The sequence below is a fragment of the Centruroides vittatus genome, unplaced genomic scaffold (genome assembly GCF_030686945.1).
Source record: "Centruroides vittatus isolate TY-2023 unplaced genomic scaffold, ASM3068694v2 contig_120, whole genome shotgun sequence".
Classification (NCBI taxonomy): domain Eukaryota; kingdom Metazoa; phylum Arthropoda; class Arachnida; order Scorpiones; family Buthidae; genus Centruroides; species Centruroides vittatus.
The window spans coordinates 692,482-836,660 of record NW_027120768.1 but is presented as its reverse complement, the minus strand read 5'-3'; the positions used below and the strand labels follow the sequence as shown (position 1 = coordinate 836,660).

General features: G+C 32.5%; 7 protein-coding genes across 12 annotated transcripts; 4 read left to right on the top strand and 3 right to left on the bottom strand.

The window, feature by feature from the left end:
- Positions 1-5,331: 5,331 nt before the first annotated feature.
- Positions 5,332-26,467, top strand: LOC136984544 (ras-related protein Rab-11A-like). The gene is made up of 6 exons (XM_067281580.1): positions 5,332-5,409; positions 5,486-5,538; positions 13,589-13,784; positions 13,863-14,056; positions 19,709-19,789; positions 25,441-26,467. The coding sequence occupies exons 2-6, from the start codon at positions 5,493-5,495 to the stop codon at positions 25,584-25,586; spliced, it is 663 nt and encodes a 220-aa protein (XP_067137681.1). The 5' UTR covers positions 5,332-5,409; positions 5,486-5,492; the 3' UTR covers positions 25,587-26,467.
- An 11,898-nt stretch (positions 26,468-38,365) lies between these two features.
- Positions 38,366-67,656, top strand: LOC136984089 (transmembrane protease serine 9-like). Its single transcript, XM_067281017.1, has 16 exons — positions 38,366-38,763; positions 42,019-42,098; positions 51,761-52,219; positions 52,305-52,384; positions 52,460-52,566; positions 52,641-52,912; positions 53,026-53,180; positions 54,518-54,671; positions 62,574-62,710; positions 64,582-64,750; positions 65,532-66,482; positions 66,586-66,698; positions 66,762-66,853; positions 66,925-67,205; positions 67,265-67,419; positions 67,489-67,656. The coding sequence occupies exons 2-16, from the start codon at positions 42,032-42,034 to the stop codon at positions 67,654-67,656; spliced, it is 3,360 nt and encodes a 1,119-aa protein (XP_067137118.1). The 5' UTR covers positions 38,366-38,763; positions 42,019-42,031.
- On the bottom strand, positions 55,306-58,663 carry LOC136984538 (proclotting enzyme-like). The gene is made up of 5 exons (XM_067281565.1): positions 58,583-58,663; positions 56,490-56,605; positions 56,136-56,413; positions 55,925-56,064; positions 55,306-55,847 (listed from the first exon to the last, which is right to left on the bottom strand). The coding sequence occupies exons 1-5, from the start codon at positions 58,583-58,585 to the stop codon at positions 55,686-55,688; spliced, it is 699 nt and encodes a 232-aa protein (XP_067137666.1). The 5' UTR covers positions 58,586-58,663; the 3' UTR covers positions 55,306-55,685.
- A 3,371-nt stretch (positions 67,657-71,027) lies between the features above and the next one.
- Samtor (S-adenosylmethionine sensor upstream of TORC1) lies at positions 71,028-79,051 on the bottom strand. Its single transcript, XM_067280686.1, has 6 exons — positions 78,914-79,051; positions 76,811-76,888; positions 72,231-72,375; positions 72,072-72,161; positions 71,842-71,956; positions 71,028-71,766 (listed from the first exon to the last, which is right to left on the bottom strand). The coding sequence occupies exons 2-6, from the start codon at positions 76,884-76,886 to the stop codon at positions 71,239-71,241; spliced, it is 954 nt and encodes a 317-aa protein (XP_067136787.1). The 5' UTR covers positions 76,887-76,888; positions 78,914-79,051; the 3' UTR covers positions 71,028-71,238.
- Positions 79,052-87,760: 8,709 nt separating this feature from the next.
- Positions 87,761-96,198, bottom strand: LOC136984530 (glycerophosphocholine cholinephosphodiesterase ENPP6-like). 2 transcript variants are annotated; one of them, XR_010882203.1, is made up of 8 exons: positions 95,818-96,198; positions 93,081-93,440; positions 92,881-92,990; positions 90,295-90,456; positions 89,173-89,316; positions 88,995-89,103; positions 88,027-88,920; positions 87,761-87,982 (listed from the first exon to the last, which is right to left on the bottom strand). XR_010882203.1 is itself a non-coding variant. In XM_067281550.1 (7 exons), exons 1-7 carry the CDS (start codon positions 96,134-96,136, stop codon positions 88,676-88,678), a joined length of 1,449 nt encoding a protein of 482 aa, XP_067137651.1. In that variant the 5' UTR covers positions 96,137-96,198; the 3' UTR covers positions 87,761-88,675. The 2 variants fall into 2 exon arrangements, 1 of the variants encoding a protein (XP_067137651.1); XM_067281550.1 differs by having other exon boundaries at positions 87,761-88,920.
- Positions 96,199-104,152: 7,954 nt separating this feature from the next.
- LOC136983799 (glycerophosphocholine cholinephosphodiesterase ENPP6-like) lies at positions 104,153-110,520 on the top strand. 3 transcript variants are annotated; one of them, XM_067280666.1, is made up of 8 exons: positions 104,153-104,304; positions 104,379-104,642; positions 106,143-106,499; positions 106,628-106,737; positions 107,548-107,706; positions 109,730-109,870; positions 109,969-110,083; positions 110,156-110,520. In XM_067280666.1, the coding sequence occupies exons 2-8, from the start codon at positions 104,405-104,407 to the stop codon at positions 110,455-110,457; spliced, it is 1,422 nt and encodes a 473-aa protein (XP_067136767.1). In that variant the 5' UTR covers positions 104,153-104,304; positions 104,379-104,404; the 3' UTR covers positions 110,458-110,520. The 3 variants fall into 3 exon arrangements, with proteins under 3 accessions (XP_067136767.1, XP_067136776.1, XP_067136761.1); XM_067280675.1 differs by having other exon boundaries at positions 104,153-104,327; positions 104,403-104,642; positions 109,993-110,083; XM_067280660.1 differs by having other exon boundaries at positions 104,153-104,327; positions 104,403-104,642.
- Positions 110,521-113,992: 3,472 nt separating this feature from the next.
- Positions 113,993-126,482, top strand: LOC136984513 (uncharacterized). 3 transcript variants are annotated; one of them, XM_067281538.1, is made up of 13 exons: positions 113,993-114,326; positions 114,495-114,603; positions 114,668-114,814; positions 115,922-116,017; positions 116,082-116,239; positions 118,181-118,364; positions 118,492-118,610; positions 121,981-122,127; positions 122,250-122,417; positions 123,057-123,400; positions 125,204-125,283; positions 125,586-125,747; positions 126,113-126,482. In XM_067281538.1, exons 1-13 carry the CDS (start codon positions 114,105-114,107, stop codon positions 126,415-126,417), a joined length of 2,241 nt encoding a protein of 746 aa, XP_067137639.1. In that variant the 5' UTR covers positions 113,993-114,104; the 3' UTR covers positions 126,418-126,482. The 3 variants fall into 3 exon arrangements, with proteins under 3 accessions (XP_067137639.1, XP_067137631.1, XP_067137622.1); XM_067281530.1 differs by having other exon boundaries at positions 118,489-118,610; XM_067281521.1 differs by having other exon boundaries at positions 118,471-118,610; positions 126,113-126,480.
- Positions 126,483-144,179: the final 17,697 nt, after the last annotated feature.

Genomic DNA, 144,179 nt, shown 5'->3' with positions numbered 1-144,179 from the left:
ATCCCCTCTCTAAAAATTAACAAATTGTAAGTGTTAGGCTCAAAGAACGAAAACGCTCATTGAGCGAAAAAAAAAACGCCCACAACGCCCACGGTCTCTTTAAGGGTCGAGTTACAACAGTGACGGGCCGGCACAATGCAGTAAGCATCGATAAATATCACACATAGCCAATCAGTGTTTCATCTGCGACACGTGATCTGTATTCTGTCGATCATACAAGTGTCGTAGATGAAACTCTGATTGGCTATGTGTGATATTTATCGATGCTTACTGCATTGTGCCGGCACGTCACTGTTGTGTGTAACTCGACCCTAAATCATCCACAACGCAATATTCGTGACATGGCACTTGTAAAAACAGCCAGAACGCGTTGTGAAAAACTCAAAAAGACCACAAAGCGAAATTCTCATAGTGGCTTTCATGATATTTAACTACTACGCGCAGTGCGTAGTAGTTAAAAACGAGAAAATTTCATATATTAAAAGAATTTCGAATGTTTACAGCTGACTCTCTCTACGCTCCAGACAAACTTACGCCACGAAGCGATTGCAGCTCTCGAAATGGCAGAAATATTTATTACGCCAGTATCGTAGTATTGGAAGAGCTATTGACAGCGCAAGGACCAGTACAGTAATACCTCGACTTAAGCTACCCCGACTTACGCGAACCCGGAGTTACGCGATTTTTAAATTTCGTCGATTCGTCTTTTGTTTGAGCGACACGCAACTATTGTTTACTTACTCCCCCACACTATTGTTCATCTTACACGTTCGGACGTGTCGCGCGGAATCGACGCATAGCTACAATTTATTTTGTGTTATTTATGTCTGTGTTTGTTATATCTTTTTTTTTTTTTTTTTTTTTTTTTTTTTTTTTTTTAACTCTTTCCGCCCTGTGGGCACTAAGAGGGCCTCTTTTAGAAGGCCCATTATGGGTTCGGCCAGGCCCACAATGGGGCGACCGGGTGGTGAGGGACGGGGCCCGACATATCCGAACGGACCACCCCCCGAAAAATTCCTGGGGATTATTCGACCCGTTCGGATTCGATCCCGGGTCCCCCAGAGCGGTAGGCTGCCACCTTGACCGCTCGGCCATCCGGCCGTCTGTTTGTTATATCTACGGAGACTTGAGAGACTATACTATGTTATCCAAACGAAGTAGAACCGATTCTTCTGCATCAAACAAGAAAAGAAAAGCTTTATTTTTGGAATGTAAAGTTAACATTATTAAAGACTTCGATACAAAAATAAAAAGGGGTTACAAATTTTAGAAAATATAGACTCCAACGCAGAGCGCATTTCTTCTACAAAACGAGAAATAAAAGAATTATTAGCATGCTACGAGGAAATTTTGCGGGAGAAAAAAGAATCATTGAGCCGTCAGACGAATTTGTTAGATTTTATGAAGTCTTCTACATCAAAATAACTTCGGTTTACGATTTTAATAATATAATTTGTTATACATATGTATTATCTAAAATTTTATTACACATTTTTTTCTAAATTATTGTTTTTTTAGTCTCCGGCCCAATTAAAAATAATTCGTATGTATTTATATGCGAAATTATACGCCGACTTACGCGAATTCGACTTACGCGGTTATCGCTCGGTCCCACCTATCGCGTAAGTTCGGGGTATTACTGTATATCTATCGACTCTGGTCAAACCTTCGATGGGCTCTTGGGTGCCCGCAGAGCGGAAAGAATTAAAAAAAAACAAAAAGTATTTTTATTGATAATATAAAGATGCGTTCGATAATTCCTCACTAGATCTACCGACCTGTTCGATAATTCTGGCAGATGTCTTCGTGGATACACTTTTCCCACGTTTTAAGAGGATATTAGAAACGGTGGGAGGGTAGAGGACACGGACTTTGAAGTTTGAAATGAATAACGGTTTATGCAAAATGCATTACGACTTTTCTGCAACATTAATTAATTATTATCGCATATTATAGGTGGATTAATTTATTCAAAACGTCTAAATCCCACTCGGCAGAAATAAATAATTACAGTAGAGCATCGATTATCCGACTTAATTGGGGACTGGGGTTGGTCGGATAACTGAAAAGTCGGATAACCGAAAAGTATGAAAAAATACATTATTAGTATAGCGTATTAGGCCTGGTTTAAATACTAGCCTCCCTTTCATGGTCGAGCCAGTGCTGCCAGCTAAAACATGCAAAAATTTAACAAAAATAATATTAGCTGTAGCAAGACATAACCAAATATTGTAGCGCCACATCACTAGCGGACATTTGAATTTTCCGACTAGAACGCGGTCGGTTAACCGATAAGTCGGTTAATCGGGGGTCGGATAATCGATGCTCTACTGTATTAATTAATCTTTAATTACTACTGAGAAACATTTACTTAAAAATGCACAAACGTTTTTAGCCTAATTTATAGTAAATTTTAGGGTGCATTTGTAAATAAAAGATGGAAACGTTTGTGCATCTTTAAGTAAATGTTTCTCGACAGTTATAAGGCGATCAGTGATTAATTAATAATCATTTATCCTAAAATATAGATTTGACTGCTAATATAGAATTGTGATGGCTACTTTGTATAACATTGTGAAGAAGTATCTGTTTACATAACTGTATAGAATATATTTTATGTGACAAGTCCTTGTAGTTTCTACGTAAAGAGCGTGCAAAAGAGATGCTAGCTTACATAATTCATTACTACGTTCTATTGAGAATGTGTCAATACGCAAAACAAAAACACCCAGTAACGATGCTAATAATAAATAAAACCTTCATTAAGTTCGACCCCACTGAGATACGACACGTAACCCCTTGAGATATAAAAAAACACAAGAATTTTCCAAAGGGTGTCCATCTTTCACCATCCAGGCGCCCCACTATGGGTCTGGCAGAATCCATAAAGGAACTCGCTTAATAATCAAAAAGTAATCGTCTATTTATATTTCTGTCAGATCCTGTATTTACTCTAAAGAAAAAAACCCCAGGAATTTTGAGTATGGTTCGTTCTGGTTACGTCGAACCTGTACCTCATCAGCCGGCCACTGCATTGTGGGTTCTGTCAAACCAGAATCGATAGATACAGTATACCACTGTTGCCAAGTCCCAGATGCTTTCGCCCCTAGATCTGGTGAAAAAACTCCCTAAAAACCCTAAAAAAATATTTTTCCACCCTAAAAAAACCCTAATTTTTTAAAATTATAATTTGAAAAATCTTTTATTATTCTTTTATGAATTACAAAACTTTTAAAATATTAAAAGAAAATCATTTATTATGAAAATTAAATATCTTGAAAAACATTAATGACGTCATTTAATTGTTCTGATACATTTGTAAATTGAGAATTAATGTGGTCATACATTTTTTGATTATATTGTTTCTAACCAAACAAAACCAAACCATAAGAGGCCGGATGGCCGAGAGGTCAAGGTTAGCAGCCTTCCGCCCTGAGGGGATCCGGGATCGAATCCGGACGAATCGAAAAATCCCCCAGGAATTTTTCGGGGGTGGTGCATCCGGACACGTCGGTCCCCGTCCCTTACCACCCGGCCACCCCATTTGGGCCTGGCCGAACCCCGTAATGGGCTTGCTATAAGAGGCCCTCTTAGTGTCCACAGGGCGGAAAGAGTTAAAAGAAAAAAAAACCATAAATTACCCTACAAAAAGTTTCAATTTATATTCATTCTTTCAATTAGTTATTTGCATAACTATAAAATTTGTTTTATTACTTATATTTAAATATTTCCTGTAGTTTTAACAATTTAACATCAAAATCAAACTCACAAATGCTTGTAACACGTGTTATTGCTGGGTGCTGGCATAGACTAATTATCTAGCTTCGATAGGTAATTAGTCTATAGTGCTGGTTGACCCCATTTCAAGTGAAAACAACGCCAACAATGATAAAATTAAGAAATTCTCAAAGTAAATGCAAAATTTTAAGTTTTAAATGTATTCCCTAAAACTTCTCAATAGAAAAAAAAATCATCCTAAATTTTTCCCTAAATTCCCCCCCTAGTAATCCCTAAATCTAGGGTAAAAAACCCTAACTTGGCAACATGAGATATACTTGGTCTTTGCGCTATGCTCTCAAGTAGAGTTAATGTGTCAAGTTGCCGATAGCTGGCGTTACAGTCACACTATGGCGAAGAGAAGTTCGTTTATTTATCTATTTTGTTAGTAGATAGTTTTACCGTTTTCAAGCACTTTTGTAACTTTTTTCTACTGTTCTGTCAAAAAAATCTTATTCGTAATTACATTTTTAAATTTTATATCATGTATAAAGAAAAAAAAAAGTATATTTGGTTTATGAAAAAATTTAATAAGATAATAATTTGAAAGTACAGATGAGAATTCGAAAATAATTTTATTTTCGATTTATTCACATCCTCATCTGTAATTGTAATACTGAATAATTCAAAAATTTCCATTACATGTGTTGTGCCCAGTTGCACGTTAGAATATGACGTGCAACTGGAATGTGCGCTGGTCTGTGATATGACGTCAGACGAGATTATCGTAGCGACTTTTGTCGCATAGTGTGAACCGGTCCTAAAGGAGGAGTCCGATAATTATTCTTTCCGGCCTGTGGACTAAAATGGCCTTTTCAATCTTACTCATTAGGAATTCGGCCAAGCCTACAACGGGAGCGATAATAAAAAAGAACTATTGTATGTACAGGTACAAGATCTAGGATCCCAACAAGTACTGGATTTTGGGGTACTTCATCAACGTCGAGAAACATAAATTTGTACGCGTTTGAGGCCTTTTTCAGAATGAGGCCCTAAAGAAAAGTGTAGGTCAATTATTTCAAACCAGTATAAAATCATTTATAAATTAATAAATCAAGAAAATTACAATATTTCAATGTATAAATAATCTGTATCACCTCCATATTTTTGAACTCCAAATTAAAGACCCGGAATATAACGTGATCCAAGCTTGTCATCGAATATTTTTATAACAAAACTAATTATTAAAAAAATAATTATTATTATGAAAAATATACAATTAAAATACACAAATCACTTACCCGGAACGAAGGAAATACAATAAATTATGACAATTTTCTATTTATAAATTTATTTAGTCAATTATACGATATCCTGAAGGCAGGGCCGGATTTGAGGCGATTGGAGCGATTGGTGTTAATCGGGCCCCGCGCTTGAAGGGGCCCCGCATCACATCAAAATTTATATATTTAAAAATAGTACATGTTACAAAAATAAATATCTAGGTATATTATTATTAAAAATAAAACAACATATTTCAATAAGTAAATTAACTGTTAATTAATTTTGTTACTTAAAGTTTGAGGGGCCTCGCACCTATTCGATCCGGCGCTGCCTGAAGGCAGGGGGCGTTGTCGGCTGCTTCTCCATCTTGTTCAGTGTCATTGCGAAGTTAGAAGCGTTCGTTTACGGGTGAGTTTGCTTAAATGTTCTTTGAAAAGCGTACAAATTGATTGAAAATATAATTACTGGGCATTTATCGTTGTAGTTAAGCTATGGGGACCGGGACCAGAGATGACGAGTACGATTATCTATTTAAAGGTAAGTTCCTTCTCACCAATCATTAGAACAATGAATGTAAATGAAGCATTTGGCTCAGTTATAATGTTGTAATTCTCATAAATTATAAAATTATCATCAATTTTGACGTTACAAAGTTTTCCTGGGGATGCCAAATAAAGTTTGTTAAAAAGTAAAAATATTGTATACCCATTGTGACTAGTCATCATTATGAGTTAATCACTCCTTATGTCAATTTTAATAAAATACAGCACACTTTTACTAATCCTGCCTCTCAGTCATCAAGCATACCCCAGTGTGCTTTTGTTGGTGAGATGTGAACTCTGAAAGTTGAGATTTTTGACTCCCAGAATTTAGATCGCCTGTACATGCGAAAAGATCAAAGGAACTGTACTTGTATGAGCAATCTTTTGCAAGATATTCACCTCCAAAGGTCAGTTTTTACCGTTTACTGGTACTATTGCCTCCATGCCCTAGTCAGTCAAGGTGAGCCTCAACCGATGCTTTGTGTGTAATTGTGCACATTGGTACCAGCTTGCTTGTCGCTCGCATCTTGGCCCCCATGCTCCCAAAACTATATAACTTCGAGCACTTTGCGAATGGTCCAGTGGGCTACTCAAAGCTAAGTAGTTAAGCACGATAGTCTTGATGGAGCGACGTGACTCACAATTGCATGAATTAGGCTGATTTCTGGGCTGTATCTCTCCCAAGAATTGCCTGCAGAGGTATAGTTCCTTTCACTTTTTGCTCCTGTGGTTATGGTCTACAACTCTGATAAGGTCCCAATTGTCTCCTTCAGATGTGTAAATTGTACCCATCTTTATACTTAGTCACTTCCTGTGTCAATTTTTAATAAAATACAGAACACTTGTTAATCTGGCCTCACAATTAACCAACGTAACCTTGGTGTGATTGCCTATGTGCTTCCATTTCCATGAAAACATTGGTTCTCTCTTACATCCTGTTTATTCTGGTTTTATTTCTACATACAATATTGCATGTTGTCACACTGTATTTTTCTGCATGTCTCCAGAGTCAATACTGAAGAACAACTGGTCGTGTCATTTGCCGCCTTTAGGCCTGTGTACACAATAATCCGGGACTTTCACTAATCTAGCACCTCTTATGGGTGGATTAGCAAGTCTAGTGAACTTGTTATTTAGAAAGAAAATATCGGAAAATAGGTAATTGAGACATCAGAATTATATTAAAAACAAAAGAATTGTACATACCCTAAGGAAGACCGAGTATCGTACATATTTGGAACCTGAGGAAGACAGAGTTAACGGTCGAAAACGTTTGTTTTCAATTGCTATTACTGGTTTTTTAAAAGGTTGTTGATTGTGAATTCTTCGATTATACCAGTACACAAGTCGAACCTTGAATTGTACATATTTATACACAGGAAGCACTTTTATTTACCAGTTCAATGCTGTATTTTAATTCTGACTAAATTTATAATCTTGTTTTGAATACAGAATTGTTTTTGATTTGATTAATGAATAATGAAGTAAATATTGGAATGAAGTGAAAGTATAATGATATATTTTATCACATTTTGTAATACTCCTGTCAGATGTTTAAATAATGAATTTAACTTGAATTAAGTGAAAATTTAAACACCATACTACAGAATGTCACTCTTTTTTAAGTACAATAGGCTCTCAATTTAATGTACTGAGTAAAAGGGGGTTTGCTATTGCCAATAATTTAAATATATTTTACAAACATACATTAATAACAAACTAGTAATGTATAGGATTTATTAAATTGTTAATGTGTATGCCTAATTATAAAATAATGTAATGTGCATTGAGTAATTTATACTCATCATTTTAGTGTGCTCTATCTACAAATTAAAAAGTAAAGTGTAAATTTTTCCTTTTAGGATAAAAATTTCCATTGGATCTGAAGGCTATTGAATCAGTCCTTTAAAATGAGGGCTTATTTTGGTATTTATAGACATCATCTTTAAGTGTGGTTTACATCATCTTTAGTTTAATTCTTGTGTTTTTTAGATGTTTTCTTTCTTTGAAGAGTTTGTAAGAAAATCTGTGTGTAAATTATATATAAATGTCTTGAATATTTTCAATAAAAATCTTAGCATTTCTTATGTAAAATCTAGTTGAAGATTATGACTAATGCTAGGACTAGGTGGCATTAATTTATTTTTTAAATGATAGTCTGATGTACTGTTTATTAAGATAGTTTATTGAGCTAATAGATTTTTCACACCTCTGAATATTTTAGAGTATTGTTTAAAACATTGATTTTTTTTCTTTTATGACTAGTTTTAATTAGTTTAATATTACATATACATACTCATTAAAAGTAATTTTCAATGTATGACTTTAATGTCATCTGTTGGCATATGTTTGATCTGTAGTGGTTTGCTATTGGGGAAACAATTGTTGGTGAACCTATTAAATACTCAATATTTTCTATATATATATAAAATCAATGACATTTGTTGCATACTAATTAATTTTTATAATTTGATGCAAGTGATCTACCAAATCTTCAGACTATTTTTAGGCTAAGTTAATAATTAGACTAGAGGTAGGCGGTTATGCCGCCGTTTCATATTAATTTTAATAATAATAATAACTTAGAGTAAAAATAGCCCGATGACTCTGAAGATCATTTGGATTTAATAAATTAAAAGTTATATATTTAATAATTTGAGTGATTGGATAAAGTTATATTGATATTAAACATCATAAAAAATCTTTTGCAAGAAATAATGTTCTAACAATGCACAATTGCATAGTTTTTCTCAACAAACAATTTCTCAAAAACCTTCGAAACGAAGGATTTTGACGTATCTGTAAACATAAAATTATTTTAGATAATTCACGAGTTTGTTGCCGTCACAAGCGTTAATGTGTTTCTCCTTTGTGTGCCACGAATAAATTTCTGTAATGACACTCGAATATTTTCATGACAATAATGACCTGATTCAGTCAGGTATTTAATTGTTTAGATATTACAGACTTTGTCAATTAAAATGTCAAGGATAAATAAGAGAATTAATCTTCAAGTGTATACATTTACATCTAACATAACAGCTATTTCCTTTCATTGATCAAAAATTTCACATACCTTTTTTATTAAAAAAAAATTAATATTTTATTGTTTTTAAGTATTTCTGTAATGGCAGAATTATTGGAATTTTATATAAAAGTCATAAAGCAAGTTAGAATTATTGTCAAGGTAGTTTAGTTTTTTTCCCCAGTTCTGCATACATCTGTATTGTTGTAATGAATAGAGGAGGATAAAATGTAGAGGAAAAATGAATACAGTAGTAAAATATCATTAGTTTGAATAACATTTTTTGAATTTAAAAATTTCAAAGTTATCATCTTGAAAATACACATATAAAAACCAATATAATAGCCATTTTAGTTCGTTCAGTACATGAAATTTGTTATAAGTTCATTTTTTATAATTATAAGAGTGATTCATAATGAAATGTTAATCATGATACCGATATTTCAAAATCTTGTTTATATTTGGCAATATGAAACAAAATTACGACAACCTTGTAACAGATAAGATACTAAAGCTAATATAAGCTGCTATATATTATTATTATTATTATTTTGAAGCTTTATTTGAATAGAAACGAAACATTTACAAAAAAAGCTTCTTATACTTTATTGTATATTTAATCAGTAATTTCTGCTGCAACAAAATTAAACTTCCTGCCATTTAAACAAGTAAATTTTTATTAGTCATCGTCTTTTAAAAGGTATCTACAATGATTAGATAAAATGCTTTAGCCTATGTATATATGATATGATTAATTTTAAATTATTATTTTGTTAAAAATATCAATTTGTCATTCTGTAAACAGTTTCAATATTCTTTTTTAGCAATAAAGTTAGTGCTTCTGTATTTGTAATTTTTTTTTTTTTAAAGTGAAAGGCTATATTTGAATATAGTGCAATATTTTGAATTGAAAATGTTTCATCATTATTATTAAAATATTGTATTGAATAACAGATATAAATATGTACAGAAATCCAAAGCCTTGTTTTATTCTAATTATTAAATTCTAACGCCAGGTTAATTGATGCTATTAAATTTTGGTGGTTAAAGGTCGAGGGAGTGGGGAGATAGAGTTGTGTGTGTATCCAGTAGGGTGAGACTTAATGATGATTTTACTCATTATTAGCATTTATAATTTTTTATAAAACCCATCCCTATCCTCAAAATTAAGCTTTTTGCCATCTTGTAGTAATTAAAAATATAATTTTTTTTAAACAAAATTTTGTAACAGACAGACAGCACCACACCTGATTTTATTAAGTTATATTGTAATTAAAATTATAAAAGTTGTTTTCTAAATAAGATCTCGTGATAGATGGGAAAGTTATGCAACTTGTTGTTGGATTTCTGTAAAGTTCCACTGGATTTCAAATGCTGTATCATCCAGACAGTAGGCCTATATCACATCACATCATGAAATAACTTGTAAAATGTTACTTACACTTCAAAGTTTAATGGCAACATACAGCTGACCTACTGTGGATTGGTCACATGGGTCCATCTCTTGCCTGCAAGGTCTTCCAATTTGATGCAATGTTAAAATGAAAGTGTATACTGAAAAACTTGCAAATTTGCATTGCCTAAGGGAGAGGATTTGTACGGTTATTCTGGACATTCCGGACAAACATCGTCAACATGCAGTTATGAGATTCTGGAAATGGTTAAGAGAGTGTTTAGTCATCACTGGAGCACAGTGTAGGTCTAGCGTTGAACAGCTGTAGGTTGTTAAGTGTAAGTAACATTTTACTAGTTATTTCATGATGTGATGCTGTGCCTGAATGATATAGCACTTGAAATCTGATGTGACCAAAACAAACACCTTGTATATATCATGAATTTGCCTGCCTCTAGTCATTATATTTTTAATCTAAATTTTTGTAGTATCTAAAAGATTGACAGACTGTGTGATTCAATTATTTACAACTTTTGAAAATCAGTCAGATAAATTGAAAAATTACAACTGGCCGAATACTACAGAAGGCTAAGAACAGATGTTTCTAGTCAGCATAACATGAATGTAATTTAAATTACATATATCAGCAGACTCCTGGCTTAGAATCTGGATGACCTTGACTTTTTATAATTTATCTGTCCAGTTTTCAAGATTCACTGGTTTGAATCATGTTCTGATTTATCTTCTAGATGCTTCTAAAATTAATTTTAAATATTTTCGAACTTTACATTTAGATAAAGGAATATTTGCAAAGATTTCTGCAATATTATCTTGTTCTTTTCTTTATTCGGTTATTTGCTAAATGCAAATATTTAATTTTTATGATTGAATCAATATGAAAAGTTGACATAGTATAGATATAATAGAATTTTCTATTACCTGAAAAGTTAATTTTACTTGCAGTTCTTTTGTATTCTTTCATCATATCTAATCTAATAAATACAAAGGTTATATTCATAACAAAGCTTAAAGTTATACCTAAGATTAATGATACAGATGAACATTCAAAATAAAATATCAAACTACACAGAGATTGTATTGCTATTGACTTAAATATCATGTGAGAAGTATTTATCAATGCATAAATTTCTTCTTTGTTTTCTTCATTCATTTACTGATTCATATAAGAGTTGATTTTTAAGACTTCTTCATACTTCATACTTCAGACTTTTGGAATTTAAATAGAGAATTTGTGAGAATTGGGAAAATAGAAATTTTTTTTTGTAATTATTTGACTCCATTATTACTAACAGAATAAATTAACAAATACCTCACTGAAACTTTTCGTGAGATCATTTTTTCAAGCCTTTGCTTAAATGTTTTTCTAGATAGCAGTTTCCCACCTTTTGGATCTAAAAATATAGAATGTTTGGTCCAAAGGTGAGAAAGTGCCATGCTGTCTAGAAAAATGTTTAATCAAAGATTTGAAGAAAAAAAAAACCAAACTCTTGGAAGGTATTTGTTAATTTGCCATTAAAGTGGGAATGCATATAGTTAGTAAAGAATTCACAGCAATGTTAATATACAGTCTCATATTAAATGCTAATTTGATAGAGCTTGATCAGTATTTTTACTTGATCTTTTGGAATATTTCTCTCAGATTGCAAATTTTGTAAATATTATGCTTGAATATTTACAAAATTGGTGTCGGTAAAATTTTTTGGGCCAGATTAGCCGTTTGACCGACAGCTAAATATTTCTTTCGATCAGTTTTTCATTATTACTACTACCGTATTTTACGGACTATAAGACGCACCTGAATTTTGGAGGCAATTTTTCGAAAAAAAAGTGCGTCTTATAGTCCGTAAAATACGGTATTTATGTCTCTGTGTTGTTGTTCCTGTTTGTTGGAATTTATTGTGTACAGTTTGTCTTTGTACTATCTCCATAAATTGTTAGGGATTGAAATAGTGATTGCAAAAACTCGGTGAGGTAGTCCGAGCCAATAACATTTGTTGTAAAATGTTGAATCAGTCAAGAGGGTTTTCTTCCCCAATTATGTTCCTATATATTTCTTCTTTCCCAATTTTTGCATTAAAATCTAGCAATATGAATATGTCATTATTTGGAACCTGGATTATAGTATGTTCATTGTCATAAAAATATCTTTTACGTAAGTATCTTCACGTCTGTAGGTGCTTGGTCATTCATAAAAGTGGAGTTTGCCCATTTGTCTTTCCTTCTTTTGTAATACTCCAACTATTTTTCAAGTTTAATCATCTTTTGTCAAACACTCGCGCACGCTCTAGAAAATAAACAATTTGAAGCAATTTTTATAATAAATGTAATTAAAATAGCATTTCAAATATCAAATACATCTTTTCAGGGGTTATTTTTCACTTAATACAGTAAAACCTGTGTAAAAAGGAATTGTACAGTACCAAATATTTTTCTGTTTTAAACAGGTTTTCTTTTTAAAGCAGAAAATTGCTCCATTCTGAAGAATTCCTCCTCCCCTCATTTAGACAGGTTTTTATTTTATTCAGGTTCTATTTTGTACAGGTTTTACCATATATAAATTTGTTAGTTGTCCTTTAATAGAACTAAAATAGTAAAAGTTTACTAGAAAATATGTTGAGGAAAGTCAGAAAAAATCTGGAAAAGTTGGATAATTTAACAGTTGAGATAAAAAGGAATTCTGAGCCATTATTTTTTTTCCTACCAACATATATTTCTTACGTTGAAGTCATTATAATCTAACATCCTGTATCTTTTAGGTTTGCAATCATTTTTATTCCTAATCTATTTTTGTGACACCACACACCCATCTCAATGTCTCATTTCTGTTTGCTTACGTTACATCTTTTAGCACGTTTAACACTAGAACCACCCAACTGGTCTTTTTCGTTTAAACTGGTTTTGTATTTTTCAATTTGATGTCATTTTTAACATTATTATAGGCCTATCTAAAAACTGGCAATGGTAGATTTTTTTTTTATTTATTATTTAAAGCATAAAAATCAAACAATGAAAATTAGAGAGATTCTGAAGTTTTAGAACAGTCATGGCAATTTGACATACTTGGGACCAGAACGGTGTCAGATTAAGAAAATTACCAGATTATTGGACATAAGGTGAATTCAGTGGTGCACAAACATGAATGATACGGCAAAATACAAGTTGTGCTATCAATCGAAACATCGAAGCATGCTGCCATTAGCGGTAATTGGTGTTGCCAAGTTGTTGGATTCTTGTAAATTTAGTGGGAGGTGAGAAATTTCAGACCAATTTTCATATTTATACAGCATTTTGTTATAAGATATTAAACGCTTTTTTTTTTTTTTTTTTAATGACCTAAGATGACGAGTTTAACAATATTTAATATCATGCCCAAATTCTAATATTAGAGTTCGATATCATGCCATGTTTAACAGGAAGGCATTCATATTTAGTGGAAACCAAAAGCTCTATGACTTGGCACCAGTTCCAGTTATACTTGACAGTTGACTACTGTTGGATTACTAGATGTGTCAAACTAGTGAACAGCTGGAAAACTGAGATAATACCAAGTGTGTGATGAAAAAGGTATTATTATGACACTATAAGATTGTTTTTAAAATTTTTCAGTTGTACTTATTGGAGATTCTGGAGTAGGAAAAAGTAACCTTCTCTCCCGTTTTACAAGAAACGAATTCAATTTAGAAAGTAAAAGCACAATAGGAGTGGAGTTTGCGACAAGAAGTATTCAAGTAGACGGTAAGACCATTAAAGCTCAAATTTGGGATACTGCCGGTCAAGAAAGATACAGAGCAATTACTAGTGCGTAAGTATAAATTAAATAATATATTTTATGAAAATTAAATGGGTATAAATTATCTTTACTGACATTCCCTGCAATTAGTTACTATAGAGGTGCAGTGGGTGCCCTTCTGGTGTACGATATCGCCAAACATATAACGTACGAAAATGTCGAACGTTGGCTAAAGGAGCTTCGAGATCATGCGGATCAAAACATAGTAGTGATGTTGGTCGGAAATAAAAGTGATCTCAGACATTTACGAGCGGTGCCGACCGACGAAGCCAAAGCTTTTGCAGGTAAATTTTCAATTATTTATAAATTTGAAAGAAATGAAATTTTGTCAGTTTGATAAATATTTAACGAAAACTTCTATATTCACCTCTTTCATTTTAATTTTATTATTTTTTATTAATATTCACTACAACATCAGAGTTGTTCTCTTTTACGCTACTTGTATTTCACTCTGTAATAATAATTCTATTTAAGAGACATGAAAAAAAATATTATTTTTATGAAAGGAATATTTTTTACCTTTATATTAAAAAAATAATAAAATAACCTTTTTGTAAGGGTTATTTTATTTTTTTATATATTTTTTTTAATGGAATTTGTGATTAAGCTTTTAAGCACTTATTACAAATTTTAAATTAAATTCAAATACAAATTTATTTGGAAATAGTCTTTTGTAATACTTCTAAAAATTATTGTACAGTAGATCTGTGTTATAGCAACCTTTTGGCAACTCTCCACAATATAACCAATAGTCTCGATTGTTCTTCCATAAGTGAAATACTGTTTTGTTATCGATGTAATGATATCATAAATGGTCTAATCTTGTTAGAGCAGTCTTTTGGCATGTTGCTGGAACAAATCTGAAAGCAAAAAATGAACTGCTGTCTGAATACAATCTATTTTTTTTCATAGAAATTCCTATTATAGTCAATTAAGGCTACAAAAGATTTATTCCAGTTGCAACATATGACTGGACAGCTGATTATTATTATTTATTTATTTCTTTGAAACCATGTTTTGTTGATTGTTAGACTATGAACCCAAAGTTGAGTTTTAATTAAACACTTTGCTTTATTTCCATCTTTATTTAGTTGAACTCAACTAAATAAAGATGGAAATAAAGCCAAGTGTTTAATTAAAAATTATTATTATTATTAAATCCAATACACAACACAGAACTTGTCATGGTGGCTAGTCTCAAATTTGTTATGCAATTAGCAGTGTGTGTTTAGGGTATCGAGTGGCAAGAACTCTTATGATGATCATTTGCCAAACAAATTTTATTGGGTGAAACCCTGAAAAATATGTAAATATGAAAAACCGTTAAAATTTTTTCCAAAGCACAATAGTCAACAATCCTTCTAATGGTTCTGTAACATGAGTCTATTGTAAGTTTAAAGAACATTAAATGTGATCGAAGTGTTGAGATTGAATAACTTATAGCTGGTAAATCTCCTTTTCTTTGGATGAATGCCCTTAAATGTTTTCCAGAACATTGTGTTCACCAATTGCAATGTATGTGCAATATATGGAAGGAATCTTCATAGTAAGAATATAGCACAAGTTATGCTCTGTTTTGAATAATTTTTTCATTGTAGTTCAGATATGCTCTTCCAAGTGAGCATCTTTGCATTGTTCAATATATTGGGTTGTTCGGAAAGTTCGTAGCGATTTTTGATAGCCAACAGTTGAGACACCGACTGACGCAAAAATTATTAGAATTGTACAAACCAATGAATATTATGATAAATGACCTCGAGACGTGTCCATTACAAAAAAATTGTTAAGATTATTCAAATAGCGTTTAATTTGTCTCCTTGCAAAAATGGATGCGAACGACGTGCATTATCGACACTTGTTTCTTTTCTTTTTTCGTAAAGGCAAAAATGCTGTACAAACAGCAAAAAAGATATGTGATGTTTATGGTGGGAGTGCTGTATCAGAATCAACTGTTCGAAAGTGGTTTGCAAAATTTAAAATGGGTAATTTCAGCCTTGAAGATGCTCCTCGCTCGGGAAGACCTCCTGTTATTGAAGAGGACCAGATCAAAGCATTATTGGATGAAAACCCTCATTACACAACTCGAGAGATTGCAGACATAGTGAAGTCATCAAACAGTACTGTATTTCAACATCTAAAGAAGCTCGGATACGTGAATCGTTAAGACATTTGGATACCTCGCGACATTGGATTGCATCTCCATTTGTGATTCTCTTGAAAGACGAAATGAAAATGACCCTTTTCTGAAGCGTTTAGTGACAGTTGATGAAAAGTGGATCATTTATAACAACATCAGCCGAAAACGATCGTGGGATAGAAAATGAATCACTGTTAAAAACTCCAAAGGTCGGTCTTCATCTAAAGAAGGTCACACTCACTGTCTGGTAGGATTGGAAACGAATCCTGTACTACGAGCTGCTTCCACAGAATCAAACAATTGATTCTGATAAGTATTGTTCCCAATTGGATAAGCTGAACATGGCAATTAAAGAAAAATGTCCAGAACTGGCCAATAGAAAAAAAAAGGCATTGTGCTTCACCAAGATAATGCCAGACCTCACACGTCTTTACGAACACTCCAAAAATTATTGGAACCAGGCTGGGATGTTTTACTCCACCCCCCTTACTCACCCGACCTTGCCCCGTCGGACTACCATTTGTTCCGTTCTCTACAAAATTCCCTTTATGATAAAAACTTTGATACTCTGGAAGCTTGCAAAAACCACGTGGATCAGTTTTTCGCGGGAAAAACTGGAAAGTTCTACGAAGAGGGTATCATGAAGCTGCCCCATAGATGGCAACACGTCATTAAAAACAATGGCGCATACAGAATGGAATAAAAGTATATTTTTAGCTTTAAAACAATTTCATTTATTTCTCTTAAAAATCGCTACGAATTTTCTGAACAACCCAATACTTGGAAAACAAAAGTCATAGGGACTAAATACTGTAGATGGGAATCTGTGATTGAGAATTTATCAAACTGTTCTAATGTAAAATGCCAAATATGTAAGGATGTAGTCACAATATAATGCCAGTTTTAACACCATATGCTTGGCAAGCACTTATTCAGACTGCAAATAAATGTACAAATCATTACATGATATTATAGATGCAACTTATGGAATGCTCGTAGAAGGGCGATGTGTTGTGATGATGCGTTTTCAAGTCTGCCCCTATTTTAATTACACTCGACCACGAATTATGTTAAATTGAAAGGAGGATCTTAAAAAGCATTTTAGCATTTTAAAACTTTATTATTCTGAACATAACCTTCATTTTTAAATAAATTTGAAATTCTTTTATATTACTTATTGTTTGAGAAACCATAAAAATGATCATTTAGTTTGCAGCATTCTGTTTAAAGAACTCGATTACATTTTCATTTAATGCATTTTTCACAAAGGAAAACACTTTCTATTGTGGTAAATTTGTTAGTTACATTTCGATTTGGTTTCCATTTTCGTACAGACATGTAATTTTGATAGTAAGGTTTTTAGTTTGTATGTTATTTTAGATTTTACTTAGTTTTATATTTTGGAATATTTTCACACCCAATTGTAGTTTTTGAGAAAGAATAGTCATTACATGATGTAGATTTCAGAAATTGAGAGTCGAATGTGTTGACTATCAAATAAGAGTTTGACTGTTCATTACCCAGCATGTTGCCTTTAGCACCTGGAACAAAGCATACTTTATAGAGTAAATACTGTAAAATAAAGTTGAGAACTCACGCCAAGTTTTAACTGGGTTCCGGTAGAGAAACTTCACTGATTTCGGCGTTAAACTATTTCTTTTTTATTAAGAATCAGTGAAGTTTCATCACCGAAATCAGTGAAGTTTCTCTACTGGAACCCAGTTAAAACTTGGCGTGAGTTCTCAACTTTATTTTACTTAATGATGGAAACTGCAAAAGAGCTTTTCTTTGTAAATACTGTACATATAAGTATCACTTCTAAACCTTTAGATTTCCAGGAAGATATGACTACACCAAATGAACGAATGTTTTTGATCCTTTACCAAGATCTGCTTCAGGTTCACTGTCATTCCAAATATGGAATGCCAAGATTTCGAACATTTTGAATACAAAATTAATCTTAACCAGTATGGAAATAAGAACAAAGATTTGAATTAATAAAATTTATGTATAGACAAAAGTCCCCCATATCTGTTTATTAATGGAGATGCTCTTCACATGCGTATCACCACGCATACGATATCGCATTATTGTCTTTGAAATTTATACAATTTCCCAACCTGCTTGCTTTATAAATTTCAAGGGTTTCCAGGGCCCTGATGTGGTCTGTCTGGAATGATTTTCTTATGAGACTGGTTTTCTGTAAGTCAGCCTGCACATCAGGTCTGTAGCGCATGTTGACAGGTACTTGTAGCAAGTAGATATAAATAGTAAATAAGTTGTAATGTCGGTGAACAGTATTTATTCCTGTAAAAAAAATACAAAATAGTTGAAACTGTGTTGTTTAAACTCTATTTTTGTTGGTGATATTTTGTGAAATGCTTTCCCATACAAAGAATTAGCTTTTCTTGGCACACTGGACAATAATAGCATACTCAGTAGCATTTTTTGTGAAAATCTTTTTAGTCTTCTGATGACTTTTTTTAGTGTTTTATAATAAAAAAAAAGCATTTGATCTGTGCCATACATTTCATTCCAACATTATCATCTGTGTTTGGTATTATCCAACTTGGTCGAGTTATCTTGTGGGTGGTCTGCATGCAGAATTCTTTTGTATGCCAACTATGAAAGAACTAGTGTCGAGTTGTCAGCAAAAATAAGCTTTCGTTAACAGTTTGGCAGTATAAATTTAATATTGCATATAATAATAACATGCTTTGCCAAGAATGATGTCTGGGAACGTTCTCACCCAGCGACGTGGCAGCAGCGTGTTAATGTTTGCTAAAGTTTCTCGTGGTTAATACTTTTATATTGGAATTCTAGTTAGCATTTTTTAGCTAGAAGTAATTTCTCTATACAATATAGATATATATATAGAATGTGTTCATTCTTACTTTTATGGAAATTATGGATGAAATTATTAGTCATATAATTACAGAAAAATTAGATATTTTGAAGGAAATAATTATTAAAATTATAATAACATGCCTATATTTTTGTATGTACCTTTATCAAACTGTCTCCAATGTTTGAATCTGTTCGAGAACGAGGAATGGGGAATTTTATTGAATTTAACGATTATATTACTTTTATTTGACTATTTTATTTTTATCCAAGAGACTGAATCATCTGGCAGGTGATGCATCCCATGCCTGGCTTAAATTTGAGAAATCCAAATTGTGAGTTTGAAGTGTTTTGCACTTACAATTGTGAGGCTTGAAAGTACTAGGGACGTCACTTTGTGGGTTATTTATGGTATTAAGTTTACAAATAAAACAGAAGAAAATAAAAATATAGATACTTTAAATATTTGGATATTCTATATTTAGATTTAAACCAATTTTATATTAACTCCTTCGACTTCATGAATACAATCTAAACTTTCGGTTGCCTGTTCGAGATTAAGTTGCACATTTCACTTACAGTTTCTGTGTATATTACACTATGTGATAATCAGAAATCTTACAAAAGTATTATATATTTATAAGCAGTACATACCAAGTTCCTAAAAAGACATTGTGTATGTGGTAGCAATGGTAAGGGTTTAGAAGAGCCACATTGCTTGTGAGCCAGTTTGGTTATTCCTGTTATATGACTAACAATATATTTTTATTATTATTATTAGTTTAAGTTAGGACTTTTTATAAGAGAAAACTTATAGAACTTTTGATTTATGAAAAGTTTTCTATATAAAATCTCATAAATACAGTATGAAAAATATTCTAATGAGTAAATTACGGCCAAGAATATTCTATTTTACAATATTGAATATTAATGCAGTTTAAATTTATATTTGCAGAAAAGCATGTACTTTCCTTTATTGAAACTTCGGCGCTCGATTCTACAAATGTCGAAGCTGCTTTTCAACAAATATTAACAGGTATTTAAAAAACTGGAAACAGTGTTTTTTTTTTTTTTTTTTTTTTAAATAATTATGAAGTTCTTTAAATTTTTACTTTAATTTAAGAAAAAACAAAGTAGAGAATTACTTGTTAGACACATTTTTGCTTTTATACGGTTTTGTCAGCAATATTGAAAGCATTTTCTAGTTTGCCAGTTTATGGGTTCAAATCTTGTTTGAGCACAGCCGTTTACATTTTTTGGATTTTAAAAGAATTAAATCAAATAAAAACCTTTTATTCAGAAAAATACTTACTACAACTTTATCACATTAGGAAAAATTACTGATTTTTAAGTTTCTTATTTATATTCATTAAAAAATATAATAGTTCCAAGAGAGAGATTAAAACTAATATCAGAAACTATCATTTCCATATAAAATACATAATGATGATACTGTTAGCATGATGGAGTGATGTTTAGTGAATCAATGTTCACTAAACATCACTCACGTCACATAGTTTGTACCATAAGAAGCTTTATATTATTCTGGAGAAGAATAATTTTCTTCTAGGACATTGTCATTTTATTTACATGTCCAGCCATGCTTAAGTCTGTGATCCCATAAGATTACAATATCGGAGAATGGAAAATCTTGGAGGACAGCCTAATCCAGCGGCAAAACATGATCAACATAGGGGAAAAGCTTGTCAAAGATTTGGAAAATACCGGTCTCGTGTACAAAGTGATTGTGTCACTAGGAATAAAGTTTACTGTATGACTGACATTGCTGGGTCCTAAAATTTAAAGCTTCCAGAAAATATTGCAGTTTTTAGATTTTCTGAGATTTAAAATTAATATTATATAATGTAACAAATTACATAATAAGCGTTTTAATTCATACTATACCTGTACATGTATCTTAGCTATTTAATCGATAAGGGTATGCTGCGGTATTCCATATAGCTTGTGCAAATGCAAATGGCATATTATGTATGTGTACTTAGAATGTTATACAATTTGGATGTTTGCTGTTCCCCAGAATATATTGTGGATATTACAAAACACCATACTGTACTGATAAACTTTGTCATCACAACTTTTTTAACTGATGGTTTGGTTAAGCAACAAATTTGTCATAATGGTAAGCGTAATGCCAATGGCATTATACTGGACACACAACATGATTTAATCTTCGTAGATAAGTTAGTGGATTAAATGCTTGTTGGACTGTCTCGATGACCGTACAAGCATTTTTTTGGGTTGCTTCGCTCAGAATTCAATATTGATCTACTATGTACTAGTTACTATGAATTCAACATGCAGTCTGGGTCATTAATACAAGTTTTTAGTTGGTTTTCTCGTGCAGTTTTCTAAATAATATATTTTTGCAAATAGACAATTCATTATTTACGTTAAATTCTTGACTCCGTATTAGATCCCGGCAAAATTAGTCAAATGTTGATGCCTCATCAGTACTTAGACAGATTTCGATGCATCTTTTAATAGTCGTCTTAACATTACAAGATCAAATAATTTCTCTAGAATATTTTCAAGAGTTCTTTGTGGATATTTTTAATTCAAATTTTTCTTGGTAATGCCTAATTGCTTTGAATAATAAGTGAAATTCACTTCACTTATTATTGATATTGGAGAGTTTTCATCTTGTCATTATTGTATTTCATGCTTATATGAACTAATTCAAATAGTACATTCAATAAATTTTTATCAAGAGACATTGTCTGCATTACTTAATGTTGAACAGAATACAATAAACCTATGTAGGTCATTCTATAGGTAAGATCTGGACTTCAATACACAGAGATGAAATAAATCTGGTTGATATTTAGTTGTGTTTTAAGGCTAAAATTTAGAAAAGTCATATCACTATCTTGTAATTTAATTATTTAATTTATAGGTTTTGATTGTGCATTTGAAATATATTTTACCAGGATAAAGTTAGTGGCTTGTTACCGTAGAACAGTGTTATTCAACCTCTGGTCTGTGGAAAAAATTTCACAGGTCCTCAGAAAAATATTTGACTGTACTGAAGTTTGTTCAGTTGATTATGGGTGATATTTAAGTAGTAATTTAAAGTTACTCTAAGTACTTTGTTACATATAGTAACTCTGGATGAGCGTAATAAATAAGTATAATTCATAGTCATATAATTACTTGGTCCACATAAAATTGTCCATAATTTTATTGGTCAGCAATGAGGAAAAGATTGAAAAACACTTCTCTAGAAGAGTTTTAGACAGATATGCTTACAATTGGAAGAAAAAAAATCCCATATGGTTATACAATTCTAAATTATGTCTAATTTAGAGAAATTTTGATAAATTACTTTTTGACATTTATTACAGTATTTTGTATTTTGGATATAAAAAATTTTTGAATCCTTTGAAATAAATAAGCTTTAATGAGTTGTTGATTTTACAACGACTTTAGTATTAATTGGATAGATAAATTTAGTTGTTAAGTAATTTAAAACGACTTTGCATGCAGTTTCTGTACATAAAAGTTAACATTTTACAAATCAGCATAGAAGTAAAAATTAAGCATTGTTTTTAAGGAAGTAAAATTGTTCCTGGAAATTTAAAATATTTGGAAACAACTTTTTCAGCATAAATTATTGTAATACTATTCAGGTGACTTAAATACATCCCTGTAATCCCACTGTATTTAAAGTTTATGTAAGTCAACTAATCATAGGTAATTACCTATGATTAGTTGACTTACATAGTTGACTTATAGAAACAAATTATGCTAATTACATCGACAGACCTTTTTTCTGAAAGCATACTTTTATTAAATGAGTATGGTAGTGTTTATAGAACAATTTTATACTTGGTATATACGTGTGCACAATCAAATGTCCTCGCAGATGAAATGTCAGTGCTTCAGATCTATAAGTGCTATATTTCTTGGTTTTTTTTCTACTTTTTTATAAATACCCAATAAATATAGAGCACTGCTCAGTGCTACAGGAAGAAGCATAGAAATCTCAGGAAATTTGCATATACAGTAGAGTCGTTAATTTGAACCCCGGTTATCCAAACGATTTTCAGTCGGACTGTCATGCTGAATCGAACGTTTTTGATACTAGATTTACTTCTAAAGTATAATTTTCATGTTTTTATATTCTTCAATATATTTATTTTGTTTGTACAAAATAAAGAAATAATTTTTAACGATACAATAGCCTCGATTATTATTATAAAAATTTTTGTTAGGCTTAAAATCGACGAAAATTCAACACGAAGCGACACGCAACGGAGAAAAATTTGAACATCGGACAGGTTAATATGTTTATTCGTACATAATCGGTTATCCGAACAAATCACTAATCCGAACAACCCCAGTCCCCAATTGATTCGGATTAACGACTCTCTACTGTAGCAGCACTTAACTTATATATATATATATCTGAGAGATTGCATTTGTTCTAGCTGTTGATAAAAGAAATGGAACAACCACCAAACACTATGCCAAAATTATCATGAGATGCGTTAAACAATGGGAGAACAAAATAGTGAATGCTGATATGGCATAAGCAGGATATGCATATATCAGAAGTAGATAGAAATAAATAGATGTATTATTTTGAATGCCATCTAATCTATTTACTGAAAAAAAAACACAAATTGTAGCTCATTGTATTAGAAAAGATAGATTTATTCTTGGATAGAAGTATCATAAAGTTAAAAAGAACAAACTAGTTACAAAAATAATTATACATCAAAAGTAATGTATTAGATTGATGCACAAGTTTGCCATATCATTTCTACCCTTTTCTTTTGGTGGAATTGATGTTAATATACTGAAATGTATCACTTCAGCAACAACAGATGTGTTGCTCGCTACATGTCTTGTTGCTAGAAGGCATTTGTATGAAATTGCTGCATTGCCAACATAGCATGCTGCTTCTGTCACTTCCACAATAATGGAATGTACTGTACACGTGACAAACATTACCAAAACAGTCATTAGAGGTTCAAACTGAGAGATCATTCCTCTCTGCTGTACTCGCTAGACTTGGTCCTAACAGATTTTAGTCTGTTTTGGTCTCTCTCAACACCCTGAAAGGGATCTACTTCCAAGAAGACACTGTACTGGAAATTTTGTGGAAGGCGACTTTGCCACTCAACCTGTGGTATTCTTCATGCAAGGACTTTGTTGCTCGCCCAAACATTGGAAGAATTAAGTAACAATGGAATGATACGTAGTTGATTATTTTTTATTTCATGTCCACATTCCATTATTCAGAGCCAAAATCAGGCATGAATTTATGCATTAAACCAAATAATAAGCATCGCAGTGCCAACAGTATAGAATAGTTATAATTACAATAAATGTTCTCTATGGAGTGGCATGCAAAATTTGAGCTTTAAATTTTTAAAATTTTTTTGTATATTTTGAAGTTAATATAAATTCAGAAATGACAATATCCTTTGTAAAAATCTTTGTACAGTAGAGCATCAATTATCCAAAACAATTCGAGACTGGGGTTGTTCAGATAATCGATTTTTCGGATAACCGATTGTGTATGAAAAAATATATTAACCTATCCCATGTTGAAATTCATTCAAAATCCTGATGCGTCCTTAAGTACCCTCTCATGGTCACGCCATGCTGCCAGCTAAAACACGCACACCAACAAAAGTAATAATGGAGTAGCCCAAGACATAGCCAAATATTGCAGCGCTACAGTACTAGCGGAAATTTAAATTTGCCGACTGGAATGCTTTCGGTTAACCGATGTTTTGGTTGATCAATATTCGGATAATCAATGCTCTACCGTATTTCTTAAAATTGGATTTTATTTTCAATTTTTGTTGTGTATTTAATGGATAAAACAAAAACTGATTAAATATGTTTTTAGAAACAACCGATTGATTTATTAAAACATTATGATAAGTTAGTAATAGTAATAAGATTTTCAAAACTGAAGAATCATAGTGTGACAAAATGAGTAGATAAGAAGAACGTTTTTTTTATATGTAATGGTGTTATAAATGTATCATATACTGTGTTATTGATATTGCAAAATTTGCTTTTTTTAATACAAAGGAAAAATTATTGATATAAAATTCATGTTTCAAAAGTAAATTTCAGTTGTTGTGAAGAATGTTAATTATATTTGCCAAAGGAACAGTAACTGTTCTTAACAGAAAAAATTGTCGGATAACAGAAGTTGCATCAAAAGGAGAACTTGTCTTACTTCTGGCACACATCTTTATCGCTAACCTGGGTGCTTACTTTATCATTGATGACAATAGTGATAGAGAAATCGATAATTCATTTTTTTATCCCAATATACTTTAGAAAACAAAATTTTAAATATTTGTTATGAAAGTCAATTTTGGCATTATTTTTTTAATTCTAAGTTGTATAATGCTGACATGATACTCATCGAATGATAATCTTTTCTTCCTCCATAAATTTCAGTGCTGTTTTCCGTATAAAACATCAGTTTAACAAAAATATAAATCAGACAAGATTAACCGTTTTGAAAATGGATAAATGGGGAATATATATATTCGTTCTCCTACTCTAGCTTTTACAATAAAAAATAACATAAATAAAGTATTGTTGTATGTTATAAAACAATAAATTTTATTTAAATCTCAAAAGATTAAAAAATTAAATGAAAAATTTTACTTACTTTTTTGTATATTATCGTTTCAGAAATTTACCGCATTGTTTCGCAGAAGCATATCAAGAACGAGAGCGACGGAGACAATTTCCCGTCTTACAACGAAGGATCGATACCGATATCTCCAACGGTGAACATAGAAACGCAGAAGAACCAGCATAAATGTTGTCAAAATTAATTTTCTATCCCACAGAGACATTCTTCTCCATCTCTCAAAATGATTCTCAAGTGGCTGCTAACAGTGATCAAATTTGTTTCGTTGTATGGTTTACGTATACATGACACATTTACTATATTATACGTATATATGTATGAATTTTGGTAACGATTTCGTATATAAGATTATACGTGGTCTTCCTTCAGATTTTACAACTATACTATACTTTTTCACTTACTGTTTTTTGTATTTATCTATGAAATTTACAGTATTAGTATCTTCACTTAACTTACTACACAACGCAGTATTTTATATTGTTAGATGAACAGACACACACACACACACGCTGTAACTAAATTCTTTTGTAGGGATGGAGAAGCAACATTCAATTTTACAGTATTGGCAAAAAAAAAATCTTACCCATCTACAGTATTGTAAAATATTTTTGTAAACAGACTGAACAACAATTGTATTTCATTAAGACGGTTCCTTATCAAATAGTAACTTAATCTCTTCTCGATTTAAACTAATGATTTTAAATGCCAAATATCAAATTATTTAGAGATGACGCACTTTTATAGGTATCGAATTGAACCAAAATCCATTCCTGCTGCTGACACGCCAATCTGTGTCGCATTTTATGAATACTGGACGCATTCCAATCATCCAGGGACGACACATCTCACAGATATTTATAGCGTCTAGTCACAAACCAAATGATATTCATTTTGTTGTTGTTTACTTATTAAACATAATTATTGTTGTTATTATTTTTCCTCCAGTATTGTATACAAAGGGGCCAATCTTCTTGTAGACATTTAGCAATTTTGTGATTTAATTCAGATTGTATATGTATAATGGGGTACATGTTCTGTTCAATAAAATCTTTTTTTCAACATTAATTTGGTTAATTGTTTCTGCTGTTTTAATGACTACAACAGTAAGATTTGATAGTGATGCATATTAACATACTAATATTCAAATTCTGCGTCTCCCGGTTGAATATTCATACTATTTCCAAGTTTTTGCAATTCTGATTTCTTAATTTTGTTGCTTCTGCAATATTTAAATGCCGAATTCACAATTTCAAAACTACTTATTAACAATTCTTAATTTTCTACAGTTATAAAAAGCGCATAAAATAAAATTTTGTAAATTTCCACTTACAGAATTTACTAGTCAGTCTGGTCTTGGATTTTTTGAAGTCCTTTATGCTATTAAAAAAACCCCAAAAATCTCGGGGATACCAATCTTGAGTCTGCAATGTATGGTTTTGGCATATACATATACTGTGTTTTTATATGTAGTCTTGAATATAATCAGTAAATAAGTTTTTGAATAATCAAAATTTGAGAACTTTAAATTTAAAAAATAATAAAATGTTTTTCTGTATTGTTTCTATTTGTGTAACTTTTAGATCTTACCAAATTTATTAGAAAATTGAGAATCACGGCAGTGACTCCCTGCCAAGTAAAGGTGCTGATTGATTATATATATATGTATATATATATACACAGCAATCTGGGTCAGTTTCTCTGCCCCTAAACATGTATAGTAATTCTGAATATTTTGTTCGAAAGATACTTGTTTTCTTAGGTAGTGTGCAAAATTTCAGATTTTTCTATGCAGGGGTTGCCGAAATGTAAGCAAATGAAAAGTGCAAAAATTGTCAAGAAAGCTTTATTTTCTTCATCTGGCACCGCAGGTGCTCCTACAGAAAAAAATTGCTGAGTCTAGAAGACTCAAATTTAAACTTTAAGCCTTTCTCGTCATCAGTGAGGTGTTGGTGAAACTTCTGGATCAATAGGTCAAAGTTCACGTGTTGCATAGTTTCTATTTTTTTTATAATTTAATTTTATGTCTATAAGGATAAAATTGAATGGAAACGAATGACTTTCAAAATGTTATTCAGAATGACAAAAGGTCAAATTTATGCCAATTAAAACTTTATAACAACTTGACTAACTGCAAATTTCAATGAAAGAATCTTGGTGTGATAAGACAATCATTAACCAAAAGTTAATTGATATCCAAACAAAACCTTATCCGAAATGCCATAATTTTTTACATCTCGGATGTTTTTGTTTAGATAGATTATATATAAAGTTAGGGTGTTATCGTTTAGTAACATTACTAGAATTAGAAGGCAAGAACCAAATTTGAACGACAAAACATATATTCACCCCTGTACCAATGTGGATGTAGTAACTACAACGACCCTGTGATGTGGGTTCCTGTTCGTAGTGAGGAGGACCTCTTAGAGATGGTTTAGTAACTCTCTACCACCCCTGGGATCTGAATGCCCACCCATGTGTTTGCTGTGCTAGGTGGTCCATATACCGGAAAGGGGGATCCTGGTAGTTGAGGGGCAACATAACGTCCCCAACACACTGCTTTGGCCCCTGCTTCATATAAACAGGAGGCTCAAATCAGGCTCCATTTGAGTCAATCGGCTGGTCGTTGAGTCATTCTTGACCTCGGCTTGGAGTCAACCAATCGATGCAGACCAGGCGGACACGTCCCTGCTTGACAGTTTTGTCACGTCAGACAAGATGTGCTCTTCTTGACTGCATTGTGAGGGTATAGCTCCTTGGAAACACTGGTGTGATGATCTGTGGAAGTACTCCATGTGACGGCATCCCTTTGTTGGGCCCCATGGTGGGTGGGGTCACTAGGAGCTGAAATATTATTTCTAAATATGGATTCCAAAAGTACAAAGTGTCCAAACACAGATAAGTTACTTTCAGTACCAACCAACATTTCCAGTGCTGCAACCTACTTGGTAGTACATGCGATTGGAGATAAACCACTATCAAAATGCTCTCCATTTCTTATCCAAAAAATATTTGAATCAATCATTGGACACCTGAAAAAGATACAGAAATTGAGGTCAGGGAACCTGCTGATAGCCTCACCTCAACAATCAGTAAAACTATTGGCAACAAAAACACTGGGAGACATGGAAGTCACTGTCGCCCCACATGGAAATCCAAACTCATTACGTGGGGTGATATCCGAGGTCGATCTGATGTCTGAAGACAAATCAGATATTCAGATCGGCCTGTCAGACCAAGGTGTTACCGTTGTCCGACACATTTCCATTCACCGAGATGACAAGTTGATACCAACAAAACATGTTGACATTTAACAAACCGACAATGCCATCTTCCGTTGCGGCAGGATATCTCTGTTGCCCAGTTCTCCCATACATTCCAAATCTGCTGCGTTGCTTTAAATGTCAGCGGTTTGGACACTCACAAACATCATGAAGAGGGAAAAAAGCATGTGCATAGTGTGGAAATGAAGATCACCAGAGTACTGAATGTACAGTACAAGTACTCCATGCTATGTAAACTGCAAAGATACTCATCCTGCTACTCCCGAAAATGTGCTGCATGGCAGAGAGAGAGAGATTCAGAGGGTGAAAACTATTAATGATATTCCTTACCCAGAGGCACATGGAATGGTCACCTTAAGTGCACCAGTGAAACAGAAGACACTTGCTGCTGTTTTGAAATCCACAAAGACATGAGGTTCAAATAGATATCTCTGTTTCACCAAATGAATCTCTCACCTGCCATGCAAAATGTTTGCTGATACCATGCACTCAAACAGCAGAAAAGATTAAGAAGACAAAAGCACTTATACCTAAAACGGGTAATCACAAGAAAATGTGGGTTCTAAAAAGGCCAGTAAGAACCCACTAAACAAACAAAGAATGAAATCAGCTCTCTCTAAATCTTCTAAAAAATCAGAGACTCAGTCTACGAGTGACTTCTCTGATGAAGAGACTAATAAGGAGATGACATCACCATCCACCGACATCACCTCCAAAAGAAAAACCCCCTGTGAGATTAGAGGGATACTTTCACAAAAGAATGCTGCCTCAAACACATAATGGATTATAAAATAATTCAATGGAACTGTCATGGTTTTTGCAGCAACTCTGACATTAAACATTTAACATCATTTACCTTATCTCTCTGCATGGCACTCCAGAAAAAACTTTTAAAATCTGGAGAGAATTTCTTTAAAAGGATTTGATCTCTACCGAAAGGATGATGATAGCCATAACTGTGCCAGCGGAGATGTGGCTTTACTATTCTCAAATTGCATTCCATCCTTACAGGTACAAATAACCACTGATTTGCAAGCTGTGGCAGTCAGAATTTCTATTGGAGTAACTGTCACAATTTGTTCTATATACTTGCCACCAGATGTCAGAGAGTCAATGAGGATGAATTGGATAACTTGGTTGAACAGCTGCCAACTCCATTCTTTTTACTTGGTGATTTCAATGGTCACAATCCAATGTGGAGCAGTCCTGATATCAATTGTCGAGGCAGAGCCATTGAGAGATTTATAGGCAATCACCAACTGTATCTTTTTAATACTAGAAAAGTGACATACTTTCATGCCCCAACAAAAACATTCACTGCCATTGATTTATCATTACCAACTCCAAACTTATTTTCAGGCTCGGATAAAATCCACTACAGCATGATAAAAAATCTGTCAAACAATGCTTAGCAATATCTTGACAATTCAGTATTTACACGGGAGATTGGATCTAACCACTCTTCAGTGACCACTTCCCAATATTTTTAAAATACCGAGGCAGAGAAAGGTGTAAAACAGTCCTTGTCACGCTGGAAACTGGAGACAGCTGATTGGCCTGCATTTTCCTCTATTGCCAACATTCCTGATATCAATGGTGCAGTTGAAGCTGTCACTTCCAGTATTATTCAGGCAGCTGAAAAAACAATGGGGAAAACATCAGCCGGATAAGTGGCGTAGCTAGCATGGGTGACACCCGGTGTAGATATCGTGGTGTCACCCTTTTTAACTCTTTTATAAAACACAGTTGAATTGTAATATCTTCGCACTCGAGCAATTTGAACGCTATATTGAATATGCGATGTCGCGACATATGAGTTTAGCTGGTGCTAGCTCTCGTGGCGTCTCCTCATAGCGAAGAAACTGTCATGGGAGGTGAGCCATTAACCTTTTTTTTTTTTTTTTTTAGGTACAGGCCTACCGGGTGTCACCCGTGTAGTGGTGACACCCGGGGCGCAGGCCGCCCCCACCGCCCCCTAGCTACGCCTCTGTATCCGAAACATTCTAAACCATGGTGGAACCAGAATTGCGAGGCAGTATTTAAAGAACAAAAGAAAGCATGGGGGATTTTCAGAAGATGCCCCACTGCTAGCAATTTGATTGCATTTCAAAAGCAAAGGCAAATGCCAGAAAAATAAGGAGGCAAAGCCAAAGGGATTCTTGGAGGAAGTATATTTCTAGCATAACATCTTCCACCACCTCAAAAGCAGTCTGGGATAAAATTCATAAAATTAATGGGAAGTATGCCTCCCAGTCTTTGTCCATGCTGGAAAATAATGGCACAATAATTTGTGATATACAGGATATTGCTGATCTGTTGGGTGAAACGTTTTCCTCTTCATCCAGCAATATAATGTATACAAGGATTTTTCAAGTCTATAAAGCCCAAACGGAAAGAGAACATTTAAATTTGCATTCCTCATCTGATGAGGAATACAATGTGCCATTCATCAGAATAGAACTACATACAGCGATCTTTCACTCGGGGAAGACTGCTGTAGGCTCGGATAAAATCCACTACAGCATGATTAAAAATCTGTCAAACAATGCTTAGCAATCTCTTGAATTTGTTTAACAGAATATGGGCAGAGCACACTTTCCCTGACTCTTAGAGGCTATCGATTATTATTCCCATTGCCAGGCAAAGACCGCAGGAATCCAATGGTCACAATCCAATGTGGATTTATAGGCAATCACCAACTGTATCTTTTTAATACTAGAAAAGTGACATACTTTCATGCCCCAACAAGAACATTCACTGCCATTGATTTATCATTACCAACTCCAAACTTATTTTCAGGCTCGGATAAAATCCACTACAGCATGATAAAAAATCTGTCAAACAATGCTTAGCAATATCTTGACAATTCAGTATTCACACGGGAGATTGGATCTAACCACTCTTCAGTGGTTAGATCCAATTTAATTGGTTAGTTTAATTATAGACCAATCTCTCTGACGAGTTGTCTCTGTAAACTCTTTGAGAGAATGGTAAACAGACGTCTGATGTTTCTCTTAGAGAAAAAGGATTAATTTTCACTACATCAGAGTGGATTTCGTAAGAACAGAAGTACCACGGACAATTTAGTAAATCTGGAAACATTTATACGCGAAGCGTTTGTTAGACGACAGCACTCAGTGTCTGTGTTTTTTGATATAGAGAAGGCCTACGATCGTTGCTGGCGATACGGAATACTCTGTGATCTGCACCAATTCGGATTGCAGGGTAATCTGCTAATTTTTATAAAAAAAAAACTTCCTACAGAATCGAAGATTCCAAGTCAGGATGAGCACCACTTTATCTAGGCTTTACACACAAGAAGAAGGTGTTCTTGAAGTGTAACTCTGTTCCTAATCAAAATTAACAGCATAGCTAACTGCCTCCCTCCCAGTGTGAAACACTTTGTATGTGGATGACTTTCAGATCTCCTGTCAGTCTAGTAACATGAGTTTTATCAAGAGACAACTGCAAACCTCCTTAAAACCGTATACACAATTGGTCTAAGACCAATGGTTTTACTTTTAACACGGAGAAGACCTCGTGCATCCACTTTTGCCGAAGGCGTGGTTTGCACCCAGACCCTGAAATTTCTTTAAATGGAGTAAAAGTTCCAATGGTCAACGAGGCTGTTTTTGGGTGTTTTATTTGACCCAAAAACTGACGTTCTTGCCACACTTGCGCAACCTAAAGAGTAGATGTTTAAAATCTCTGAACTTTTTAAAGGTACTATGCTGCTCATCCTGGGGAGCAGACAAATGTTCTATGCTTAGGATTTATAGGGCCCTTGTCCGCTCAAAGCTAGATACGGATGCTTAGTTTATGGCTCTGCGCGAAAATCTACTCTTCAGATGCTGGATCCAGTCCACCATCAAGCGTTGCCTTTGTGCACTGGTGCTTTTCGTACTTCTCCTGTTCAAAGTTTGTACGTGGATGCTTGAGCCTCCACTATCCCTCAGGAGAGAACAGCTGTCTCTGTTTTATTATATTAAGCAGAAGTCTCAGATTAAATCTTCAGTTGATTGTACAGTATCAGATACTCAGCTGAAAAGATTATTTGCAGCTCGCCCAAGTAGTGTCCCTAGATTCGACATACGAATGGAAAATGTAAGCAGCACGATTGACCTGGACACAAGCAACATTTCACAGTTCGAGGTTGATATTATATCACCATGATCAATCCCTGTGATAAATGTTGAAATTAGCTTAAAGCAGTTTCCTAAGGAATCCACTCCAGATTACGTCTATAGACAGCCCTTTACAGAAATTCAACACCATGATAGGAATTTAATTCCTATTTATACTGATGGATCTAAATTGGATGATTACGTTGGCTCAGCCTTTGTCGGTCAGGATAAAATCGTGGCAGAACAAATCGCAACGAATTTTTCCATCTTTACTGCAAAGCTGCAGGCTATTTACCTAGCCTTAAAGTATGTAATCAGAAAAGGTCATCGTTGCTGCGTGATCTACACTGAGTCAGTTAGTGCACTTCAAGCTTTGATCTCATCTGAACCGAGTTCTTACTCTATAGTGATCAAAATCCATAAACTATTTTGCCATCTTTGTTCGAGAAATATTTCTGTAAAATTTTGTTGGGTCCCAGGCCATGTAGGTATAAGAGGAAATGAAGAAGCTGATGCAGCTGCAAAGTCAGCTAGTCCTTCACAGCATACAATGCGTACTGAAGGAAGCGATTTGAAGCTAGTCAGTCATTAAAAAACGATTAGCAAAGAGATGGCAAAATGTGCGGAATGCATATGTCCACAATAAATTACACGAGATCAAACCTATAATAGAAAATTGGACACATAGTAAACGGTATGATAGGAGATCTGAGGTCATTCTTACTCGTTTGAGAATTGGACATACTCGACTGACTCATCAATACCTTTTTGAAGAGTGATGACCAGCCAGTATGCCAGTATAGTAACTGCCCCCTGAGTGTAAAACATATACTGTGCAATTGCTCTGCCTTCGAGACGAGGCGTAGACAGTATTTTGGAAGTGCAAGTCTGACCCAGAATGTGGGCCAAAGGCCAGATCTTGATAACTTACATGACTTACTAAAAGTCACTAACATGTATAAAGAGATTTAACTATTTATTTACGTTTTTCTTTTATATACATAGTTGTTTGTTCATTTTTACTGCTGTATATGTTTTGTTATTGTTTTATTTGTTGTTGTTATTTTGTAATATATATATGTATAGATTAAGATAAACAAATTTACCATTTGTCATGGCGCAGCTTGGCCTATTTGGCCCTTATGCCAAAAAACACTAATTAACCAACCAACCAACCAACCAACTGCAACGAAGAAAAGAACACTGGTATACATGTTATTTACAAGAAGTAATGTTCGAATTTCTTTCCTACAGTTTCATTCTTCTGCTCTCCCATTTATGACTTACTACTAGAAAGGAATTGACGGCCGGATGGCCGAGCGGTCAAGGTGGCAGCCTACCGCTCTGGGGGACCCGGGATCGAATCCGAACGGGTCGAATAATCCCCAGGAATTTTCCGGGGGGTGGTCCGTTCGGATATGTCGGGCCCCGTCCCTCACCACCCGGTCGCCCATTGTGGGCCTGGCCGAACCCATAATGGGCCTACTAAAAGAGGCCCTCTTAGTGCCCACAGGGCGAAAAGAGTTTAAAAAAAAAAACTAGAAAGGAATTACTGTATTTACATTTCTAGATACTGGCACGTGCTGAGCATCGGCCTTGATTTCGCCCATTATTCAAAGAGTTCGAAAAACTTCGATGAGAAAAGGAGACCAATGCCCCGACTCGAACTATCCGCGTAAAATTATGGGAGTATGGATCGGAATCGAATCCGGATCCCTCACGGTATTACAGGGAATCTCTTACCGTGCAACCATCCGGCTGACCCAGAAACCATAATGAAATTAGATTCTGTTTTTCATCATCGTTGACAGCTGTATAGTAGTACTATTTTTCTTTCCGTTACGTTTTGCGGGCCTTGTAATCAAGACCATCGTGAGTTCATTTGGCCATGCCCACAATGGGGCGGCCGGGTGTTGAGGGACGGGGCCCGACATATCCGGGATGGACCACCCCCGAAAAATTTCTAAAGTTTTTTCCACAGATATTGAAATATTCTTTTCGTGTTGAGTTTTAATAAAATTTATATATTTACATACATACATATATAAATCAAATACTATAATATAATATAATAGAAGGGTTAAAAGTACGAAATAATCTAATAATCTTTGCTGTTGTGACCGGCCAAGGGCGTTTACGTTCCTCAAACTTTTGAACTTTAATGTTAAGTAAGATTTTAACGTAGGTGGATTAGACAGGTGAAATTCAATAGCATACAAAACTCGCTCGGTTTCTACGCACACTCGATATCTACGGCTTATAAAATTCTCTATGAATAGAGAATTACATGTAATATTTAACAGAATTTACTTATTGATACTTTTTAAATCATATTTTTAATTTATTTCATTTAAAATATATGCTCTCCACCTCAAACTAATAGTGGCTCGCCCGTGTACATTATACTTTCCCTTTAACAATAGAGTCGTGCCGGTCCTCTAACACCTTTCGGGGGTGGGGGGAATGTTTGAATTGAAATAACGTGACTTCCGGTTAGCATCTGAAGTTCTTATATAGTTAATCGAGGCCTCCTGCCTCTAAGGTTTCCATATCTGGTCTTATCTTTCATCTATCTAACTCCGTTCTCAAAATTAAGGAAAGACAGACAGGTAGACGAAGACTGTGGAAATTTGTTTTCAAATTGCAGCCGAATAACTGTAGAGAAAATCTTGTGTTACACATAGAATATCACCGATTATGTACCTATTATATTAGCAATACACCCAAAATACGAGTAAAAACACCCACTCAGTAATGTGGTTGACCCCGGACGACACTGTATTCACGCCTTCTAATAAAATTTGGCAATTACACTAATCAATGCTCAATACGCTCTATGTGGGCGCAGCTTCACTTACCCAATACATATATTCCCTAAATTAAAATCAGCTGATGCATAGATAATATAATCCATGCTCCGTGTGTAGTTATACAATTGTAAAATATATTTTTCTGTTACTTTTTTTGTTTCGATACAATGCGGATTTCGTTATAATGCGCTGCATGCCATGCATTAATGTGACATTGGAAGCTCAGATTCGGTACATTATCCTAAAAACTTTCACAAATACCTCCGTTTACGCATGAAGAGTTACAATACATTAGAGCTATTTAAATGAAAAAAAAAAATACATGAGGTATTCTACACGTTACTACTTATCTGTACCCTCTAGAACAGTGGGTTTTAAGCCCTTTTTCTTTGAAGCTGGCACCCCAACTGGTTTACCTTTGAGCACAAACGGTAATAATCTGCATGATCAAGCAAAATTACGTTGATAATTTAATAGATAAAGCAAATATTATGTAGGTTTATCTGATAATTAATCATGCGAAGCTGATAATTTAATTAGAACAAAGAAAAATCGTATGGGAAGTTGACGCCTTTTTAAAATAAATTGTCAAAAGACCTTACATTATAAACAAAACAAAAAGAAAAAAAAAACAGGTGGAAGCATCAATTACAAACTTATATTAAATTCTTTTCGGTTAAGAAAAGAATCTTAAGCACTTTTTTCTTACATTTTGTGTAATACTTAACGAGAAAAACCGATGTTTACGGCTGATTTACGACGATTTAAACACGCGAGTTTACCAAGATAGATTCCGATCAAGATTTACAAGGATGCTACCGTATGAGGAAGGAAGAAATTGGCAAAAAAGTTGATAAAATTGAATTAAAATATTATTACTAGTTCGACGCAGCAATTCGACCTATTTTTCTCGATCAAGATCTCTTTTTATTATTATTAATTTGAGAATGGAGGAGCCTCTAACGAGTTTATCTGTTCCATCAATACGCTGAATCACGCGAGGATTTTGAAGGGTGGGAATATTATTCGTGTGATTTGACCTGGGAATGCACGTTCCTATACAAAGATGCCAATCGCCTTTATTAATTAGAATAAGAATTTTTTTATTCTCTCTCTCTCTCTCTGCTGTTCTAGTGTATGTTTTACGAGATTCAAAGATAGATTCCTGTCTGTTAATTTGGCTTGTGATGTTTCTCACATACATTAATATTTTAAGCAAAAAGGCTTGAATTCTCCATTCAAATTTCGGTATATTTAACAGGGTTAAATCTATAGAAACCAAGCTTGAGCCATTAAATGAATGATGCTAGTCACGTTATTATTTTCGCTGCCATTTTTTTTTAAGGATGGTTAAAGTATACTTTCCTTATCGGAACGAGTCCTTAATTGCAGATGAAATCTATAGATTAGAAAATGACAAAAGTCCTATTACTCGGTCCACTCGGAAGATTTAAATGGCGAAAAATGTGCTAAAGGAAACGATAAAGTTTAGCAATATTTTCCTAGAAGACCGATGAAAATGCGATATAAAATGCTGAATAGCAACTAGTTTCGTGAGGTAAATGACCCGCTAAGAAACTATTGCCAGACCGGATCGACTTTTCTTCATTTGTTACAGCTTAAACCATACGCTTATAAATATTTGTTGAAAAATTTTGATGAACAAGGATGGAGCAAAAGTGGAATTTGGGTGCTTTCACGCTTCTGTGCTTTTCTTTACCCGTACACGAATTGGAGCACTCCTCGGATATCCTAATCTTTCGCAGGTTTTATACTTTATTCTTATTATATTTTTGTAACTTTTAAAGTATATTTTATTAAGTTATTATCATTAATCGTCGACTTTTAAATATTTATCGTGTTTAATAAGTGACTAAAACGTGTTTACAACTTATATAAAATCCGGTAAAGACACCGAAAATGTCCTGAGGTACGCTCGTTTTTTTTTTCCTATTGCAATCGGCATCAAATTCGCCTCGTTAAACGGTAGATTTATTGCATAAAAATAACCGAAAATGCAATTAAATGGTAGCATTATAGAATAAAAAAATGCTGCCATTTTTTTCTCTCTGCTTATCGAATGCATTGTTATAATTTATCTCCATAAAAATTTCTACGGACCTTATTGTATTCAGGACTGAAAACCTAGTATCGAGACTGCTTTTTATAAAAATTGTTTCATGTGGCCTCGAATGTCGTATACTAGACCTATATTTTTCTTCTGTACATTTAACAAGTCCTAATTATACCTAGCAGGTTTAAATTACAGTTGATATTATTTAATCAGTCTTGTTTAAATATTAAAAATATCTTTTAAAAAAAGGAAACTGAGAAAGGAAACATTAACGAGAAAGGAAATAATAGTTAAAAGTATTCATTTTTCTTTTATAAATATTAAATTTATCAATTGTACTCTATACTTTAACACTAAATGCTTCGATCGAAAGCTTTGGTGTGAGCAAAGTACATTTTTTTATGCACGTAAAAACTGTTAGAATTTAGAGATTTGAGTCTATTAAAACTGTATATTTAGTGGAAAATGTAACGATGGATACTTGACTAATTTCGGATGCATCCCAACACATCGCGAGTCAAAAATATGGAAAAAGTGAAATCAAACTAGCTTCGTCTGGGCCTTCCAGTCTGGTGTAAGTTTACCCGGAAGTGGATAAAAGTAGGGCATAGATTGTTAAACTTGAAACAGTTAAAACGTAACTAAATACAGGTATAGGTGAGAAATGAGGGATTATTCATTGCCTCTTGTTTAGCGAGAAAAGTAGAAATTGTGACGTTATGTTACGACAGAGGGAAATTACGGTGCCAACCGCAGCCTCGATGACGTCCAACCCATAGACCCTGTCCTAGAAAGTAGGACACACCGGGTCACAGCGGGAGGAAGTCTTGGCCACGCTACGAGATTATATGCCCTGCTAGATTGAAGGGGGCATCATCCTGTCATGCTCGGCAGTTAAGTCGTTCTACTGCCCTCTAAGTAGGACTGGATCACCAGCCGCTCTTAGCTTCTGTCTGATACACAAATTTGTTTCGTTCTTTCGTTCTTACATGGCTTATTATTAGATTGTTGCACGCTAAAAATGCGTGCACGTGTTTGATTTTATCACGTTGGTGAGGAGGTTTCGAGTGAGGTAGGTAATTATTATTATTACTATTACTTTTTCGTTTAAATTACTCGCGAATTTGTATTGTTTTCGCGTTTAATTAAATATATTATTCAAATAAACACATCAAGATTTCATTTTTAGTTTTATTAAAGCTTTTAGATTATAATTTGATACTTTCTTCTGTATCCGCTGCACTTGTTATTATCTTTAGAATAGGTTTCAATTGATAAACACCGGCATATAAATTAAATTCCTGGAGTGTTTAACCTCTTAGAGATGTTACAATCACTTGACACAATTGTCTACAAGTATAATTAATAAAAGACGAAAGAATTAGCCGAAACGGATATATGGACGTACTCACCGCATCATCAATCTTATACAAAAACATAAAATACTAATCCAATTTCGAGGAACGTCGATTCTGATGAATTGCCATTCTCAATTGAATGACACAGTGGATGAACCGAGAATAGCAATTCGTCAGTTTATCGAGATTTTGGATCCCGTTACGCTTAAGTACGAATGCATCAAAACAAAACAAATGTTCTACCAACCGTTATATCAATTGTGCGGTTGGATCTTCTTCCCTCCCTCCTTCTTTATCTTCATCATCGGAACAGTTCTGAACAGTTCGCCAGGTCAGATGTGCAGAACCGGTCTCTGATGTGGTGTCCAACATGAACGACTCCGGCGGTCGACGATAATACACGCAAAATAAGTAAAAACCTTATTTAATTCTTCTTTAATATTATCTAAATTTTATTTAAACTTAATCGGGGCAATTCGCTATTTTCAATTATAGCAAGAATAATAAGATTTAGAACCTATTATTAAGTTTAACATAATTAACATGACCTTATCCATTATTAACACATAGCAAACAGATACGTCGTTGTTGGATTTTGAACTTATTTTTTCTGCAACGACCCGAGATACTGGACACGATAATCATCTGATATTTTTCGTAAGAACGTCCTTGGTTTTCAGGAAATTAATATAGGAAAAGGGTCAATCGCATTAAAATTATGCCGAAGTTCGTATGGTATACGCCATAGCGGATGTTTAAATTAAAGAATAAAGATGTAAAGCCTTCAGCAAATAATATATTAGCAAGAATTCTATGGAATTATATGAATGCTAGCACGTTTCAAAAGCGAATCGATAAAGTTTGATTAATGCTTAGTGTCTTATTATTACTATTAACGATCTTGAAAAACTAGTTGCATCTATGTCTCAAATATGTAGACTGGTTATCTAAAACAAAAGACACTCAGTCACATATTAATTAAGTAATGAATATATATAACTAGCAACCTATGTAAAATTTATAAGCAATACGAGTAAATATGTCAATGATATGATGAAAAACACATTACATTATAATGTATAAACAAGTAAACTTCCTAATTTAGTTAAGTTTTATACAAAAAATTCAAAATTTCATTGTCAAAAGAGTGAAATAAATACTATGTACGTGAATTTACATTAGTATATGTGTATTTTTTATGTGGCATCATCGTATTTTATACGCTATAATCTTTCAAATAAGGCAAATAAACGTGTTAACTCGTTTTATTACCTAATTTCCATACCTTTAATCTGGAAATAGACTAATAAACATTTTTAATTCCTTTTGCTTTTGTAACTTATACAGTGAATATTTTATGTTTTTTTAATATTATTATTATTATTATAACATTTTTTTGCGTTCTTCTAACAAGGATAAACAGTAAACAAAAGCATTAATAGAAATATATATATATTTTTTCTAGTTATATCCTTTATAACAGTTTTTTTACTCTGTTGCACCTCATTGTTATCGCCATGTCGTCTTTCAACGCTCTAATAAAATTATACTGCAACTATTTTTATATTATTATTTTTTTGTCAAATAATGAAAAAACATTCCCAATAACCTTTAATGCTAAAAATATGTCTTCGGGGGCCCATCCACCCTACTATTACGATTTTCTCTTGTGTGTGAGGATGACCTCATAAAATAGTTTCTTGTCAATTTTATTTTAGTTATGTGATGTTTAAAAATAAATATCTTATGTATATTATCATAATATATATATAAAGCTATATATATATAGTTTTACACTGGAGAACAATGGACTATGAGAAATTTCACTAGTTTCAATAAGAAATACGTGTATTTCACGTGAAATGAATTAGTTACGCGTGTAATAATCTATCGCAATATTGTAAAAGTATATCAGGAGAATCTGCAAATATTTTTTCTCTATAAAAAGAGAAAAAAATGTAAATTTAGATCTATATAACCACCAAGTAAGGTATATATATACATGAAAAATTACTATTTTTAAAGTAATGAGAAGTCGCTGCTTGTGAAATTCGAATATACTTGTACGTACTGTACATACAGTAAAATTCGTAACCACATTCCAAGAGTAAACTTGCATGGGTGCGGTTGAAAAAAAGAGTCAAAAAACTTTTTTGACCTAAAGGAAATTATATAATAATTTTACATCAAATACGTTTGCTGGTATATTATTTATATAAATGTGTAAATTTAGATTACGATTCGTAGAAAGTCAATAACGTGGGAGCGATATGAATCCGCCTATGTTTTTAAACCTCTATGAGTCAGGCATGCCCCAAGGATGTCGAGTAATCTGCAATTCAGTCATAATTTTGTCAGGAATGTTTAATAAAAACTGGGGCATATATATAACGATTCCTCGTTTATAAAAGTTCATGCCAATAGCTCTTAACAAAAATGCAGAAAAAAAAGTGTGTGTTTACATGAACTGGATTGGATATACTGTACTTTGATGCAGTGGTGATGAGCCTGCTTAATATCGTAATTGAGAAAGTTTTCCTTTGGAAATTATTACGCCTCAATGGTGTTAAATTCAAGAAGAATGTCTTATCTGTTATATAGCTGTAATAACTAGTGACAAATGAAAATACAGGAAACATACCTCTCGCTTCAGAGTCGAGGTCAGAAACAGGTCAAGTTGTAACCGCCTTTGACTTTGTCCTGAGTAACCTTGAATGTTACGGCAGTAAATCCATTAAACGAAATACCGCCCTTATTTATGACATTTTGACAATAGGAAATGGCTGCAAGGATTAAATCCGATTAATCCCTCCTTTTCCTCTTCCTACTCACCTTAGAAAGGAAGTTTACACACATATTTAAATACCAAAAATAAATCTGAGAATTTTTACATTTTTCTATATGTTTATAATTTAAAATAATTGTGATTTGTTGCAATAAAAACATTTATAAATTTCTTTATATTTTAGGTGTTAAAACGGAATGGCCCTTCTATCTAGCCAAACAGTAGTTCGGCTCTCGATCCTTCTCCTGTTAAATGGATTTCGACGTAAGTCTCAATTTAAATTTTTAAATGAAGACTATTATAATACATTACTTTCAGTCGCAGTTTTAGGTTGTGTGGGGTCATAAGCAAGAGTGAATTGGGGAGACACTTGACACAATATCCTATATAAAGTCTACAACTGTAGCTAGTGTGATGATCCTAGACTTTTCATTCCTTTCTCTGATTTAAGCGATACAACGCCCTGGTTAAGCATATTTTCGAAAGGGCCTTTTATTTTTTTTTTATTTTTTTCGTATCGCATTTTATTCTAGATATTGTACGGGGTCCATGATAATATTTGTACGAAACACGCGAATGTTTGCTTATATTTTAACAATTTGTATAAGGCAACACAACACATGGGCGACCTGCCGAGGGCCAATGACTCCCGCGATGACTTTCTATGAGAAACTAGCCCCCTATTTAGGTGTTACTAAAGTAAAGAAAGCCCGGAAAATTTCGTATGGCCGGCCGCGTTATAGCTTCTTGGGGCCTAGACAAATTTGAATTAGGGGGCCTCACGTACATTTTTCTTCGTGAAAATTTTGGGGGAATCCCCTGTTTCCTCGACCTCTGAGGGGTTAATTAATTAAAATAATATTAATATTTTCCGATATTATTTGATATTAATAACAATTAATCACGCTTAATTTTCTGTAAGAATGTTGCAGACGTCATTAATTTAAATGCACTTATAATATTTATACAGAATATAAAGTGTATAATTACATATAAATTTAGAATTTTCATAGTCCGCAATACCCATTATGTAATTATTATACTGTTATAACAATTAAATGAGGGTTTGAATTTATTCATGAGGTTTTCCAGTTTACTAACCTTCTATTATTGCCTGTTTGACTGGCATTAAGATCCGTTCATATGGATGAAGGATAGAAAAGTCAGCCAATCAAAGTACAGTAGAATAAAAGCATCACGTGATTAAATTCGGAATTCGAACCCAGATCGCAAGCTTACGGCAATCTCCTCGTTCATTAAACCGTTCGGAAATAATTACTGTGGTAAACACCAATGGTTTTATCCAAGTGGATATAACCACCGAACACCGGTCGCGGGTTCGCGCCTCACCAACGTGGAGTTTTCCGGGTTTCTCCACGTGTCTAATTAGCACTTAAATAGGAGCCGTTTTCCATAGAAAGTCCTCCAGGGTGGCACCCCCCACCTTGAAGATTGCCTATTTTATCCTACACTTAATGTATGTATAATGTAGTGTTTTATGTAGAAAAATTAAATTATAACGATTTTCTAAATTCATTTTTAACGGTAAATCACAGGAAATTTGGTGCATTCTAGAATGAAGCAATTACATTGTCGTATAAGAAAATCTCTATCTCACATTACAATGAATTGTTTGTATATATAATTGTTGATAAATACCTTCGTAAATAAATTAATTACAGTTATAAATACTAAAAACAATCATAATTTATTACGTATAATACTTATAGCGGTGCTAGAGTTTATACGAGAGATGTAAAGGTCACAGTTTAAAGTTCAAAATCTCAGACATTTTCCATAAGGGACCATCCTGAATTACGTGTACAGCTTTTGATTCGCATCTGACCCCTCTTTCACTGTTATGCACAGTAATGTAGTACCCCTCCCTTCTAATTACGTGTGTACAATAGGTTCATGGACTCCTCCTGACATTGAAGAAACGATTTACAAAATATTTGCAGAACTTTTTTATTCGCATTACAAGTAGGCTTATAAGAACAAATTCGCATGCTACTAATACCACTGAGAAAAAAAAAAAAAGGTCCACGTAGACAATGACTCGATCCCCTCCCTCCTCATCGTGTACAATGATGTACTTTTCTCGAGCTTCCCCCTTCCCCCGTTAAATTTTACACGTAATTAATGGACGGCCCATAATTTGAAATTGTTTCTTTTGTTAGAAACAATTTAAATCAATTATAGATATGCACTGTATAATTTAAATAAAATGCAAAAATGTAGCAATTTTATGCGTTTAAACATGAAGACATTGATAGCAGCATGGTCATGACCAGGAAGTGCAGCAGCTGTTGAGCCAAATTGCCTGGTTGGATAATCAGCACTGGCTAAAGGCAATATACAATGACTGTATCGTCATTTCTTTTATAGCTACCACAAATATTCCAATATAAGTGAGTCACAATTTATCATTATAAGCAACATTTCGTATATTCTACACAAGGAAGTGTATACTAGACTTTGCCTTTGGGCCTACAACTCGACTATACAGCATCTGGCACACGAAAACAATAGGTATTAATGTATAAGTCTTGGGGGGAATTTGTGTAATTTTAAAAATTTTTCACAAAATGATAAATAAGTTTTTCAAATCTTGTTCTGTAACTTCTTATATAAAGTTTTCGTCTCGAAGAAACCGGGCAATTGCCATACGTTAAATTGAATTGCAGTCTTATAAATATTGGAATTTCTGTAGACAGTTTACACATAAATGCAATTATTTAACGAATTTCTTTGTTAATTGTGTGAAATCTTACAGAAAAATGCCATCGATCCCACACGTTTTGAGAATATAATAGCTTCTAGGAGTGTTTTGCAGGGCATTTTCGAGATTTCGACGACCTAGGGCCTCTCTAAGCAACTCTAAGCGAGAGGCCCTGTGTGAATGAATAGATTGCAACCTGCTCTGGATTCTAATCGCTAGATACGCATATTACACAGATATCCTCATGGGAATTTCATGTAAATTCATGAATTTACATGAAATTCCCACGAATTTTAGCGGTCATAAATATGTAAAACATCATTAATTACAATTTTGGAAGTAATAAGACCATTAAAATTTAAATTTTCCAGCTTGTAATTCTCTGAGGTGACTTGGCAATGCTGGCAACAACAAAAAATGTTATATAGTATTTAAATATACAATATAATTTTAAAAATTTAATATATATTAAATTTATAAATTAGTAACTGCCATTAAGATAACTCAATTTAATTATATTGCAGTACTAAAAACATACGACACATCGGATCCAATTTTTCAGCGTTTACGCGCAGTTAATCTTTCAAGTGCATAACTAATGAATTGATGCGCATAATAGCGTGCTAAATACTTATTCATAAACTATTATTCTCACATAATATTGCGCAAGTATTTATTTAATAATATGCTTATTAATTAAATGCGCCGTAATGAGTGATCTATAGCGCGAATACAGTTTATCATATTAATCATGCAAGGAAATATAATTTCAATACAAATTATAGGAAGCGCCCAAGTATCGTTTCTCGCCGTAACATAAATTATAGAGTAGTTAAGGAAGAAAACAAGCTTAATATTATAGAGACCTACAATATTGTTGATCCATGACGACCTAAACCATTCGTCACTTTTATGCAACGTTTCCTAATTTAACACATTACCTGACAATAAAGAAATAAATATTTTTATAAAATTCCCTCGCTTGAAATTCTGTGTATTAATTGTATAAAATTCGTTTTAAATTCTTGTTTTATTAAGTATGCATTGTGATAGCTCATAAAATTAATCTTTATTTATTCTATATAATATATTATCCTACGTGCTTATAGAATACTTGCTAACTTATGTGCTGTGTACATACTTACTGCTCTGTGTACCCCTATTTTCCTACAGAACACTTGTAAATGCTGTGGAGAGCACTTCTATCTGATGTGCTGTGTTATTACAGAACACTAGTGTTTTGTGTGTTGAAGATTTTACTTGTCTTAAGTGCCTCTATAACACTAGCTGCCTTATATGCTGTGGTGTTGCTCTATAACACTTATTGCTTTAAGTGGCAGATTGTACAGTGGAATGGAAGCATATGCAACTGGACAAATAAGACAATATCTTCTCTAGCCTAAACAGTCAGCGCAGCATTTTCAACTTCATTCCAACCAACACCAGGTCTTTTATACATATATTGCTCCCACTTCTCCTTAGTGTTTCTCCTTCTTTTGCCATTTATCAATGTCTGATCGCATTGACAATCCTTTAAATTCTTCAGATACATTAATAAATCCTTTGTATAAGAATATATAAATTCCGGTTTTCTTGACAAATTATTCCTATTTTGTAGTTTAGTTACGGTTCATTTCCTTAGAATAAGATTTAAAAAAATACAGTAAATCCATTTTAAAAATAGAGAAAAAAGTTATTTATTTAGAAATTTCGTACTTTTTTCATAGGGTAATAAGAGGAATAAATGTGGAAAAATATAACCTAGCATTAGCCTCATAGAATATAATATTATACAATCTTAGATGTAAGGGTATGGTTAATGTTTTATATTTGAGGAGAAAATGTAGAAATTAGCTGAAATTCTAGAGAAAAATCATTTATCTCTATCACTTCTCTTACACTGTTTGCTGTCCTACTGCTGTATTATTTTAACTGTTTGACGAGATAATCTAGAAAATGGCTGAAGTGAATAAATAAAAAAAAAACCTAGAGAAATATCTAGCTGTTTCCATACCTGGAGTAGTGATGGAGAGAAATACAGATTTTCCTCCATTACTCCATTAAATATTTAAAGAGCAAATCTAGAAAATGACATTCTAGAAAAACTAGCTCTTTATCTCATTTCTTAAAGGATGATAAAGAGGAATTCAAATATTTGAAGAGAAATTCTAGAGAAATGATTGAAATTCTAGAGAAAATCTAGCTTTATCTCTATTCTTGAAGAATAATGAATACAAATTTTCCTCCATCACTCTAAGAGAAATTCTAGAGAAAAATCTAGTTACCATCATTTTCAAATCAACCATAATTAACGTGCATAAATAAATCTCTAAAAATAATTATTTATAATTAAAAAATTATAATTATTTTTAATACAAAATCAGTGAGGAATTTTATAAATAAGCGCACCAATAAGCAGAATTGAACTAAAATGCAGGTCACTCGATATATCACACAATTCTTGTTATGTCAATGCACTCCATATAACACTATCCTGGACAAGATTCATCATAATTTTTCAAGTATTGTCATTAAAAATATAAAAAATAAATAGATAAAATATATAAAATAAATTGTTAAGGCTTCATTGTCATATGTTTGAAGAACGACTTTATTTTGATTATAATAAAGGGGAAAAAAACAAGAAAAAAAAACGCAGGTTAAGATAATGCAACTTTTCTAGAACCAGTTCTTGAAAAAATTCTTGTATTACGTGACTTGAAAACAGAAACGTTTCCAATTAATCTCTTCTCTAGATGAATGGATAATTATGACCTCTCTCTGAAGTACATTTACATAAGATAATAAAACCTGATACATAAACTCACTTTAATAAAGAAAAATCATAAAAGATACAGACACTAAAACTGCACTTCTTGGCTTTTTATCATTGGGAAAGTAAGGGGTATCAATTGTTCCTAGTGTAAAAAAACCACTAGTTATTGTGTTATAATATACCAGGATAATGCCAGGGTTTCCCATGACAAAATTTCTCTTATTAAAAGCAATACGTTAACACTTTTCACTTGAATTATTCAGAGTGAGTAAAGAAATGCATTCAGAATAAATCCGGGTCTAGGGTGTTTCCAGGATACTATTTCTTCTTGTCTGTGTTACTGACCCGAATAAAAATACCGGGTGTATTGTCAATTGATGATATAACTGTATACACTTTTTTTTTCTTGTTAGAATGACACAAATATCAATAGGATTCACGTGTTTTGATGTGTGTTATGACTCGTTAATATCCTATTATGTTCTTGGAATGTTGAACTTTCCGAAATTTCTAAAGATTTTAATCGCTTTTCACGATGAAATTTGGTGTAGAAAATAATTTAAATGTTATCCCTGTACGTTTGCTCACACTGGAGGCAGCCGGATGGCGTGGGATCTTGCCCGGCACATCTGGGTCCTCGCGAAAATTTCTGATGTCCTCTCATATTAAGGTCCTCGTGGAATTACTAAGAGGGCTTTCTGCTCTCCTTGGAGCCAGCTGTTTGGTGGCCTGATCCTCTTGAAAATGTCCGAAATCTTCATCAATTCGGCCATTTAATGTTATTCATCACGACATTTCTATCTAAATTATCATTTAGCATTTACAGAATGACTTATTTTTATCTTTCCATTAGTATTTTATAAGTACTATAACCGTTCTTTATGCATTTATGGATAACAAAACAGTAACTTTTATAGAAAAAAAAAAACACAATTTCACACATCCGTAACTCTTAAAATTATAATGTTATACACTTTGTCAACTGTTTCAAAAAGTTAAAATATTTATTCAGCTTCGTTTCCTTCTTTTTATTTGCAATTTTTGCTACGAAAAAAGGGATGTTTTTACCAAAAATTGCTATCCTAATGATAGTTTATCGTGTTTTTTGTAATTCTATTCGAATTTTCTCAATTTATTAAACCTAAAACCTCGTAATATATTCATGATATTTTGCTTTGTATACCACAACACTCATGATCAGTAGCTGTTTACAGCATTCAGGTTTTGTCTAGGCCCTCTAGGGCCTCGTGTGGTTACAGACCTCAGAACAGCACGAATATAGGCTATATCCAGTACTCAAAATCCTATACTATATCTTGTGCAATAACAAGTAGGGTATGATACAAGTTTACATTAATATAAATTTACACAAAAAGGGCCTGGCAAGTTTATCAGGGCATCACTATTCGTAACTTTATCTTGGGATAAGTACTGTTTTTGCCAGTATTTTTTAAAATGCTTCTAAAAGGTCGTTATATTCAAAATTTATACGATTATACGTAAGCAATTATTGTAGAAATTTAACATGATTACGGTAAAAACAATATATTCAACACAGTGTAAACAGTAGAGGGAGGATAACATAAAATAAACACTTGTAAATATGGTTGCTGATAAGAATACTAAATCAACATAACGACAAGAAACAGGATTTTTCACTAAACTCTAAACACTGGATAGTTGAGACTAATTTAATGGCCAGAAACTTATATATCACTATTTAGAAAGGTTATTTTATTTATGATGTAAATACAGGATTTTAGTATTTATTTACTTATAACAAGTCTTAAAATAATTCATTTCTTTTGACACTTTTACAACCATTAACTCTAACTTATGATAACCCTTTTAAGCTCATTTGTATGCAATTTCCATCAGATATATTTATGTTAGCAACTGTTTTCTTTCTGTATAGTAGATCCTGATCAACTGTATAGGAAGGTAAGAGTTTGTATCACATTGTACAGATGAATAAGAGCTGTTCACGTTGTATACAAGAAGAAGAGCTGTTCATATTTGTTTAATATAAGAGTATAAGTCTTAAAAACAATTAATTTATTCTGTTTACATAGAGCGACGTCGTCGAACATAAGCCTCTTTTACATACTTTACATACACATTGTTTAGAGGGATAAAGCTGTTATTTAAAGATTAAATATAAAACACTAAGGAGAATACAGATCTTATTTGAAATTCCCCAATGAGATCGCACTGATTTATGCCCATTGCTTCAGTTCACTTAATATTCATCGCTTACCATCAAATCTTATTACAAACGTATGTACAAGTAATAAGTAAATATGAATAAGCAATAAACCCTTTTCTCACCACGTTTTCCACTAGAGCACCTTTGAAGCACTTACAGCTAATTGTTTTTACATATGTCTGGTTCTGTATCTAATCAGCAAGTTACTCAAACTGCTTACAATCGCCCACTGTTAAATGCAAAGATCTTGCATAGCTATGTTAAAACATTCAGCTTCGGTCCTCGGGGAGACCGGTGAAGGCTTATTCGCGAAGGATTTTATGTTAAACAATCGATAATCTTCCTCCAGTAGGACTGATTATGCACAGTTCGTAATCAGTGAACTGAAGCCATGTACAGTACAGTACATAATGAACTGTGGCAAGTTAAAGTTGCATATCTCACAATTCGTGTGTTAAACTGTGCGCTTCGTCTACGCAATATAATTATAATTTGCATACTTTACGCATTAAATTTCATATATTATTCAGTAAAATTGAAGTTATGCATTCAACTCTTGCGTAACTTCAATTGCAAGCCATTTTATTGCATATATTTTGAATTTAGCGCGTGTAAAAATTCTATGTTCTGCTGCGACATTACTCTATGTAAACACAGAATAAATTAATTGATTTTAAGACATACTATTAAATATTATATTAAGCAAATGTTATACAACATTAACATTCTATTTACATGCACACTCGAGTGCATGTAAATAGAATAACAATACTTTTCCAACATACTTTTGCCAGTGGCGTAGCGTGGGTGTCAGCCACCCGGGGCGGAGGAAAATTTCGCTGCTCCCTTATTTAGGTATAAGTAATGAAAAATTCCGTACTCATTTCAATCGGTCCGAATCGTAGGTGCGACAAAAATATGAAATGAAATGGTTCAAATTTTTACAAGATATTGTTATTTATTGTGAAATTTTGCCGCCCCCACTACACTACGCCACTGACTTTTGTGCCATCTGGTGAAGACAATGTAAACAAAGAAACGAACTGTTCTCGTTATTTTAAATGTGCATTCGTTTCGTACTGTTTACGTCACTTTGACGTCAATTTTTAATGACAGGTTCATTGTTTCTTCGATTTTTATGTCACTCTGACATCATTTTCATACTTAACATTTAAAAATTCAGTAATTTTTAATTTAAATTAACATAATTTTACTTTAATTAACAAGATTTTTTTTCTTTGATATTCTTTATTATTCCGCTAAATTAAGTGAAAAAATTGGCTGTGTAGAACTAAAAACGGATTTAAACTCCTAAATTCTTTACAATAATTCATAATTAGTAATTATTATTAGCCTTGTATATTCAGTTTTACCCATATCACTCAGTAGAAAACGATCACTGGCCTAAACCTAGGGCCTCCAGGCCCTGTAGACCTTCTAATGTGACACTCTCGTTTTATCACATTTATGCACTCTTAATGCATTTTAAACTACTGTATATAGATTTATTTTCTACACCCCATAATTTAAACTTTATTGCACAGATTCCGGTTCAGACCATCCCTACATATACGTTCGGGTCTCCGGAAACAGCCGCAGCTTCTCCTTATAAATGAACATAGGAATATTTACGATACACAAAATTACCAATTTCTCCAGTTTATTTTAAAAAATAATAATCACAAATTTATTATTTATTTATCGTTTTTAAAATTTTGCAATATAATTTCGATAAACGTTCCATACAAATTCTACTTGTCGATCACTTTACTTCTTTCGATTGCTGTGTTTAGCCCCATATTTCTATACATTCCAGATTTATATAGACGACTGCTGAATATCTGGCCCAAAGGTTGGTAAGTTTGGGGCATGGTGTGAGCAACTGGAGGCAAGCTTCCATATACACTGTTACTAGTCACGAACATGGGGTGTTGCTGCTTCTGTGAACGTCCATAACCTTCGAACCAGTCTGGATTGTTAAATCTCTTCGGTATATCTTTAACACTGTACAGATCTTCAGTTTTTAGAACATTTCCTTCTGTTCTCCACGCGAGTTTGGAAGGAAGCTTCCAGTTGAAACGATTCACCATATCCTCCTGAACGTCCTCTGAAGGAACTGTGGTCCCATTTACTTCACTCTCGTTGCTCATGATGATTCGTTAGTGTTCGAATCTTATAAAATTTTGAATTATATTCTAATATTCTATTTCTTTTTTCGACAGTTTGTTCCGTTCTGAAGATTAATCCGAAACCGTGTTCCAATGCGTTAGGTTCAAAAGGAACTTGCATGTTTGTATGGGACTGCATTAAAACGGATGGTAAACACCTGGGAACGTGCGTTGATGGATTTTTATTTGGAAGTTGTTGCGAATATAATACGAAAAACACAAACGAAACATCAATAAATTCGGTTACAACTACGTCAACCGTTAGCCAGAATAACAAACTGGAAGAAGCTAAACCTACAGAAATCATCGCCATCCCTCCGATAGCTATCACTTCGGCTCCTTTAATAATTAGCCAAACTAAACCTTCATTAAACACGAGACAACCTTTAGGAACGTCCACAAAAACCACTCAAACTACAAGCCTGAGAAACACGGATACCACTACAGTTCCTTCTACTTCTACTTCTGAAAAACTCCCCATTGCAACGAGGAGCCCTGAAAGTAGAGAAGAAGGTAAGTAAGAGAACAGAACAATTTAACTTGAAAACAAGAGAATAAACTCAAAAGCAAAATTAATTTTTTAATTTTGCTTTTGTAGAATGTGGCATTTCTCCGGCTCACCATAAGAGCAAAGTGGTTGGAGGAACGAATGCAGCTTTTGGTGCGTGGCCATGGCAAGTAAGAGGGCAAATGCGTTTCTCTATTTTAACTCGAAACATTTCGCCATAAATAATTTATAATATATTAATTTAGGCATCTGTGAGACGAACATCTTTCTTCGGATTTTCTAGTACGCATAGATGCGGAGGTGCCATCATAAATCGACAATGGATAGCCACAGCTGGCCATTGTGTAGACGAGTAAGAAGTCACCTACATCTACATCATTACAATTAAAAAAACCAATTAATTTATTTTTTTATCGTCTCCTATAGTTTGCTGCTGCCACAAATTAGAATTCGAGTTGGTGAATACGATTTTGCCAGCGTGATGGAGCCATACCCGTATATAGAAAGGGGAGTGAAGAAGAAAGTAGTCCACCCTCGTTACAATTTTTTCACGTATGAGAACGATTTAGCTCTTGTGAAACTCGAAGCACCCTTGGATCGACTTCCGCACATAGCAACAATTTGTTTACCACCAGACACTGAAAAAGATCTCATAGGAAGGAATGCAACTGTCACTGGATGGGGAAGATTAAGCGAGGGTAAGTTTGTCTACTTTCTTCATAAAATTTATGTTTATTATTGTGTTGCAATTAGATATAAGAGCAATATAATCATTCTTGATTCTTAAATAATTATAATTTACTAATTTTAGGTGGTGTATTGCCCTCCATTCTTCAAGAAGTTCAGGTTCCTGTCATAAGTAATGAAAAATGTAAAAATATGTTTTTGAAAGCGGGTAGACACGAATATATACCTGAAATTTTTATGTGTGCGGGGTTTGAAGATGGAGGAAGAGACTCTTGTCAGGTATTGTCAATAAGGATTTTAAACGGAATATAGGCCTATAATTTGAAATACGACACAGTGCCATTCTTTAGAAAACAGATGAAGATTTAAGAAATAAAATTACTAAACTTCCTCGACTTTTCGAGATCCTCATTAATGATACTCATTTTAAACAAGATCATATTTTTAAATTAAATTTTCAATGAACCTGTTGGTTAATCAATACGTGTAATAGGCTATCACAACTATCAATTGACGTGCAATAGTCACATCACATGAACAGAGAAACAATATTGATATAACAATAATAAAGTGATATTCTCAGTCCTGTTGACATTGAGAGCCTCTTTTTATATCTGCCATTCGTTTGATAGATCCACAATACGTTTGGTTTATTTGGTTTCATGATATAAGGCACCCCAACACATGGGCAAACTGCCAAGGAAAGGCATCTCCCGCGAGGACTTTCTATCGGAAACTGGCTCTTTTGGTGTAGCACACATGAATAAAACCAAGAAAACTCCACATGGCCAGTCTTTGAACTTGAGAGTTTGAAAGTCACGTGGTTGGGTGACAACAATTACCCAACTACGTGACTTTCAAACTTCCAATATAAATTCATGGCGACTTTCAAACTCCTATTATTATTTTTCCCCTGCCCTGTGGGCCTTTTTTCATACCCATCGTAGGTTCGACCAGATCCACAATGGAGGCCGACGAGGTGAAGATTGGATCCCATATATCAATGAAAATTCCTAGAAGACTGCCCGCATTCGATCCCGGATCCCCACAGCGGTATTCTGTCGCCTTAACCGCCTCGGACGTCAAAGGTGGCGTTATTTATAGATGCGCTATATCGAGGTTTGATTTTATATTGAATAACAATGGAACCAGTGTTCGATGGTTTCATCCACTGGGTCACTGGCGGCCGTTCACAATGGGAGAAAGAAATGGTGAGGAACAGCGCTCATGAGGGCGACCCATGAAAACACCTGAGTCGATCCGGATCTCCCAGAATATATTGTGTCAGCCATCACATTATTATTGTTTTACCACTGTTAAAAATCACATGGTTATTACATGTTGCACGATCTCATTTCTTCTAATAGAATTAAAGAATATAAATTGAAAATTTGGATGTATCTACGGACCTACTTGGATAATCACAGAATTTTATAACTGTATTGCAATATCTGTTCCTCGAAAAAAATTAACAAAATTATATCTATTATATCCATTATCCACTATCTGGTATCTTTGAAATCCTTACGCCAAGGATTTTCTGAAGTAAATTTCTAAAATCTTAATTGTTCTTGTACATAATCACTACATTCTTCTTCTTTTTTTTTTTTTTTTAGGGAGATTCTGGTGGTCCACTACAGATGCAAGGAGAAGATGGAAGATGGTTCCTAGCTGGGATTATATCGTGGGGAATCGGTTGTGCAGAACCAAATATGCCAGGAGTTTGTACGAGGATATCGGTGTTCAAAGATTGGATATTGCAAAACATCAGCTAATGCAAAAATTATAATTTTTCATGTATAAACAGCACAGTTCGAAGGACAGCATGGACGATAGTTTGAGAAGATTAAAACACTTTGTGTGCCAAAATGAGAGGCAGGAATTTTATGAATGTGAGTCAAAATACAAGTATTGAGGATTAAATTATTACAAAGAAGTCGAGAAAAAGTGTGAGAAGAGATGAACGAACTTACCGTACCAACACGAATGAATAGCTACTGGTCAAAATTATGAATTTGTATATTGAAAATGTACAGCACATCATATACAACAGCTATATATACATACATACATATATAAATATATATCTGTATAAACGAGTTTAAAAGTTTATTTTTGTATAAAAATATAATTAATTCTTTAAAATAATAAATAAAAGTATGTTTACATAGGTTATTCACTAAAACAAGTTCTATAATTTTGAAATTTCACCAAAGAATTTCTTGTTTATAAACTACTTTTAAAAAAATCATCTGAATAAAAGGGTTATTACTTTGCACCTTTGTATTTTTTGAAATTTTAAAGTAATTTTTCTGTTTTATTGAACGAAAGGCAAAGAAAAAAATATACTTATTTATAAATTATTTTATTTAAAACTTTATACAAGACTGAATTGAGGCCATATTGCAAATAAACTATTAAAAAAAAATTGATAAAACATGTAAGTATTAGATTTTTGGCTTTCTGTTAATATATAATTTTATATAAAAAATTATAATTATCCTAAAGATATAAGTAAAGCATTTTCATAAGTCTTTTCAGTCTTGAATCTTCATATCCACACTGTTGACTTTGGTAGAGTAGATGCTTCAAAGAAGAAATTCATTGTTTTATTATAAATAAATGTTACTTGAAATTCAGTTAATGTCAACATTTTGGCCTTTATTGTTATTGCACTCGAGGCACTAAGAGGCAATGAACACGTAACTTTTGTGCGCTCAAAGTTATACAATGGCATTTTAGATCACCTCTTACAACAAGGCATTCAAATATCATCACACAGTTTTAAGCTCTAGTAACTTCGTGAATCCAATCTAAGTAGTTTGTAACTCTAGTATATACACCGGGCTGTTCCTTTTCTCCACATTTACTACCAAAAGACACGATTCCGACTAGTATCCATCTCCTACTGTTGTTTGGAACCATCAGAGGACCTCCAGAATCTCCCTGAGACCAGACACGATTTTTAAGAATTTTAAACACGATTTAAATGCTAATACCATTTAAATAAATTAGAAACTAACCTGGCAAGCATCCTTAAGTCCTTCGTGGTAACCCGCACATAACATACCTTTTGTAATTTTCTGCACATACCTCTTTTGACAGTCCACATTATTCCAGATTGGAACGGACACTTGCTGCAATGTTTCTGCGTTTCTTCCACCTTAAAATTTTCGTAAAATTACACGCGTGCTTGATATTTAAACCTCTCCAAATCCTCCATTAAGAACTCACCATAAGATATCACTCCCCATCCCAAAACGGTAGCCATATATCCTTCTAAATTGTTGTCCGCCATTTTCATAGAGGGCAAGCAAACTGGAGATATATCTATATTGTATTTAACTTCGGATGCTAATTGGATAATTCCTATGTCATTATAGAATCCATGCCTCATAAACTTAGCATGAGGTATAGTTTTTGTTACGTAAACGTCTACAGTATTCTTCCTATCGTAGTGATTGTATATCCTATGAGCGGCTAACCTGACAATTATAGAGCGTGGGTGATATCTACAACAAATAAGCAATGATTTATGTAAAAATACACCAAAAACATACTTTAAAAATTTACATAATTTACACTTACTTTCGTCCACTCTTATGCACCAAGCAGTGAGCTGCTGTAACCACGTGACGATTGTCAATTAAGGTACCACCGCACCAATATTCCCTACCACGATGAGTTATAAGGTATATAGCAGCCTGTGCAATGTACAGTATAAAATATTAATATCTAGATTAAAAATTTGCATATTTTATTTTTTTAAATACACTAGTATAAAACAACAAAGTAACATTTCAACATAAAATATTTAAAAATTGTTTCAATAACCATAAAAAAATTTCAATAATATGTTGAGAGCATTCAAAGAAATATAGTCAAATCTCGATATAACGCGACGGTCGACGGTTAAGGCATCGGCCTACCGCCCTTGAGGACCCAGTTTCGAATCCTTGCGACGTCCATGGAAATTTTTCGGGGCCAATCTGTATTGCACATGTCGGAGCCCCATCCTTACCTCCATAGGCGTAGCTAGAGGGGGTGGGTGGGAGGTTGGTGGGGGCGGCCCGCCCCGGGGGTCACCCGTGTAGGGGTGACACCCGGTAGGCCTGTACCTAAAAAAAAAAAGTCAACGGCTCGCCTCCCATGAGTTTCTTCGCTATGAGGAGAAGCCACGAGAGCTCACACCAGCTGAAAATCTTACTGTGATTTATTCTATAAATCTAAACTTATACGTCGCGACATCGCATATTCAATATAGCATTCAAGTTGCTCGAGTGCGAAGATATTACAATTCAACAGTGTTTTATAAAAGAGTTAAAAAGGGTGACACCACGATATCCGCACCGGGTGTCACCCATGCTAGCTACGCCATTGCTTACCTCCCGGCTTCCTGCAAATATACCAAGCCGAACCCAAAATGAGCATGATTAGAAAGGCCCTAGCCGTGTGGATAAAACCACTGAACACTAAAGGTGGCGGGTTTATGCCTCACCAATTGGCCGAGTGTTTTCCAGGTTTTCCTCTCGTGTCTAACGCCTAATTAGGGACCATGGGTTATTTCCCATAGAAAGCCCACCAGGGATCCTCACATGGTAAATCGCCCATGTGTTGCGTTGTCTTGCGTTAAGTGCATTGTGGATCATCAAATCACACGACTTTCAAAATCTCAACTTCAAACTCGGTTTAGACTTCGATACTAGACGTAATTCTTATTGTTTAAAGATACTTCGATTTAGCGCCACTGTTGGCCTCCGAAGTTTGCTCTAAATCGAGTCTGGCGCTAAATTGAAGAATTTCAAATAATAAGAATTATGTATAATAATGAGGCCTAAGCACAGCTTACGAGTTTGGAAGTCCCGTGATTCGACGATCACAAATTCCTAAATTCGAACTTGTACAGTATTTAGGCCTCATTAATAGACATAATTCTTAAATCGGCCTCTTCCGTCAAAAATAGCCTTGTTTAGGGGTGCTCTATATCGAGGTTTGGCATTATTTTAAATATTAAACCCCTACAGTTAAAGATCTACGTGTATATTAGTTTGTGAGGCCTATAAATTACATACGGTTAATTGTCTCATATATGTAATAGTAGCCTATACTGGTATAAAAATAATTCGGTAGGCCCTACAACAATTCGAACGAGAATTTTAAATAGAAATGTAAAACAATGTTAATTTTATAATACTGTACAGTACATAAATTGTATTTCATGATCAGGGCCTTTCGAATGTCCCGGGTCACTTACCTTGCTGGGGCCTAATTTATAGCATATTACAAACAATACAAAGTTAAATAATCAAATTTGACAATAAATGCAGGTTTGTTTTTTTTTAAATACACAAAACATGCAATGAAATGAATCATTTGCAAGAGATAGGGCCTGATCTATACGTAAACTAAACACAGAGACCTCACTCTACCAGGTTACAGCTTAGTGGAGAACGAAGGGCCCTTCATACGTTATAATTTAGGTCTTACAAATCTAAATCTCGTCTTATTTTGAGTCCCTTACATATGTGAATGACGTGGGAAACGGGCCTTTTGACTCCCTTTTTATAGAGTCTGTAAATCTCGTATACATCTCATCGATTGTCGTAACGATGCAGCAATATTTAGGAATATTAAAACTTCATATAATAAAAATAAAAATAATATTTGTTAAGAATAATTACCATCCAAGGCCAATTACCAGCTTCGGATTCGAACCCACCTACGATTCGTCCATCCCTTCCAGAATGCCCACAACCTAAATATACGAATTATTTTCGTAAAATAGAATAAATAAATAAAATTACAAGAAAGGTATTGTTTACGGTATGAGAATGGAATAAAATACATTCAAGTACAGTATAAAACACAATAGTAATATATTTACGCTGTAAAAATGCTAAAATATAAAATACATTCAAACTTTATACTGTAATCGAAGATTTTTATAGTATTTAGAATACAGTATAAAACAGTGTAAGGTATTTACAGTGTTTTATACTGTACTGTAAGTATTTTAATCTATTTTTACAGTGTAAACAATAACTTTTCTACAGTTATGCTGTATTGTCATATAATACGTAATTTTTCAATAAAATATATTAGTGTATTTTACTGTATTTTACAGTATAAAACTATTGTTTACATTAAAAATCACTGAAAAACACTTCGTACAGTAAATTTTTTCATAACATTTACTGTATTTTACGATACATTACTGCATACTGCTTTGTGTATTGTAGATACTTCCATTGTATTTACTACACCTTAGTTCTATTTTATTGTATTTGTTCTAATGTACTGTACTTCATTGTAATATTATTTTTTACGCAGTAATTTACATAATACATCCTTATAATTACCTCTAGTCGACTCGGCGATAATGGGTTGTTTAAACAATGACAAATCGCTTAAGGTTTCATTTACAGCTTCAGTGGTCGCGTCAGTAGAAGTTACAGTAGTTGAAGTAGTCTCAACGTCAGTAGGCCAGATAACTGTAGTAGAGGGTAAACTAGACGTAAAATTATCATAAGTAATGGTCGTAGTAGTAATTGGATCCAATTTATCAGTAGTAGTTGCAGTAGCAACCGTCGAAGTCACGTCCTGTAAAAAAATCGTACGGGGTGTGAGTTGGTCAGTTTAAAACGGTTGGTTTTAGTGTTTACTCACCCGAATAACTGGACAGCAAACTCCAGGCATAGAAAAAGGCCTGAAACAGACAGACTGACGGAGTTTATTCAGATCAAAAATCAGGTATATGCACTGAGTAACTACGCTGCAAACACCAGGTAAACCATCGGGTGTCCTACACTGATACGAACTTTGAAACGGTCGTAACATGGTGTTTAATACCCGGTTCCGCCGATCTTCAAGAGGAAAATCAGAGATGATAATCAGTTAAAAGTGAAGATGGGCTCAAAATAAAGATTTGGTCAAGAGAAATTACACAGTTTACTCACTTGTATGTTGCAATCTTCCCTGAGAAAACAATAAAAATAGAAAAAGTACGAGGAGGTTCCATTCTTTTCTCCTATAAAATAAAAAAAAAGCAGAAATTCTTATAGAAAATTAGTAATTTAGCTTTATTTACGGGTAAATTTAAGATTAAAACGTAAATTAATCTGCCCAATTTCTTAAAAACAGGAAGAAACGGTTGATTTATAAATTTCCCTTTCTATTATCTTAAACTATTCTTTGTTTTTCTGTTCTACTCGTCAATTAAATTGTTTTTTGTTGTTCTTTCTTTATGTAAATCGAAGAAACTAGGTAAAGAAAGAAATCAGTCGTTGACCGTAACAGTTGCACTACAAAATCTATTATCTGATTTTCCGCCCATCAAACATACCTAAAAAAAGAGGACTCAGAACAGAAAAGGCATTTCTCTGGACTTGACCTTCAAGAATATTTTAAAATCTACATAAAATGAGTACAGCAGCTAGGTTATAAATAATCCTACGCACGAACCATCCGCAAAATATAACTTGTCCCCATTGGAAGCGCTTTATTCCCGAATCTCGATACGTGAAGTTTAAACGGTTATTTCCCCTAAATTTACCGAATTTTAGCCACTTTTTAAGAAAATCGTAGGAGCAAGTTTCCATCTATGTTACAAGTAATCATTCGGGCTACAAAATGTTATTTTATAGCGCGTTGAGTGTCCAAAACTGAACAATAGACCTCAAGATTGCGCGCCTCGTTAAGAATACAGCGCTTAAAAGTAGAAAAATAGATTGTTTTGTTGATAGTAATTCGTTTTTAAGTAATATTCTTCGCGATAAGCTAAAAATTGCGAAATATTTAATTAAAAAAAAGCAAATCGAGTGATATTCATCGCTAACCATCTCTACCTCTCTCGTGACCCAAAACGAATCCCTCCAGGCAAATCGGCAATTCGAGCTTATCAAGTAGCAAATCATCATCAGCAAACTTTTATTTTGCAACAAAATCAATTTAAATAAATCTGCAAATAAACTATACAAGTGTCAAAAGTTAACCCGGATCCTATTATGGACTTTGCTTATCTGAAGTGCATCAGTGCCAATTAATCTTTCAATTTAATCTCGATTTGTTAACGCACTGAAACGGTTTATTTACTTGGCTCTAATCACCCTCTATAGAATTAGTGAGAAGGAGTCGTGGGGGTCAACAAAACTCTAAGAAAATAAGTTATGTAAGTTACGTGCCCCGAAAGAATGTGGCAGAAAAGTAGAGAATATTTTTAAAAATTGAAGAGAAAATTTATTATTTTACTTAAAAAAAGAAAAAATAGTAAAAATAGTAAGAAAATACAGTATTGTGTTTGTCTTCCTCGTTTTTAACCCGTAATGTTCCAATTATTAAGTATTCTTGTCAGTTCTTGAACATCACAAATCTACAGGTTTGATGGCCTTGAACGTTACTGAATTATGTTGTATTCTATTATTTCGAATGTAATAAGGATAAAAATAACAGATAAAGTTCCAATAACTGCGTGTACAGTTTTTTAGCACCCCCCCTCTTCCCGTTGTGTACTGTGAGATACTTCCAGCAAACCCCCCCTCTTTCCTTGTTCTGTACAGTAATGTACTGTACTTCTAGCAAACATTCCTCCCTTTGATCAAATTCGTACAATAGTCCACGGACCCCCTGACATTTAAGAAATGACTAAAAAGTTCTGTAAATACTATTCACGTGATTAGTAAATAGGATTACAAAAACAAATTCGCTAAAACACACTAAAAAAAGCATACGTAGAGTTTACAAAAACAAATTCGCTAAAACACACTAAAAAAAGCATACGTAGACAATGTCTCGACCCCTCCCTCTATCCTGTACAATGTACTTTTTGCGACTCTCTTGACGTATTTAAATTAGATAAGGAACTGCAACAAATAATTGCTGCATAAGATAAAATTTGATTACACGAAAACGCAGTAGTAAGCAGTATTATGCATGAGCAAACCATTATATAAGACCGTCATATGTAAGGATTTAGCATTACACAAGGATGACCATCCAAAAATACAGCATCAGACCAGGAACCACTATACAGGTGGGTCCACAAAACATGATTAGACAAGTTTTTAGGATTAGAACAGACAAAGTCTTATATCCATGCCAATATATAGAGAACCACTATAAGTACCACTGGGCATAATTAGGCAAGTGTTAAATATGCTAATTAGGAGTCTAAGTATGTACTATAAATAATAGGAAAATTAGACAGTAATCAGCTCGAAACTTTCCTTCAAAGACAAAGCTCGCATGCTGATGTAATTATTAAGTTGTGTAATATAAATGGTAGAAGTGCTAAATTAATTAATTAAAAATGTTTACTTACATGTTAACAGTTATACATGGGGCCCTATAAGGCCTAATTCCTTGGTCGATGTGTGGTTGTGGCGAACGGAACTGTGTGTGTTTGACACAAATCGTCACAAATATGGGTCGGAAGAATGACCCAGATTTCGCTTGACGTCCAAATCACGAACGAATCAGATAATTTGGGGGAAAAAAATAGAAGTTAAAATTTCCCTTTATAAAATCTCTGAGCTTTTCTAACTTCATAATTAAAAATAGAAGTAACACTGCAATCAAACGATCCGTAATTTGTGTGAAGTCCCGAGCTTTGCAATAGGGATAAACTCGATCAGGAAATTGAATTTTTAAACAAGGAATTTTAGGGTTATTTTCGAGGAAAAATCCCCACATTACAAATTTCACAGAAAATGTCCTACTCCCTAAATATAAAGAAAAATCCCTATCGTACTCGCCCGTCTCGAATTATGCAATCAGGGAGTTACCTTAAAAAACGAACTTTCCCAACAAACGAGGTAAATGCCCTTCCTTATTGGAATTTCCCAGACGAGTTAAAAGTACTTACAGTAATATGGAAATAGGTTACTTTTTGTTTTGAGCCCCCTAAACCTGTTTATATTTATTCGAAAACCCTCGAGCTATACTTAGAGGAAAGTAGATTAAATAAATCTGTAGATCCGTTGGGCCTTTGTCTACATTTTTCACCTTCATACCCTCAGCTAAGGGATTTTTTTTTCTTTTTCAAATAGATTAATCTCGTGATCGAAGAAAATAAGAGGCCCAAACTATATTTGAACTTATATAAGTTCATCCAACCGTTTAGTTCCGAGTAGTAGCCTAAATGACATCACGAATTACAGCTCTTAACATTTGTTTTTAACCCATAACGGAAAGTCGAAGTTTCTTTCCGAATTTTAAACCCATAATGAGCATACCAAACTGGGAAGCTCACACAGTACTTCCAAGTTCAGCTTCCCAAACATAATGAGCACATAATACTTGAGGGATACCTCGAAATTTTTACCAATTTTACTACATTATAGAGGTTATTGACCCATTTTATTAATAAAATCTCATTTTGCATGAATACGTTATGGATGTTTATACAAATTGCAAAACACTTTTTTAAATTGAAAAAAACTTGGTTCATTGACTCGCAAAAAAGCGAACGGATGTGCGGTACTTTAGCGGTTTTTTGTACAGGAAATTAAACAAAAAATATGTATAATATGATTAATAGACCTAGGAAACTTTACTTTTTTTTCAGTTTCTAAAACGAATTTCCAAGTAAAATTCGTAATTTGTTCTGATTTAAAATGTCAAATTGGGAACCAGCAAGCATTGACTTAATGATAAAGAGACTAAAGTCGTGAGAAAATAATTAATAAAAAGCACATAGAAGCATGAGAATAAGAAAATAAACACGTGAAGTGACTAAAAGAGCGTATAAACAAAACTTAACCAATTAGTCCAATTATATAATTAGAAGTACAAATAGGAATTGTTACTCATAAAGGGAAGGAAACAAACAAAGAAAAACAATTCTTTATACTAAGATAAATTAATTACTAACACAGAGAAGAGCAGGAAATAAATGGTTAAGCGAATAGAAAAAAAATTAAGCAAAACAATGCAACGGAGTAAAGGTAGCCCGTAAGTCGGTTAACTGTTCTTTGTTTTTTTTATATGCTCCAGGTAGCGTCAGTGGCGTAGTGAACATAACTGGCGCCAGGGGCACGACACTTTATTGGCGCCCCTCCCCCCAGAAACACATATAGTTTGTCTTGGAGACCATTTGGGCGTCCCTCTGCGAGCGGCACCCGGTGCATGATAGACTCCCTTGCACCCCTCTCGCTACGCCACTGGGTACCGTACGTTTAAGAACAGGAATCGTTCAACAAACAGGAAAGTAAGTGAATTGATCTATAAGAAAGCCAAGTGGCAAGAGAAAATATGAAAGGATGAGTAAATAGAACATATTAAAATTAATTAATAATTAATGAAACAGATATTACAAGACAATGGAACAAAGTCTATTCAATATTAAAACGGCGTGCTAAATAAAGCACATAGATGAGAAACTAGGAAGCGTATAGAATATAAAGCGATTAATGATGTAGATAAACATAAGAGAAACACTTTTCGAGCCCGTCTGTCCGTTTCCGATTTTGAAGAAGATGAAACACGAAGAGCAGAGAAGAAAATTTGAAGTAAATGTGTGAAAAGAACGTTAAGTAATTAAAAGTACAAGGTGGAAAATCAAATTGGGAATCGCTAGTTAGGCCCTTATGACAATGATTAAAGGTCAAGGTCGCGCTTGGCAACATTTCCCACAACAAGCCGTCAACCAATCACAGGTAGAGGTAAATGTCATTGACCGGCGGAGTCTATGTTTTCCACCTGTCTCCCTCCGTTTGGCGATTATGGAGGAGAAATCTTGATCTCGATGACCCCACAGGCGTTCAATATGGCAATGTGGCAATGTGTGCTGCTACTGTGGTTACTTCGACCGACGGATGGTCAAGGACACAATTCCAGCCAAGAGGCATTATCAGGTAAGACATGTTTCCTTTTTAGAATCCACTTCCTTCAACAAAGGTGCTTTCAACCTCTTCTTTGCGGAGGCGATAGTGAAATCCTTCGAGAAAAATGAAAGTAATCTCGCCTTTACTGTGGTATATTCTTGTATTGTAAGCGGACGATATTCAAATTTCGTTAACGAAGTCGACTCGTTGGCGAAAATTTAAGCCATATTTCATAGCGAATTTTTCTTCGGATTTTAAACAATTATATGAAAAAGATACCATTCTTGATTTGTGGCAAATTCTTTTACCATAAATTTGAATGTATAAAAGGCTTAGAAGTAGCAAAAATGTGCTTAAAATGTAATTTTTTTCATTGTTTCAATGGACGTAAAAATTCCTCCTGAAGTCCCACTATAGGTATTTCTGTCTCGGGTCTTTGCCCTTAACCCATCAGTATCTATTTATGGCATTCTTCAATTTAAAATCATATATTTATATAAACATGCCTAATTTTATCTTCAATTGAACTGTGAAGCTTTCAATTACTAAAAATATATCACTTGATAGGGACCTGATACGCAAAGCTATTATTCTTAAGCTGAATATTTATTTAATATTCATATTTATTTGTGATATTTCACGCTAAAGTGAGGGTGAAAGTAATTTTAATGGATATAACACGCAATAAAATAGGCTTCGCGCTATTAAGTGTGACAGTTTCGCAGTAACCGAGTATGTCGCACGGTTTCAAGCTGTATTGAAGGAACGCAAACCACGTATTTTTTTTAATTATTGGTTTATCATCTTCCAGATGCACAGCAAAGCATACAGAACATAAAATGTCCAGGTGACTGCGTTAATCTTTTCGCATCCTTCCTATGCGATCGAGTCTTGGATCAAGTCAAGTGCGACGACGATTATTCGAGATGCTGCGTGGCCGAAGACATGATTTTTGGTACCGAAGTAGTGACGTCGCCCCCGTTACCCGAAGAATTCGAAAATGCCACTACTACAACCCCGAGTACAACCACGTTGTTTATGCACCACGTCGAACCAACGTCACACCCATTCAGTCACAGTAAATTGACATCTTGTCCGGGATCGTGTGTGGACAGACGTCACAGTGCCTCGTGCGAGAAAATCGCTAAAACTGTTTGCAGCCAAGAGGGCAAAGACTGCTGTTCTAAAAATGTAACCATTTCGGAAACGAAACCGGATTTATGCCCGGGGACTTGCGTTTCGGCTCTCTTCAGTCTGTTATGCGACCACGTGGCACACGAATATTTCTGTGCAGACGGTGGCAAATGCTGTGTTCCTCCAACCACAACAACCACCCTCCCACCTATAAACCCATGTCCCGGAAACTGTATTCCCACTTTGCTAAGTGGAATGTGCAACAGACCGTCACTATTAATAGTGAAAACGACAGATTGCCCAGCAGGGACGATCTGTTGTTACACGCCTGTCGAACGGATCAAGCCTACAACTCTCCCATCAACCCTACCAACGACCCCGATTCCGAAAGTGAAACCAAACAAGGCAAACTTTCCCATTGAGTACATGTGTCCCGGTACCTGTATCAACACCCTTCTTCGATTCACGTGTGTAAAAAATCATATAATATATAATCGATTCAACTGTAATACACCTGGAACAGTTTGTTGTGTTTCTATTTATGAGGTAAACAGGTTTGAGCAGATGTTCCGGCGACCTCATTCTCCTTCTCGAATCACCAATTATACAATTCATACAAACATAAAAGGTAATTTACAATTCTAATTATAGTATAAAGCAAAGTTGTCTTACATAATTTCTACATGTTAATCAGTTTTTAAATTTGCATTCCTCTGCATAAATTCTGGCAGCTCCCAGTGTGCGGATACCGAACCCTTACATGTGCGGAATCAAAGGAACGGATAGAAGGCAGGCAAAGATTATCGGAGGCCTCGATTCTCTACCAGGAGAATGGTGCTGGCAGGTAAGTAATTAATTATAATTTTAATTAAAATTTTCAAATTTTAAAACACTCCTCTCCTTTAAGGTTGCTCTCATAAATTCTCAAAATCAGTATCTGTGTGGTGGAGCCTTAATTGGTACTCAGTGGGTTTTAACAGCAGCACATTGCATAACCAAGTAGGTTTTCACAACATCAATTAACCTTCATTTATTTTTTATGATGTAACTTTAAACATGTTTCTTTACAGCATTGTGAGAAATGGAGATGCCCTGTTCATTAGGGCAGGTGAAAATGATCTAACACAACAGAAACAAAGAAAGTCAACATCCGAAACAAAGCGAGTCATCACTACTTACATCCATCACAATCACAACAGTCAGACCTTAGATAACGATATCGCACTCTTGAAGCTACAGTCGCCGGTAGAACTAAACAAAAACATCTGCCTGATCTGCTTGCCTGCTCGAGGAGTCACTCAGCAGGCCGGAAAACTATGCACCGTAACCGGATACGGATACCAAGGAGAAGGTAAGACCGAATATATCCATTTATAATTAACCAGTGTTAACACAAATAATTCATTTCAGCTGGCCCCATAGCACTTAAAGTCAGACAAGCACAACTGCCAATTATTGATGAAAGAGAATGTACAGTTCAAATTAATGCAGTTACAGAAAAGTTATTTGTTCTACCTGCTAGCAGCTTCTGTGCAGGTGGCAAAGAAGGCGAAGATGCCTGTCAGGTAATTTATTTACTTTCTGCGGTTACACAAGATAGACACGAGTGGCTTAAACAATTTAAATGCATTCAGGGAGACGGCGGAGGACCTTTAGTTTGCGAAGTGGACGGATTTTACGAGCTGACGGGAATCGTGTCGTGGGGTTTCGGCTGCGGCAGACAGGACGTGCCCGGAATTTACGTGAAAGTTTCGTCGTTCATCGGCTGGATAAATCAGATCATCAGCGTCAATAATTTATAGTGAGAAAGTAATTTATCACTCTACCTCCAATACCAAAAATTAATTTTGATCATTTTCTAGTTTAATTATATCAGTGTTTTTACATAATTATTATTATTCAGGGTTGAAATAAGTTTTGTATAAATGTTAATAAATCACCAAATAAATCATTATATAACAGAATAATGTTTGGTGAATAGATACCAACGCACACATCTTTTGGACTGAGCATTCCTCATAAAAGAAAAATGTGTTTCTTGAGAAAAATTATCCTTAAAAAAGCATTTTTAATTGTCATTGAGGAAATTAATACAATTTACATCTTTTTACATGTTACAAAATATATAATGTCAATAAATAACATCAAATTTCATCTAGAAGAGTGATTATCACCCAAACCAATTACTCACCTACTGAGGTATTCACACTCTTCATATCTTCCTATTAATTTTAATAAATAATTAACAGTTGGCATGAGGTACCAGCACAATAGATATACACAACCACAATTATGCCCATTAGGCACAACCCATAATATTGTTAATGGTACAGGCAAGAGAAGGAAAACAATACCCCTGAATTCATACTGCCATGCTAAATTATAGGAATATGGATCAGACTTGAGTCAAATCTCTTGTAATACCTTAACGCTTGGCCATCTGGCTGGCTGTTTGCTACATTTACAATTGAATTTATGATTTATTTGGATTTGGATAAGATGTGATTAACTAATTTAAAAATTTGTTGGCATATTTATTTACAAATAAATTTAAACAAACTGTTAATGCATCTTCAAGGCGTGCTTCAGAGAAACTTTTACATTGCCAAATGCCAACCAATCCTCATTTATGGCTAGGGTTATACAAGTTTAATTTATGTTCGCTGTAACTTCTGCCTCTATTGCTGACTGGAATGTAGCAACCCTTCAACTTCTCTTATATTTAAGGAACAGATAAGTCTGCAGAGACACAGGAATAAAGAGATGAGAAAACATTGTTACTCCCTTCTTCATTGGATATTCATTACCCATATGAACCAATGGAAACTGAATATAAAAGCTGTGGTGACAAAAGACCTTAAAGATGTGATAAAAAAATGGCTTTCAGAACTTTGACAAGTGGGTATGGAATTGTTGAGCTTACTTTGAAGATGGTGCCGCAAAATACCTGTGCCAAAGATCAGTTCATTTTTTGGCTCTATTGTATATATGCATACAATATAGAGTCAAATATAAAACTCCAGAGCAGGGAGGGATGCTAATCATGGTACTGGCTTCAATTTCTTTCCATGTGAATTTTATAGCTCTGGTCACAATCAAACATTTAATTTTTAGGTGTAATTGTTCTCTTGACCTAATATATCAATATGTAATTTTAACATTATTCTCAGATATATCAAACTATAATTTACATACAAGATAATATTCTCTATACAACAGAATTGAAGTAGTGAAGATCAAATTAAACCATAATCCAGAAAGAGAAATACTTACTTTTCAGTGGTCACATTTACAAACACAAAAGTTATAATAAAGTTGTTATTGTGTATAAAATGAGTACAGTATTTCAAAGAAGAATTTTAATTGATAAATCTATTTTATTTATTTTATTAATAATTACAGCTTAAGCCATATATAAGTTACAAACAATATTATAAAGCACTCAGCAAATCATTATAGATATACGTACTTAACACCTTACTCTTGCCGAGAAAAAATATATTTATTTGCAACAAACAAACAAACGTTTTCAGCCTGATTCACAGGCCATCTTCAGGCTTGGAATACATTTGAAATTAAAATTCCATCCATGGAATACAAAAATTCAAATTCAAAATTAAATAAGGTATAATCAAAATAAAATATTGAATAACTAACATAAAGCAAAAAATAACAAAAAATATATAAAAATGTAACAAATGAATACGTAAGCATTAATAAATGCAAATTTCTAAGACATACAATAAAACCATTATATTGATTGGTTAGAGCCCTTATTAAACTTCTTAACCATAAACTTCCATGCAGAGGGAAGACTTTCTGCGTCCCTCGCATTAAGACAGCCTTCTTGTAATCTACTTCTAAAAATCTGCAACTTTTCCGCTGTCAAGGCTAATGATGGAGACGATAAAGGATTTATGATGGCCGCCTCATTCCATTTGACCGTAGCTCCTGGCGCTTGCGCCATTTGGGACAAAACTGTTGCATTAGACCCCTTTCTGATATTATAACTATGCTCCTTGATTCTAATTCCTAAACTTCTAGTGGTTACTCCGATGTAATCTTTTTTAACGCCCAATTGCATGTTTTCATACGGAATTTTATAAACTCCTGCTTTCTCTTCTGCCTTTATAACATCTTTATCATTCCTGAGGATTTTGTATAAATTAGGGGCCCTTTTTATAAGCATCTTCGAACTTTTTCTGTGTGCTATTTCTTTCATGACTGTATTCATACTTTCATTATATGTAAACTTTACAAACTTATTGGGAGCATTCTTAAAACATCCTTTCTTGATGTTGTGTTCATATTTCTTAATTATTCCTAGAATAGTACTTTTTTGGTAACCTAGGGTCCTGGCTACATTTATTATTCTATTTATTTCTTTCGTCCTGTCTTGTACTCTTTCGCAATACAAGAATGAGGCGTCTATCATAAAGCCTTTATCGTCTCCATCATTAGCCTTGACAGCGGAAAAGTTGCAGATTTTTAGAAGTAGATTACAAGAAGGCTGTCTTAATGCGAGGGACGCAGAAAGTCTTCCCTCTGCATGGAAGTTTATGGTTAAGAAGTTTAATAAGGGCTCTAACCAATCAATATAATGGTTTTATTGTATGTCTTAGAAATTTGCATTTATTAATGCTTACGTATTCATTTGTTACATTTTTATATATTTTTTGTTATTTTTTGCTTTATGTTAGTTATTCAATATTTTATTTTGATTATACCTTATTTAATTTTGAATTTGAATTTTTGTATTCCATGGATGGAATTTTAATTTCAAATGTATTCCAAGCCTGAAGATGGCCTGTGAATCAGGCTGAAAACGTTTGTTTGTTTGTTGCAAATAAATATATTTTTTCTCGGCAAGAGTAAGGTGTTAAGTACGTATATCTATAAGTTACAAACATTTATAATTCCATAAAAGTTATCTAGAAAAAAAATACTTCTAATTGTTGAATTATTTTAAATATTGAGCCATATTTATCACTAACGTTTATATTTTTTTTCAAAAATATATTTTAACATTTATAAAATGTAGCATTAATATAAATATACATATAATCTTCAATAAATTATATACGTTAGAATTTGACATACCGTATATTCTGGCGTATAAGACGACCCCCGACTTTTACAGTTAAAATATAGAGTTTGGGATATACTCACCCTATAAGATGACACCTGGCGTATAAGACAACCCCCGACTTTTGAGAAGATTTTCCCGGGTCAAAAAGTCGTCTTATACGCCGGAATATACGGGGTATATATTTTTGTACATTTATTAATATAGTGGTTAAAACTATAGATTAAAATTTAAAATATATGAAAATGTTACTGTTTACAAATATATACAAGCCTCAAATATCTTCAAAATATTTGTATCATCCTATAAAAGCAGGCAATTCAGTAAAACAAATTTGGATATTTTCATTCTCTTCTTCAGTTCTTTCTCTCTGTTCTTCATGAAAACTGTTGTCTTCATAATGATGAAAATCTTGAGGAATGCTAAGAAGCTGTATAATATTGTCGTCCATTTTATCATTCGACTCGACAAATAACTTTCGAAAGGCCATGCAATGCATGTGTCTCTGTTTCTCGTAAGCTATTCTCTGAAATCCAATATGTTCCAATGCCAACCTCCATTTTTTCATCATGGGAGCATTACAATGTTGTTTTTTTGAATCTGGAGTCACTATGAGCAATAATCCGTCATATTTCAAGAGTTTCCATGCTTTTTGACAAAACACAAATCTTTGTTTTGGTGCCGGTAAATATTCTAAAACTAATGAAAATACAACAACGTCAAACGTACACTCGCTAAGTTCTGTCAATGCCTCCGACTGCAACAAATTCGAAACTTTAGGTTGAGACAAAATTTTTAGCTGAAGAAAATCACACTGTAAAACATTCTGAAAAATTTTAAAAACTGAGCATGGAATTTTTAATCAAATATTAAAATATTTTAATGATTATATTATACAAACCTCTACAGCAGGTGTGAGATCAATTGCTGTGCATTGATATTCAGGATAAACAGAAAATGGATTATAACAACTGCCAACATCTAACAGTTTTATCTTCCCAACAAGTGGCAAAATTCTATAGAAAAGTAACAGAAATCCGTGTCCAACATTTAAAATCTAAATTACATTTCATATACAACTTTATAAATTTAATTTAATCATCATATTGTTGGAATAATAAATATACTCACATCTTTTTATCAATACAATTATCTGTTTTATCATTACACAAGTTTGATTTCTCCAATAACCTCTTTAGTTTCCCTCCATAAAAATAATCACTAAAAAATATTAAAATCATATTTTATTTTTATATTATTTATTACAAAATTTATGTATATTTTTCATACGTGCAAGTCTGATGGCACCAAGTTATCCTCGTATTCTTTTCTAACCAAGCAGTAGTTGCAAGTTGAAACATGGCTCTCGAATATTCTTTTCTCTTCTCAATATCGTTGAGATGAGTCATCCATACTGCATCATAATTGCCAGAAGCTGTTCAATTAATGCATTTTTTGAAATAACATTGGAATACATCAATTCTTTAAACTTAAAATGAAACTTCTTGCTAATGTATATGACTAAAAAAATTTCTAATAAACTAGCTATTACTATCAGTCAGAATGAAAGTTTACCTATAAAGCACCATAAACAAGAAAAAAAAAGGATTAAAAAAAGTTATTCTGTAACCAATTTTTTTTTTCTAAAATGCAGGGTCTTCCAAGATGAATGCTGCCATTTTAAATTACTGTAATTTTGTTATTATCCGAGAAGTATGTAACATATACCAATTGACAGAGTAACCTCCCAAGTTTCATCTCCCGTCTGCATTCAAATGTCTTGTCGTCTACCACCTCTAGGAAGCACCATAAACGAAAATGGTTACTCCGCGGCAAAAAAGGACATTTTATGTTCAACGGTTCACAAAATCAGAATTAATCATCATTGCGCAACACGAGTAATCTGTTCATATCAACTCCCCTGACGAAGACCCCCTAAATAAAGCTAAAAATGTTTGCGTATTTATCAAAATCAAGTACTAAAGTTTAATTTGAGGTAATCTGTGAGAGCCGGAGAATTGTGGCTGCCGTGGGAGGAGTGACGACAGATGTGCTGTAGTGAGCGTAGGAAGAATTCGAACTTTGGTCAGATGTGTGCTGTATGACTCATCTGACCAAAGAAATTGTAGGGGTAAGTCTGCATTGAGAAATTGTAATGGCTAAGTATAAAACTTGGACAGTTTTCCAATGTTTTAATGTGTTACAACATTCTTGGATTATAATTAACATAATTATAATAATTTAAAATGGAAACATTTTTTTGGAAGACTCTACAAGTTTACAATTCAAATTGGCAATAAATTATCAGTGCTCATTACATAGAAGCATATAAATTTCTACTTGTTTTGGTATTATAGGTAATATAAAACTTAGATTCCATCATTATATCTGAGATTTCTAAATAATGAGTGAATCACGCATACATTAAACTGGGCACTAAATTCAAATTAAAACCAAACACCTAATGTCCATTTTTTTTAAAAATTATATTACAGGCAGTTCCATCAAATGGCTATTTAATCTCCCCAAATTACACATATCCCCATAAAATAAATAAATAAAACTAAAACAGAATTATGAACACAAACATAACACACAACAATTGTTAAAATAAACAAAATTTTATAAGTAGAGATTTGATTTGCATAATCTTTTAAATTTTAAAAATTCAACATGCAAAAAACTTTTAAATTCTGTTAAATTATGCACTACCCAGTTAAGAAAAGATTGCTGCGTTATACCTAAGCGGTTTTCTGAATTAAACAAACATGATTTGCTTTGTGTAGTTCTTGCTGGGACACAAAGATATAAAACTTTCATATCCATAAAAGATTCATATATATATATATATATATTGGGTTGTACAGAAAGTAATTTCGTTTTTTTATTAGTAGAAGAATTAGATGTATTTTTACCAGCCAATTTTATTTTAAACCACATTTTCATTATATACTTCAACAGCTGACATTTTAAGGCTTATTTGTAAAAAATTTAGTTTGATTCTGTACAATTGTTTTTTTCGGTGTCCCATCAAATTTGGAAAATCGAAAGCATCATTTTCTTTTTTTATAACTAAAAAACCAAAATGCTGTTCAAACAAGAAAAAAATTGTGGTACATGTTTGGAGAAAATGTGTTGAGGGGAAGACAGTGCCAAAACTGGTTTACAAAATTGCATTCTGGCAATTTTAATATCAAAGGTACACCACATTCTGGATGGCCATTTGAAGCCAACAAAAACAAAATAAAGGTACCGATTGAAGCAATCTGCCGTATAACAACACGTGAAATCACTAAGAGATTAAATCTGTTAAATTGAACCGTTTATTATTACTTAAAACGAATTGGTTTCGTTTCAAAACTCGATATATGGGTTCCACGTGTTATTAACGAGAGATGCTCTCTATGGTTGGATTTTAAAGAAATTTGTTTTTGAGCTTTTACCAGACAATTTAACAATTGATTCGAAAGTGTACTGCCATCAAGTAAACAAACTGAGTAATATCATCAAACAGAAAAGGTCAGAATTGATCAACAAACAAAGTGTGGTGTTTTACCATGATAATGCCAAATTTCACATAAGTTCGGTAACTCGTCAGAAACTGTTATAGCTTAGATGGGATGTGTTATCACACCAACCATAGTCTCCAGATCGGGCACACTCAGATTATTACTTGTTCCGGTCTATACAAATATTTTTAACTGTAAGACATTTACTTGAAATGACAATGTAAAAAATCACTTGGATCAGTTTTTTGTAAACAACGAATAAAATTTTTATGAATGTGAAATCATGCTACTACCAGAAACAATGACAAGAGGTATTTGACCAAAATGGTCAATATATAATTCAATAAAATATTTATTTATTATAAGAATATTGCATTTATTTTTCTATGGAAAAAACAAAATTACTTTCTGAACAACCCAATATATATGAATCTTTTGACAGAATCTTATTATATATAATATATATATATATAAAATAAGATTCTGTCAAGCAAGCCATTAGTTTCAGAAAACAGAATCTTTGGCGTATTATAAAATCAGAGTCAAAATACAGTAAATTGGCTACTTTGTTAAAAAGGAAATAAACTTTTGATAATGCTCTTTCAACTTTTAATACCAGAGATGATGAAACAGAAGCCCAAATTAATAATACATTACATAAAATATGGAATAAAGTACAGGTTTAGTAATCATAAATCAAGTTTCTCCAAAGAATACCTCTGTGAATGGCCAAATTTTTAACAATTCTATTAACATGGTCAAAAAAAGTCACTTTACTATCAAAAAATAATTCCCAGATCTGAAATTTTATCCACATAGTTAATAATCAAATTACTTATGGTAAATGCATAGTTCAAAGGATTTCATAAGAGAGTTATGGATTTAAACCTGTTAAATTACTTCAGGGATGTAGTGTGAATTAGTAGCATTGGTGGTATAATATACAGTATATTAATATTAAGGTGACCAACTCTTTTACAATGAAAAGAAGGACACAAATGAATTGAAGGAAAAAATATTGTAAATAAAAGAAACATTTTATTCATTGCAACAATAATACACTATAATAATCTCTATTGCATGTGTGTGCGCCGTGTTATGTTTCGGTAAGAAGTAAACAAAGCTACTTGCATGCAACGCACTCTCTCGAGGTCTCCTGTGCAGAGCACATGCGTTTCATAATTGCGTCTTGCTGCACTGTACCGAGCCTTGATGAACCGTCATGTCAAATACAAACACATCACATCACATTACATGCAACGGATTGGCTCGGCATCAATCGAATATGGAAATTTACAGATTAGTCTTCAAATATCAAAAAGGAGAACATGTAGGGAGGACACTTTTCGAGGGAGGACAGAACTTACAAAAAGAGGATAGTTGGTCACACACCAACAAGTTATTAATATACACAGGGTGTCCATTTTAATCAATATATGCAAATATCTCAAGAAGTTTGAATCCTACAAATAAGATATTACAGACAAAATTTGTACTATATCAAGTGGGATCACAAGATGTAATGGTTGATTATTTGCCATACAAAGTGGTTGATGTTCTTCTAGTTTTACAAGAATATCATCAAAATTACAGGTAAGCAGCTCAATTGTATCACGATTGCTATCCTGATAGCCAAATGCTGCTGATCTTTTACTGATAAAGCATGATGCTGAGCAAGGAGGAACAAATTCAAATTGTTTTGATAGGAGAAACACACAGTCAGTGAGAAGTTATAGAGTTTAAACAGGATGCATTTTGATGCATCCTGAGATATCTGGAAAAATTTTGGCAACTTTATACTGACTGCAAGTCATTACCATCAAAATAACTTGAATTCATTCTTCTTCACTCAACATCATGTAGATGAATAAACAAAGATCAACATAATTCTTATGGTTCAAAACTTATATATACTGTATATTATACAGTAGAATCTGCTTGTTAGTTACCTCTGCACAGGATAAATTTGTTATCAAATATGAAGTGTATATATATATATATACACTCTTTCTGCATGGGCACTCGGAAGACTTTTAATCATATTCACTGTGGGTTCAGCCAAGCCTACAATGGGCAACCAGGTGGTGAGGGAAAAGGCCCAACCTATCTGAGATAAACCACCTCTCAAAAAGTTCCTGAGAATTTTTTGACTGCTTGAATTCCAGGTTTTCTAGAGTGGAAGGCTGATTAATGCCTTAACTACCTTGGCTATCTGGCCATCTATCAAATATATTTATCTAAATCATTCAGAATAAGAAACATAAGTACTTAAGTTAATATAACTTATTAAAATAACAATAGTGAATATAAAATTAATACTTTAATAGCACAAATTTATAATAATGTATATAATATACTCACTTTGCTGGTAACTTTTGCGGAGTCCCTCGTGCACTCCTCTTATAGTCGCAACCAATTGATCTCTATCATGCAGCATGACTAAATAGTAAAATCAAATTACATTAAAAAAATATATATTTTATCTAGATATGACCTTATTAATGGGTGAATGAAAATGACTTTTGTTGAATATAAATATAAAATTTATTTGAATAGGACCTATATATTTATAAAGCATAAAAACTGTACATTTTAATTATAAGGAAAACAAACTTAAAAAGATGAGATTAAATTTAAATATCACAATAAAATAAAACAACATAATATTCTATATTTATACAAAAACAACTGTGATTACATAATTTATGTATGTATATTCTCCAGCGTTATTGCTCCTAATACCTGTGGATTCTCTACTTTTCCATCTGATTTAACTTCATTTTAGTTGGATAACCTTTTGTGCTAATCCTCTGTATTTTAATCCACCAATCTTATGTCATCTTTAACCAGAATACTGTCTGGATTCCTGAATGCTTAATTTGAATGATCTAACCAGAACTTTCAGCAAAAGCTAGCCATTGCCTACAATTTTTCATGTACATAGCATAAAAAATGCCAAAAATAACAAATGTAAATTATACTTCCATTAAAATAAAGTATTTTTGTATTAAATTACAAATTAAATGAAGTAAAAAAAACAATCTCAGAAATAAATTAAAATATGTTTTCTCATTAAAAACATCAGATTCAAAAATTTTAATTTTAGCAATGCAGAATGCAACTCTACAAGATTTGGATTCATATTCATCAGATTAATATGGATAAAAACAAATTCACAAAATTTGAATACTTAGAAGGATGAACTAGTCACTTAAGTTACTAAGTTAAACTGATCAATACAACTTTAACAGTGGCTGAAGTTTAAAGCATTTCAATCTGTTTAATGGGCCATCTTCAGTTGCAGACAGTTGAAACTTGAATGGAGTGAATAGCCTATTCCACTTTCAACTGTCTAAATCAGTAAGTTTAAATCCAATGCAATGTGTTTTATTTGGATAAAACCAGAATTCAATATACAAAACTCTCAAATGATTTTGACACACTCACTTTTGTCTCATCCTCAGAAGGATTTATTTATTATTTATTTATTTATTTATTGTCTCATCCTCCATTTATTTTCTTTATTTAACTTTTCATTTTCTCTACATAAAGCCAGCGTCGTAACTAGTCTTTTATGTGCCTGGTGCAAGCTTCTGTAACTACACCCCAAAACTATGATATAAAACTTGGTCCAGGTCATTTCTACGTCCCCCCCAAGGTCTACGCCTTGTGCCTGGGCACCGCTGGCACCACCCTAGTTATGGCACTGCATAAAGCATATTGTAAATAAAATCTTGATAATTCAGAGTAGGATTAATGTCTAATTCTGATACAATAAAAATTTAATGCAGTATGATAACAGCAGCTTTTGTGTATATCAAGATTACAAACTTGAAAATTAACAAGATTTACGAGCAATTGATTGATTTAAACTCATTTTTACTCCAAAATTATATTTTACAATTTAAGTTTCTAACTTAACATTGTAAAATGTATTTTGTTAGTGAAAGTTATGATTTTTCCAATGATTAATTCATATCATTTAATATTATTTATGTCAACTGACAAGAAATGACATTCAATAACAAACTGCAGGTCATCTGTAATCATTTAATTTGCATAAGAGAACTTTAAAATGATGGAAACGCAATGAATTACTGTCAAATAGCTTTAAAATGTTTGCACAGTTTTTAATTCTGAGTACATGATGTGGACTGGCATCCTGATATTATTTCATCAATTGATGACCAGTGATATCATTGCATATCATCCCAAAATAATTAAGTAATATTTTTATAAGGGTATAATAGCTGCACAATCTGAATACTGTATGATTTTAAGCATATATAAGCTACATTGATAGCATTTATTCTCATCCTCATATCTTATTCACATCTCCTATCCCTCCTTCTATCCTCACCATATCCCATCCCTCCTTCCATTCTCAAAGTCTTTTATTCCTCCTTCTCATCCCTCATCCTCATCTCCCATCATCCACCTGTTACATATCAAGCATATACTCACCTATAGTGTTAATAATGTTTACACATTTTCAAATATTTTATTCAAATTCTCTTTTTAATCTAGATTTATTCTGTAATCTAACAAAATTTTATAATTTTTATAACAAATATAACATTATTAATCATCACACACGAGAAACCTCTGTTGTCGTTTCACTCTTCCAGGTGGCGCTAAATGAATTTTTTTTTAAAATTGTCCAGAAAATTTATTTATCGACCTTTAAGCATTTTCTAGGCAAGAATTTGTATTATATTTGAATATGAAAGATTACTATATAGAAACAAACATTATTATTAAAATTTATTTTTTAAATAAATGGAAATTTCGCCAATTGATTGGAAATCAACGAAATAATCAATAGCGCCCTCTCTTGTAAATTGTTCTACATTTATAAAAATGTCATTTTGATTACATTTAAAACTGGTTTTATTCGATTTTTTATTATGTTATAGATTAATTTATGTTTTATTTTATTACTAGAAATAATTTCTGATAATTTATATGTAATGTGTATTGTTAATCTACATCCAACGAGTAATATGAGTGGCTGTGACCTTAGAAACAGCGCTCTTGGTGGCAACGACGGGTACTATCGACCGCCATTTTATTTTAAGTCAAAGCATCGAAGTCTATATCGTGTGTTGGGCAGGACTGTCACTTTAGAATCTATTTTTCTCATCTAAATCTAGTTTGTTTTGTTTTCCACTAGCTTTTAGACTTACGCAATTAGATAAGTCATATAAATCTAGATTGTTTCATCTCGACTTTAGTTATTTTCTAGATTTTCTTTTAATTTTTATAAAGAAGGTAAGATCAAAGTTTAAAGAGGTAAGTGTAATACTTAACTCTCGATATAACAACATTTTTATAATCTAAGTACTAGCCAGGTCTTGAAGGGCTTTACTCTCGGCCATATTGAAAATATTTACAATGAAAAAATTACATTTTGGCCTTTGTCATGTTACGAACCACATTTTCGAGGTTAAAGTCCTTCTAAGAGATAATAAGGAACTAATAATTGTGGGAAATGGAAGAAGTGTTGAATTTTCCCATCAAAAATAGACAAAGAAAACATGCCAGTAAGTGCAAGTGACTGACAGTAAGTGCATCATTAGGATGTGTACAAATTGTGCACGATATCAATCATTCTGGATAACAAACGTATATTAACATGAACCAACCTTTTGTTCGTTATGTTATAGACAACAACCATAGACACTGAAGCCGTGAGCACGATGAGGGATTGGAAAATTACCAATCCGAAATGCATTGTTAAATAGGCGAATTAAAGTGAACTGTTTTTAATCTCGGTCTCTGTTAATTGCGAATAATTAAAGAAAGAAATGTCTTGTTATTTACTTTCAAAATTAAAAAAAAAATCTAAGTAGGATTATTTTGACTCGCGCCATCTTAGTTAAGGATTAAAACTCTTTCTTTCCTTTGAGCACTTTTACACAACGAGTTACAATATTCTAGCTTGTTGCTTTTACACAACACAAATTGCATGCCCCTTGACTAAAAGAAAAATGGGGACGTGTATTCAATTTTTTTCAAAATGGCGTCGTTATAGCCACTCTATGTAGTATATTCTAGCTCATTAATCTATTCAATGCACTACCTCAAATTGTACGAATGTAATAATTAAATATTACTAGCGATGTATGTCCAGCTTTGCTCGAGTTTTTCAGGGAATATGGAATTAAGAAAGGGTTGTAAAAGCAATGGTCCTAGTAATTAATATGTGCATTTAGTAACCTGATTATTTATCATAATGAAACCATAATACAGATGTTTAAATGTTAAATAACTTTTATTGTAATATAATTTTGAATACTTTAAAATAATCAATAAAAAGTTGAAAATTTTAAGACTTACGAAATATAAGTTATGAACTATGTGTTACAAGTTATTTTCAAATTAGGAAAAGAAAATGGTTAGGAACTATGTATTTAACATCATTAATTATTTTGTATGTAAAAAGCAGTTAATAAAGTACATCAAAGAAAAGTAGTTATTCAAAAACAAATTATTTCGAAGAACTTTTATACTTTTTTGTTGAAAAATAAGAAGAATATTAACATTTTCATGATCTGTTGATTGGTGGCAACACTGATTTTTTTTTTTTTTTTTTTTTTTTGCTGTGAGCTCCCCTATTTTTTGTTCTCTTCCCGCCTTTTTTTCGTCAGACGTGTGAAGTTGTAGTGTTCCTTTTTCTTTTTGTTTAAATAAAAGTTTTTGTTAACTAGAGAAGTGTGTTAGAGATTCTGACATCAAGTCTCAACATTTTTCGTTTTAATGTTTATTGTATTTAATGTATAATGTTGTGTATTTTTAATTTTATGTATATTTGTTAATTTTAAGGTAGATATCAACTGTCCTTTGAGACTTTTCTATTTACTTGTAAAAATATAAGTATGTAATATGTATAAATATGTTTGCTAATTACAAGATCGTTCTTTTAACTCATTTAACTCCTTAAAAAATATTACTTAAATTTACCGGGTATTAGACCAAAAGAAAAGAATGGTGATTTTTATAAGGAAAACAGAAAATTTTGTACTTTGTCTATTATTCAGCTCTTTACTTTGTCCCTGGATATTCAGCGCCCAGTTAGTTGTAGCCTGATCGATGGTTTTTAAATAATTGTCTTTTAAATCTATTTCTTTCTTTTTAAAATTTATTTTAATCGTATTTAAATGAATTTCGCATCCTTTGTTGTTACAGTACAATGTTATTTATTCATTTATTAATTTTTGATTTCATTACACTTGAATTTACTATGAAATTTATTTGAAGTATTTGATTATTTTTTAACATTTAAATTTTGAATTTGGGATTTTTGAATAAAAGATTACGAATTTAGGATTGAGGAAACTAATCTTGATTTTAATGAACAGTTAACAATTCATGGACTTTTGTGATTTCTATATGACCATATAAATATTATTTAGTTTAATTTATATAATTTGTTATATAAGATATGTTATTTAAATATAACTATTAAATTAATTCTTTGTTAATTATAAGATCTCATTTACATGAATATAATGTTTAAAATTATATTTCAAAAAAACAAAAATGGAAAAGTTTGGAATTGGAGCTAGACTCCTTTTGCAGATGGGTTATGAGCCAAGTAAAGGTTTAAGAGATCTGCAAGGCATACCAACTCCAATTGAAATAAAACAAAGAGGGACAATTATATTTTATGGACCTGAACATAAACAGAAAACTACAACAGCTGCAGATATTGAAAAAACCGAACTTATTGTTAATTAATCACGTAAAATAAAGGCCGGATGGCCGAGCGGTCAAGGTGGCAGCCTACTGCTCTGAGGGACCCGGGTTCGAATCCGAATGGGTTGAGAAATCCCCAGGAATTTTTCGGGGGGTGGTCCGTTCGGATATGTCGGGCCCCGTCCCTCACCACCCGGTCGCCCCATTGTGGGCCTGGCCGAACCCATAATGGGCCTACTAAAAGAGGGCCTCTTAGTGCCCACAGGGTGGAAAGAGTTAAAAAAATCACGTAAAACAAAATAAATTTATAGAACAGGCCCAAAATAGAAGGTGTTTGAAGGATATTCGTTCATATGTTTGAAGGATATTTTCTTTCTTTCTTGGTTTTTTTTTTTTTTTTTTTTTTTGTTAATATGGAGACTCTAGCCCAGGCATGTCAAACTCATATGATATTACGGGCTACATAATCTATTTTGTATAAGTCGGGGGCCGCATGTTTTCAATGTTCAAAAAATTAATAAAATACGATTTTTAGAATGATTATATTATGTATTTATTAGACTCAATATATTGTATATTATACGTACATAGACATTTTATATTTCATATTATTTTTTAAACTTAAAAATATTTTATATTTTTTATAAAAAAAAAGTTATAATAAGAAATAAACAAAATCGCAGTTTAATATTACTTTTTAGAAGATATTTGACAACGTTTTTCACAAAGCGAGTCATCAAAATTTGGTTGAATATATTCAGCCGATGCAATTTTTAAAATTGATGATAAATGTTGATCGGTTAACCTCGACCTTTCTGAATTTTTGTTATTTTTCATTAAAGAAAATAGTTGCTCGCATAAATAAGTGCTTCCGAACATAGCCAGTATACGGGTAACCAACGATAACATTTTAGGAAACCGATCTACAGATAAATGTGTGTAAAAATCTGGAATTCCAACTTCCATATATTTTTGCTTCAGCAAATTATCACATTGGATTTTAATTAATTCCATTTGTAAGTTTTCATCAACAGTTTCAATATCGATAGATAGAGGTGAAGTAAAAAGACGAAATTGTAATTCGCAGTTTTTAAAATTAGAAAATCTTCGATCGAATTCTGTTTCTAACAATTTAATTTGGTCAGCGTATTCTGTAAATTTTAAATTAGGTGATTTAAGCAATAGATATTGGCAGCTTTCAAAGCTTTCTTTTCCTATTTGTTTTCGCCAAAGTAATCATTTTTGTTTGAAAGCGTTAATATTATCAAATAGCGTTGTCACAACACGATTTTTGCCTTGAAGCTTAAGATTAACTTGATTAAGCATGGGCGTGTTCGAACGGTGCGCACTCGGTAAGTATTCCTACAATTTTTTGTTTATAGCATAGTTTATATGGATTATTTCCAAAAAATTATACGTGTTTTGGAAATGTTCGAGTCAAATTAGTCTAGAATCGATTAATTTTATGGAAGAAAACCTTTCAAACAGCCGTACCCACTAAACTGCACGAGTGCCCGGCTCATGTATTTGTAAAATCTAAGTGACTCGTACAACACGGAATTCATATAACACGGAACGTATCTACCGTGTTATACGGTTGTCTACTGTATTATAATAATGGTAAATGACCTACCTCTGAACCTCAACTTGCTTTACAGTAGAAAAGTAAAGAATTCAAAATTCACACTTGCAGCGAACTTCACACTATTCAACAAAATTCACACTGTTAAACACTAGGGGCACCCCTAGCTACTATTTAAATTAACAATATAAATATTATTGTTACAGAATGACTCTGCTGCTACTAGATTTACAGACATTGCCAAAATCGTTCACAAGGTCACCCCAGCGATGATTTTCAGCTTTTATTCAGTATAATTGAGTATATTATTATTTTTATTTGCAATAAGAATTTATTATTTATAAATGCCTATTAGGGGGCGTCCCGGGCGGCTAGTTTAATAATATTTCCCAGGATGTTAGAATACGTATAGTTAATATTATTCTTATCGCTATAAAAAAATTCGAAATTATCGGAAGAATTACTTTCAAAAAGAAGAAACATAAGAACATATTTTCTTTAGATTTTAGAATTCATAATAACAATATAAAAAGCAATATGTTTTTATTTATTTGTTTATTATATACAGTTGTCCAACAGAAAAGTAAACTATCTTATTTACAAATTTTTTCAAAATACAGTAGACAGTTCGACCGGGCCCTAGACATTTGCCTCATTTATCTATTCGATGATCCGGCCCTGGGTGCACATAGGTAAAATTAAACCATTAATTCATTGCATTTCGACTGAAAAACTTACTTAAATGCTACTTAAATTAGCGTGAGTTCAAATGTACAGTTAACGAAAATATCACTCTTATTATTCGATCGAAAACAGAGAAATTTCCGCTTATCGCGCGGCATTGTTGCTCGATCTCTACACTCCTCTAAGGAATGAGCGAAACAACGGACGTACAGTACGTTTCTTAGTCGATAAACTAACAAGATTCACCCCGATCGAAATTACTTACATTTCCTGTGCCGAAAAACGCATTCGAAGCGGCCGGGTTCCATGACGTAAAACCTACTTCCGGTGTGTAGCCGTTGACGTCATCGTTCCAGGAAATGATACTTTCCGAAAGTAAATTTTTTTGCCGGAAACGGATACCAACGTTGTCCAGGGCTAGCGGAAGTCTCGGGATACCACAGCTGCTGAAGATTAACGTATTCTCTCTCTTGCATCAGCGTTAAAATCCCACTGGGTGGGTCCCAATTTGTGTAAATGGAAATTATCATCGCCTTTTTTTTTGTTTTTATTTTTATTGTCTGTCGGCACTGCGAAATATTAGCAGTGGCGACAGACAAATCAATCTAACGGCCGGATGGCCGAGCGGTCAAGGTGGCAGCCTACCGCTCTGGGGGACCCGGGATCGAATCCGAACAAGTCGAATAATCCCCAGGAATTTTTCGGGGGGTGGTCCGTTCGGATATGTCGGGCCCCGTCCCTCACCACCCGGTCGCCCCATTGTGGGCCTGGCCGAACCCATAATGGGCCTACTAAAAGAGGCCCTCTTAGTGCCCACAGGGCGGAAAGAGTTAAAAAAAAAAGAAAAAAAAAGACAAATCAATCTTACGAGGAAAACATAAATTAAGAATTGGCAAAAAAGTTTTCTGATTGTCCAGCTTTATATGAACAAGTTATGCTGTCAATTTTAAAGGATTTTTCCTTAACGTTTAAAATACCACTAATTTTGTGTGGAACACAGGGCCGGATTTAAGCATTTCCATGCCTTAAGCTGAACTCTGTATCAGGCTCTTTACAAACTCTTCACATTTTTAGAAGTCAATCAGAAAAAGATACTAGCGAGGTTGAGGCCGAAGTTTTAAACGCGAAAACGTGTACGTCCGACGTTCAGCGCCGCTATCCTGTAAGCCTAGAAGTTTGACAATGGCGTTTGGAAAGTCGAGCATGATTCCACTGACTTTCCAAACGCCATTGTCAAACTTCTAGGCTTACAGGATAGCGGCGCTGAACGTCGGACGTACACGTTTTCGCGTTTAAAACTTCAGCCTCAACCTCGCTAATAATTAACATAAACATATTAACTACGTTTTATTTTGTGTAGTATTTAAAGTATATTTTGTTGGTTTACAAAAAATTTTTATTACAAAATTTGACTTAAACTTTTTTTTCATTCGTAGAAATTTTTGAACCCCTCGAAACTCGCGGCCCTGAATAAAAAAGTAACATAGCTTTCCTGTAAATACGGCCCTGTAGGACAGATGTAAAAGTTAATGTTTATTTAATAATAATATTATTATTCTTTTGTAGGAACTTCCTTCTTTATCTTAGATACTTCATTTTCTGAAGTTGATGGCTGTGGAATTTCTATCTTTCCTGTATAATAAACTCCTTGGTTTTTTTCGTCTCATTCTCGTTTGTCAAGTCTTCTAGAGCAGTGATTCTCAAAGTGGGGGTCGCTGAAAAATTGATGCCAAATCAATTTTTTTCAAATATTTTATAAATTTACTATGGATTCATGTTTAGAAATAATAGAAATAAAAAAATATATAAAATAATTTTTACTTAAATAAATTGCACATATAAATAATAAAAACAATATAAATATTTAAATACGAGCCTAAATATAATATTCATAAATTTGTGCGCTATTGGGGAATCCCCGAGTTCCACTCTCCGCCTAAACTATGATAGAACAGCGCTGTCATTTGGAACGGTGTTCGCTAGCAGCGTTGCGTCTAGGCAAGTCGACTTAAGTAGAGCGTCAATTATCCGAAAACCGATCAACCGAAAGCGTTTCAGTCGGCAAATTCGAATTTCCGCTAGTGCTGTGGCGCTGCAATATTTGGCTATGCCTTGGGATACTCCGATATTATTTTAATTGATATGCGTTTTTAGCTGGCAGCACTGACGCGACCATGAGAGGGTACTTAAGGACGCGCCAGTATTTGAACGAGACTTTCCCCCCATCGTGAGTGCTGTTTTGTTTGTTTTTCTGAGCACTGTATTGTGCTGAATCAGAACGTTTTGAGACTAGATTAACTTCCGAAATATAATGTGTTTTGTCTTTATATTTTTCAATATATTTATTTTGTTTGTGAAAAATAAAAAAAAAATTTTTTTTAAAATTTCGTTAGTCTTAACATTGACAAAAATTCAATGCAAAGCCACATGCAACGAAGAGAAATTTCAACATGGAATAGATTAATTAAACAAAAGAAATGAACTCCTCCTGAATTTAAATTAACCTCCTCCCTCCGGGATGTTTTTCTACACACACTCATTCTTCGGGGGTCCTTTAAAATTTTTAAGTGCAAAAGGGGGTCACAGACCAAAAAGTTTGAGAAACACTGTTCTAGAGTCATCTCTTCTTATTCAGTTTTTGAGTGTCTATCCCTTTAGAAATGACAGCGTGATACAGCAAAATTATGAAGGAACCTGCTCACTAGATTTTAGGTCCTCTATTTTCTTTGTATTACGATAATTTTGATTATTGTTAGCTCAAAAATGATTTGTAGTTATTGTTAAAATCTCACTTTATTGTTTTATAAATTGTGCAGTATGGTTAGATATCACGTAATAAATGTTCATAAATTTTTAACATATAATTTTTTGGAGAATTTTATTAATTTTTTTTTTCTTAATTCTTTTTAACAAGCCCATTATAGGATGGCCAGATGGTTAAGGTGGCAGCTTACCGCTCTGGGGACCAGGGATCGAAGTACACTTTTAAGAGTTAGAATATTTTAGCTCGTTGCTTTTACACAACACAAATTGCACGCCCCCTTGACTGAAAGGAAAATGGCGGACGTGTATTCAATTTTCTTCCAAAATGGCATCGCTACAGCCACTCTATGTAGTATATTCTAGCTTGTCTATATCTCATCGATTTTTTCATTAGCAATGAAGTTATCTATAACATTTTATGAAAAATTCTAGATATACTCGAACATTTTAAGTACTAAGCTGTTAAGCAAGTCAATGGATTAGTCCATTTTATACGAAACATGCCAGATCATTGATTTGTTTACATAGTGGTCGTCATCCAGTTCACATTTGCTAGATTTGACTTTCAAGTTAAATTCACATCCTTACGAATTTAAAACCTTTATTTAAATAAATAATATATACATAAGTATTAATTTTATACACACTTCTATACATCATTGTCGTCGTTGGTTTACAGCATCAATGCAGCTGGAGTTCAATTTCCACTCATGACACTTTAAAACATCCAATAACATGTATTAAAAAAATATGTTTAGCCATTTTAATGATTATCAAATTCTAGTTACAGAAAAGTTGAATTGGTTCTCCTTGAATTGGAAGAGTTGAAGAGAAGGGGAACCAATTCAACTTTTCTGTAACTAGTGGCCAGCATCAACCCATTCTAGAACCTTTTGGTGGCCATTGAAGATGGTTGACATGATTTCTTATTAAATATTATTCAACTTTTAAAAAATTTTTTGCTTTATAACTGTCATATTTGTCAATTTAGAAATTGTCATTCTTATTTTTATCTCTTCTGAGAGGGCCAGACCAGAAATGAAATCAATTAGCAAGGGTTAGCAATACAGAAACACAGTAGAGCATCGATTATCCGACCTCCGATTAACCGACCACGTTCTAGTCGGCAAATTCAAATGTCCGCTAGTGATGTGGCACTACAATATTTGGTTATGTCTTGGCTACTTTAATATTATTTTTGTTAAATTTTTGCATGTTTTAGGTGGCAGCACTAGCTCGACCATGAAAGGGAGGCTAGTATTTAAACCAGGCCTAATACACTATACTAATAATGTATTTTTTCATACTTTTCGGTTATCCGACTTTTCAGTTATCCGACCAACCCCAGTCCCCAATTAAGTCGGATAATTGATGCTCTACTGTAATGCTCTTTCTTTACTTACTTGCAACAACAAGGATCCAAATCAGATTCAACTCTGGATCTCCACAACAGAAGTCTGATGCCTTATAAGTTACTATTTTTGTGTACAGTATAAACATCAATCTTTCTTTTCTCTTCTAGTTAGTTTGTAACCGGCAGAAAGACCAAATGCCACAATCACTAATATTGCACTGATGGTAGTTATCCAGTCCCATAATGTGATGTCTGATTCACCTCCAAATAAGTCCTTAATCCTCTTCCATGAACCATTATTGGGTAAGCATGGAATTTCAAGGATGTGACACATGATGTTATAATGATCGACTACTTCCATAGATTGACAAACATAATTATGCTTTATACCTAGTAAAAGATTAAATGATTTTTATAAAAGAATCAAAATATTAAAATTATAAATTTATTCATGTATTTTGTACCAGGTCCTCGTGCATAAAATATTGCTCTCATGTCTCTAACTGTGTATGGATCATAACCAAACTCTCCATTATATATTGCCTCCTGTCCTATTTGTTTATTATTAGAAATCTAGTTTAAAAAAAAATCTTTTATGTAGTTAATATTAAAAAAAACCTTATGCTTATAAAATTTACTTACACCTTTAATTAGAAATCCTTCTTCAGCCAAGATAACAATTGGTAGAACATATTTACCCTTCTTAATCTTATAGTTTTCAGGTAATTCATTTTTCAGGAACACTTGCAAACCATTTATGTTTGCCTTTTTTAATTCTTCATAAATCTGGTTATAAGTAAATTTTAATTTAAAATGATTTAAAAAAATATATATATATATATATATACAAATATACCGTATATATTGGCATATAAGTTAATCTCAAAATTCTGCTTTGCACCTATAGGTCGACCAAATATAAACTTCTAAATACTCAAACATAGTATCAGCTGAACCTGAAATGAGGATGCAATGTACTAAAGTCCCACAGTGGTCCACACAACTCGCAAGCCACATGCAGTTGTTCTTCTAGATCCTTACTGTGGCTCCATACACTCAGGACAGCCACAAGTGGCATTTGGAGCATTCAGAATGCCCACTTGTGGCTGAGTGTGCAATTTCTTTTTATAAACGTGGTACATATATAATATTTTTGCAAGTTTGCTGATATTGTAAGATCATTAATTGTTATTGGGTATAATTTTGTTTTTCAACAATGGAATATATTTAGAATGATCAAATGCTAAAAATCTGTACTAAGTTATCTTAGGAAGAAATCTACAGTACATTACTACACCAGTAAATACATTCAAGCCAAAATCAACATCAACACCTCCAATACAACATTGAAACATTGATGGTTTATACAGCACAGTACTGTAATAATATAGGTACAGTACATATTGTATAACATTGTAGTAAGCTACACTTTTGTCATTTACATCAGTCATGAAAAGGCGATATCAGCTGCAGTGCATGGAGTAATACTCACTCATACTAAACTTTTATTACTACATTAATCTTTACATTAAATACATGCACCAATGTTTATTTGTAAATATTTGCAAGCCTGTAAAAGTTACAGTAAGTGGTACAGTACATAATGATTGTTATGAACATTGTTTGACTTGTTTTTCACTCTATGGTAAGGTTCACAATTTTTACCTGTCACATAAGTCGACCTCTAGTTTCAGAGAGATTTTTTTCAGGTTTAAAAAGCAACTTACATGCAAGCATATGTAGTATACCGTATTTAATAATTACCTTATTTATCTTTCCTCTTTTAGGCAGAATCATAGCAAATGATCCTCTATTCAACATATAACTAATTTCATTAGTGTCAATGTAATTTTCAATGTCTATGATGAAGGCAGGATGTCGATTAACTTTTGATATTCCATGATCAGAAATTACCATCACTACAACCTACAGAAATCAATAAGATATTCAATAATTATTTCTCATTACTTCATTTTCATTTTCATACTTCTTATTCATTTGAATTATTTGTAAAAGTTTTTATATAGAAAACCATTGTTAGTAATTGATATACAAATTCAGTATACTATAGACTACATCACCGGATCTAATTTTGAACTACAGTGGTGCCTCATAATCTGCATTTAATTTGTTCAGGAGGTTGTTTGAACTCCAAATTGTTCAAAGTCTGAATCAGTTTTTCCCATTAGAAATAATGGAAAGTGAATTAATCCATTCCCAGAACCTAAACAATACCCATACATAAATAGCAAATACATATAATTTATGGTAAAAATTATACAATTAAATGATCTAAATAAAAAATTAAAACAAAAACAGTAAATAAAATATGTAAATACTGTATAATAAAATGAAAATTGCATTTACTGATCACATACCATTGACTTCAGCATCTTAAACATGGCCACAATATCTGTCATATGCATACTGCTTTTGTACTTTGCAGTAAGTTACCTTTTTCATCTCAATCATTAACACTGTAACCTTCCTGCTAGGCCTTTGTTGTTTCAACATTCTTCTTAGATGTAATGGTTAATAAGTAAAGGTTACATATATAACCAAAAATTCACAAGCATAACACAAGAGATGCTTTCAACAGTGAGAACAAGAGATGACTTGGGCACACAACAGATGATATTTATGCAGCAAGCGCATTTTTCACTGTGCATGCAGTTTGAATGTAGAAGCATTGTTCAAACGCCAGATAAAATTTTTCTCAAATTTAGCATTCAAACTCTGGACAGTTTGAAGTATGAGGTACCACTGTAATCTAGACAGATTAGGCTTGTTACAAGATCTATCTTATCTGGAATCACTACAAAATTTCACTTTTAATGGATAAATTTCACATATCAACATAAAGTAACTTATGAGAACTTGTCAAATTCACACATTCTACTCATTTAAGATAATGAGGATACAAAAGAGACTTGAAAAACATTTGTAAATAAGAATTCTAGACATCAAACAATAATCTATTAAAAATTCAAATATCTAAATGTATTTATTTTAAAAACAATAATGTGGAGTCATTATTTTTAAATTGAAGGAAAAAAGAAAGAAAGCTTACACACAGAAATGAAATAGCAGCATAAATATTAGACCGACCATAAACTGTATAATGTTACTACTGTATAATGCAGTTGTGCCACAAAAGATATATTAAAATCAGAATATAATTTTCATAAATAAATTGAATATTCATGTTAGAAAAGTAAAAATTTTAAGTGAATACATTATTGTCATTACCAAACAAGAAATGACAAAGACTTGTTAAAAAGATAAATAAATAGAGGATTTCACATTGTCTAAATAATCACATCTCAATACAATCTGTGTTATTAAATCTGATTAAGCTGGAAATTTATAATATAATAAATTTATATCTAAATTCCACTTGTGAGCTCTTTCTAGTCTTAATTATTGACTTCTTGTTAATAAATCTAAAGAATTAGTCATCGAAGAATCATCCAGTTTGAAGATAGATTTACCGTAAATCTCAGCAGATAAGACAAGGTATAAATTTTCGTTGAAGTTTTATAGTTTTAGCATATATCTGTCCTATAAGACGATCCCCAAACTATCAACGACCTATGAATTTAGTTTAGATCAGCAGTCATCATCTGAATAATAATACTGTATAGCGTATACGGAATTATGTCCTATTTGTAATTTTTCGAATGAACAAATTTTATTTTCTTGCATCTGGCAGCACTGCCTTGCGATTATTGCAAACATTCGCACTGATTTAGCATTCAGGCAATGATCTTGACTATTCACAAAAACGTCATATGGGCTTTTCTATTTTATGCACATACCCTACTCTCTACTAGTAAATAATTACGGTTTGTCCTTTTTTTTTAATAGTTGTTTTAATTTATATAAATTTCAATCTAATTTGTTTTGTATCTGTCCTATAAGACGACCCCGGATTTTGGGGCCTTTTTTACGATTCAACTATCATCTTATCTGTCGAGATATACGATATATGTGAAGTATTATTTCCTTTAGTAAAATAAAATTCTGAAAGATACAAAAGAATTACCTTACAAAATTTTGCTTTAACAAAATGTTTTTAGAAATTTTCAATACGATACATAATAATTCACTTTTATTAACACTTTACTTAAACCTTTTCCAATGCACAGTAACTTTTCAGATAACCTAAATATCCTAAAATTATTTTAAAAGAATTAAAACCAGCTTGGAACAGCTGCATGTTATTTCGAATGAAGTGATTGAATCACAAACAGCATGCAGCTGTTCTTAAAAGAATTATTAAAAAAATATATATCTGTTAATGGACTTTTAAGCCATCCTGTGTACACATTTAAAGTTTTAATCACTTACATTGTTTTGCATTTTCTTTTTTAGAATATTATCCTGTAGATCAGATATAATCTTATCGATATTCTTAATCATATCCTGCATTTCTACAGAATCCGGTCCATAACGGCGACCTGAATTAAAAAATTGAAAATATTTGTCAAAAATTTCAATAAAAAAATACCCTAACATTTTTACAGATAAATTTTAAATCAAAGACTTACCTACAAATTCAATTGCCCTGAAATGAAACATGGCTAAATTAAGTTTCTTTTTCAAGAATTTATCTAAAACATCATTTAAGCGTTTTTGAATGTTATTTAATTCCCAATCCGGGTTTTCGTAAGAATTCTGAGGATATTCGCAATGCGTTGCTACAAATCCTCCATATTCAACTTGGCATCCATCCCACCAGTATAAAGCAGTTTTTATATCATGTTTCTCCGCCGTTATCCATAACGGTTCAGCAAATTTCCACCAGATTTTTGATGATTTATCGTCATAAAAACCTTTTGAAAAAATTTGTTGGCTTTGTTCGTCATACATATAATCATCCACTATACCATGATGTTCTGTATATAATCCTAAAATTTCAAAGGTATAATATTTACAAAATCATCTTTTACTTTCTTGAAATATAGTAAAATTTTTAGCAAATTTAATATGTACAATATTACATCATTAAACCACTCTTTTTAATACAGGTATACCTCGCCTTACGTCGGTAATTGGTTCTAAGAGAGGCGACATAAGTCGAAACTATGATGGAAAATGCCAATAATGAGCACTTAAAGACCGCTAAATAAGACGACAACACAGAAACACAGATGTTTTCATGTTTCGTTCTCTAGGATTTATGATGATTATGTTAACATTTACTGTAAATGTACATATTTTAATATGATTTTATGTGATTTAACGCTTTTCTAGTAATATTATGACTTCAATATTTGTGGCGGACGGATGTAAAGTCAAATAAAATGACTTAAACTTGATTTTTATTTTTCCATATACTTTTTTGACAAATAACGTAACTCGAGGTATACCTGTATATTTTTTTTAATAAAAATTTTAAAAATTCCTGGATTTAACATAATTCAACTTCTACTATCACAGATCTTTTTTTTCCTTTGAACTCTTACTTTGCAGGCACTACAAAGGCCTTTATTTGTCCATCGTGAGTTTGGTCAGACCCGCAATAGAGGCAGTCAATAGTGACGAACAGAGTCTGACACATTCTAGTAAGAAATCTTTGTTTCCAAAAAATTAATATTGAATATTTTATAACAGAAAATGATTGTAAAAAAACCAAGTAATTTAAATGATAAAAATCTTCCTTATCATTTTTCTGTAGTTATTCTAATTCATCAGTAATAATTATTTTAACTTGAAGATGTTTAATTGATGGATGTTTATTTTGAGAAACCAAAATAAACATCAATGAACATTCAATCGATCACTCATATTCATCCTTTGATGTTCTGATTGCTTTTTGAATGTTTCCTGAAAAAATAGGTCAGAATGATGTGTTTTCTATTAAACTGCATTTTTAATAATGCTTAAGACTGTAAAATGAATTTTTGGAATGGTAAGAACAAGATTTTATCTGTCAAAATACATTGGTTACAGTTGTATGGGCAAAACAATTGCAATGTAATTCCTGAAACAAACCTACAAGATATTTTGTCCATATATTCCTTCTGATATGGCCATTTACATAAAAATTTGTCCTATTTTTTAAAGATTCTTCCCAATTGTTCACCAAGAGGTACCCTGTATGCATATTATATGTATTTAGTAAAAAAATTTAATTCTATTAAATTTAGGTTAGTCAGTTGCCCACCTGTCGTATGATGTATCATATGACAGGTGGGCAACAGACTAACCTAGTCATTTTTCTAAAATGCATTTCTATGTCATTTAGCCAGAAAAAAGAACATTTCCTCACATCACTTATCTCTCACATTAGATTATCAGATTGATCAAATATTTTGGCAATTTATCATTGTCTACAATGATATTTACAAAATAAGAAGTGGACGGGCCCCGGGTGATTCACAATTTATCTATGATTTGGTTAAGCGGTCTGTGAATCAATAACTTTGAAAACCACTCCATACAACATTAATCCTATGTATAAAATATACTGGCAATGTACTTTACATTATATATGCATTTTAATACGCTGTTATAAAGAGGAAAACACATTATTTTCCTCATTAATTTTAAATGCTGTCTTAGACTATTATTTGAAGTTTTAAAATTAAAATTTTCATCAAATTTTGCAAATCATACAACATTGCAGGATGTAATTTTTGGAGAGCTGTATATCATGAAAGACTGACTGCACCTGAAATTTATGATTCCTTTTGAATAGTTTTTCGCTTTGCTCTTATATATAGTACCATTACGATACAAATGCATCTCTGAATGGAGAAGCAAGGACTTTATGACAGCTGTAACCATGCCCATAGGAGTAAAAAAAATAAAAAGAAACCAATGGTCTACATGTGACCCTTTGCAAGATATAACCCTGCTGAAATCTCGACCAGTTGCTTGTTAAACACGCAATAGGCTTAATGGAGCATGCAGCACAACTCTGATCATGTCCCCAGTAATAGTTGGTGCACTTGCGTTTTATGACATTTTAGCGACCTCTAGTAAAGTGGAAAACAGTCGATTTTCAGAACTATTTTTGAGATATTTTTTCCACTTAAATTTTACTCCATTTTTGGGGGTCTTCAAAACTCTAGATAGGCTTTGGGAGGCTGTCTTGCAAAGGATCACACGGTTCCTTTAACTTTTTCACACTTCGGATAAGGTCCCAACTGCCTCGTTCGGAGCTGCATTTGTATCACATACATAGCAGGGATAACATCATGCAAACTGATAAGAGCCGAGTGTCAATATGCAAACTGAACTCGTGACAAATCTTAAGATATAGTCATGCTCATAGCTCACCTGTAACAATACTATGACAATTAGGATAAGTATTGGACGGAAACACAGGCAAAACATAATCAGCAGTCACGCCGTTCTTTTTTAATCTTCTAAAACCATTAAGGGGGCTTATTTTATCGAAAATGTCGACAAAATCGTGACGGAATCCTTCCAGCATCAATACAATTAACCTTGTATTAGGATCAATGTTCTCTTCCCCTCCTCCACTTCCTCCTAATAACCAATAAGCTAGCAAGTCACATCGACATAATGGAAAATATAGGAAATACAATAATAAAACTGTTCTGGTTTTTATATTATTAAGATTATGTACATTCATCTATTTATTATTAAAGTAATCAAGCAAACGTGAATCCCGATTTCCAACCAGGCCTCGACTCAAGCGGCAATGGTTTTATCGTGCAAGTGTTGCCACCCGAGCAAAAATTTTAAAATAAGAATATAAAATTACAATATATAAAAGATAATTTATTAAAGCATAGAAATTAATGCATATAATAATAATAATCTTAAATAATTTTCATTTAAAGTAATATAATATTTTTACAGGAAACTTTTTATTACTCTTTCCGCTCTGTGAGCACTAAGAGGGTCTTTTCAGCAAGCCCATTATGGGTTAGACCAGGCCTACAATGGGGTAGCAGGGTGATAAGGGACGGGGCCCAACATATCCTACGGATCAATTTCCGAAAAAGTCCTGGGGTTTTTCGCCGTCCTGGGGAACCCAGAGCGGTAGACTGCCACCTTAACCACTCGGCCATCTTAAAAAGGATTTTATGTTGGCTAGCCTAAAAGGTTAGTCAACATAAAATTCTTTGCCCTATTGCCGGTCAGACATATCCAAAATGGACGAAACTGTAAACAATCCTTGATGTGTTGGAGCTTCGTTTTGACAAATTTATACATTCCAGAACGGATTCGATCGAGGATTCTCCAGAGTGGTAGGCTGCCAGAGCTATGTGTAACGGCAATGCATAGAATCCTATGATGCTTACAGAGCGCCTTGATTTTGGTACAGTTCACATATGTCTTGATCCTACGCATTGCGTAGGATCAAGACATGCGTGAACTGTACCGACGTTGCACATAGCTATGGTGTAAAGCCATTCGTTGATTGATTAAAAATATTTTAAATTACTATTGAAAAACATATAATTATATAGATGCACACAATGGATAAAGCTCAACTTCAAGAGCAATGACAGTAAATTCTATTACTGTATTTCATCTTGCAGTGAAGAATTATGAATTTGCAACACTGTAAGAGTTGTTTGACATGAAATTCGTGTTGTTAAACAATTTTTACAATGAGCAATCCACAAAGACTCAAGTACTAAAAAAATAAATATGGAATATTTAGTTTATCTGTTTCCACTTCCTTGAATTGAAAACATAGATAAAGTACTGTATATCCTGCTTCTAATCAGATACTGACTCATAAGATAATATATCTAACTGTTACTTACCTTTGAAAAAAGTCGTAGGTAGTCATCCCGTAGCTATATTTTCTAAATCAGTAATAAATATGCTGTACATAAGCTATATTACAATAACATTCAAAGAAACGATAATGTTTGTATGAATGTTAGCTGTAACTTTTCTATGTAGCCTATAGTCTAAGTTTACGATTTGTGTATGGGAATGTATATGTGCCGGACAGTTTTAACCACTTTTAAGGCCCCGGCCCAATTCCTTTGGATATATTATACAGATACAGATATAGAAGAAAAATATTAGTAATCAGCAATGAAATATGGGAACAAAAAAGGCAAGGCACCGGCCATAACGAATAAGACCATGCATTACTAGGCTCTATGTCAGCGGCGTAGCGTAGTAGGGACAGCAGCGGCGGCCCGCCCCGGGCGGCACTTTTAGGGGGCGGCATTTTTTCACAATAAATAATAATATCTTGTAAAAATTTGAACCATTTCATTTCATATTTTTGTCGCACCTATCGGTCCGATTGAAATGAGCACGGAATTTTTCATTACTTAAGCCTGGACTCCACATTACCTGAAAACAGAAACAGAACTGAAACATACAGCGTTTTCATTTCAGTTCTGTTTTCGTTTTACCTTGACGCTACTAGCATCGAAATGAACGTTACGTGGAAATGCGCCATCTGTTGATCAGTTCTGTAATTGTCGTAGAGTCAAACATGGTCAACACTACGGATTTCGCCATGCTTTCTCTGCATTTATTAACAACGAAAATGTTAACAATCTTTGAAGTATTTACATTTTTTGTCGTACAGACATCTGTATTTTCTAAATTCTTCGATGAATAATTCCAAATCTATTTGTTTCTTCATCCTTTTCGCTACACTTTCCGCCATTACGACAACAAACTACACGTGACTAATACACGTGACTACGCGTCACAAATCCTTGCGTTTTTATTGGTTGCAGCACGACAGAAGCGCGGAACGAAAACGTAAAAGTTAAATAATTTTTAACTGTGCTTTCAGTCTTGTTTCTGTCCAACTGAACGTTCCAAAAATGAAAGTTTCGTCAGTTTGGCTTTCAGTTTTACGATTACGTCGCGGATTCCAGTAATGTAGAGTCCAAGCTTTATTCTGTGACGAAACTGGGGAATCTCCTTTCTTTAAATGAATGTATAATAATGACATCTTGCTCATTGTAGCGACTAACAACACCGTCTGTACTGACTTGTAGGGATTCCCCGTATTTTATTTAAGGGGGCGAAATTTTCCTCCGCCCCGGGCGGCTGACACCTACACTACGCCACTGCTCTATGTATAGAACATGTTTGTGCGTGTGCAGCAGCGTAACCAGAGAGGAACCCAAGAGGCTAGGGGCCATCCACAGTAAATACAGTAAATAAATGAAGAAAAAAAATCAGATAAGAACAGGAAAAAGATTTAAATGTGATTAACGCACTTTTACACACGTGGACCTTTATACAATATCTAAGATACTCTTCATCCACAGTGGTAAAGGGCATTCTCTTTACTACGCTTTAATTCGGGCCTCCACTTCATATTGCCACTGTTGTGCGTGTGCAGAATCTTTCAAAGTTCGAAAGTGCCTGGGTGAGTCGCCTTTATCAGACCCCAATATATTAAACACCAAAACAATGTTAAAAATTGTATTTTATATTTTAAATACTAATATTTGACAAAAAAAATAGTTATGTTTCTCCACATACAAGAAACGCAATATAATAATGTGTAACAAATTCGAGAGCCCTTTAAATGAGTGATCCATGCTGGTTTTCCCTATGATAAGGCCTGAGTATGTGTACGCGTGTAGACGTTTATATTTTTCTCTCTATCCAACCATTCTATACATTACTCAGATGAACGTGAGCGTAGATATCGCATTAGCTTACGTGTTCACGTGTTAATTCGTGAAGACACGTATTTCTGCGAAAATTCCTATAGAAATTAACTCATTCGAGGGTGACATTCAACATAAATTCAATCAGATAAACAAACTTGGTGTTTCCGAACATTATCAGCACTGACTAGAAAGCAAGAAGGTTGCTTATGAGGCAAGGTGGTATCTTAGGAAGAAAAGAAGATAGCATTTATAACGTTTCAAAAAGTAGTAATTCTTATTTATGACTAACTTTTTAAAAATATTTTTGTGATAACAGTTCAATTACCTTCTCATTCATTTATATATAATGCAAATTTCGTTTAAAAATTACATTAATTTAGCCATTTTGAAAACATTCTAAACTACAGATTAGAAATGATTAAAAGTTTCCAATTGTAACAAGACTACATTTTCAATTAATTCTTCAAAAATTCCCAAGAGGTAAACTCGTTCTTAACCCATTTATCTAATTTAAAGCTATAGAAGACCTCTAATTCTGGGAATGGTCGAAGGTGAACAGCTCTACTTTCTGTGGCGGAGACATAACCCAACGACAGGGAAATGTGTTAGGTCAATGCACCTGTAGTGCTATCGCTTGTTGAAGAACGTTGAATGATCGTTTTCTGGGTCACTTTATCGTGTTTTCTAACTTCAGATTATATTCGATCATCAGAATTTTATCTTTATATTATCCGATAGGCAGATTAAATTCTTTGTGTGCGTAACTAAATGCGACCCATTGTGAATGCCAAACACTCAAATGCGATTCATTGTGCAATTAATGAGGAATTGGCACTTATTTCGCGTATGTTTTTTAGATATTTAGTTGTGTTTTAAAGTGTTTTTCGTGGTTAAATCGGTGCTAAGTGGATTCAATCACTCCCAATTTGGTGGTAGTTTGCACTCATGTTGAAATGAATCAACGGAGAAGTCATTGACATGCTTCTTGTAACTTAAATTTTTTATATTTTTTATAGATTTTTTGAGGTTTTGAGGAGATTTTTTACTCGTTTTTCGCATTAATTTATCTTAAAATTCCTTACTGGCACGTTTTTGTCAGTAAATCACTCCATTCACAGCTCATTTACGCCATATCTGATCAGAGAAGAGATAAGTAATATTAACTTTCCATACATGAAAATGGATAAATTATGTTAAATCTCGTTTTAAAATCTATAAATTATGTTAGTTTTTCTCATTAAAACATGTAAAATCGTGTTAATTTTCCATAGTTATTGGCCGTAAAAAAGAAAAAGATCAAACTCAGCTAATTTTCGATACGCTCTGAGCGTTAAGGATTAAAAGCGAGAAGTTTTTTTTTTTATTATTATTTTTCGAATTTTAAAGCATGGCCATTATCCCAAAATTGATTATTTAGCTTTCAACAATTCAATAATCGGAATTTTTCACAAAGTACATTAAAAACACGAGGAAGATGCAGCCAATTACATGCTTCGTTACCTTCACTTTAGATTTGATATCAGTTTCCAAATATAAGTAAAAAAACGTTAAAAATAATGTATAAAAATAAAAATAGGAAGATAAACAAAAAACATATATTATTTTAATATCAGTTTTTTAGAACTTTTCCCAATTTTCATGAATTTCCTGCAATCTCCTCTTTATGTAAAAAAGGACTTCAACCTCCATTTTGTCTTTCTTCCTCGATTTATTCTTTTGTTATGAAAATTTACTGTAGAGTTTACTGAATTTTATCGATAAAAATATAATTTACATTTTCTATTTTTATATACTTTATCATAATTTTATTATTCATTCTGCTGTGAGTGTAATATATATAACAATTGCATTATGTTGTATACAATGATTTATTATATATTAATAACTCTTTTAAGACTTAACTTTGACTTCTTGAGGGCCTAAATTACAATATAAGAGGCCTTTTATCTCTCTAAATTGAAAAAAATGAGGCCCTCGTAGCTTGGGGCCTGTAAACTTTTTTTAACTATATAAAAGGTAGGCTTAATTATTTTATGTAGCATATTTTGATATAATATATAAATACAGTATCTCCAGGGCATAATTTAGACTTTTTTGAACTTAAATTATAATATAAGAGGCCGCTCTTCTTCACCAAATAATAATAAATTTTTAAAAAAGTAAGCCCTGTGCTGTTTAGTCTCCGTATAAATCACTCTCTAGCCTTTACAAATGTATAAAAATTTACATATTTTTATTAAAATATTGAGCTTAAATTATTTTTTTTTACGAAAGGAGATGTATATAGTTTATTATCACATATTTTCCTACGCATAATTCAATTGTGTAACGTTATAAGCGATATTTCTTACACACGTGAAAGGCACATAGAATGGTAACTGGTACTAAACATAGCAGCATCTTGAATTTATGAATCATAAAAATAACTTATTTATGCCTCAGACAATTCATTTATTCTGTTTTGTATCACGAAAATATATATAAATTAACTTTTCCTTTAAGGTTAACACGAGGAAAACAGTGCTTGATTGACCAGGTCGTTCACCATTTCATAGTTACATTATGCAACTTGTTCTTCGTTGTAAGGACATTAATAATATAAAATTTCCTAATTTAATGTAAAAAAACAATAACATGTTTCGTAATTTTGAAAAATCATTATTAAAAATACAGTAGAAATTAAAATAAAATGTAATTTTTAGTAATAAAGTATTGAAAGGGGGTTGGAGATAGAAAGGGGTCAATTCACTTGCTAAGCTATACGTAATGTATTGAAGAGAGTTTCAAGGGTTTTAACCTTTAAAACTACTACAAGGAACTACTAGTATTTTCTATAGTAACTAATTAATTTAAAGAAGGAACTTCCATGTAAAGAAATAAATAAGGGATAATACTGTTTAATGATTTAATTTTAAAAAAAATCATTTAAAGAGATCTTAATAATGTTAAAATCTATTTTTTAAATTATTTTTTACATAAAATACTTAATTGAACTTCCTTCTTTCTGTGTCCTGGGTTCGTGCCAAATTGTTACTGACCCTCCTTTACATACGTGTGTAACATACACGTTTCGTTTGAACTCGAGGTTTAAATTGAGTAAAAATTTAAATATTTTTGAAGAATTAACAATGAAAAATGTAAAAAATCCAAGTTTTTATATTTAAATAGCTATGATTATTTATTTAAAAATCTGCCTTGAAGTGAGACGATTACCATTCAATCACAAATATGGAGCTCTTCTCTCTCCAAAGATAGCAAACTATACGAATAAAACGGATTAAAAACAGACTAAATCACTTCCTCCTCATATTTTTAACGTAATTTACTTAAATTTGAGGCCTTTCTGTATTCCAGGCCCGCACAAAATTGTCCCCTCTAAGTGTATAGGCTACATAGCCTATATACTTATATTTTGTTCGAACTCAAAAAGCTCAGAGCCAGATTTGCACATAAGCTAAACAAGCTGTAGCTTAAGGCCTCGCATTATTAAAGCCTCACATTTTTACATGTATCATTATTTGGTAGAAAAGAAGGGCTTATTATGAGTTATAGCTTAGGGCCACAACAAGTCTAACATATGAAAGCTTCTATTTATAACTCTCGATACTCTATAATTATCGAATGTTACTTCTAACAGAAATCATAAGGAAATACACCTTATAATTTAAATATTATTCTGATTATATTACGAACTGTAATTACTGTAATTTTCCCACGTTCCTTTAGAAATTCTTAACATTTTTCTTTAGGTCTTGCTGATAATAGAACTTAAATTTAAAATTGATATTAATAACACCTCATTAAACGCTATAAAAACGAAATTACTTTATTAAAAATAATAGTTGAAGTTATCAATAAACACTTTAAATTCATAAATAAATCATTTTAATAATTATGTAGGCGATAAAACTGTAGAAGCAGGCCTGAACTCAGACTTGTTGTGGGCCTAAGCTTTAACATATAACAGGCCCTTTCGCTCTACCAAATAATGATGCATGTAAAATTGTGAGGCCTAAAGTTGCAGCTTGTATAGGGCTTGAAGCCCTATGTATAACACATAAATGACGTTCACTTAAAAGCGTGGGTTCGATTCTCACACAAACCGAATACATTTCCTCGTGTTTTACTTTATGATGGGGCATTTACATTTCGTTATTTTTAGCAATGAATAAATTGTTTTCAGAATTACGAACCTCCAATAACGGTCACCTGTAAATGGCGGCCATTTTTTCAAGAGCATTGAAGGAAAATTCATAGGAAAATTAAAAGCCATTTTTTATTTTCTTATGTATCCGTGGCCGTTGTTGGGAGGTTCGATTGTGTACAGGATTTTTTATCTTCCTTCTTAATTTTTATAAATTTGTATAAATTAATTATTCTTCGTTATTAATTGCACTATTTTATTAACAAGGCGTTTAATTTCGTAGGCGAATTTCATGAATTTTAAGGAGATTTTTAAACAGAATAATATGAAAGTAATTAATTATTAACATCATTTATTGGATAAAATTAAAAAATTAGTATCATATACATATTTTTTCCAGTGCTTCCGCGTGTTTAGATCACAAGTGAGAACGAAATCTTCCTCCTTTCCCGTAACCCCGAAACATTTTCAATTATTAAAAATATACTTTTATTAATATATAAACCCCGAAAATATAGAAAAACAATTTAAAAGATACCCAAAATTAATGAAAATTTAATTTTTTGTTAGTTTTCTAGTTGAATATTCATTGTTAAAAATTAACAACAAATTCGATGTCTATGCATCGTCATAGACATCGAGTTTATTGTCAACTTTCTTTAGGAAAAACGAATCAATAACACTAAAATATTGTATTTATATATATATATAGACAATTGGGTAATAAAATTCTCACTTTTCACCAAATTTTCCCTACACAATTGGGTAATAAAATTCTCACTTTTCACCAATTTTTCCCTACACAATTGTGCCCGTTACATCTCCACATGATTGAACCTGTTGAAGAGTGTTTGACCTTCCCTGAGGCAACTCTCCCTTATAACCTAGATCGAGTAAATAGGGTCAGATACCCTGAATAAAAATAACTCCTTTCCTTTCTGGTACCGACTAGACTCTCACTTAAATTTACTCCTAAGCGACTACAAGTTTCCATCACTCGGTTAACTGTGTCAGCGCACAATGTTACTTGACGTAACATTCCTCCTAAGTTTACCGACCAATAAGCAAGTTGAATTGTAATCATTAAATATATTAGAAACTGGGTATATTTTAACTGTTAATCCTTGATTTTCCTACAGTCATGACGCACATACACCGTTTTGGTCTGTTTTTTATGGTACTGTGCCTTGGAGTGTGTTACGCTTCTTATTCCCCTGGAAAACTCTTGGTTGTACTTGTAGATGGTGTCAGATGGGATTACATGAATGATAGTAATCTTGCGGGATTTCAGATGATTGCTAAAAATGGGATGAAGGCCAATTACGTCACACCTATCTTCCCTACAAACTCCTATCCTAATTGGTATACAATTGTTACAGGTAAGCTGTAGAAACGGAAGTAAAATTAATTATCACACGAAATTTTATATATATATTTATGAATAACTAGCTGGTAGGCCCGGCGTTGCTCGGGCAAAAGTAACGATAGCGAAGATTAAGATTATTACATTATAGTCAACCTTACCCGTTTTCACAGAATGCAAGAATTGGGTCCCCTGTTTCCAGACTAATTACAGAATTTTTAGGTGGATCTAAAAATATTTCGATTTTCCGCAAAAACGAAAAAATTACATCTGCGTCTTGCACGTCGCTTTCTCTTAACACTTCCATTGTTGTGAGTTAAGACTTAAATGTTATTACTTTCTGTCCCTCTCCCCTGTGGAGAGGAATTTCGAAAAATCCCTTCTTAGTGTGCGTTCTCGTGATGTACCCTAACTGTTTACCAAATTTCAACTTTCAACTCCTAACCGTTTGGGCTCTGCGCTGATTATTATTATTATTATTATTATCATTAACTCGTCTCGATTATATATATAGATTTACGCGATATTTATGAGGAATTCCATTATATTTTAGTCAATACATTGTGTAGGGGAATCCATATTTGTTTCAAACTATTGCTTATGAGGAAACATCGAAAAAATTTAAATTTTCTGTAGAATTACTCGTGAAATTTTGCATAAAACCGGATTATAAATTGGTGTTTATGATAATGTGCAAGAGTAATTCAAAAGTCTTCATACAAAGTACGCATATGTTTTTTTAAACATCAAACATCAATGTGCATATACTGTAAGAGGAATGCATACAGATGTGCTTTGGGTTAAATCGCATCTATACAACGTAGGGCCTATATCCTGTGATTCACGAGTGATTAAACAATAAAGTGAGTCCTTTGCCTACGTGTACAGACTTTTGAATCATCCTGAATAAACGAATATATTATTCCATGTAATTTTATTACGTTTCATGTATAGAGTGACCTGATTAAGAAAGTTTTACGGTGATATTTATATGAGACAAACGTAAAAAACACAGAAAGAAGTTAAAATTTAAAGTACCAAGTGTTTGCCATTACCTTTCACTTAGAAGCAGTTCACACACGACAGATAAGCAGTTTCTAATTTAGATTTTGGACCATGGCCATTTCTATAATGTTATTGTAAATTTCATGGAATTTAAATGTTTATTATAAGAAAAATATAATTTTAATATTAAATTTCGTGGCCAAAAGTAGTATCTTTTAGGCTAAAGTAACCACTTTATTATCCCTTCTGAAATGGTTATTTTATGATATATATATTTTTTTAATTGTAGAAAGAGAATTTAATTTTAATCATAATTTAAATTAATATATTAAAAAGAAATACAAATGACATTTGAAAATTAGAAAAATTTCTAAAAAAATTCTTAGGGGAAAGGGTAAAGGATGATCCGTAAACCCGGCCCTTCTACGTGTTGTCCGACAAAATCTCACGTTGTCATTTTTAAAACCGTGTGTAAAATTTGAAAATGAAATATTTTTTATTTAAATTATAGGCTTGTACGCCGAAAATCATGGAATAGTACAAAATTACATGTACGACAAAGAGAAAGATGACATTTTCCTGATGGCGCTTCATTCCAACGCTTCCCATGCCCATTGGTGGAATTACGCGGAACCATTATGGATCACAGCAGAAAAAAATGGTATAAAAACTGCAATGTACTGGTGGGATGGATGCCAAGTAGTTATTCGTGGGAAGAAACCGTCTTTCTGCAGAGAATATGAAAATTATTGGATTTGGGGTAAAGTAAACAAAGATACAAAAGATGCGTTATTTAAGATATTAGACATGTTTCAAAATCAAGATTACGGATTAGGTTTGGTATATTATGAAGCTGTAGATGCAAATGGTAAGTATTTTCGATAAGATATGATAGAATTTGTGTCTAGATTGCTTAGAATACACTTCAATAAACTCGTAAATAACTTATAATGGCACAAATTAGTATAGTTAATATGGAAATTTATTTTATTTAAGGCCATTTTAGAGGGCCTAATTCTAAAGAAAGAAAGAAAGCATTGAAAGATATCGATTCAATTCTTCTATCTCTTCAAGAAGAGATCAACAGGCGAAACCTCGAAAACGAAGTAAGTCAATAGTCCCATATATCTCAATATTTGGCATTCATGCTATATCTTTCTGTATTTCTGGTAAATTAAACGTAACATATACTAATATGTTTATTGAGAATATATTAAGAGACTACCACAGATAGCCAATATTCTATAGCCAATGAAGGTCCTAGTCAAATCAATTATAAGTTTCTTTGAAATTAACAGTAATAACATATAATTTTGAATTTCTTAACGATTAAAACTTTATAAAACGTGGTTTTCATATTTTATGAAAGCTTTCATATTTCTAAAGTAGTATTTCCTCACTGGAGACACCCCCTCAGCAGATTGCCCATGTGTTGCGTTGACGTGTTCCACCATTCAAATGAAACACTTAAATGCATTTCGATTCGATTTTTTTGTGAAATTCTGTGCTCGGTTTATCCCTCTTTAATTAATTTTATTGACTTATTTAATTTTGAAGAATTTTTCAAGTCTTTCCTTGAAGCCATTTGATCCTTTATAATTTATCTGGAAAGATTATATGATACAGAATAATGTGCTTCCTAAATCTCTCTTTGCAGATACGAATGATTTTAATTGTGCATTTTTCATTTTCCTCCATGAGATAAAGAGGAAATCTGATGATTCTTTTTATGAATAACATCATCTATATTTATAAAGTTACTTTCTTTATCTTCTTATCTGTTCTTCAACATTTATATTCTCAGACTCTAGTATATAGAAGGAAGTTTCGGTAAACAAATTTGACTCAAAATATATCTTATTATTAATCAAATACAGTGAAATCTGTGTAACCATTATTATATTTTCCTGTTTAAGGTAAATCTAATGATCGTATCGGACCATGGAATGATGCCTGTTAATCAAGATATAAAGATAATTCGAATCGAAAGCGCCATAAAACTCGACGATATTCATCTTATGCTCGATCATGGTCCCATGTCCATGATTCTCCCTAAAGAAGGAAAAGAAGACAAGGTTTAATTATATTTATCTATTCATTTATTTAAAATTATACAGTCTAAACTCGTGGATGTCTTATTTAATCGTGATCCACGCGGGTTTTCGGATGTGGAGGTAAGATAGTAATACGATATGCTAATTAAATGCAGGCCCACCAGTGGCCAAGCGGTTTTCGTACCCTAAACACTGAGAATTCGGTCGTGGGTTCGCATCTCGCTCGAACGGGCTGGCTGGTTTTCCGGGTTTTCTCCACATCTGTAACGCCTAAATAGGGGCCAGTTTCCCTTTAAAAGAAAACCTCCCGGAAAGCATTTTTCTAGGCAGATCGCCCATGTGTTGCGTTGCCATAACTATACAAACAAACATAATTAAATGCAGAAAATGTGGTACAATTAGATCATGTAACACACTATGCCTTACAAAATATTTTACTAACTGAGGTATTCGGAAAAATCTTCAAAAGGGGGTGCAGCTGTGCTCTGAGCACCCCTATTCATCGAGTTCGAACTCGTGATATGATAAGTAAACTGACATCTCACCATGGCTTACTAATAAACTAAGGAACACATTTAAAAAAATGCGTATGGTACTCGATGAAATCCGAACTTACCTATTTCAATAAACACTGGTTCTAATCTCACCCTATCCGATATATATGTTTTTGGGATAAGCAAGAAATTTAAGAGGTATTAAAAGATTATTAGGATGATTATAGCAACAGCAGTGTATCGAGATTAGAAAATTTATCATTGAACCAGTGTTTTTCCTTTTTTTTTTTTTTTTATATCTCACAGTACACTTGAACCTATAATTAAATGTCCGCGGTAAAATCACGTAATTTAAAGTTGTGCCTGTAAACATTCCATCGCCATGTTACTTCCTTGTGAACTAAATAAAACAGTATCGTTATTCCTTAAAATAACAGCATTATTAACGTATGAAATCGGTGAAATAACATTTTTTATCTATCAGAATACGATGAATCTCAGAGGGATCAATTTAGCTCGATCATTGACGAATTATTAAATAAATTAGAACTAATTGAAGCAAAAAAAAAACTGTGCTCATTGAACCATGCTTAGTTTTTATGAATAAAAAACAGGAACCAAAAGACTAGTGATAATACCTCCGAGCATTAAGATTCAAATTGCACAAGACCACAATCATTAAATATCTAAAGGGAATCAAAATATACCGAAATAATACACCAAATTCAAGGCTTGTTCAAACGCAGATAGATATGATAGATGATCTTGGGGATTTTGAGTCCAGTCTACGAAAATCTATGTCAATCTATGCATTTACAACGTGCAGAGGAGCAATTTCTTGGAGCAGCAGAAAACAAGAATGTGCTGCTTTATCAACCAACCATTAAGTCCGTATTTTTGGCAGATGGTGTTAAATATTGTTTTTTATGCCAATGTGTTTACTTTTACAGGGTAGGGGATATTAGTTTAACAGTTTCATTGCTTAGTTCCGTTTTCTTTGTTTCCGTGATAACAACCCGTGTTTCATTATAAGTAAAAGTCAAATTAAGTCTTTACGTTTAAGTAAAACGTATAGTTTTCTCGAGACACACACAGTGGCGCGTTATAGCTTCATGGGGTCCAGGCAAATTTGAATTAGGGTGCCATATGTACAGTGTTAACATCAAACATTTTTCTTCGGGAAATTTTTGGGAATCCCTTGGTATCCTCGTTCGTTTTTTAACGCAACCTCTAGCATGTTAAGTTCTGCGCTGCGCCAGTGCACCCTGAGCCACACCACCAATCTAGAGTTCCCATATATGGCCAAAATTTAAATTTTGATATTCTTACTACAGTAATGAATGTATAAAAGATTGGTTTGGGGTCAAGTATTTACGATAATCAAGCAATTCATTCAATTGTAATTTAGCTCACAACATAAATTATCAGCTGTTTGCTGCTTCCATACATGCTCTGTATGTATATCGAAAACTTAAATCTATTGTAAGTCTTATATTGTTTATATATAGGCTATATACGTAATCGAAGAATTAACTTATGATAATTTTTAGGTATATAATGACTTAAAAAAAGGAAATTTTAAAGGATTGAAAGTATACAAAAAGGAAGAAATGCCAGAAATATATCATTACAAGCACCGACTCGTATTCCCTATTGTTTTAGTAGCCGAAAAAGGATATCTAATACAATCGGTAAATTATTTAAAATAAAAGAAAAATTATATATAAATTTACTTATTTTTGACGTTATAAACCATATTAAATTATTAAATGCATTTGTTAATTTGCAGCTCTCGGAAAGAATGAAAATGAAGCCGTTCTCTGATAGGATATACAAAGGTTATCACGGATATGACCCATATTTATACGAAGAAATGCGAACTATTTTATATGCCAGAGGACCAGGTATGAATTTGAATATTAGTAACACTACTCAGTTATTCATTTTAACTAATTCAAGCATAATTTCTACTGTAGCTTTCAAGAAAGGATATATTTCACCACCACTTCAAATGACAGATCATTATAATGTCATGTGCAAAGCGTTGGGTATCGAAGCACTCCCAAATAATGGTTCCTTATCGAGAATTGAGGATATGCTAATACCCGAAGCACTCAATTCTAAGCGCCAAATTAAGAATAAGACGAATAAAAAGGGGAAAAATCGATTTAATAAGAAGCGTAAGAAGACAATTACACGATTTTGGGGTGGTAGCAGTTCGGTGCAGTACTGCAACTGGATTTTACTGTTTTCAGTTATATTAACTGTTTTGTTATGAAATTCTATTTTAAACAGATATATTTTCTCTCATTAACACGTGTATTATAGTCATTTCACAAAGCTTGGCACATTAAATATTTTTTCAATCGTAGAACTGAGTTACAGCGTACTGAGCGGTTGAATGCCATGTTATGATTTTAAGCAACTGGAAAATACAATAATAAATTATTTTATAATAATTATTGATGTATATATCGAATGCCAACTTCATTAGTTATTGAAGAGAATTAATTACTCATTTCTTTAAATCGATTTATCAAATTATTTGGCATTTTTCCTGATGAAATCATCATTCATCTAACACATTCTGATATATTTTCAGCAATAAAATTCAATATAAAAGATGCTTTTTGCTTACTTTTACGTAACGTTTTACATTTGAGATCATTAAAAACACAGAATGAGAACTATAGGCTATAGGCTATATAAATCCAGTAGATTTTGAGTTTAATTTCAAACATGTTTGTATTATGAACATTGATTTCATTCAAAAATAGTCAAAAATCAAATACGAATCCGGATCCTCCAGTGCAGATAGTTGATGTATTTGGCTGAGATAGTAAAAACATGGATTGGGAATCCATGTCGGATCATGGAAGATAATTCAAGATATTGTGGGCTGAATTTTTCATCATCCATCCTTCATTGAGGATCAAGCCAAACTCATTATGGACTTGAAAAGATGCTCTTCAAAATCATCAGCGTCATAAATACTTACTGTATATAATACATAAATGATTCTGGTAGAGTATTATGTCTGTAAGTGAACATTATGCCATGAAAGAATAAGTAAAAACACATGTTGCTACCTTAAATAGAAACATATAAAGCATTCTATTGCAGAGAATCCAAATATTTCATTATATTTTTTAATCAAAAACATCATATATTTTTGATATAATATGGGTAGCATTCATAGCATACACATTTATTATTATCCAGAAGCTTGTAGCAATTAAACACTCGAATTTCTTAATAGAGATTTTTTAAAGTGATTCGATGTATTGTATAATGTTCAATTTAATGCATTAATTTAAACAATTTTAAAATAAATTGCTTTTAGTGACTAATTTCCATGTGCATCTAATCTATGTCATTGGTTTGCCCGGATGGCCAAGGTGGTTAAGAAGTTAGTCTACTGCCATGAGAGATCGAAGTTGTTCTCCAGGATCGAATCCTGGAGAACAACTCCCTAGAAAATTTTCAGGTGTGTTTCGGTTCTGTTACGTCAAGCCTGTCTTTTCCTACCCAGTCGTCCCCATTGTGGGCCTGGCCGAACTTATAGGGGCATGGAAAAAGGCCATCTTACTTGTTAGTGCCTATAGAAATGAGAGCAAAGAAAAATTCTATCATTACTTTGCAGCATCATTATACGGATAGTAATGTTATTATATACAATTTCTTTTATTGTAAAATTGATTATAATAAGTTCTTCCACTTATTTTAATTACTTTAAACATTAAGAAATGCTTTAATTAATTAATACTTATTTATTTACTACAATAACTCATTCAAAGTATAGCTATAATTTCCAATTTAAAATTTGTATTACAAATTATATTATTATAAAAATACTTTGTTAATGACGAAAGAAATTATTTAACTAATATTTACGCTTGCTCAAAATTCTGTATCATTAAATGTGACTAAAAAGAAATTTAATTGTAATAAATTATGATCTGTATGGTAATATGGAAGCGCATCAGATGCCTAACAAAATGGATCAGAACGTATCCCCAAACAATTGTAGACCTCACCCCTTTGAAGATAAACTGAATGGTGAAAAATTTTATTAAATATATTTAAAACATGTGTTTTATATTTTTAATAGAACTTATTGAAAGCATTTAATTAATATTTCCAATAATTTAAACATTAAGCTTTTGCCATATTATAATAATTAAAAATATAAAAAGTTTTTATAATAAAGTCTCATAACAGATGGCGACACATGTAATTTTATTTATTATGATTACAAACATAAAAGTTTTATTTTAAATAAAACGTCGGTTATAACAGCCGGGAAAGTTATGCAACTCGTGGCTGGATTTGTTTTTTAGTTTTTTGGGTTCAGCTGTCTCAAAACGTCGAAATTTGCGAAAAACTCGGAGGATCAAATTTGGCACGACTACACTACATTACCACGTTACGTGTACTGTACGTAACAGAGGGGAAGTAATACTATCTAAATACGAGATTAAGCAACTTCGAAAAGTTTTTTCAAAAATTTTAACCAATTCAGACTTAAAATGTTTTTTAAAAGAATATAATAATTTTAAATCGTGTTTAAATTTGAATTTAAAAATTCGATCGCCGTAGAACGGAATCGTTTCTTTAAACATCGTTCGAAACGTCGAATTCCGTCATTCTGCTTCTATTCAGAAGACGATTAAACGACGCTATGGACGATCGTCACAAACCAAACGAAGAAACTTCAGCCCCCGAAATAAAGAAAATGACTCGTTTCGGCCAAGAAATGCATTGCAGGTTAACGCTAATAAACGAGAAGGTACAACAAGCTATCAAAAGAATACGCGAAGAATGCAGGATAACTCGAAGGCACACGTCTAGGAAGAAATCGAAGGCCGACAAAGCCATGAGACGATTGAAATTGAAAAGATTGGGTAAAAGTAAGAAAAGACGAGGATCCAAAAGACGAAAGATAAGATTTGGTAGAAGGGGCAATGTCAGCAGAAATAAAACAGGGCGTCGCTAGAACGGAAATCTTCAACCAGAACCGGAAGTGCAATTGCTAGATTCCCGTAATTTAGCAATCAAACGGCTCTTTTCAGAGCCATGCTTCTATTGGTGAAGAGTATCCGAATCAATAAACAACGCTTAATGCATTATACGTCGGCGATTCGGTTTTATTCAAATTTTCAAGCGTTTATTCGAATAGACCCTCCAAATCCGTCTATTCGAATAAACGCTTGAAAACGCTTGAAAACGTCATCCCCAGTGAATGATTTTTATTTACTTTTTCATCCCTGCTGGCATTAAGAGAACTTTTTTTTATATTCATTTTAAATTTGGCTAGGCCCACAATAAAGACAATTTGCTGATGAGAGTCAGGGCCAGCCACATCCGGGACAGATCACCCACGAAAAATTTCTGGGGTTGTCTTCTCGAATTCGATCTCAGAAGAGTAGGCTGACGCCTTTGCCGACTCAGCCACACGGGCTGCATTCCTAATTAGTGTAAGGATGGTCGACCATACGTTGCTTGTTACCTCATAAAGCGGTTTTAATACAGCTTGATAAGCAGGCAAATGGTATAGTCCGTTTCAAAATGAAACGTTCTATGTCATCGGATTTATCAATGCCCGATGCCTCGCGTTAATCAATCAAATTACATTTGTAAATTCTAACTGCATTTATATAAAGAATTAGTATTAATAAATAAATTTTAATATTTATTTCATTTATTAATTCATTATTTATTTTAAACATTGTAAAAAGTTTCAAAAAGAGAAAAAAAAAGGATATTGGCGAATTTTCTACGAACGCAATTTGGTAGGAGGGAAATTTTGACCACGTGTTCCGTTGTAATTTGGTAGGAGGGAAATTTTGACCACGTGTTCGGTTCAGTTGTAATTTATGTTTGTAAACAAAGTAAAGCTGTTTTGATATTTTTATATTATTTAAAATGAGTAGCAGCGATGAAGACGACAAGAACTATTTTAAAGAATACGAAATGCAATTCAAGAAAGGGAAATATATTAAATGTTTACAATATTTGGAGGAATTATTGAACAATTTTCCTTCAAAAAGCACATCAGGCAGATTTAGAAAGTTAAATGTTAATAAAACAAATTCAATTTTTACCCAATGGTCAGTTCAGCATAATATTTTATTATGTAAATTATTAGTGAGTATATGTTCTTATTGTCAAATTTAATTGTATAATTTTAAATTTTAAACTATATTTGGTACTAAATAGTTTAATTTCAATAAATATATATATATATATACTTTTTAATTTTGTAAACTTTTTAGATTATTATTCTTAAATAATTATAAAAATATATAATTCAAGTTAGTTGAAAACAGAAGTTTAACACCAGTAGCAAATAATAACCAAACTGAAGAGAAAGATGATCTGGTTCTATTAGAACAACTTCAACATCTTTGTTTTCAAGTGAGAGGTAATCTATAAGAATTTAAGGTAATATTAATACTTTTACATGTTACTAATTTGTAAATCTTTAGGTGTTCCTGTAACTAAAGAATCTATAATTTTGGAAATAATAATAATACACAATTGGTTAAATTTCTTACTGTTGAAGGGTGAAAGTAAAATAAAGACTTCTTGTAAAAATGAAGTATGGCAGCAAATAACACTAACTTTACAGCAGTGTAAGTGGTTTATCAATTCAATTTTCAATATCTAATTATTCTTTATTATAGAAGTAAAACACTTCAAAGAAACTGATGGTCTACGTGTGACCCTTTGTGGGATATAACCCACTAATATCTTGACTGGCTGCTTGTTAAACATGCAATAGGCTTAATGGAGCATGCAGCACAACTCCAATCATGCGTCAAAGTAGTTGGTGCAATGGCATTTCTTGTGTTTTAACAGCTTTTAGCCATCTCTAGTAAAGCTGAAAACAATTGATTTTTAGCATTGTTTTGAGAAATAGTTGTGGATTTTTCATTTTAAAATTTTACCCCATTTTTGAGGGTCTTCAAAATTTTAGATGATGATTTCAGGAAGCTATATCTCATAAAACATCACATGTAGACCATCAATTACTTTGATTTTTACTCCTATGGTTATAGTCTACAGCTCTGATAATTTTCCAACTGCCTTGTTTAGAGCTGCATTTATACTGTGAACAGTCTAAAATAAATTAAGGAAGTTAGACTTTAAAAACTTAATGTTTTCTATACTGTTCTGTTCCATCTTCAGATAACTTCTTAAAACTTTCTTGCACAGACACAATGTAGTGACGAACTTAAACACTAGGCAAATTTTTCATCTTTTATTCAGTTAGGACGCTTTCTACGTTTCGGGTTCCTGCCCCTCATCAACCAACAAAATAATAAATATACAAATCTGATAATGCGATAATATTTAAGGTATGTTTTTTTTATAGTTTATTGTGTTTATTTAGTGTATAGTTTCCTTGCATATTGTTGCATTATCAGATTTGTATATTTATTGTTTAGTTGGCTGATGAGGGTCAGGAGCCCAAAACGCGTTATGTAGAAAGCGTCCTAACTGAATAAAAGATGAAAAATTTGCTTAGTGTTTAAGTTCGTCACTACATTGTGTCTGTGCAAGAAAGAAAATATAAAACGCCGTTTCACCGGGATAAAAAATTCTTACTATAACTTATTGTACTGGAAGATGGGCTCATAGTAGTCTCAAAAAGTCTAGTTATTGCTGACTGTTCATTATTAATTTTTGAAACAGTAAATTGAAATAGATATGGGCATTAAATTCCATTTTTTAAACAGTATTTTATGTAGCAACTGCTATAAAACCAACTTCAGATTTAGTTGATGTTACTACTGCTCTCTCATTTATACAAGGAATTGGACATCATTTAAATGGTAAATATTTAGCAAGCTTGAGCTTCATATTTAAGCTTGAATTTAAAGTTTTTCTTAATTTCAGAGTTGAAAGACCTTAAGAAAATAGCATTGTTATTTTTCTGCACCATTGCTTGGTTCCTTATACAACATTCAGATGTTAAAAATGCTTCGTTATTATTGAAATCTGTAACCTCATTATTAAAAAATTGCATGTCTGATGATGAGGGTGATGTTGAAGAAGTAAGCAGATGTAAATTTATAATTTTTAAATATAAAAAGAAATTGTCTAAATTTTTTATTCATCAATATTTAACTATTAATTAATTATTTAAGTATTAAGTAAATTCTAAATTTTATTTGATTTATATAAATTATCAAACAAGTAACACGCAAGCAAGAAATTTTAGGTATAAAAACCAGTGCCACTCAAAGAAAGAAATGAAGAGCCAATGCTACAAACATTTTTTTTAATACTCTTTTCCCTGTGTGCATTTGAAAGCTGCTTTTTAACAAGCCCTTTATGAGTTTGGCTAGACTCAGTATGAGATAGCCAAATCATGAGGGACATGTGCCAACGTATCCAGACGAATCATTCCAAAAAGTTCCTGGGGTTTTTCAACCTATCCAGATTTTATCCAGGGTCCCCGGAGCAGTAGGTTGCTAACTTGGCCATCTGCCATAAACAGTTAAGATATTGAAAGTTGTACAGTTTTACATTTCATATAAGTTAATCTTTACCAAGAACTGTTCATTACCTGAAAGTGTCTGTCACAGCAGCCTGAGATATGGTTTAGAACCTGTTAAGTTCATATAACTTGTATCCTTCATATAGGCTTATCCCTGCCACTTCACATCATAGCCCAGCCAATATTTGTGAAACATACTGTATGTTTGTGTAGTAACTGAGATGTTGCATCTGAAAACTGTAGTACAACATTTAGAAATGTTTTATTACTAAATGTTGTACTACAGTAATAATCATTTTTAACATGTTATATATAGTTAATGGTATTATTTTCACGTACTAAAAGCAACGTGGATGTCATACATTTAATTTCAGTAGAAAGAAGAGCAGATATCTAAACTAAATGAATGATCTAATTGTTCTATTCCATCTTTCAAGAACAATCAAGTCTCAAGACCAAAGTAAAAAGCTGAATAAATCTTAATTTAACACTACACAAATGTTTTTGAAGCTTAAAAAGTCATGCAAATATTTAATGTAAAGTTATGACTTTGTTAGTTAATGAAAAGAGTTTTTACTTGGTTTTTCAGACTTTCTATATCCTAAGAAGTCAAAAATACATTGGCATCACTAAAGATGAATTGGCTTGAATCTTAAGTGGTAGTTAAAAGCTGGCAAAGGTTCTTGCTCAACTTTCCTGGCCTAAAACAGGAAATTAAGGGTAGTGTCTAGTGGAGTGAGATGGCACATATTTGTTTAACAAATAATATTAAAGAAGGAAATTAAGGGTAACATTAGGAAGTCCAATAATTTTATTTGAACTAGCATATAAAATTTAAATAATAACAAAAGCTTAGAGGGAATAATTTTGTTAAATTATGTTAAAAATCTCCATTTAAAAAACACTATAATACATGATCCCCTCTATGTTCCAATCTCCTGAAGATCTGTACTCCAAAATTTAATAGCATCAATGTCTCTTATATTAAAAGTTATGCTAAACTTCATTTCTTTATCTTTACCTCATCCTGAGATATGAAATGAAACAGACACTAACATACTAAAAACACTGCACACCATTCATACCTTCTCCAGCACAATAAAATTTAATAGAAGCACAAATGTTTTTAGCTACTTTCAGGGGCCTTCAGGTGAGCGAGCCATTTTTTTACATTGAATAAGTTATCTTCAACTGAAAAATGGTTCTTTTGCCTGATGAAGGCTCTAGAAGTAGCTGAAAATATTTGTACTTCCATTAAATTTTGTTGCGCTGGAGTAGGTAAAAGGGGGTTGCAGTGTTTCTAACAACTGTTCCAGCTTTTGAGAGTGTTTAGAAAAATCAATACATGGAACTTTTTCCCTTCTTTTTGCTTTTATTCTTGTTCAAACTAAATCAGATATTCAGATAAAAATAAATAAATACATTAATCTAAATATTCAAAAAATGTATTTAATTAAACTGTACTATTTAAGATTCCATTTTAATTTTCATAAAGGAAGAAGCAGTTAAATTTTATTGGAAGACATCAAGCAGTACTCTGCCCATTACACAATGGCAAGACATCATCGGAGTTACTTATGTCTACTGCCTCTCGATGAATGATAATTTCGAGAAATCAATGAAGGCGTGCAAACGTTTGAATCACTTAAGCAATATTCCATTTCTTCAATACTTAAAAGGTTATTATTGTAAAGATATAATTTTTCTTTTAATAGCTTATTTCTTTATATTTAGGATAAAAATTTCATAATGAATTTTAATATATAAATTTTAAATTTTAAATAGCTGTTTCTTCCTACAAAGTAGGAAAAATATCTGAAGCTGTAAATATTGCTCACAAAGTGTGGAAAAATCAATATAATTGCATTGAAAATCGGCTGAAAGCAAGAATATGTAATCTTCTTGGATGCTGTTTCTCGGATATGGTAAAGAAAATATTATACTATATTATATATTATTATTATATTATATTATATTATTATAGATACATAGCTTTAAGAGATTTAACTTTAAAAATATATTATTATTTATAAAGATTTTATATGAACATTTCAAAGTGTTTGTTAAGCTTTCACTGTTATATTTACAACACTTTCTATTATCAGGTTTATTCTTGAGTGGATGAAACCTTTGAACACAGATAGTTGGTTGAGAGTTTGTGCCTCGTCAGTGGGCTGGCCATGTGGAGTTCTGGGTTTCCTTCATATTTCTAACACCTAAATAGGGTTCAGTTTTTCATAGAAAGTCCTCCTGAGAGGCATCATCCTTTAGCAAATCACCCATATTACATTGCCATATACAAACAAACCATTATAAGATTTATTAAACTTTTAATTTTAATGATTCTTTGATATATAAATTAGGTAGAAATGCTTTAACTAAACTATTATAAATGTTCTAAGTGAATAAAACATTGTTACAACAAATATTTGTGTCTAAATACATGTAATTTTAAGTATGTTTTAAAACTTTAACATGTTTATAGTCTCTTTTATTAATCAAAACATTAAAGTCAGATGCTTATCACGTTAATATGATGCTGATTAATAATTAATCAGATGTTAAGCAATTTCGATTAGAAATAGGCATTAAGCCATCGTGTTGTGTTAAATCTAATTCAGCATCTCTTCTTCTCTAATGTATAGCACCCTGATTATATTGTAAAAAGTACTGTACACTTTTCTACACCATATATCACAGACGATATATACAAATCTACAGGATGGGCGGAAAATAAGTAGGCATTGAGAAATCGTTATAATTTCTATACTTCTAACGCAAAGATGATGAAAATTATTTGTACTTTATTAAACATAAATTCAGTTGAATACCTTAACATTCACTGTAGACACTGGCACCATCTACCAACTCTATCAAGCAACCTTCTGCAGGAATTTGAGGTTTTGTTCAGTACACCTCCTTTGCCCACCCCATAGGCATGATGAGATCTGGATTTCTTGGAAGCCATTCATGAGGTAAGTCCAGACCTCATACCCTGTGACTTTTTCCTCTGGGGCTGGACAATGGAGGAGGTGTACCAAATGAAATCTTGAACACTGGAAGAATTGGACGTATGGATTTGAGATGTTATCACCAACATTCTACATGACTTCCTGCAGAAGGCTGTGAATTCTGTGAGAATCAAGGGGGTTAGCTGTGGGCTAGACTTCACTTATCGGCGGCTCTTGTCTGGGATGGTCGTTGGAGGGCTGTTGGAGTAGGGGGGGTTGGTGAAGTGGGGACAAGGTGTCCGTACTCAAGGAAGAGACAGGTTTAACTTAAACATAACAACTATTTAATATCTCTAAACTAAGATACAGGAGGTTACAAAGTTATAGCCTAATATAGATATGCACAATAAACGATACAAGATATAAACCGCGTGACAATCTAAGAGTCTATTCGGCGCATTCTTTGGATGAACATTACTACTAGTTAACTTATAAACTATTTGGTTAGAGAGAGCAAGAGAGAGCTTTCAAACTATTTCAGTACCTCTGGATAATTTCTCACTGTTCATAGATCCGATTTATGCATTGGTTGCAAGACCTTTGTGGATCTAGGTGGACCATCGGAGGTTATGGCGGAGGTGGACCAGAGGGTCCTGTGTCTTGAGGATGTCTGCTGTCGTGTATGGCAGGCCAGGGGGACGGGTTGACGTCTTCTGTAGAGTCTTCTCTTGATGGCCGCCTGAGGACTGCATTCAGTTCCTTTTTATATCCGATTTAACGGAAGCTGACTAATACATCAGGTGATGTAAGGGATTATAAGTTCGATTTGTGACTAATGATTGTTGATCAAGAATCTAACGTTTAGTCAAATGTATTATTACCTTTTTAGGACTGTTAGGAGGATTATTACTCATAACCACCGATCGAGGGGTCAGAAGGTTAAGTTTTGTCTTACAACTTGTGTAACAATTGTTTATAGTTAATCTGCCTTCAATTGACACATTGATGTAGTCATCAAAAGAGATGTGTGTCATTTCTGACCTCTCTGACCTTTTACGACAAGTGAAAGGTAATTTAATTACCTAAATTACCAGATTTCTCACAATTCCATTCCTGGTGGTTTGAGGAGGTTGGTAGATGGTGCCAGTGTCTACATTGAATGTTGAGTTATGCATCCGTATTTTCATTTAATAAGATGCGTGTCAAATAATTTTCATTATCTTTGTGTTAGAAATATAGAAATTATAGTGATTTCTCAATGCATAGTTACTTTCCACCCATCCTGTAGATGCTAATGTATTATGGACATTATAAGTTTTATTGCTGAATGCGCTAACTTAATCTATTAGAAATTAACCATATCTAAAATCTTAGTGTGTAATATCTTTAATGCAATTTTAAGTTTTTCTCCAAATTCCTCTTAATACTAAATTTTATCTCATTTTTATTTAAATTATTACAACAATGTTCAATTCTCACAACTGCTTTATAGCATTAGTCAATGTAGAAATTATAAATAAATAAAATAAAGTTTATTACATTTTCTATAACCTTAAGTTTCTTAAAATGAAGCTATTAACAATTTAGATTAGAATAAATTTAAACTGAAATTGTTTTATTCATTTAATGTTTGTCCCAACAAATGAGCTCCTCTTGGTTTAGCTTATTGTATAGCTATTATTTAATTCATTCATTTTTCAAATTTATGATGTTGCCTTTCTTCAAACATTCTTATCACTGAATGACTAGACGTCTCCATAATAACCTGTATTTTACACCACTGCAAACACACTATAATGCTCTCTGGATAAAGGTACACAGACAATAGGCTTTTGAGCATATAGCCTTACTTTTTGCAGCTGCAAGCCACAGTTTAGTGGGATATTCTTGCTCCTGTACTAGAATGGCAGCAACTTACAAGCTGATTGGCCTTGCTACATCAATTGTGCCTCGCTGCTACCATTAAATATCAGTCTCTATGTGCAATAATAGAGTGAGGGCAACCTCCTGCAGTATGCCTGGAACACATTACAGCCCTTTGAAATGTTGCTAGCTAGCATCCCTAACAATTGCATTCATCCTTAAGTTTTGATACATATATTTGATCATCTTCATCCAGAAAACATTTTAAGAATCGGGAATATCAGGCGATAATATCTTCTCCTCTATCTCTCAGTTCACTTTAAATGTGGGATGCATTTCCTTTAAGTATCTATCCACATCTTTACTTAAACTTCTCATAACAATCAATTTGTTTTCTCAAGCATTTGATAACTAAGAAATATTTTTATGTAATATTATGTCTATAAATGCAATTAAAACAATTTTATTTTTAATATTACAGAATAAACATCATGTGGCCATGGAATGGTTCAGTCAAGCAATTGACGAAGACGAAACATTTTATTTATCATTAAAAAATATTTTTGTCGAGTTTCATTTATTAAAACAACCTGATCAGGAGATTCAATCTTTGCAGCTTCTAGTTAAGGTTAATTTCTGTTTAAACTTTAAAACATTCTATTTTATTTGTAATTTTGGATTATATAATTGTAAAAAAACACACGTAAATTTTCCATGCTAATCAAGTTCATAATATAATTAACTTTACAGGCTACAGCAAATCAAATTCAACATCCCTGTCCTTACAATGCAGATGTAACTCATGTAGAATCACTGTATATGATAGCTAAACATCTTTTAGAAAGAGAACAATATGAAAAATCAGCAGAATGGTTTACATATTTGTTAGCGGTCTTAGAAGAGAAGAATGATAATCAGGTTTGTTTGTGCTATGGCAACTTTTTTATCATCTTTAAATTTGTTTATAGTGTGAACAAATGAAAAGCTTACTTGCAAGTAAACACTTCAAATATAATCCTTCAAGTGGAATAAATAGATGTGTAAGATTTAAGTGTTTCTCACAATGGATCACAGGGCCTTCTCTTTAAATCTTGCAGTAAACCTTTCATCCAGTAATCTAGTACAGTGGTTCTCAACTGTTCTGAGGAACATCATTCATTACTTTTTATTATGTGGAGCAGTAAAAAATATATGAATGTATCGATACAGTATCAATACATTCAAAAATCAATAAGCAATTTTATTTTTATTGTTTTGCAAAACAATGAAGCAATAAACTAATAAATTTTTTTGTATTGAATAAAATAGAAATATGGAATTGTTTACAAATAAAGTAATATGTTGTTGAACTTTGGAATAAATTTACAATAAAAACATTGAAGTCTTTTTATATTAATGGAACACTCAAGGCAAGTTTGTAGAATGTCGGTTGAGAACCACTGATCTAGTATATAATTACAAATAAAAGATTAATTGTTGAGATTTGATTCGTTGTCTTAAACTTAGTATTTTAAGCTATTTATATACAGTTTAATTTCAAAGTAATTTATTTTATAGTGTTACAGAGCATCTAGTGATTTCTTCTTTCAACTTTCAAATATTTATCATCAAGCGGCATATGCTCATTTGCATTCTAAAAATTACAAAAGATGCATTGAAATATGTAGTAAATTAATTGAAGATTATTCTTCTAAAGACGATTTGTTGAAAGAAAATATTTCTAATTCCGAAGCTTCCAGTTATGCAGATTCTAAAAAACAATTTGAAACTTTATGCATCGATGATGATAAAGTAATTAGGATATTAGAGAATACATCATCTGATGTAATTTCATTAATGATGAGATCATCTGCTTATTATCATTTAAATGATAAAGAACATGCATTGTTTGATCTTAAAAGGTAATTCACTTTTATTTAAGTAATTTTATATTTAAAAATCTTGTTATTAAATTGATACAGATACTTAATAACTTGCTCTTTTAGTTATGAACTGAAGAAAACATCTATATTCTGTAACTTTCCCTCTTATGATTCATTCATTTTATAAATATTTGTATTTATTATAAGATGATGTAGCTTACAAAACAAAATTTAATATAGTGATTGATATTATTTTCCATTTTATGTATGAAAATTCAAAAATAATTATTACGAGACACAAAATCATTGAGAGTGATCTCATAACTGTAATATCGTGTGAATATCATCCAAATACAATACACAAACCTTCAATATACATGGTTAATTTATTCCATAAGTATCATCAAAGTTATCAATCAGTGAAAAATGAATTAATTCTTGAATTAGGTCATTAAGCTGTCATCTAAAATCATAAATTTATATTTATTTTCACTTAGATGGAAAATGCAGAAATCAAATTTAAAATTTAAAAACCAAAAAAAGTATTTATCAAGCATCATCTGCATAGTTGTTTTCTTTATTTTTTCTCAATTTTCTGTAAAAGCTGAAGAATGAAAAGAGAAATGTTTGCAGAAATTACGCTAAATGCAAAAATAGAAATTAAACTATTCAAATAAGAACACTGCACTAAGAAAACTATGGTTCAGTTTATTGGAGAGGAGGGGTCAATTTAATGTTGCTTTCTCTGTGCTCTGCCAAGTTGGAAACATTGAATTTTTCAACCTGTGCTAACCAAAACCTGTACCGATTGAACAAATCTGCATACGTCGAGAATTACCCATATACAATTTTACGTAATATTCATCAGTTTCTATGTTATATACAAGCTCATTTTACATTATTCTGAGTTTAAAATTCATTTTTAATTAAAAAGTTACATAGCCAATACTCCAATTCATCCATATTACAAACCTCAAACTGCTTTATTGGAGACTGAATATACCTTGTACAGCACATGCAAAATCAACAAGCTATTACAATGAAACTCAATTTCCTTGTACTTTCAAACTGAAATTTATATCAGAGAACTCTTTATCAGTTCTAAAAATAAAGATGATTATTTAAGAACTGATAAAAGGATCCATGATGATGGATGTCACAGTTTGAAGTTTGTAATATGTCATTTTAATTTATTATGCCAGTATGTTTCTTTTTAGTATGTCGAGGATCATAGCATCATTTAAGCAGAAGTTTAAATAGGCCATTTTAAGTTAATTTATCATCAAGTGTAAGCTATTTTTAGACATATATCATCAAATTGACTTTGAAGCAGTCAGTTTATCCTACTGGCAGATAACGGTTTAAAGAACTTTTTTGCTTCATCTTCAGATTAATTTGAAATTTAAACTGTTTTTATCCTGCAGATAAGAATAAAAGAACAAACTTTGAATCAGTGATCTAATGATAAAGCAAAGGAACTTTGGAAATTTCATTAGCGAATAATAATTGATTCCTTTAAAGTAATTTTGATGATTTTGGTATTATTTTAAGTTACTTGTTCCTTAAAAGGAAAAAAAAAACTGGGCAAAATTAACAGAAGATGTATACATTAAGTAATATTTGAATGATTTTAAGTTTACTTTTCACGGAATAAATTCTGATATTTTCACATAAAAAGAAAAATCTATATTTTATGAGAATTTAACAAAATAGAAATTTATTTATAATACAAAATTGAAATTTCCATACTTATAGTTTATCATCACTTGTGTGTTAAATAAGATACAGATTTTATTTACTCGCACACAATACACTTAATATATATTTTCTTTTTTATTAAAGGTTACGCATCATCCTACAGGCAAAATCCTGCCTAAGTACACACAGAATATACAATTGTGCAAAACGAATAAAAATTGATGGTAAGTATAATCTGTTTGTTGGATTAAAATTTAACATTTGTAATGGAATTTCCAGTCTCAAAATTCCTGTAAATCTTTCCTAATTGGAGAAGTCGATCATAAAGTTACCTTACAAACTTCTGAGACTTTCAATCCTTCTTTAGAATTGAGAGGCTTGAAAATCTGAAAGTAAAACATCTCATTGTCTAAAAATTGGGGTTAGAATATCTAAAATTATATATGGCATGCTTACATGCCATATATAACATGTAGAATTTACATGTAAACTTTACACATTAATCATAATAACTATTTATATTTAGAAATTGAGAAAAAAGAAGGAAATAATGAAGAACCAAGGGAAAATTTAGCAATTATGTGTCTAAGATCTCAAGTGTTTAACAACCTTGGCGTACAGTGCGTGTTGAAATATCGTTATGAGGAAGCAATGCAACTCTTTCGAATATCTCTTTCCTGTTTTTCAGGTATGAGTATTTCTAAATATTTATATTTCTTTAAATGTACTTTAGATTATTTAACAAAAGCTGCAATGATTTAATTTTTTAAAAACCTCTATATGAGTTTGATTCAGATAATAAACTTTATATATATCGTACACATTTCCTAGAAAAGGTGCAGCGGGCAAAAGAGGGATTGCTCATCCATTTATCAGATTTCTCAACATCCTTCCATCTTTGCTTCATCTCTTCTGTAGTATGCTTTCACACATCTCTTATGCTCATAATGCACCTTCATACTCATCCACTTGCTCCCACCATAATTAGCTCGGTCACCTACTTCACTTTCAGTAGATTTTTAAAAAATATCAATAAAACAAATTTTCTTACAGAAAATACTGATGCAGCCTACAATTCTTCCTTGCTTATGGCCTTTCTTAATCATAAAGAAGAAGCCATTCGTTCTTGGATTAAGTTCAGGAAAGAAACCGATAATATTGGTTATCCGACATCTCTTACGACGGAACAAATACGGCATTGCGAGCAAACGATAAAACTTACGACCCCAAAGGAATCCGTACCTCAAATGGTTATCTCGGACAGATTACAATTCTTGTGTTCTACTCATTCAACACATTTAGGATCGATACATATTTTGAAAAATGCTTTTGTTCCGCTATATGCTACCATTCGTTGATTACTTATTATATACTTATTTAATATGTTATCTTTATAAAATCATTTAAATAATTTATTTATGTAATTTTTATAGCATATAATAAATTGATTCAGCAGATTTATGAAAAAAAAAAATTATTTTTAAAGTTTATTTGATAACATATGTCATTTTAAAAATACAGGTATACCTCGACTTACATCGGTAATTGGTTCCAGGAGAGGCGACGTAAGTCGAAAAACGACATAAGTCGAATTTACTTGTGTAGTTACGACGTAAGCCGTAGTTTCGACTTACATCATAACTAAACACCAATAATGAGCACTTAAAGACTGCTAAATAAGACGACAACACAGAAACACAGATGTTTTCATGTTTCATTCTTTAGGATTTATGATGATTATATTAACATTTACTGTAAATATACATATTTTAATATGATTTTATGTGCTTTTAACGCTTTTCTAGTCATATTACGACTTCAATATTTGTGGCGGACGGATGTAAAGTCGAATAAAATGACTTAAACTTGAATTTTATTTTTCCATATACTTTTTTGACAAACGACGTATAATCGGGAACGACGTAACTCGAGAGGGACGTAAGTCGAGGTATACCTGTACAGTAAATTTATATACAGACAATATTTTTATATAACAAATTCATTTAGCGTAATCATCATCATCATGGCCGAACTGATAACCATACTTTCCATAATTATGGCAATTAGAAAGATCAAGACAATCTTTATCTTGTTTATTTAAGTACAGAAATAATATTGTTCAACAAAAATAAAAGCTTCTCGAATTAGCAAGCATAGTACTATACAAATAAGTAGAAGATGGCAATGGAATGGAACAAGGAGCCTTGCCTTAACATCAATTGAAGGTGATCTACAGTCGGGAAGATCTTCAACACAATTTGCATAAACATGATACTTCATCAGCAAAGATGCCTCAGTAGAAGGGAAAGTGTTGAGCATATTATTTGAAAATGTATGCTGAATATTCTTTGTGAATGAGTTTCTTTTATGGTTCCAGACTTTCTATATGCCTGTATATGCATTCACATTTATATTACCATCATCACAGATGGAAAGAAGAAACATAAATCTCTGAATTTGAATGGAAGTTAATTCACTACAACAATGAGAAGTAGATCTGTTTCTATAAAATATAAATAAATTGTAAAGGAGTTTTAATATGTATTATCAGAAATCCTACAATGAAATTTTTAACATGTTTGTTACTATGTGAGCCATTTGTATGTAAAATATAACATAAATGATGAAAACTATGATGATGATGAAATTATATTCTGTTTAAATATTTCTATAACGATTAGTTTTTACAATAAAATGATTAGTTTTGAGATATTTCTGAAAAGTAACTCATACAAAATGCTTTTGTTACTGCCTGTTGTTTGTTTCCTTGCATAGCTTACCATACTTACAGAGAAGCCAAACATTTACGGGTTCCTCTCGAGAAAAATTGTTCTTTGAAAAAGGAATATGGGGTGGAATTAGTCAGTGTTCCAATAGATACTCAAAAGCAGATGATTCTCATTAATTAATCTATTTAGATGCTAACAATGTTTATGGCTGGGCTCTAGCTCAAAAATTGCCTCAAAAAGACTTTAAATGGATGGATTCTGATGAGTTAGACTCTCTACGATTGAACCAAAGGTTCGAAAGTGTCTATGATTTATTAGATTCAGACGGTGATGTTGAGGTTGATTTAGAATTTCCGAGAGATTTAAAACTGCATAATAAATTTAATGACTCCACTAGCTTTTGAAAACAGAATTCCTTCAACGAGAAAGACTGAAAAGTTACTCTGTCATTTCTATGATAAAAAGAATTATATAGTGCATTACAAAATACTAAAACTCTATTTAAATGTATATTTTTTTTTTATAAAAGCCAATACAGTAAAATCTTTGTAAACCAGAATCGCACGGTGCCGGTTTGGCAGGTTTCCGTTTCAAACAGCTTTTTTAACACAAAATCGCTCTGTTCCGAAGAATTTCTTCCGTTTTATTCAGGTGCCGTTTTTGACAGGTTTTACTGTACGTGGATTTTTTTTTATAGTAAATACGTGTTTTCTTTATTACAATATTCAATTCGATAAAAACGATCTTCATACAAAATAATTTGTACATAAAATACTTTAGTTTATTTTTAATAAATTACAAAATGTTTCCATCGTCGTCATCATCATCATCATTTACAGTAGCCTATTCCTAAATAATTTTCATAAATAGAACAGCAAAACAAGAAAATATCTTAAAAATTTATATAGACGATTCTTCTTATAAGCATTCAACTATAGGCCTATTAATATACAGTTTAAGTTTATTATACAAAAGTCAATTATGACTTTCTAACTTGTAAAGTTATAATTGAATTTAATTGTACTGTATTAGAAAACTGAGCTTGATATGACTAAAAGCAAATATTGTCAAGTCTCAGATAAAAATTATGTACAGTACATTTATTTTATTAGCGAGGTTGCTACCGAAGTTTTCAACGCGAAAACGTGTACGTCGGACGTTCAGCGCTGCCTTTCTGTAAGCTTAGAAGTTTGACAATAACGTTTGGAACATCGAGCACGATTCCACTGACGTTCCAAACGACATTGTCAAACTTCTAGGCTTATAGAAAGGCGGCGCTGAACGCCCGACGTACACGTTTTCGCGTTGATAACGTCGGCCGCAACCTCGCTATTAAACTTGTAAATATTTATAAAACTGATAATATGTGACTTTTAAAAACATATTAATGCTATACATTTATTGAAAATTTCTGAAATTTTGCAGGGAGGACTGTTTATAAGGGGATTGATGCTATTCGATTTTTGTGGTAAAAAATCGAAGGCGTGGAAAGAATGTGTTATAAATTTTGTACCAAACAAAATATTATATTTTATGACATATTATATAAAGCGAAATAGTTTCAATATCATTAGTTTCATACCGATTTGTTGCATAAAATTGACCTACATATATTACCTACATAACTTAACATTGTTAAATAATAATTAAAAAACAATTATATAAGTTTCTTATAACTATAAAAAGCAAAATTATTTTATCAGTGCTAAAATATACTGCATAATAATTTTACTGAAGGAGTACTTGCATCATTATATAACTATTGTTTCTTTTAAGAAAAGAACACAAGCTAAAATGTCCTCCAGTAAAGTTCTACCGTGACACACGACTTTAACTTTCTACGCCTTCGATTTTTTACCACAAAAATCGAATAGCATCAATCCCCTTATAAACAGTCCTCCCTGCAAAATTTCAGAAATTTTCAATAAATGTATAGCATTAAAATGTTTTTAAAAGTCACATATTATCAGTTTTATAAATATTTACAAGTTTAATAGCGAGGTTGCGGCCGACGTTATCAACGCGAAAACGTGTACGTCGGGCGTTCAGCGCCGCCTTTCTATAAGCCTAGAAGTTTGACAATGTCGTTTGGAACGTCAGTGGAATCGTGCTCGATGTTCCAAACGTTATTGTCAAACTTCTAAGCTTACAGAAAGGCAGCGCTGAACGTCCGACGTACACGTTTTCGCGTTGAAAACTTCGGTAGCAACCTCGCTAATAAAATAAATGTACTGTACATAATTTTTATCTGAGACTTGACAATATTTGCTTTTAGTCATATCAAGCTCAGTTTTCTAATACAGTACAATTAAATTCAATTTATAGCCTCCAATTATTGTTCACAGAGGCTTGCGCTTAATTTGAGGACTCCAAACAACTTGAGTTATATGTATTAATAGGATATACACACAAATTTTTGCATATAAATGTGGAAAATTGTAGACTTATGAATTTGCACTGTCTATCTTCCTTAATCTCGAGAACGGAGACTGATGAAAGCCGAGATTAGATATTGAAATGTTATACTAGTAGGCCTCGATTAACTTTATAGGAACTTCCAGTCTACTCAAGAAGTCACGTGGATTTAGTTCAAAAATTTTCCCCTGAAAGGAGTTAGATAAATGGCATGACTGTAAGAGGATAAATATTATGTACTGGGGCAACATACCACTAAAATCGAGAGCATTGTGACGATGTCACAATAAATAATAAATTGCTCATATTCTAATTAAAATTGCAATGAGATTGATTTAATTGCATATACTTCATGTCAACATATTTATTAATTATAAATTATTTTATATAATTAACGTTTTATATTAATTCGTTGAGTATGTAAACATTGTTATGACATTTGTTTTGGATGTTGTTTGGTTTCCATACATCTGCAGACACAGGATTACGGAATTTTCAAGAATTTTTCCCTGGGCGAATTCCAGATTACTGCGATAACTTTTCCACTTTGGTGTCTGATTTAAAAAAAACAACTGCCACGTTAAATTTTGATGATTTTAGTGTTACAATGCTTGATAAAACCCTGCCATGCGCATAAATTGTTTTCTGGAAAATATAATTAATGCTTAGAAAAGATATATTAAAAAATAAAAGTGTCGACTTTTCGTCTCTTTGACCAAAAATGTCAAAATACATTTCGTTATCAAATTATATAGCATTTTGACATTTTTTGGGTGCTGTTTTCTGGATTATAAAGTCAGACAGTTGGTTCATATTTTTGCAGATGCAGATGCAGATTTTTGCAGTTTTGTACATTGTGAGAGTTTGGCGAATTTCGGTTAGACTATGGTAGAGTTATTCGAGTTCAAAGAAAAAAAAAACAGATGTACGTCCCTCGTTCCCACTACATGGAACCGCGTTATCTAGCTGTTCCATTGCCTCTGCTGTAACTGCAAGCCTGGGGTTGTACCGATTTAAACTAATTGTCCTTTCCTTTCGTCCACGTGTCAGCAGTTAATAATAATAATAATAATATGTTTGGTTATGTTAGATATACTCGGTTAACACCGGTGGCTGTGTACTACGCTGGACCAAAGTCAAGGCATAGTAACCAAAACGAAAATTTAAAAAGTGTATCAGTGTCTGTATTCAGGAATTTCTTCACAATATGATGTGTATTCAATATAGTGGCCTTCTGTAGTGTGATGTATGTATTTCTATTCAATTGTAATGTGCCCAGGCTTTTGTGTGTGGTATGACAGCTGTAGAGGAGAGAACGACAGGTACAATAAGCACCCTATCCATCCTCCACAGATGCCTTATTTCCTGGGCAAGTTCTATGTACAGTACTTGCTGACTTTTTCAGTGCATGTGTTTTGTACATTGTGAGTGTTTGGAATGGATAATATCTATAATATATGTGATTTTATTGTGTTTGTCAATGAGTGTGATGTCTGGTCTGTTGTGGTAAATTGTTTTATCTGTGATTATGGCTCTGTCGTAGTACATTTTGTGCATGTTGTTTTCCAATACTGTCTGTGAAATGTATTTGTAGTATGGTTCGTGGATGTCTAATAATTTGTGTTTCTTTGCAAGCTCTTGGTGTATTATATTTGCTACTTGATTATGTCTGTACCAAGAGCTTGCAACCGGAAGTGATGTGTTGTATAGTTTCTGGCATGAGGAGACATTTTCTGCATGTGTCATTTGTGAGTGTTGTATCTTTGAGTATGTGTTTTCTGTAGTTTTTAGTATTTATGACCTGATCCTGTATGGCAATCATAAATCCTTCCGTCTCCCCAAAGAGGCATCTCCGAGCTAACCAGCTGTTTGACGCAGTTTTGTCAACAGAATCCTGGGCCAGGATGTAAGGATGCTTGCCATGGAGGGTTTTTTGAGCCCACGATTGCTTAATGGTGTCTATGCTTTTTATATGTTGTGTCGTGTCCATATGTTGTGAGTGTAAATTTAATGGTGTGTTATAGCAGTAACTGTGATGATTCTTGCTTTTTAAAAAAACTCTCGCAGTGTCCGTATTTGTTTGTAGTGAAGGTAAAATACGGTGCGTCTTACCCTCTTATTTGTTTATTTTCTGCTTGCGGTCCCTTCTGTTTCAGTTGCATCCCCTTTAGTTCCCGGCAGACGCCCTACAACCCTCCTTTCCTCCCTCTTTTCCTCCTCATTTCCACCCCACTCTCTACTACCCATACCTATCCCCCTTTCCTTCCCAAGGCTATACCATTGAGTCAGGCCTTTCCTTTAACATCCTATCCTATTCTAACTATGTCAAACAGGCCACGTCCGCCATCTTTACGTGGAAAGGTTGATCTTTCTATGGTGGATTTAGGATGATGATGTTTATGCTTAGTAAGTGTTGTTCTTGTTTTTCTTTGGAGTTGCTCGAGATCTGTGTGAGTCCAATGTATAACTCCAAAAGAATATGTAAGTACTGGAATGACATATGTGTTTATTGCTTTAACTGTGTGTTTTGCATTTAACTCTGTTCTGAGAATAGCATTTAACCTACTTTGGTATTCTTTAATTAATCTTTGCTTTATTTGTGTATGTTCTGTTAGTTTGGCCTGTTGGAATCTTAAATACTTGTAGAACTCGCCCTCTTCCATGGATTCAATAACGTCCGCATTTCCAAGTGCAAAATCTTTCTTCAGGACTCATTTTTTCCATGTGAAGTGTTTTTCATTTGTTTATATTTGCATTATAATGTCTACGCGGACTTTTTAGTGGTATTGGCATACGAATTATTTTTTATAAGCCTACTTACTAGTCGTGTGAGTAATATTTACGGGATTTTTAAGTCCTTTTAAGGGGTCCATTTAACATGTAATTAAAGGGGAAGAGCTTTGACAAAAGTATTGTGCTCAGTAGGGAAAGAGGAGGTCAAAGTGACTTAAAATTGGACAATGATGGACAGAAGGTAGATAGCTTCCAGCATTTTGCTGCCAAATACTCGATGATGATGATGATGATGATTAAATATATTAAAATTGTTTAATTCTGAACATAATGAATATAAATCTTAATTTCGAGTACTAATAATTTTACTCGTTATTAGCATTTACAATTTTTTATAAAAACCCATCCCTACCCAGAAAATTAAGCTTTTTATAATTTAAAAATATAAAAAGTTTTAAAATAAAATATCATAACAGATACGCAACCAAACGCTGCCGAAAAGTTAAGTAACTCGTTGCTGGATTTTTTAAATTAAATTAATATTGTGATAAACGTGTTTAAATTATTTTTATAATAATTATCCTTATTATTTGTGTATTTCTTACGTTATTTGTAAGGAAACATTTAAAATTTATTTTTCCTGTTCAGATAGTGAGTGAAATAATTTCAATCGCAAACATCAGATGGCGGTAAGAACGCGAACTACGATAAAAATCTCATAGCGCCATCTGGTATTAATAATTGTGGTAAAATTAGAAAAAATAATTATTGTATTTGCAGAAAAATTGTAATATTAATTAATGTTTTAATTAAAATTAATTATTTATTATAAACAGATAAATTATTGCTTAATTTAACTCATTTTATTTAAATGGAAATGAATTACTTTCGCGTCGCATCTCCGCACCATCAAGCGACGCGAGGCGAAATCTCGTAGTGATTTATCTTTAGAAATTAAATGGCTACTGTTTTACTTCAAAACACCAGAAATACATTAAAAACAAACTTTAATTTATATATTAAAATGATTTCGTGAAATGAGTGAAAACAGTTCGTGGAAAGTCTCACTTGAGCGTCGTCAAACCCAGCGACCACATAATTATATAAGAAAAGATTCTCTGAATTTACGCCAAAAAGATGCTTAATTTTTTAATTTAAAAAAAAAACAGATTTTTTGAATGTATTAAAACTCCACGTTTTCAATACAAAGCCACTTAAATATGTTAATCATTTCAAATCGGCGCAATTCATCAAGCGCCGCGATGTCGTGTCGCGTTGCTTCGCGTACCCGACGATCAAAATCTTATATAAAGCACGTCAATACGATTTTTACTCCTTCCTTCTAGCGCACGACAGAAAAAAATCGCATCAAATTACATTTACTCGACTTTGACTGTCTGTCTGTCCGTCACGTTCTACTGTTTAGACCGTAGAACGTGACGGACAGACACACATATACAGGCATTCAGTCATTAATTTTAAATACGGGAATTGAAGATATTTGAAAATCCTTTCAATGATATAACCTTGAACGAGGTCCAAGAATTGACCATCACGTCATTGACCTTAACTTGAACCTCGTGTATTAATTTATATATAGCCTACATATATATATATATATATATATATAAGAAGTACTTTAGCACGTATTATATGTCCCATCTGCCTCTTGTCATGTGTATATATATATATACATAATTTTCTATATTTTATATAGTGCATGTGACGAAATTCTCTGGTGAAATTCTAACTAAAAATGTAATATTTTGTGTTTATTTAATGATAAATATTAAATTTAGCTTCGTTCGTATATTATCAATATGTTGAATGTTCAATTAAAAAATAAATAATGATAAGAAAATGGAGAACTTTTTATAAAACTCCTCCCCGTTTTCTGTAGAGGAGTTTTTAGGAGGAGGATATCTTTAAAATGGATGGTTTATTGGTGGATTAAATGTGGAAATGGAGAATATTTTAAAAATGAATCCTCCATTTAATAATCATCCACATTAAATCTTTCGTTTACTTACAAAAATCTCTACATTAAGTTCTCCATTTATTTAAAAAATCCTCTTAAATGAAATTCTCTATTTTTAGTAATTTTCCACTTTAAATCCTTCATTTACTGTACTTACAAAATCTTTTCCATTAAATTCTTCATCTTTTGTAATCCTTCACACTACGACATTCTTCATATTAAATCCTTCATTTATCTAGAAAATCCTCCAAATTAAATTTTCCATTTTGAATTAATAATCCTTTATATTAAATCCTTCATTTATCTAGAAAATCCTCCAAATTAAATTTTCCATTTTGAATTAATAATCCTTTATATTAAATCCTTCATTTATCTAGAAAATCCTCCAAATTAAATTTTCCATTTTGAATTAATAATCTTTTATATTAAATCCTTCATTTATCTAGAAAATCCTCCAAATTAAATTTTCCATTTTGAATTAATAATCCTTTATATTAAATCCTTCATTTATCTAGAAAATCCTCCAAATTAAATTTTCCATTTTGAATTAATAATCCTTTATATTAAATCCTTCATTTATCTAGAAAATCCTCCAAATTAAATTTTCCATTTTGAATTAATAATCCTTTATATTAAATCCTTCATTTATCTAGAAAATCCTCTAAATTAAATTTTCCATTTTGAATTAATAATCCTTTATATTAAATCCTTCATTTATCTAGAAAATCCTCCAAATTAAATTTTCCATTTTGAATTAATAATCCTTTATATTAAATCCTTCATTTATCTAGAAAATCCTCCAAATTAAATTTTCCATTTTGAATTAATAATCCTTTATATTAAATCCTTCATTTATCTAGAAAATCCTCTAAATTAAATTTTCCATTTTGAATTAATAATCCTTTATATTAAATCCTTCATTTATCTAGAAAATCCTCTAAATTAAATTTTCCATTTTGAATTAATAATCCTTTATATTAAATCCTTCATTTATCTAGAAAATCCTCCAAATTAAATTTTCCATTTTGAATTAATAATCCTTTATATTAAATCCTTCATTTATCTAGAAAATCCTCCAAATTAAATTTTCCATTTTGAATTAATAATCCTTTATATTAAATCCTTCATTTATCTAGAAAATCCTCCAAATTAAATTTTCCATTTTGAATTAATAATCCTTTATATTAAATCCTTCATTTATCTAGAAAATCCTCCAAATTAAATCCTCCATTTTAATTAATAATCCTTTATATTAAATCCTTCATTTATCTAAAAAATCCTGCAAATTAAATTCTCCGTTTTTAATTTAATAATCGTTGACCTTAAACCCGCCATTTATTTTTAAAAAAAACTATTGCATTATTAATAATCCTCCGCATTAATTTATTAAATTAATGCGGAGGATTACTTTAAACAGAGGATTTAATATAGAGGATAATTTAAACGGAGGATTTTAATATATTCAAAAGAATAAAATGTAGAAAGACTTCCGGTCTACGTCTAACTTGATTATAACAGAATAGAATATTGTTTCGTGGTCTTTCGATCATTTGTTTATTCACCACAAATCACATCAATTGACGTCCATTTCTATTTTTATTATTCATCATTATTCGTCGTTCCTTTATTTCTTCTTAACAAACGATTTAAGGAAAAAATTCATTTAAATTATGAATTTTTATTTACGTTCATTAAATAATTTCGAGGCCATTTCTTTGTCGTAAATCGCATTCTCTTATAAAGAAAAATTCGGATTAATTATTTTTTTTTTACTTTAATTTTCAGACTGCAGGCCGAGAGATTCCGTCTCGTCCGGTTGACTGTCCGTTCGTCCTTCGTAAATCTCGAGAAAAGCGTTAGATATATTCGGATATGGAAAGCTGAGGGACCAGAGACCTCGCTTAACTACATAGAATTTCCGGCCTGGATCGGATGTGACGTGATTTTATGAAATTATAGGATGATTAAAAATTGCGTCATAATAAGTAATTGCTCATTTTTTTAGAAAAAAAAATATTTTTTGCATAAATTGATTATAATTAAGCAAACTATGCGAATGAGATTATTGTAATTAAGCAAAGAAATTTACTTAATTTTATTTTGGCCTAATTAGTTTATTACAATTAAATTATTGCCAATAAATATTTTTATATTTAATTAATGATATTTTCCCACGAAGTATTATCATCATTTCCTCCGGAATAAGAGGCAAGAAAATATGTTTCTATATGTAAATATTACTTTTATTTTGAAGATGAAAAGAAAACATTGAGATATTCTTAGAAATATTTTCCAATATTTTTAGCAAGAATTGTAAGAATATTTATTAAGTTTAAAGTTTATATATAATAATCCTTCCTTAATCACTATTTTTAATTAATTTACTGCAGAAATGTTAATCATAATGATGATGAGTTTATTTTCTCATTATATATATATATAACATTTAATTATTCAAACAGAAAGCAATTAGTGCCTTAAACAAACGAATAACATTAAATATGATGATGATGATGATTTAATTTTTTCGGAAGAGACGACATAAGCACTCGTAATTCAAATATATCTGTAATAAATTAATCAAAATAAGAGCACAATAAGCGCTTAAAATAGTTGAAAAGTTAAACTATAATTAATGGTAATTTTAAATATATACATATACATTTTTTTTTTTTCAAAGTACATCAAGGTGTATAATGATATTTAATTACGTCATATACTATAAGAGAATGTTTTTGTCGTAACAGATTTATGACCTCACTAATAATTACAAATCTTTTGCAATAATTTATTTGCATTTTGCAATTGCAATTCTTTAATTATCTTAATTTTCGTAATGTGTTTTTAACTGCATTTAACAAGAAAATTACAGTGAAACCGCCACCTGCGTAATGCGACCACTTTTATCTTAAAACCTCTCTAACACGGCCAGTTAGGCGGTGTTAGAGCGGTTCTAAAAGGTTCTGAAACGCGACCACCTTCGACTTACCTGTTCAGGTATTCCTTATTGTATTGTAAGGCAAAATAATAGTTAAAAGTGAAGTCAGGTAAACTACCAATTAACAATTTTCCTTATTTGTTGCTATTCTATTGTGACAGACTCGAGTAAAGGTAAGGATAATTAGGAAGCCAGACAAATATAATTTTTTTATTCATCTACAGGAGATAAAAATCTCTTTTAAACGGAAGGTGGTCGCCTTAGGGTGGTTTTACTGTATTATTTTCTTTTCCTGTAACAGCAAGCAATTAATTTCGATTATAGCTGCAATTTTTAACGTATTGTCTTCCTTCGCAACTGCACGTTTTTAACTATTTTCTTACTTTTTTTTGTTTTCCAAACAATTGTTTTTTAAATTATTTGCAGACATCTTTACTTTCCCGGCTGTTATAAGAGCAATCCGGCAAAAAGTATGGCAATCCGGCAAGAAAGTATGGCAATCCGGCAAAAAATTACCCCATTCACCCCCCAGATTTTTACATTTTTGGACTCAGGACACCTTGAAACGTTGAAAATGCAAAAAAAATTCGGGGATATTTTCTGTATGTATGGATGTTAGCGTGTGTGTGCAGGGGGCACGATTTTGTTCACCCTATATGAAGCTTAATAACTCATGTACTTTTCGTCGAAAACTTCTGAAATTTTGCTGGGACGTTTGTGTATTAGGGGGGATTAATGCTATTAAATTTTGGTGATCAAAGGTCGACGGGGTGGGGAGATAAAGGGGATCGTGTCATGTATGGAGTAGGGTGTGACTTAATGACGATTTTACTCGTTATTGGCATTTATAACTTTTTATAAAATCCACCCCTACCCTTAAAATTAATCTTTTTGACATTTTATAATAGTTAATAATATAAAAAGTTGTTTTTAATAAAATATCGTAACATATGGCACTATCAAATGTTGCCGGGAAAGTTAAGCAACTCATTTCTGAAATTTTTTTCGATTGCAAACGTATGATTTTAATTACTTCCTTTTCTTTTACGTCGAAAATTTTTACCTTTTTTTCCTTTTCGCGGCAAGAATTATTACCCTAATAATTTTTTTCAGCTCAAATTTTTACTCTACTTCCATTTTTGCAGTTGAAATTTTTACCCTATTTCCCTTTTTCAGCAGCAATTTTTACCCTATTTCCCTTTTTCAGCGGCAACTTTTGCCCTATTTTCCTTTTTCAGCGGCAACTTTTACCCTATTTCCCTTTTTCAGCGGCAATTTTTACCGTATTTCCCTTTTTTAGCGGCAACTTTTACCCCATTTCCCTTTTTCAGCGGCAACTTTTACCCTATTTTCCCTTTTTCAGCGGCAACTTTTACCCTATTTCCCTTTTTCAGCAGCAATTTTTACTCTAGTTTTGCAGCGGCAAGTTTTACCCTATTCTCCTTTCTACAGCAGGACTTTTTTACATTTTCCTCTCTTTTTTATAAAATAATAATAATGCTACATACAATCCTATAATATATTCATATTGGAATGCAATTTTCAAATTGCTGACATAGTTTCCTTCCGTCTTGTGTCTGTTATAAATTAAAAATTCTTCCTTAATCTCGAGAAAGGAGTTACATAGAAAAAATCGAGACCGGATATGGAAAGCTTAGGAGGCCCCGATTTAGTACGATAGAACTTTCGGTTAGATCCGAAGCCACGTGACTTTTTAAAATTAAAATATGATTAAAAATTGCAGCCCTACATAAGAAAAGTGTAAGTTGCAGCAAAATTAAGACAAAATATATTCTGAATAATCAACAACTTGGAATATTTTATTGAAATTAAATTAAATTTATAAATTTTAAAAATATTTAAACATGGCGTTACATAAATTTTAATCATTATTTTCTTCTTATCATTATTATTATATTATTATTTTTTATTTTACTCAACACAATTTATGATAATATAAAATACAGGAAGTGATTGCTATCACCAAACAAACATTAATTACCCTACAGAGAATTGTCATACAAAGAATTGATTTTTTTCTTTTGTCTATTCTATTTTAGGCCTTTAAATGCCTCCATTTTTTCGTGTTTTTTTTTTTATTCAAATTAAGATAAAATTACTTCATTAAAGTACGTATCAGTACGGCCATTTTCTAACGGGGAAATTATGTCACCAATAGGCATAAGTAAATCGGCTTTTTCCCTGAGGCCTCGTGCTTTAAGAGGCCTAAAAACTTATTTACTAGAATACAATATCGTATGTTACTGCCTTATGTTATATAAACTTACATAAGAGGGACCTCGCGTATCTACGCTTGCTAAGGCCTCCTACAACATGAAACGTGATTTAGTAGGCCCTACTACTTTAGTAATAATGAATAGCATCATCTCTACTTATGGCTACTAAAATTCGCTTCTTTAGATAGAGTTAAGAGGGGTTTCGCCTATGTACTGTACGCTTGTTAGGGCCTTTTACGGCTTCAAACCGAGCTTGCTACTACTATAATAATGAAGATAGAATTGTGTTTAAGTGTTAATTAAAATTAAAATTTGCTTGTTTTTTGTAAATTTAAGCAAATAATACTACTAAGTTGTGTTTTTTTCAGCTTTACTTTAATCGTATCTTACACAGTTTGCAACCCTTCTGGTTCATGAAATGGACCCCTGCGAAGTAAATAACCTGAATAAATGTTATTAATTTAATATTTAGGTTAAGTTTTATGTTACGATATTATCAGGGAAGGACATTTTTATCATTTAAATCTTAATTTTTTTTATTTTTTTTTTAAACTATTAATCGCTTAACACACGAAAACACATGCTTGTTTCTGTACAGAACGATGGGATTGTTAACTGATAATTACGTGGTTTAAATTTTTAATTGTTACGTATTAAAACTGCTGTGTTTTCTAATAATAGTCCATGATATAAAATATATAATTGCATATTTGCTAACAGGTGTTTTTGCTGAATGGCTGCTGCATGTCTGTAACCTGCACACTATCTGTATAGTGTTGTACAGAGGGGGATTTAGTTGTACTGCAGGGATTTTTCTCTGAATTTTCAGGCATTTTAACACAGTTTTAACCTTAAAAGTGTAATTTTTTAAGCAGAATTTTTGTGGTTTTACACTACAAAAATTACAGACCCATGCATAAAAGCAATTTTATGTTGCTCAATTAACAATGCAACTTTGAACAGATTTAATGCCCGCTAAAACAATTATTAAATTGTTTAATCGTGTTTAATTAATGCATTATTGCTGCATTAAAACATTATTCAATTGAATATTCATTAAATTTTATGTTATTCCATTGTTTAATTAAACTATAAAGTTCATTCTCTGTTGAAATGACAGCAAATGATAACCCCTTAATGATATAAATAATTGATGTACTTTGGCACTTATTTAAATACATTTAAGCGCTACGAATTTAATTATGTTCGCGAGTAAAATCTCATTGAAATCCTGTAAAAGAAAATTAACCATTAAAACTGAACTATCCTCACGTTTTCGTCGAGTGTTACGGAATTATTTATTTAGAAATGAATGCTTCTCACACCCTCGTGAATTAATTTCTAGTAAATATTTATTATTCAGTGAGAATTTTGACAGTGTTTTTTCTTGTTTTGGGCATCCTTGTACTTTGAACATTTAGATTTTCAGTTTATATTTTGGCTAAATCGATTACTGTACAAGGGACTTCGTGCGATAAGGATGTCGAGTGAGTGATTGATGCAATTGATACGAACCCAGACAGAATTTACACATAAGTTAAGCAAACTAAACAGCTTAGGGCCTCGCGTTAAAAGGCCTCACGCCTTCAGATTACTTTATAAGTGACTCTTTTCCTCTTATTATCGAACAAAAAGAAAGGCCTCTTATTTGTTATACGCCTTAAACCTCCATTGTAGGAACCTATAAATTTTTAAATTTTGTTCATTTAATTACTGTATATTTATATTCAAGAAAAGTGGGAGATAAATTGATCTTTGGCATGTAAATCTTCGAACTATTTTAATTGCAAAGTGTTTTGGATATATTTCACGCTACGAAGCCCCACGCTTTTAAATGTATTGATATCATTCGTAGAGGGAAAGGTCTTATATGTTGTAGATTACGAAGCTACAGTTTAGGGCCTCACGCTTTTAAATTTATTATTATTTAATAGAAGGTTAGGGCCTGTTATATATTATAGCTTAAGGTGGTATTTCACATTCATAAAAGTGGGCGATATTTGACCTTTGGCACTTAAATCTTCGAACTGATTTCACTGAAAAGCGCTGGAATATGTTTAATTTTAAACTGGCCTTGATTATGCTTCCATAAACCCGAAAAAGTAGAATAATTAATTAATTTTATACGCCCATTTTGTAATTATAAAATCTACTCGCAACATGCCGCAGTTCTTTGGCACATTTTTACCGATTTAAGGCGCTTAATTATTTAAAAATTCGAATAAATGTGTAAAATTTCATATTTAAACGATTTAAAAAACAAACCAAAATGATCAAAATTTTGAAGATTTTTTATGTGTTTTTGTGAAAAATTTCCGAGTTTTCTGAACGTCCTCAATGGGCGCATCATCCATTCAACGGAGGCTTTGAGCGGTAATCGACCGATTTGGTGGCACAAAATCGGTAATTAACGGTAAAATGAATGGATCGTTTAATGTGAAATTATTCAAAATGTTAAAATAACAAGACTTTAATCTTTAAAATCTCAGAAAATTCAAACAATATCCACGCTAACGGAAGTAAATACTGCAATATCGCGTTACCACTTTCCTACTTTGTAGAAATTGTTACAGCTTACGGATATTAAATTCGGTTTTTTAAATATTTTACTGATTACTTTCACTTTTTAACAAGCTTTTCGTATGATTATTTACATGAAAATCAACGTGTAGAAGCGTACAATACATTGCTGTTACTCACGCGATACAGTGTAGAAAATAAGTAGGCTATGGATCGACATACGGTATATTTATATACAAGCTATTATTACATAAACAAAACAATATTCTTTCACCATAATCAGCAGTTAAATTCACGTAAATTACAGCTTAAATCACTAAAAATTTCGCTGATTTTTAACCAGAAAGTAATGAAACTCCACGTTAATACTTGGACATAGTCTAATTTCTTTATTTTAATTAAAGATTTCGCGTGTTGCTGTCAGTAAAACTACATTAATTTGGTAAATCAGTCCACAAATATTCGTAATTAATTAAACGCTATGATAATTTATGTTAAATAATTAAATATTTATATGTTTTGACCAATTATAAGATGCCTATATCACAGAGTAACTTATATATACGCTTATGTTCATGTATAACAGGCTGATGAATTATGTAGACCCTGCTAATTCGTACGTTTTTCACGAATAAAGAAATGTATATGTATATGTTCTTCGAAACTATATTTCATTACAAGGAAACCACATCAAAATTACAAGGAAACACGTGGTTTTAGATACGGTTGATGACGATTAGCTCTTGTTTCTTAAGGTTCTCTTGCACGAATTACATAGAAAATTTAACCACAAAGCTTAACCATTTGATAATTAGCTGATAAAATTGAAGAAGATAGCTTAGCTGTTGTTGTAGATAACACTCTTACGAAAAGATATTTTCAACTCAGCATGTACTACTCGTAGCTCTTCTGTGGTAAACGTTGAAAATAGTTATAAATCCGAATCCAATTGTGAAAATTTTTTAGTATAAAAGAATCCATATGTTTAAGAACTTCTGAACAACAACAAGGAAACTTTCAGAATAACATTAAAGCTTTTTCAAGCAGAACAGCATTAAATCTTCTTCATTGTTCTTTCAGAAAGTATCCTTCTTTTAGACCAGTGGTTCCCAAAGTGGGCGCTACCGCCCCCCTGTGGGCGGTGAGTAAATCTAGGGGGGCGCTGGAGGCAGGGTACTGAACGGTGACCAAAGGCAAAAGTTGGGGTCACTGACAGCCGTTCCCTTTCCTCTGTTAAACGGATAAGAGGAAACATTGCGTTTAATGGTTTCAAGATGTTGAGAACAATGTACGGTAAGGGCACAAAGTGTGAGATTCATAGAAAAGTTTTCCTAAGAATATTTCCAATCCTTTCTCACAAGAGAAAATGGGTTAGGGGGCATTGGGTATAACTTTATGGAACAAAGGGGGCGGTGGATCGAAAAAGTTTGGGAATCACTGTTTTAGACCAACACTAGATCTTCTTCAAGAGGCCATTTTTTCTCCAAGAAAGTTTAATGCTGCTCTGAAATTTAATATGCGGTCGGTATTTTCTACACTTTAACATTTTTTAGAACACACAACAATGAGA

Coding starts and splice junctions, on each gene's coding strand:
- LOC136984544 (XM_067281580.1), top strand. CDS start 5,493: ATGGGGACCGGGACCAGAGATGACGAGTACGATTATCTATTTAAAG. Junction 14,057..19,708: donor CGAAGCCAAAGCTTTTGCAG/GTAAATTTTCAA, acceptor TTATATTTGCAG/AAAAGCATGTACTTTCCTTT. Junction 19,790..25,440: donor TTTTCAACAAATATTAACAG/GTATTTAAAAAA, acceptor TTATCGTTTCAG/AAATTTACCGCATTGTTTCG.
- LOC136984089 (XM_067281017.1), top strand. CDS start 42,032: ATGGCCCTTCTATCTAGCCAAACAGTAGTTCGGCTCTCGATCCTTCTC. Junction 64,751..65,531: donor CAGCCAAGAGGCATTATCAG/GTAAGACATGTT, acceptor ATCATCTTCCAG/ATGCACAGCAAAGCATACAG. Junction 67,206..67,264: donor ATACGGATACCAAGGAGAAG/GTAAGACCGAAT, acceptor AATTCATTTCAG/CTGGCCCCATAGCACTTAAA.
- LOC136984538 (XM_067281565.1), bottom strand. Junction 56,414..56,489: donor GTGCATAAGAGTGGACGAAA/GTAAGTGTAAAT, acceptor TATTTGTTGTAG/ATATCACCCACGCTCTATAA. Junction 56,065..56,135: donor ATGGGGAGTGATATCTTATG/GTGAGTTCTTAA, acceptor GAAAATTTTAAG/GTGGAAGAAACGCAGAAACA.
- Samtor (XM_067280686.1), bottom strand. CDS start 76,886: ATGCTGCATGATAGAGATCAATTGGTTGCGACTATAAGAGGAGTGCAC. Junction 72,376..76,810: donor CCGCAAAAGTTACCAGCAAA/GTGAGTATATTA, acceptor TTAATTGAACAG/CTTCTGGCAATTATGATGCA. Junction 71,767..71,841: donor ATCTCACACCTGCTGTAGAG/GTTTGTATAATA, acceptor AAAATTTTTCAG/AATGTTTTACAGTGTGATTT.
- LOC136984530 (XM_067281550.1), bottom strand. CDS start 96,136: ATGAATGTACATAATCTTAATAATATAAAAACCAGAACAGTTTTATTA. Junction 92,991..93,080: donor CAGGGCAATTGAATTTGTAG/GTAAGTCTTTGA, acceptor TTTTTAATTCAG/GTCGCCGTTATGGACCGGAT. Junction 89,317..90,294: donor AAAGAGGAAAGATAAATAAG/GTAATTATTAAA, acceptor ACTTATAACCAG/ATTTATGAAGAATTAAAAAA.
- LOC136983799 (XM_067280666.1), top strand. CDS start 104,405: ATGACGCACATACACCGTTTTGGTCTGTTTTTTATGGTACTGTGCCTT. Junction 104,643..106,142: donor TTGGTATACAATTGTTACAG/GTAAGCTGTAGA, acceptor TTTAAATTATAG/GCTTGTACGCCGAAAATCAT. Junction 109,871..109,968: donor AAGGATATCTAATACAATCG/GTAAATTATTTA, acceptor GTTAATTTGCAG/CTCTCGGAAAGAATGAAAAT.
- LOC136984513 (XM_067281521.1), top strand. CDS start 114,105: ATGAGTAGCAGCGATGAAGACGACAAGAACTATTTTAAAGAATACGAA. Junction 114,327..114,494: donor TTTTATTATGTAAATTATTA/GTGAGTATATGT, acceptor ATATAATTCAAG/TTAGTTGAAAACAGAAGTTT. Junction 116,240..118,180: donor ATGAGGGTGATGTTGAAGAA/GTAAGCAGATGT, acceptor ATTTTCATAAAG/GAAGAAGCAGTTAAATTTTA.